General features: G+C 42.9%; 2 protein-coding genes and 1 long non-coding RNA gene across 17 annotated transcripts; all 3 read left to right on the top strand.

Moving 5' to 3' along the window:
* The first annotated feature begins 2,945 nt into the window (after positions 1-2,945).
* LOC147204863 (uncharacterized) lies at positions 2,946-6,596 on the top strand. Of its 2 annotated transcripts, none has more exons than XR_015100968.1 (3): positions 2,946-3,081; positions 3,286-3,399; positions 6,177-6,596. It is a non-coding gene; the product is annotated as an uncharacterized LOC147204863 (long non-coding RNA). The 2 variants fall into 2 exon arrangements; XR_015100967.1 differs by lacking the exon at positions 6,177-6,596 and adding an exon at positions 4,670-5,619.
* An 8,868-nt stretch (positions 6,597-15,464) lies between these two features.
* Positions 15,465-100,315, top strand: ank1a (ankyrin 1, erythrocytic a). Of its 14 annotated transcripts, XM_086111824.1 has the most exons (46): positions 15,483-15,872; positions 46,501-46,593; positions 61,074-61,175; positions 63,798-63,896; positions 64,635-64,733; positions 64,992-65,090; positions 65,272-65,457; positions 65,532-65,630; positions 66,495-66,593; positions 66,668-66,766; positions 66,908-67,105; positions 68,950-69,048; positions 69,888-69,986; positions 70,131-70,229; positions 71,149-71,346; positions 71,429-71,527; positions 71,629-71,727; positions 71,815-72,012; positions 72,096-72,194; positions 72,735-72,833; positions 73,465-73,563; positions 73,658-73,750; positions 73,839-73,911; positions 74,010-74,030; positions 75,432-75,552; positions 75,699-75,777; positions 76,206-76,318; positions 76,396-76,620; positions 76,779-76,933; positions 77,011-77,222; positions 79,600-79,804; positions 79,942-80,038; positions 80,368-80,596; positions 82,035-82,163; positions 82,243-82,362; positions 82,844-82,928; positions 83,106-83,180; positions 83,396-83,527; positions 83,630-83,782; positions 88,310-88,949; positions 89,337-89,462; positions 89,637-89,682; positions 93,226-93,309; positions 93,620-93,766; positions 95,057-95,158; positions 97,460-100,315. In XM_086111824.1, exons 1-45 carry the CDS (start codon positions 15,747-15,749, stop codon positions 95,129-95,131), a joined length of 5,922 nt encoding a protein of 1,973 aa, XP_085967950.1. In that variant the 5' UTR covers positions 15,483-15,746; the 3' UTR covers positions 95,132-95,158; positions 97,460-100,315. The 14 variants fall into 14 exon arrangements, 13 of the variants coding, with proteins under 13 accessions (XP_085967953.1, XP_085967950.1, XP_085967952.1 ...); XR_015100971.1 differs by lacking the exons at positions 95,057-95,158; positions 97,460-100,315 and having other exon boundaries at positions 15,465-15,872; positions 88,310-88,473; positions 88,877-88,949; positions 93,620-93,681; XM_086111826.1 differs by having other exon boundaries at positions 15,486-15,872; positions 88,877-88,949; positions 89,337-89,682.
* An 825-nt stretch (positions 100,316-101,140) lies between these two features.
* On the top strand, positions 101,141-104,969 carry LOC147204861 (eukaryotic translation initiation factor 4E-binding protein 2-like). Its single transcript, XM_086112325.1, has 3 exons — positions 101,141-101,596; positions 104,137-104,325; positions 104,480-104,969. Exons 1-3 carry the CDS (start codon positions 101,461-101,463, stop codon positions 104,509-104,511), a joined length of 357 nt encoding a protein of 118 aa, XP_085968451.1. The 5' UTR covers positions 101,141-101,460; the 3' UTR covers positions 104,512-104,969.
* Positions 104,970-106,371: the final 1,402 nt, after the last annotated feature.

Below are 106,371 nucleotides of genomic sequence, written 5' to 3'. Positions count from 1 at the left end.
TGCACTTACAGAACATGTGTCGAAGGGTTTCCTTGCTTTTTTAAGTTTTTGTCTGGCAAGACGACAACTCCGCTGTGGTCCCCTTATCCGTTTTGTTCTCCTGAAATGGCCCTTCTCCGTTAATGTAATTAGCACTGGTAAAGGAGGGCAGTTAATTACCCACTCTATTTTGATCGGGTAATTAATGTAATGCCAGGAAACAGCAACTGTTTCATTAACATAGCGCTCAAAGCAGTAAGGGGGCAGGGTAGCACCCATGCCTTTATATCATTATATTTATGGATAAACAGAATCATCCACTAGGATATAAGGATCGACTTCACCTGGCAGTCACGTGACTTTGACAGTAAGGCCATCTTTGTAAGGCAAAAACTGCCTGTTTGACTCTTCCCGGCTTTGGTATGGTGTTAATTTGCTGAGTTAAAGTCAGCTTTGTTCCCGAGGCCACAGCATTCATCTTACTGAGTGCTCCTCCTGCCCAGCGGTGCGGGAGCCATATGCTCCTTCCCCACTTGACTGTTCTCACTGTTGCCGTTGTGGCAGCAGCATCAGCGCCATTTACTGCCTTCTGATCACAGTTTGGATAAAGACAAGATGAGATGCCACCTGCTACAGAGGCGTTGCACATCACACTGCATGCACCGCTTGGGAGGAAACTCGGCATCTGCTCTAATGAGAGCAAAGACGATGTTATCTTTCATTATTGATACTGCATGTGAATCGATGAGTTTCAAAGTTGAAGGCACAGTACCGTCACCTTCACAATTAAAAAAACAAAAAACAAAACAGACACCCCTCTTTCCTCTCAAGGGAGGTGTTTGTGTTTATATACCCAATTAGCCCTCCGGCCACAGCATGGCCATGCATTAGGCTGACATTAGCCTCGGGTGCAAGCAATATGTGTGTGTCTAAAATATGCAGCACCCCTTTCTCATTTGAGCCATGCCTTATTAGTCGGTATGAGGCTAAGCTTGACAGGGGCGGCCGACTGTTTTGTCAAAAAGATTGGCGTCCACGCACAGCCAGTGTCCTTTGACTTGAGCCGGTCAGTAAAACCTGTGTTGTTGCCCATTAGACCATTGGACCCCAATTCCTTTTTCTAAAATGAATCCCCTGCCCCTTATGCCATTCCCCTGGGTGTCAGTAGAGTGGGGTGGCAGATGGGACAGACACAGAGCTGCCCCATGAGACCCTGCCCACTCCCTCCGACTAAATACACACATACACACAAACACGTATAGCTGCACACACTCAGACATGCATGCATCCACATATGAATAAGTAGCACGCGCACACACAGCAGCAGAAGCAGCGGCGGCAACACACAACTTCCCTGCCCCCAGACACAAGCCTCATCTGTCAGCCAGCCCTCTTTGTCCCGAGCACAGGAGGATGTTCTGTGAACGCAGAGTGACGTCTCTGTCGCTACCTCTCAATCTGTATTCTGTCCAGTCAAAGGGCTGAAAGGTAATCATGTTCACACAATGGCAGCCTAATATGGTCTTAAAGTAATTTATGACATAATGTTGCCGTTATGATGGTCAAACCTTTGTAGAGAAAAAAAAGGGGCAGCGGACCACGGGCCTGTTGTATACTGTTTGTGCTTGTAACTTTTCTCTGGCAAAGTGTTCATTGGCTAGGTAACAAAATGTGTCAAACAAGTCACATTAACGTCACCTTTTCAAGTCCAGTGCATAGACTAATAAAGGTGATTCAAAAGAAAGGCCAGGCAGGATGGAAAGTTTGATGTTCATGCTTGTAGAGTTTCTTTCAAAATTTGAAATGGCCAACTCATGGCATGGCATGCGGAGGGGGGTGAAGTAGCCAAAACTTGTACTCACATAAGAGGTCTCATTGTATACTGTAATTTAAGTAAAAAAAATAGTCTTCCAAATAATTACTTAAGAGTATGTACTCAGGAAAAATAAATAAATCAATAAATACCCTCAAGTACTGAGTAATTCTTGAGTGACTTCTGATTAAATATTTGTTGAATCAAAGCATTAATGTCAAATAGATTTAAAAAATATAGGAATGTGCAAATGTATATACAACCCAACAACATCACTTTACTTAAAATAATAATAAAAACCAAATAACACGAATGAAGGCAAATTCAGACATAGTAGTTTTGAATGGAGAAATCATACTGCATTTTCACAAGTTCAAGGAAAAGTTTTTCGAGTCTGAAATGGTAAATGTGTATATAGCATATTGCAAAAACATTTTAGATTCGGTACAGGTCTGGCACATTTCTTTATTTTTAGGTTGTATAGATGACCTGATAAACATTTTTGGTCATTTCATGTAAAAATCAAAACAGAATTTTCTGTTCATCTCAAAAGGGAGGAAAATATAATGCATCATCTTTCAAATTAAAAATACATATTTGAGTCCTGATTTTCTTGGTTCTTGGCTTCTTATTTATTTTGCATGGAATGACCCTTTTGCTACATGCTGCATGTAATCTTTGCAGACTTGGTTTGATGATGTCATCGTTTGAGTTGGTCAATAGACAACTTGTTTACTAAAGGCCCAATTAGCAAATGACTACAGTAAAAAACTCTTACAAAATATGTTTTCTAATTTCATTTGGGAATGCTTTTAGTTTCTCGTCACGTGTTCATTATTTTGATATTATTTGGGAATCCTTTTGTTCACAAAATTATTGTGAGCTATTCAGCTAATGAAGTAGGTTTTAAGGCTTTTTTAAAAAACACGTTTGATATTCTTTTGTTTACTTTTGGTTTTATATGATATGTGTGTAGGCACTTTTCACTCTTCACTTTACAATATTTAAAATTAGCTGGATAAGAGGGCGATGCATAATACATGTGGTCATCGGGCGCGCGCTTTGTTGGAGGGTGCGCGCCCGCGGTGGAGGTGAGTCGATCCTGCGTGGCGTGGGCGGGTGGGTGCGTGATTAATTACAGACTCGGCTTGTGACAGAGGTGAACTCCGCGGTGGTACTGTCTGCTGCCGACATGGAGGGAAAGTCTACCCGGCTAATTGACCTGGCTTCTGTAAGGCCATCCATCAAGCGTGGCCCGAGTGGCCCCGTAAGAAACACATTATTCAGAGGTACGTTAGTTAACCAAGGCCGCCATTCATTACCCGTATTAACTTCTCTCCGACTCTCTCAGACTTAGCCCGTCGTGAAACTCGCCACTCCAATTGAATTAGTTAACAACATAACACACATATTTGGAAAGCTCCCTCACTTTCGCTTTCATTCTCTTTTATGGCCTTGTCAAACTGCGTGACTTTTTTTGTCGTTCACGACAGTCGCAGCGTCACACTACCAGATCAATATCTTCCTGTGTCTTGGACCTGGCGAGATGTCACAAAACAAGTCCGTCACCGACCAGACTTCGCGTCCTTCTGTCAAGATCGGTGACGGTAAGCAGCTTTCAAAGTCATGTCGACGTCGGCATTACGTGCCTGTGCGTTGTTTCTATGTTCAGTAAATGCTACGTTCAGAAAAGAGTGGGGAGGGGGTTGATGTGGACTGTCTAGTCTCCAAAAAGAACTTGAGTGGACCAATTTGTTTGCTAATCAGCGTCAAGCTTTGCAGATAGCAAACGTAGCATGAGCTGAAATGCTACTATACTTTGCAATATTTACCCTTTTGTTCGAGTCACTTTTTAAATACGGTACACGACATTGTGATTGTATTGTGAGGGTACACCACATCAGGTCTCGTCATAAGTAGGCAGGGCACGGTCTTCCATTTGGTCAATGCTGGGGACCCAATCGAAGGACGGCGCAGGACATATCACACTTATGTGGCAAGACAAACAATTATTGAGTGTAGTCACACTACATGAGCTACTAATACCGCTCAAAATTGGCGTGGTAGGAAGCCGCATATGTGCAAGTTACAAATAAGTCTCAAGTCGTAACCTTCAAATTCCAACATCATAAGCAAGATAATCCATTAATCCAAATGAATGATCCTCGAAGTTGATCTCACCACTGTTAGTGTTTCGATCGCCACTTAACAACAACACAGTGATGCTGGCTGGGCTGCCAAGTTGGGGGGAATGAAGCGGAATCTTTTCTCTTTTTCTCTCTTTTTTGCTTTCCTTCCTAAAAAGGCAAACTGTGTTAAAATGCAGATATCTAACTATAACCTGATGACTTGTCAAGTCATGTACTTTTTTTATCTACCTTATTTTCTGTCAAATTATTACTGTATATATGTTTTATGTTCAATAAACAAACAAACAAACAAACAAACAATGTAGATCAAGTGCAAGTCAAGTCGAGTTGCTTAGATACCAAGTTCTAAGTCAAGTCAAGTCAAGTGACTTGGTTGGATTACCCGAAGTTTACTAACGGTGGCCCGAATGGGCCAGTGCACAGTTCTTACACCAATGTGATGAAATCAACACAGTCTTGCATTAAAAAAAAAGTATTAGTCAATATTTTTAGTTGTATCCACTTAAATTGATCAGTCTTCACTGATTTTTTTTTTTACTGTGCTGTAAAGTTTTGTTTTGTGTGTCAGGTCCTTGAACAAGATATAAAGCCCCCAAAATGTCAAATGTTGAAAATTATGTTGTATTTTCTACCGAAAAAAAAGGTCATGCAAAAAAAGTAACTTCAAAGAAGCAATATTTTCTTATTAATATTTCAATGACCTGCGATTGGCCGGCAACCGGTTCAGGGCGTCCCCTTCCTACTGCCCGGAGACGGCCGGGATAGGCTCCAGCACACCCCGCGACCCTTGTGAGGATAAAGTGGATCAGAAGATGGATGGATATTTAAATGATTCAAAGTTCGTTTTATTGTTTCATCATTTGTGCCGTTTCTTTTTTGCATGTTTTTTAAATGTATTCAAAATCATACCAGAAAGTTGAACATAACTCTTTGACAGGTTTTCAACTCAAAATATAGGTAGGCCTTTACAGTGTGTCATTTAACATAACAGCAACGCCCATCACTCCTTTCAAATGGACCAATTTGGGCTCATAAAGACACCTTGGGCTGAATCAAATAATTTTAGCCATTACTGTTCAACTGCCCGTATGCAAGCCTTCAGCCTTGTGGGTGGTGTGGTTTAGGCCCCCAGAAAAGAGCGAGTAGCGTGAAGTTGTAACTCCTCAACCTGGTCATGGCCCACATGTGCTTTCACTCCCCCATTTATAGGAAAATATATTGGAATTTAGTGAAGGCAGCGGGGAGAAGACATTACTCAACCACCAAAGATGATTTGTCATATGGTGTCTCTCTGGTTTTGAAGTACAAAGCTACAGTCGGTGCTTAGTCTTCGCGATGCAAGAAGTTAGTTTTTACTACATTTTGATTGAATACACATAACATCAGGTTCACCTTTACAATCCATTCAAATACAAGATGAGAAAATGTCTGCACAAAGATGAAATCAGTTTTGATTGTACTGTTGAACATTAAAGATTGAATGGAATCTTTTCCAAGATGCTGGTCAACTTCAATTTTGCCCATAGGAAATATGAAATGAAATTCCGCCCATTCAGTTGTTAATATTCTTCAGGGTTGCCGTCACAAAAGTTGTGTTGTCCGGAAGCTCACTTCACTAGAGGCTTGTGCTTTGAACTTCTAATTGTTGAAGGGATGCGCGTCTGCATCCAGACCACTCTCAAGGTGCCCTTAAGCAACACTTATCCTTTGTTGGTTTCCGACGATAGGATGTAAGCTTACAAGGGACAAGTTGTGCTTTTTAAATAATTATTTTTTTTCCAAAGATAAAGTGCCTTTACAGCTTATGAAATATAGGATAGTTTAAAGTCCTTCTAATCGCTTCCAAAGTTATATAGCACATGCATATTTTCTTCTTGCCCGCAAACTTGAGGGATAACCGAGTCTCCGCTTCTTCCAGACAGCTGCTCACTGACTTCCTTTTTTGTTTTAAAAATGAGATTATTTTAAATTAGACAGAAAACACCATTACTATATTGAGGCAAATTAAAGTTTTGTATTTTTAATCGAGCCTATCCGTAAAGCACTTCTTATATGAATGTGCTGCAGTCAAACTGTTTACTTATGAGATCAAAGACAAAAAAATAGAAACAACTCTGTATGGCGCAGTCCAGGCTACACAATACAAAGTGTAATAATAAATGAATGTTAACTGAATAATAAGGCTCTGAGCGTTATTATATTTTTAAATGTCTTAATTCCACCGCGTTGCGCAGGTGTACCTAATGCTATGGCCGTCGAGTGCATGATCACAACTTTTGGGAGCAGATGCTGCAAGAGTCCTGTTGCGTGAGCAGCCTCAAAGCGCCACCTACCTGTGAGTTTTGCCCCGTTCTGTTTTTCTTCTGTGGAATCAATTGTCACCACTACCTATATCTGTGTCACTGCGCATTTGTATCTGCTCCAACCAAACATAACATTATGCACATTTGCATAAAACATTATATACTAGAGCTGTATCATGTGTACGTATATATATTTACTTTACAATTATTATGATCCGTTTAGTTTGACACTGCCCTGATGTTTTTTTGTTGACAATGTTTGTTAATCTGGTTGTAGTTTGCAGTGGTAAAGAGATGTACTACTACACTTCTGTAAAGTTTAGCCACAATAATAGACATGTTGTTTAATTCGTACCTTTTTGACTCGGTCAATCATAACGGTCAATCAAAACTTATTGACATATAAGTATGTGTGTATATACTATATATATATATATATATATATATATATATGTATATGTGTATATATATATATATATATACTGTAGATATTGCATGTTTTGAATGGTGAAATGAGCGGCATTGTAGATGTGGCATACCAGTACTCGTAACACTGTGACGACAACCACTTGATATGTCCCCTGTTTACTAACATGCTTGAATATGCAGGAGGATAACTAATCAAATAAATCCACTCATTACTACGGCTGCTGGTATTTCTGCTTTTGCATTAATTATGTAGTCATTAGCATATCAATCAAAGAAATCAGAGATCATGTAATTAAGGTTTAACCAAAAGCACCTGCTGCCTGTGAGTTGTTTTTGTGTGTGTGTGTGTGTGTGTGTGTGTGTGTGTGTGTGTGTGTGTGTGTCAGACCTAATCTAATCTGGCCTTTGACAAGATGCTCCCTCATCAATCCTGAGCTGTCGTTGTTCAGTTTTTTTTTTGTTTTGTTTTTGTTTATAGGGTTGGGTGGTGGTGTTTGGCAGAGACATCCTGCAAACTGTTGTCATGGTGATCAAATTGATTGGCAGGGACGCCTGATTTGAAAGGAAGAATAGAGAACAGGTGGAAGGAGGCGGGGTGTACATCGAGTTGAACAGATTGGGACAAAGTGAGGACTCGCTGGGTGTCATAAGGGGAGCCACTGCCTGTTTTGGCTCTGCTTACACCTTGTAAAAGACAACCAGTAATTACTCCAACCGTCCATAGAGAGTATTGGAGTTCTCTTCTGAACCTTTAACAGTAACGCCAGATGTTCTCCTTTCTGGTTTGAATACAATTAAGTAGAATCCTTTTTGGAATTGTCATATTGACAGATTTTGCCCCAGGTTTCTGGCAGTATTTTATTTCTCACATAGTTAATTTGTACAAGCCCTAAAAGCATCAAAAGTAGGTCATAAACAAAAGCGCTTTTATTTGTTCTTTTTCATTAGAAACACCAACATTGATGATCGGCATCATAAGAGCAGTATGGGAAACCTGCCATTCAGTACTCCATTACTATTGAAGTGGTGGTTCTGATTGAGGGTGCGCTCATTTTGCAGAGGTTGACCACCTGTGGGGGAAAGATTGATGGAGCTGAAACGGGGATGAAATAATTTGTGCAAAGGGAAAACCAGCGGAAGCCATTTGTAAGGAATCCGTGGAAGAAAAATACACAGAGGAAAAGAGACGGTACGGGAGAAGAGATGAGGAATGAGAACAGGGAGGAGCGAGAGGAAGGGAATGGCACTCGGGGGACTGAGTCTCAACTGTTTGTGGTGACAGCCTCCGGCCTCTGGCCTCCTCCCCAACGCTTCCTGCTCCATTTCCTTTTCTTTCATTCCTCATTTTTTTCTTATTTTTTGAATTATTACTGTGTGGCTTTCTCGTGGTCACTTCCAGGTTCTGTCAGGTTCTTCCATCCTTGTTAAAAACAAACATATGGCATATGTACTTTAATTCTCACGATACACTCGACATTTCATTAGTAGAAGCAGGGTGCCCTTTAAATTCCACAATGTAATGGAGGCAATCCAACGTGTTGATTTTGGTTCTATTGACGTGATTGCATCACAAGCTTGATGCATATTTTAGAACTGTACCTCCACGATGTAAATGTGCTGTTCCAGCCCATCCCATTATTATTTTGAGCTCTGGTAAATGTGTAAGCTGTAAAGTCATTTTTCATCCCAGGTCAGGCTCTGCACTACGCAGATAATGCCCTGTGAGGCACATTCGAAAACTGTGTTAAGACACAGGCATGCTGGTTCTGTTTGGCCAATACCGAAGGGGAAAACTTGTAGTTTATAGTTAGGGTTTGAAATATATCTTTTGTGACCCCTGTACCGGAACTTTTCACGTTGCAGACCAACATTCCACGTTGTACCCCTGTCCTACCGCTAGAGGGCAGGAGTGAATTGGCTTTGGCGTTTCCGTAGCCACAGAGCGTCACATTTCCAGTTCATTTTCAGAAAATGCTCCACAAAACTAGTAGTCCGAATTTGATTTACTTTTGTTAGTTTTTGTCAATGAGGAAAAATGCAAACCCTTTCAACTGAGTTGTATATACACACACACACACACACACACACACACGCATGCGTCATTCTAGAATTAGAGGACATTTTACGGCCCACCCATCAAATTTTAAATAATCCGAATGAAAAATATTAAAACATGCAGATTCTTTGTTTTCGTGAGACCAAATCTAAAATAAATAAATAAAACAACTAAGACAAAAGAATGTTTGAAAATAGTTTTAAAAATACTAAATAAGTCTGGGTACCCTCTCAAAATTGTCTCTTGTCCCACCCTACCCATGACCAAATAGAAAAATAAAACAAAATGTAATTTTAATGTTATTTGTTTCATGACTGTTGCTTGCCACTGTGAGAACATTTATTATAATAATAATAATAATACATTTTATTTATAAGCGCCTTTCAAGACACCCAAGGACACTTTACAATAACAAATTTGTTTTAATAAGCATACTATTTGAAATAATAACTATTATTCATGGACCGTGTGTGCCACCACATGCATTCAGCCCTGTTACCATAACCTTTCTGAACTTTTAAGTGTGGTAGAAGAAGAACAAAGCAGTGATTCGCATGATACGCTGGACTTGACATCATCAAATAGTTTTCCAAAAGAATGGATAGAGCAAAGGTATGTCCTCTCTTTTATTTTTCACATTTTTATAAAAGGGGTAGCCTTGATGCCTCACTTTACCTCATGCAACCCTGTTATGCATATGATCAGAATAAAACGATTCATCCATCCATCCATGCATCCATTTTCTAATGCGCTGATCTTCACGAGGGTCGCGGGTGTACTGGAGCTGTCGCTGGGGTACACCCTGAACTGGTTGCCAGCCAATCGCAGGGCACACGGAGACGAACAACCATTCCCGCCTCACAATCACACCTTGGAACAATTTAGAGTGTTGCATTAACCTGCCATGCATGTTTTGGCAATGTGGGAATGCACATTTAAAAAAACTATTACATGCATGGATTGGTTTTCCAAAGAACTGTAAGCAAAACTTGCGCTGTGGGATGAACTGAGCAGCGTTTAGTCACAGCAGTTGCTAAAACACAAAGCATAACCACAATGTGTGTGTGTGTGTTTTTTAAAATGAATTGTAGCATCTGGATAGAATTGCTGCAAGGATGACAAAGATGTGGTCGATCAACAATAATTATTTTTTAATGCCCACAGAATGGGTGACTGTTGCCAACATTTGGCCGGAACCACACCAAAGTAGCAACAAATTTAGCTGTCTTGTCCTTAACAAGTGAGTCTCATGCTGACTTTCTCAAGTCAGGACTCTTTCTATTTAAGCCCCTCCAGTCATTAATTATCAAACTTTTGATGCAACATTTGATTGTAAGGTTGCTTCAACATTTTTCCACTTTCAAATTCCATCCTACTGGTTGGATGGAATTGCCGGTTTTGCCTGTGGCCGTATGTTTGACCCCACTGCTTCACCTCCAAAATCATCACGTTTTCAGGAGAACCTAAAAACGGCATGTTTCTTGGACCATTTACATTGCATCATGAAGGAGAACAGGCCATTTTCAACACATTAGCTTGGTCAGTAATTTGTCAAAAATAACACCCACGCATGTGGACTCACCAAAACTATAGATTTGTGAAAAAATATAACATTTTCCAAAGTTCGACATAGGAGTTTTTCGGCTCGACGGCAGCGATTTGCAGTCAAATTATTCCCGCTTAGTGTTATGCTCACATTGACTGCTAACGCTGCAGTTGCGACACTACACTCACTACTGTACACACTACTGAGCTGCAGACACTTCATTGCCTTGTCACCATGTAGTCTTTTCATAGGATGCAGACTTGCAGAGAAAGATCAAGTGATGTGGCATCGTGCCTGAGCTGTCCTACAGTGGGGACATGGAACCTGCCGTTGGGTTGTCATCTGCCATATGGCTTTTCCCAATCAGAGCTCTCACTGTTGTCATTGCACCGAAAGGGGAGAGAGGGACACAAAAACAGTGAGCACCTTCTCCCTTCATCGCCAAATGTCAATTATTTGCCCCATTTTTACTTGAAAGTAAATTATGAGGTCATCTGTTCAGTTTTTCTTTTTAAACTGAACCTTCGATTAGGACTTTCCCCAGCCCCCAAACAGTGTGTGATTTCAACAGCCCGTGATGTCATGTCTGGATCACTGCCCAAAGTTTACTGAGCTTCCATTTTCTAAGTGGACAACAAAACTAACTGATTTACAACCCGGAAGAAACTGTGATTTGACATACTTAATGCAATACATACAGTACAACATAATTGGATAGGTTATGAATTTGGTAGTCGCCTGCATTTGTGACACAGTACTGCAAAACAAAACCTAGAGACAAAAAAAATAATCACTGACACATGCACTGACTTGGGTTATTATGTACGTACTTGGGAACAAATCCTGGTTCCACTCTGTAGTACCCCTTATACACCAGCAGAGGGAGCCTGGTGTCCTTTAATGCACATTGGTTACTTGTCACCATTCCAAGTGATCGCCTGCAAATACCCAATGATAATCTGTTTGCCATGGTTAAAATGTCAGCGTTATGATCCTTTGAGCCACTGAAAATTTCAAAAAGACACACAAGCTTCAGCCATACTGTGGAAGCAGAAACAACGCTTGTACATCACTTCCCAATGCTGCGAAAAGAACTCGGCATGATGGTGCAGAGAATGGTGAGGGCCCACACAGACCTGTGGTAAGCCACTGTAGGTTGTGGGCCTCTGCCAGCTAACACACTGGAGACATTTGCTATCAGAAATGTTCAGGCTGATCCGACATGAGCAGCACAGTAAACATCCAATGCGCAACAACAGAATAGATAAAGCATTTGTCTTTCACTTCCCCTATGTGATCCATCTGTGACAGGTCTAGATATCTATAAGATTTGATTATTGTTCAGAGTAGCAGAGTGTAAAGTGGTCACATGTCTGCTTCACAGTTTTGCGGTTCGGTGTTCAAATCTTTGTTGCAGCCTTCCTCTGTGGAATATGCGCATTTTTCGCCAAGGTCGTGTGGGTTTTCCTTGGGTATTGCACGTGATCTTGGTTGCAGACAAAATTGTCCATAGGTGTGAGTATGAGTGTGAATGCGTGAATGTTCTATGTGACGATGTGTTCACGAATCTTTAGATGTCCCAAAAGACTTGCATTGATGTTTTACATAGCAGCATGCTGAACTAGTGGCTAGCAAGTCTGACTCACAGTCAGGAGATCTGGGTTAAAATCTCCATTGGAACATCTTTGTGTGGAGTTTACATTTCCATGCGTGCATGGGTTTTGTCTTGGTGCTTTGACTTCCTCCCAAATCTCCAAAACATGCGTGCTGGGTTGTGAATGGTTGTGTGTCCTACTGCCCAAAATTTTCTGGAATAGACGCCAGATCAACGGTAATGATCCTAATGAGGACAAGCAGTATCTACTATATAAATGTAACCAGTCATCGCCAGAATGTACGCAGACATCTCTACTTTTGCCCACTCTAGATTTTAGGGATGAAAGGTTTTCCTCATTACGCAATGTAAGCTTTTGTGGTGAGCGCCTGTGGAGACGCAAAAGTCTCTGGTCCATAAAATTAGAAATATTGGGTTGAAATGAGCATGAGTAGAGATATCGACATACAGTAAATGTTTGTGATGATTGAGCGCAGTCTTCGGACATTCGGAGGCCATTAACATGTTTCCTCATTACACCTTGAGAATGTACCTTGCGCAGTGTGGCAAGTTAGTCGGGACAACTGAAGAGCCATTTGAATCTGTTTCAGAAAAGAAATCAAGGCAAAGTATTGTCGCAAAGTGTGCCACTCAAGCTCTGCATGAATAGAGTACACTAGCACTAAAAGTATGGAGCAACAAAATCACTGTATGACTGTCTGTAGGGTATTGTCCATTAACAAAACCATGCCCCCCAAATGGTCAACGTCCACCAAACATTGTCCATTGTGAAAACCTGCCTTAAAACCTGCCTCTGGCCCTCCAACAAACAAAAGGTGAAGCGATGTGTCGATGTATTATGTAAATCAGACACTAGTTATCCCATGAGTTTGTTAGGTGGAGTCCTATTCTTTACATCCCCAAAGCCAAAAATACAGCTGGAGCGTTATCTTCAATGGATTAAACATTCCGGACAGCCTCACTCCCAGCTAACTGTCTCCAAGATAAACAAGCATTCGTACATTTGCTCCAAAGTAACATTAAGACTGGGCCTGTAAGGTAGCGAGATGGGTTAGGCTACAGCCATGGTGATAACTAGCTTTTAGCTTTGTTGTCAAATTAACTCCAGCTCTAGAGGCAAGATCATCCACAAAAGTCGACATCAAAGTTATATTTATGGTTATTTGAAACTGTATATTATCTGGATATCATTACAGACCCTCTAAATTTATCTTGATCATTGTTATTCAGTGTGAGCTGGGTAACTTGACATCCCAGGTAGGTGACCCTGGCTCTCATACTGAGAGCTCTCATACTGTTTCATCAATTTACACACAATGAAGAACATAGTATCCTAACAGGCACTTTGAACTTTTTTTGCTTTCATCTTTCACATACCATTTTGTGAAAGGACAGGGTTGTGATATTCACAACCCTGTACTTCTTTGTTCAAGTGCGGAGCCAGAGGAGGGCGCAACTCGGAGGCTGTCGAAAGCCACCCAAAGAGTGGTAAAAACCTAAAAAGCCATTATTTGATTTGAATTAACACTGGAAAAAACAAATACAGATGATGTTCAATCTCATACACATCATATCGCTAAACATTACCTGACTTTTTCATCTTCCCCGAGAGGTCAATTGGACCCTGCCATGCATTTCATGTGCCTTCCCCCCCTTACGTCTGAGGTCTGGTAACAAGTCTGAGCTCAGAAACACTTCAGAAAACCATTGTCAGACAACTTGGAGTGATGTACAATTTTGAGCATCAGGCTTAAAAAAGCAAATGCCAATTGCGAAGCACACATGAGCCTCCACAAAGATGACATCAGTTTGTCTTTTCACTCATTGGAGGCAACACTTCATCACGGGCCACCACTTTACACTTATCAGTTGCAAACCTGTGTATGTGGTGCATGGACTGGCGACAAACTCATAGCCAGCTCTCTCACCTCAAGACCCCAGAATGCCCCCGTAAAGCATTATTTGTAAACTCCTTTTTGTGTGTGAGTATGGGTTGGAATAGTGGCGGTGTTCAAACCATCAGTAAAACTAGCGCTCCAACAGCAGTGTTGTTGAATGAGACCAGTCTAGTTGGTTGAGCAAAAAATTCCTTATTGTCATTGCAGCCAGACGCAGTGGTGATTGATTTGAGAACATTTCCCAGGAGTTCGATATTATGATGAATGGTCTTGCCACAGAGGTGTCAGTCCATCAGTATTTGTGTTTGTCTGTGTCATAGTTTAACAGCATATGTGAGTGATTTATGTTGTAGTGTTGTAGACTGAGGGCAGAATCATCACAAGTCAATTCATTAGTATGCTGCTGTATGAGGATCTGCTATTGGATCTGGGGAAGCCTCAACAGAAGGAAAAACTAAGAGGGAGATGTAGGGCAGGCTGTAGGGGAGAATTAGTGCAGACATAGCAAGGACTGCTGGAAGGAAGACGTTTTTTTTTTCCCCAAAGCAGCCAAAGAAATGATACATTGGATTTCTAAATCATAGGAAAATAGGCTACCTCTTTTTCCTCTGTGTCCCTGAAGTTTGTGTTTTTGTGTAGATATTCTAATATGGACATTTGTGTGATGTATAGTGAGCCATGAAAAAGGATGTGAAAGGATTTTTTTTTTACCTGCGTCAGCAGCGTTATCAGGAGGAGGAGGGAAAAACTGAGAACAGGGAGAAGAGAGCTGGAGTCGATGCCTTCAAAACTTATTTTCATTCGCTTAATCCTAGCTGCACACATATCTAGACAGGAGGAGATGCATAAAAACAATGTCCTGCAGAAGTGTTGCACAGTTCATGAAATTTGAGAAACAGAAAATGGGAAGCCAGAAGAAAGGGGGGGGGGGGGGGTCACGATGCCACCTTGGATTCCCTTACTAAAGACTGCATGTATCAAACGTTTCAATAGATTGTAAAAGAAAGAGCACCGCATAGCTCCCAGATGTTGCATACACAAGCACACTGCAGTAACATCCTTGCACGGTACGATCTGCTGCAGTGCTTCACCAGAACAGCAGGAAGAGGGAGTACGGAGAAGAGCAGAGTTAACAGTCAAAGGCTGTCCCCCCCCCCCCCCCCCCCCCCCCACACACACACACACACACACACCCTCCCCTCATGCATATTTTACATTTCTTTTATTTCCTCCGCTATCGTAATGTGTGTTAGTGATGCCCTGATTGGGTCTATAGCTTCCTGTGCAGGACACATGGCAGGATTACAAGATACTGAGAAATCAAATACAGCAACTGGAAAATGAACCAAAATCAATGTCATGTGAGGAGGAAAAAGTGTTTTTGCCTCAAAGATGCTGAAGCTTTTCCCAAACTGAGTGTTTTAATCAGAGTCTATGGGGTGGCTGGATACAGAAAACCCAGTCCAGTGAACATAAGGAACATACAGAGAGCTACTCTATGAACCAGAAAAGGGGAAGTCAACTCCTTAATTTAATCTTTTATAGGAATACTTCTCTGTCTTCTCTCGTCTAAGGACACCGGTGGCGAAGGCTGCAGAAAAACATCGAATGAGGGAAATGTGCATTAACGATCGAGAGAATGTTGTGCTGCAATCGCATCCCACAGCAGACGGCTGAGGACTGCCGCTGTGTGTGTGTGTGTGTGTGTGTGTGTGTGTGTGTGTGTGTGTGTGTGTGTGTGTGTGTGTGTGTGTGTGTGTGTGAGAGAGAGACTAACTGCACTGCTGAAGAGGAGAGGAGGAGGAGGAAGAGTAAGAGGCAGAGTGAGCACGCTCAGACTCTACAGAACCATAGAGGAACACAGCGGCAGCAGCACTAGTGTTGGCACGCGCCGGGTAAAAGTCCCAGCACCGTAAGATCTGGACACGCTGACAGCACCCAGACTCCCCCAAGCGCCATGGCTCAAGCGGCCAAACACCTCCGCAAAAACAAGGATTTAGAAGCCCAAGCAGAGCAGGAGCGCAAAGAGAAAGAGGAGGAAAAGGTCAAGAAGAGGAGCCGCTCACGGGATAAAAAGCGCAAGGTACTGGGATGATACACAGGTGTCGTAGTCAGTCAGGGGTGGGGTAGGTTCTGGAGGGAGGGGTTTTTGAAAGCTTAAGATGCCCCCCCCCCCCCTTTTTTTGTGTCATGCTAACTGAGTCTGGGGTGCCTGGGCACACATGGAAAGCCGGTCATATTGTGTTTCCACTGTGTGTACACACATCCTCCCTGGCACACATGTATGTCACGTACATACAAAGACGGGAAACGTTTCAGCACACTGCATGCTCTCTTAATCCTTTCTATTGCTTTATGCCCAGTTTATTGAGTGTCCTCAATCAATTGTCTGCCAGGGAAGCAATGTGTCTCGGTCCCTCTTCACACCTTTTTTATCCACACTTCACTATGGTACTGTGAAATTCATGTAGTGACCAAGCTTTTTCTTTTTATTTGGCTTTGGAATTATCACTGCGGTGGAATACCTGCGGGCTTCTGTCTTCTGCCTGAGGATCCCAATGCAAAGCTCATCGTAACCAATAAATCACTGCTCCGTCACTCACCAACTGCAGGGACCTACGCTAAAATTGGTGTGTGCAGCGAGCACAGCGTTAGTACGTATGGTTCAATTTCAGATTTTATGTTGAAATTAAAATGTGTCATCCTTAAGAGTTCGCTTGTAAGTGGCGGGTGAAAATAGCTCATCAGCAATCCTGTAAATGTGCATAGTGCCAAGCTGTCTAAAAAACAACCTGGTGCTGATGCGGTGGAGTGTTGTGGCCAAACACAAGACTGCACCCTCCATCAAGTCCAGGGATGCTTGCATTTTTCATTTGGTACAGTAGGTATGATAAAAAAAAAGAGGAAGGCAGTTTGACTCCACAAGAATGTCAAGCCCAATACTGTCTGCCAGGTTCGCATCAACCTGTGCTCTTGATCTCTCTTACATGTACAATGGTGTGAGAACAAGTCATTTTTACATGCATGTGAGTGAGTCTGGAAAGGGGAGGCACAAGTAAGGAAAGCCTGCAGCGCTCTAATGGTATGCATGATCACAGCTGAGATTTCTGCTGAGGCTCCTAAAGCAGCATAAGTTTGACTCAACGCGCATTGTTTCGGGGGATCCTATATCAGTTACGTAACCATGGAGCTCAAGTCTCTTAAATAAGCCTCTCCCAATCTCTCATCCATCTATCAAAAATATACGGTATGTTTTAAACCAGATTATCCGCACTTTGTCAAGCCAGCAGTCTTTTTGTACCTCTCACCTTGTAACTACTGTTACTATACAAACATTAACAGACAACATGCACCCTCACTTGTGTATTTTATTCCTAGCAAAGCAGCTTCTTGTCATTTAAGCCTTTTATCCTGCACTAAGGGTGGGTTTTTGACCCCTTCAAGTAAGAAGACTTGTCAACCCTTTATGTACCGGTACTTATCTTTTCATGTGTTGTTTATGATGCTAAGAAGTAGTGCATGCTGTTTTAGCTTTGCATTCATAGATGACTTGGGCTATCGAGAAAAAAATGACAGTAGTCGCTGAGCTAAATTGTCTAAATTAGTGCCTTTTCCGCCTTTCTGTCAAAAGCGACTTTATATGGCTCACCTTACTGCATTGTTTATCGTGTCGGACCAATGATAAATTCAGAGGTCTAAAGATAGACCCAATTCACATTTTATTTGAAGATTCAGCACGCCATTGTTGTGTTGAAGAGTCAGTACGTAAGAGTTTGATTTTCATGATGGCAATTGTCTTGTGAGGAAGATGCCAATGGGATTTTCTCTACTCATGGTCATCAGGTATTTCATGAAATGCAGACATAAAAAGTTTGAAATATTAAAAACAACACTGAGGTAAATCATTGTCAGCACCTTTCTGGTCCTGATGAAAAAATGATTTCTTCAAACATCCATGTGTTACTATCCAGCATCCATCCATTTAATAATCTGTTTTTCCTGGGCAGTGGTCATGGTGAACAACTCTGGAATTAGACCACATAACTCGTCGGTTACAGTGCTGATGCATCGGTCATTGCCATGTAAGAGAAATTTAGACGTCATGTGTTTGGACTCTGGGAGCAAGCAGAGAGGACATGTGAACTCTGCAGAGGAGCCATTCGAGGCCTTAACTTGAGACATTCTACTCTGCAAAACATCCATCTATCCGTTTCCTATCCCGCTTGTCCAAATGGCTGTGGGTGAGCTGAGCACAGCCCAGTAGCCTTCGAGTGGCCGTTTACACTCTGGACTAGTGCCCAGTTAATCACCGTCTGCAAAACATTCAAGTAAATTTATCATGTAAACAAAACCTAAAAGTTGTATTTTAGAATCTGTGAATGGGCTTTTATTATCAGTGACAGATATGCTCCCTCTTTGTAGTAATTCCTTTGCTGCTTCAGTATTTGATCTTGCAAGTGAGCGCTACCGTGTTTAAGACTCATTTGTTCCACTCGATTTTGTCTCAAATACAATACGTAATTTCTTTCTGATGTGCCATGTGTTTTCTTACCTTTAGTAGTTGGAGCTCGTAGTGGCATGCATCGTCATACATAATTTCATGTCATAGGGTGAACAATCAGCAGCTGGTTTGACAGAAAAAAAAATTGCTGGCTACGATTGTAGATGCTCTTATGTTTCTTACTGCAGTATAAGGGGAAAAAGCAAAAAAAAAAGATAGCGGTGTGAAGACCGCTGTAGGCTGATGTGTATGTAGTCGGTTTCATGATTTGGCGAAGAGGTCACCATTGGTGCCGACACTCTGCAGTTGAGTAAGCTAGTGTTCGACACTTATAAGGCAGGGAATTGCAGTGAAAGATAATTGTGGCACCGAAGTCTTGACCCATTAGTGGTGCACGCTCTCAAGACTGATTAATGCAATTCCTCTGGTTAGTATGCACTAAAGCTACTTTGCTACTGTAGACTGTTCGAGCACCAAGGTGTTTTTGCTGCATCACATCACATTCAGGCATCTTTTAAGTACACCCCCCAGTGGTATAGCACCGTGCAAATATCGACAGTGAGTCTCTCTTCCGCATAAAGATTTAGTTGGTTTGAATTCAAGTTTTGCCCCTATCTTCTTCTCTGCCCTGAAAATTCTCTTATTTTTCCTGCCTGAACTGGAAAATACAGCCTTCTCAAAGGTACCTGTGCCAATGTCTGAGCAAGATTGTAATGGCTGTCTTAAGTGTCGATGCAATGTTAGTGTGTGTGTGTGTGTGTGTGTGTGTGTGTGTGTGTGTGTGTGTGTGTGTGTGTGTGTGTGTGTGCGTGTGTGTGTGTGCGCACGCGCACGTGTGTGTGTGTTACTGTATAGCTGCCTGTGCAGGTTGGTGCAATGGATTAGCGGTGCTGCAGTGGTGACTAAGCCCATCACAGTGTGCAACTGGCGTCTGATCATAGCTGTCCGCATACCTGGAGCCTTGTAATGAGAGATTAAAGGGAACGTTTTCCAAGCTATCCTTCTTTAGTTTGAACCACTGGCAGTGAACTTTGGTTATTGGCTGCTACATCATGTTATTAGTTAGTCAGTTTTATGGACAAAGATGTAGCCCTAATTACTTCTGCAAAGTCAGCTGTATTTTAAACACAGCTTTCTGTCAGATTCAGTGAGTTGTAAAAGGCAGTGAGCTCTCTCCATCACAATCTGATTCCTCATTTTTATGAGTGTTTTAACAATACAGGGACTGTTCTTTGTAAATTGCCCCCAAGAGACAGAATCTGCATTGGCACCTTCACAATCAATTTTTCAGCCATCTGTAGTTTAAAATAAATCGTGATGAAATGATTGACCCTGGGACTAACCGATCAAGAAGGGCCATCGGCAGCATCTCCTGCATGTGATTCATCTACCATTATCCATAGAGGAGGGGGGAATTCAATTAACATTGCAGCATGCGTTTTATACATACAAACTCCCATTTGCATTTATTGTTTTCACGATTAGATAACAGACAGTATCTGTCCATGATCTATCTAATGTTCCATTCCAAGTTCCACAAGCACAATTACTGTGATAGTTAATATTATATTATATTATAGGCCATTATTGCTAGCTTGTTCACAATCGGCAGAATTAATCCTGTGTGATATGGACAACATATACATCCCGAATAGGTGATCCAGGCAGTAATGGCGGCACTCCTACCGGCCCAACCCAACTAAACTATGACAACTCTTAGTGCATCTATAAAGAATGCACCTACCTGTGAGAACTAATAGATATTGCAATCGATCATGGAAGAGGAGCCCCAGCTCCGTAACGCGTGGCTACGGCCTGCCCATCACTTTGCCAGTGTAACGGTGCATCTCTGTGTAGCCCTTGGCCCTGGCCCGTTGCAACAGTGACAATGACATCATACGACACAGGACAACTAAATTTAAGTCTATTACAAAAGCAGAGAAAAATAAATTAACCAGGTTACCAGGTTAACCAGGTTCTATGGCAGCACAGGAACTACATATTGCTTCTTCGCATCTCCGTTACAATTGGATGCCATAGAGAAAGACTTGAGAAATAAAACAACCGTATACTCTACTAAAAATAAGTATAACTTGTTCAACAGACGTGTAAGCATGTAAACTCATCTCGAGCTCCGAGCCTACACTGTCAGCGTCCATGCTTTCCATTGCTGCCTGCCAGCTTGGCCACTACAGACTTTGACAACTGCTGTACAAAAGGGCACCTTGAGTGCATTGGACACTATTTTCGCTGTTACATTCAAAACGTGTTAAATCCGGGTCCGTTAAATCAAGGTTCCGCTGTATTTTGTGTGTTTGATTTGAAGTGCTACAGCATTATATCGTATTATATTTGACCCTATTAACCACACCTTATACATGACATTAAGTATGGAGTTGTCATTATGGTTGTGAGCTCTTGTGTCATTATGTCTAAGTCAACTCAGGTTTAGGACGACGTAAGGTAAGAATTAGGCAATAGTTTTACCATGAGGAGTATTCAGGGAAATGGTTGTAAATCACTTCTGTCTGACCCGTGTCCTTTGAATTGATGGAGTGTGTGTGCGCTCAGGTGGCCCAGTGGAAGCCCACAGTCAGATGACTCACCAGGCTTGGTCCAGGCACTCATTCAGGTTGATGGAGGCCGGGAATGACTGTATGAGAGCTTCCGTGAGCAGGTCAGCCGGAAGCTGCATCGTCCTTTAATTAACGCTGCAACGGAAAATGCACATGAGGCCAATCCACCAAACCCATCACTCCCCCCCTCCTCCCTTCAAGCTTTTTCAATGATGTTGTAGAGAATGAGTTCATAGCTGTTTGATGTGGCTGACACCACTGCACAATTGTGCAATGTACACAAGATTTCATTTGATTTTGCAGCGATTCAAAATTTGGATCGCAGTTGATTGATGTGGTGACGACACGAATTATAGCCAGTTAAAATGCATGAAAACATTCATCAAGCGAGCTAGACACAGCCGCCTACCGTGCGCCACACCGAGCAAAATACAGTATATACAGAACACCCCTTGTTTTTTGGTTTTTTTTTTTTTACAACACTGAACTATATTTAGAATTTCATATGTACATGTGGATGAAATAATGACGTTTGTGTTAAAAATGTATTTGAGATGAATGGAAGCGAGCCCCATCTTTCAATATATTTTTTTGTCTTTATTCTCTCCGAATGTCCTCTTTCTGTTGGAATGGGTGTCTTCCTTGACTTACACACCATCTTTTTATGGATAAAAAAAGTGATGTGGTACACCATATAGTATTGTATGAAGAGAATCAGAACGTTATACAGGATTGCACAGTTCACAAGGAGTCCTAGCTACATCACCGAATGTGAGGGGCCAAATATCAGTGAGCGACATTGGCAAAAAACATAAATATATAGACATACTGTATGTATTTTTAAAAAACAATAATTTGATTTTACATAAAAAAGGCATTTGCTACATAGAACAATTCTGGATAGACAGTGTTTGTGAATGACGGTTCATGCTTCGTTGCACAACAATATTCTATGGCCATATTCAACAATGAAGAAATTCAAATGATACACGGGCTATATAGAGTGTTTTCAGTGATTCTTGGGGGTTTATTTACATCACTTAAATGTCCCCTATTACTCCATAGTGTCAGATTCATATTTTGAGCTGCAGTAGGCATTGTTTTCCCACTGTCAACTACTAAACTTGCCAGAATGAGAAAATGTGTTTAAATAGATTTCTGATTAATATTTCGGACACTTTATTTCATGTAGTTTCTCAATGAGAGATATCTGTAAAGTTTGATGTGCAAAGTGCACAGTTCCACCATTACCAGCTACTGCAGCAGTCAAAATAAAGAAGATAGACTTTTATTTGATATATCATGATTTGTGCCACGTCTATCTGGAATATGTGATTTGCGGACGGTCCTTTACACAGACAGTAAGAGAAATACAGCCGTTAGCGCTGATATTGCATGCACGTTTGAAGTGACAACAAATGCAGTCACATTTCGGAAATGTTCCTACGCATAGTGCACATCGTCGCATGATGCGGAGTATGAGCGTATAAAAATTGAACGTTACGAGAATATCAAACATCCGTCCAAGTTTTACCCTGTCAACCCTGAATCATTTCCAGGCTGACAGGAGGACTCTCAATTTGAAGCAATGCAGTCTTCCGCTTGGCTGGGGCCACCAATGTGACTGAATGCTGCAGCTCCGAATCCGCCGTTTCACAGAATGAAGACTTTCATCACTCTCTCTTACCTTACAGCTAATCGGTGGGCACGTTCGTGTTCTCATTTGAGACGGTATTAAAACACAATAATGTACCTGAAAAATTGCACAATGTGAAAGAAATGTTGACAGCAATATCGATGCCGATACATATAACCCACCACAATGGCCAGTTGTCATTAATTGCAATGGTTGTAGTTGAATTCGGAAGCATCTGCGGCGTGCCTACTTGTAACAGATTTACTTCCTTCGAGGAGTCTGCCCTTATTTTTAAGTTGATCTGAACTCTCTCCTCATAAAATGGATGAATGAGAAGCGAAAAGAGGCAACATCAAACATCCATCAGGCACGTCTCCTCTGCAGGGCGTCCGGCTTTCCCAGAACTCTAAAGCTTTTGAGTATTTAGTCGTCACTTCATTCTTTCACTGATGGATTTTTAGTGCGGCTGTAATGATTCATTCGTGCACGCATGAACTTCTGTGTCATAAAAGCACGTGATGATCGCTGATGGTAAATAAAGCTGAGCTGGCACATACAACTGCGCCAGTTGCGCTGTGAAACCTTAGTGACGGCAGCATCTGCCTTCGTTCATCCTCCCACTGCGGCACATAATCTATTTATTTCCGAGACGGCACGTGAAATGATGTGTCATATTGAGAGGGGCTTCCTCAGACTCTGTCAAGTGCCTCCCTCGGTCTCTCCCATCTTCCTCACAATCTCTCTCCTTGGCCAGTCGCGCTAATCTCTCCCCTCAATTGTTATTCTGACAGCGCAGCTATTGTATAAGTCGCTTAAACAAGAATTGAGAGAGATCAGGGTTATTGAAATGTATCCTCGTAATACAAAAATAAAACGGAAGCGAGATAGCAAACGAATACAGATGCAGTACAGTGAGTAATGTGACAGGTCATTGCTGTTTGCTCTCAGAAAGCTTTTACTGTGGAGACCTCATCTCGGTCTTTTCCCTTTAAGCTCCTTGTTTGACGAGACGGCAAAGAGGGAAAGAGCAGGTGGTGGAATCAGGTGCTTGCTTGCAGACGCTGGGGGTTCTGCTGTGATACACTCTCTGCAGAGTCTCTCTCTGAGACATTCATAAGATATGAGCCTGTGCGGTGGGCAGTCTCGGATCCCCTCCCCACTGATCAACCTTGCCCTGACCATAAATGCAATCCCATGTCTTCTGACCCAAAATTAGTTTTGAGTGGTCTTGAAGCCATGTATGGAGTATAGTCCAGTACATATCTGCAACCAGCAGCGGTGCTGTAGATTCATTCTGGAAAACAGCGCCTCCAAATCTGAAACAATGGTTCTCGGTCGGAAAAGGGTGGAGTGCCCTCTCCGGGTCGGGGATGAGATCTTACTCCAATTGGAGGACGTCAAGTGTCTTGGGGTCTTGTTCGCGAGTGACGGCAGGATGGAGGGGGAGATCGACAGGCGGATCGGTCTAGCGTCTGCTGTGACGTGGACATTGTATCGGTCTGTCATGGTGAAGAAGGAGCTGAGCCAAAAGGCGAAGCTCTCGATTTACCGGTCGATCTACGTTCCTCTCCTCACCTATGGTCACGAGCTGTGAGGCCGTGATCGTAAGAACGCGATCCCGGATACAAGCGCCCGAAATGAGTTTCCTCCGCAGGGTGTCTGGGCTCTGCCTGAGACGTAAGGTGAGAAGCTCGGTCATCCGGGAGGGGCTCAGAGTTGAGCCGCTTCTCCTCCACATCGTGAGGGGACAGATGAGGTAGCTCGGGCATCTGATTAGGATACCTCCTGGAAGCCGCCCTGGGGAGGTTTTGCGGGCATGTCCCACTGGCAGGAGGCCCCAGGGACGACCCAGGACACGCGAGAGAGACGACGTCTCCCAGCTGGCCTGGGAACTCCTTGGGAACCCCCTGGACGAGCTGGAAGAAGTGGCTGGGGAGAGGGAAGTCTGGGCTTCCCTGCTAAAGCTATTGCCATCGCGACGTGACTCTGGATAAGCGAGAGACACTGAATGGATAGATGGATGGATTGACATGGGAAGTTGAACTTCATCCATGCAGATTTTAATTGCACCCCCACTGAAAGATGGAATGTAAATAAGTTCACACAGGCAAGACAAATGATCAGTGTCTGCTTTTTTTAGGGGGTCCCGGTGTTTGTTCTCTTTATGGTTTGTTTCTTTTGTTACAAAACATTTCGTTAATTGATAAAATAATTGTAAAAAGATTAGAGACCGATATATGGATATTCAGGTAAAAAATATATAGTTTACCTTGTCGTTTTGCTGTTTCACCGCTGTATATATTCTTTGTGCATTTATTTATTCATCGTTCATTTTCACCAGTTGAGCAAGAAAATTGAGTCACATCCTTTCCTAAGTCTCTGTGCTGACTGACCTTTTAGTGATTATTTAGACATTTTTTCCCCCCGCATTACTGAAAAACATCTTACGTCTGTGATGTACCTTTGTAATGGGCAGTTTGTACACATTTTCAGACCAGCTTGAATGTAGACATGACCTCAATACATCTGAGTTATTTCCTAAAGTATGACTGAATATTTCCACTGTTTGCAGTGTGAACGCCTCAAACCTGAAACCAGCCCGTGTTTTATACCAGTGATGAGGCGTTCATGATGGCCTAGGTGCTTCCAGGGATACTCGGTACTCCTGAATGCCATCTGACTGAGTGCAATAACGATTTCTTGAGTCGTCTAATCCTTGAGACAAGTGTCACCACAGTGTCATAGCATCATGGCCCTGTAATTAAAAGCCGAGCCATTTGTAAACCCCTTCAAGTGTGTCGTCACAAGGGGAAGAAGTAGTTCTACTTGGATTTGATTCTGCTCCGTAGGAGGACCGCCAACAACAACAAAAAAAGAAACTAAGAGAACACACATGAAAGAGAGCTGTGATTCCATTTGCCAGAACTATCTTAAGTCATTCATCGTTTCCTTAAAAGGCCATCAAGAGATGACAGGTTCACTTTGATCCTTTTTGAGCACATCTGTTACAAAACAGTCCCTATGCTAGTCTCTTGCGTTTTTTTTTTTTAAATAAACCGAGTCTTTAGGCTGTGTGTAAAATATTAGCATTCCAGTTGATTTTTCGGTGAGTTGCAGTGCACACCCAAATTCAAAGTTAATCAGGGATCTGGTCCTCGAGCAGCCACTATCATGCAAGTTTTAGATGTTTCCTTCTCCAACACCCCTGATTCAAATTCGCATGATCAGGATTGTTACCAGATCTTACTGATGAGCTGATCATTTTAATAAGGTGTTTTGCAGAAGGAAATCATCTCAAGCGTGCAGGAAAGCGACCCTTGAGGACCGGAGTCGATGACCGTGCTTGGAAAGCTTGCCAAATTTGTTCATGACTTCTTCGAAAAAGTTATCCAGCATAAGGATGATAATGACCAAAAGATGGGGCAATTTTCGTAAGATTCTTACACAGAACATATCTAGTAAAGGACAAGATGTGAACTATGTTGAACTGGAGCCACATGGGCCACTCTTGCACATCTGACTCTACCTTCCTCAAAAGACGACAAAAAATTACCGGTACTGTTACACTTTCTTAAAAAGAAAGGTTTTAAGCTCTTTATGTTTCATTTAAAATTCAATTCAATCTATCCCTGTTTAACCCCCAAAAAAGTTTTTCTTTTTTCCTTCCTGTAGCAAATAAGAACCAAAACAAAAATACATACACAACCGTGCTTTTTGGTGCACTTCCACACCCCGGGCATTTATACATTCATGTGGTTTCCCCATTTGAACTGGCCCATGAGGGCACCCATAACCAAGATTAGGCCTGTGGTGGAAACACGCCCTTATTTTACAAGCTCTTGGAGTTGATGTCTCACATAATGACACCTTGACCTGCCCGCTCATGTGCAATTTAAGATGGTTTTTTTTCAGGTTCTGCTGTATAAATACTATTTGTCAGACAATGATATGAAACATATTTTTATACCTATTTTTAACATAGTCTGAAAACAGCCACATGTCAAAGATAGGTCAGCGTGATTAATTAGTCAACAATTTAGTCCTCCTGTATGAGCATTATATTTTGTGCCGTCGTGCTTCATAGCGAGCCCTCACATTTATGGAGCAGAGGCACGTGGCTCATAAAGTGGCGCAGGATTTACAAGCGAGCTGTGAGGAGAGCCGTGTCACCCTCCCTCTAATTGGCTGACCCTCGAGATTGTTTTTTTTTTTCTTCCAGCTGATGCAGAGGCAGGTGCCCACGCCTTTCTTTGCCTTACTCTCTCGTTCTCTCTGCACCTCGGCGTGCATCCGTCCAAGAATCAATTCTCTTGTTCCAATATGGACTCCTTCCTAGTTTGCACCTCTCTGCTGCAGTTACTTGTGGCACGGTGCAACACTGCAGGATTTCTTATCGCAACATCTCCTCTGCTCCCATTGGCCGATTTGGCATTGGAGTGACACAGTCAAGCACTGTAAGTATACAACAAAGTAATGTTGGAGGGTTTTCAGTCTCACGGACTAAAACAGTTAAATTCTAGACTCTACATCACACACAAGCTGTGCACAACCTTAGGATTACATTTTGGCTACATTCTCTTGTGCTGATATATATGCGTGGGCATGTGTGTGCAGTCTTCAGGGAAAGTAGGGATGTCGACTGAGGATGGAGGCAAATTTGTGGGAATGCAGTTGCTCCACAAGGTCAAACGCACCTCCAACTGGATCATATTAGTACGCACATGCATGTAGACTTGGCACAAGCACACCCACTCACTGTCAGCAAGATCTTAGTCAGCACCCACTGTGTGTGTAGGATGTCGCCACCTAGTGGTCCCAGCGGGGACATGCCTGAAGACTGACGTCATAGACTGTACAGCATTTTTTGTAATCAGAAGAATCTGTCTTCCCGTATGGTTGTTAGTTGACACTTGCAAAAAAATCTAAATCTAAATCCTTTTGCAAGGATGAAAAAAATAAAAACGAACTCGTAAATGATTAATAATTCCACTAATTGGTCAGAGGAAAGTATTGTGACACTAAGTACCAAGTCTCATTACCTGCTCATTAGGTACTTTCTTGTTCTACTAACACTATCATCGACGCCCCACTCCTGCACACTGGAAGGCAATACACTTGTTTATTTTTTAATTGAAACACAGAAGATTGGCGAAGTGTCGTAAAGATTACTTTATGAATTATTCATTGTTATCGATGACTGGAGTCATATTCGAACAACTCAGCATTTGGCTCTCTTCATCTTGTCCTTATCTCTCTTTCTGCTGCTTCCCTATGGTTGACACATACAGTCAAGCCGCTCCTTCCCTCGTTTCCTTAGCCCGTGGCGCTTTGCCCCTGCTGCAAAGTTAAAGTGCACGCGAAACTATAGCAGGGCTTGAGGCGTCTCAGCGTGCTTAGTTGCTGTTAAAGGAGAAATTGTTCTGCACCCCTCTGGCGGAGATTTAATTGCCTGTACACCTAAAGGTGCGTGCATACATGCCCGTGCAAGAGAAGCCAATGTCATTTTTTTTGTATGGCCATATGGCCTCTGGGACCATATGGCCAAAAATAACCCTTACAATAGCTCTCCCTACTGCTTATTTAAAAGCATTTTAGGACAGATTCACTGTGGATTCTAAACCTAAAATGACAGAAGTGGCCTCTGACTGTCGAGAATGTTTGTCAACTTATTTCCCTAGATGAGCTAATTTCCAACTTCATCTGTTTTCTTTCTTTTCTGCATTCTCCGCCATCACTCCATTTCACTCACTTTTTCATTCTTGCATCCTGCTGAGTCAATGAAAAAGGACCCACCTCATCACTCTCTTTATTCCCTCTTACCACAACTCACGTGGTCACTGTTTCCTTTTGAATATCAGCCACATCTTAATCCGCTGATACCATTTATCAGTGAGAGGAAATGCTGGGGGCGGGCGGGAATGAATAAATAAAACTTATGGCAGTCTGGAAAAAGTAAAATTCCCTTTCGGGCATGACAATGATTTCAACTAAAGCGTTGTACCGGTATACAAGTTTCTTAGTCCTAAACGTAATTCATTTACTGTAGCAGCTTTTCAGTTTTCTGCATCGCGTTTATTTTTAACACTTGCTTTTAGACACTTGTGGAATCCTTGAACTTCAGCCTCGGGTTGTTATGCAATGCACTCAGAATATCCTCATACAGAGCTGAGGTGTGTGAGGGAGTGCAAAAATCTGGTTTGTATGTCTGATGACGTCTTTGACACTACTTAATGCAAATCCGGTTTATTCTGGCGTTAAATACTTTACCAAAACAACTAACAGGTTTGTCCTACTTCAGTATCCTCCAGCAGTTCTTCTTAATCCTGCCCTCATATCTCTCTGTTTTCATTGGGTTTGTGGTTCTTGAAAGTAATTTCAGGATGCTGAGAGGTGAGGCCTTTGCTTCAGCATCACCCCAACACATCTAAATGCAAAAATGTAACGTCCATTGTCTGCATGCTATGCTGTTGATATTGCACCATATTTGTTTAGGAGAAAAGTGGAAGATGATAATGATTTGGTTTTGCTCCCCCTGCTGGTCCGAGCAGGTTAGCGCTGCTTCGCATGAAACCTCAACGGTGTGTTACTGTGCAGGAGGAGTGAAAGGACAGCACCTTTCAAGAATGTGACACTACAACTATTCACAAATTGTGTGGAGTCAGTTGCGGTGGGTGCGATTCTTGGAGGGTCCGTCTTTTTCCAGCTCACAGCGTTTTCCATTTTCCCAGATTGCAAAAGTGTGTACTGTATACCCACACAAAGGCACACACATGCGTACTCAAACACATGCACTGTTCACACCCGCCTTTCCCTCCCTTCCTTTCCAATGCAGCAATTCAACGCGGCTTCGCAATACTGGTACGCAGACTCATCAATTATTCATTTTTGTTCAGCAATGCACTTGACAAAGAGGGCAAATTAGACGTTAAAGAACTGATAACTTCTCAGTGCGCGTCAGTAAAACAACTGTAGCTACATCACGCTGTTAATACTGATGTCTGCCCGGCCAATCGAATCGTAAGCTCGTGAAGACATTGAGCAGCCATTAAGGACATTTTGGAAAAACGACAGCGTCACCACCAGTAAAGCATTGCAAGCTCTGTCCAGCCTTTTCCTGCAATCAACACATCCTCTCAGCACTGATAGTTGGGCAACTTCTATAAATAACCACATCGCTGCAGCATATTTATGTTGGAACACAGCAATCTTATTAAGTAAAGATTCAAGTGAAAAGTCCTCCGATTACAATGCTGACTGCTGTTTGTTGGATCATTTCAAGAATTCCATAAAGCAGATTCGGACAAATGGGGGAGTGGATCTTTGTTGACGCGTAGGAATCCTAAAGGGGAACCTCTGTGCAGGGTTTTTTTTCCCATGCTTTTTCTGCTCCCAGTATAAAACTGAAACAGATCGGATTTATTGGAACAATTAAGAGGTGAATGGAGTAATCGGAGGGACCCTTTTTTTTTTTTTTTAATATGTTGTCTCTGAAGGTCAGTTTTAGTGCGAAAAATGGAACAATGAATCTGGGAGTGTAGGGTGACTGCAGGTGCGGGGGACCCTGATTGGTGGATGCAACTGTGACACTGCGTGGCACACAGCGATGCAGGGTCATGAATGATTTAAAGACAGCAAAAGTGAGCGTCATCCACATGCTCTCAAGGTGTCATTTATGACCCGACAAAGTGATTCATTTTCATTTCATTTCAGTCGTATGACTAAATCAGATTTCTTTTACTCATATATTGAGAATCGTGCGTGTTGCAATTCTGCCACCGTCCATCAAGTCAATTGTTGTGCTTGAGTGGACACTAGTACACAGTTTCTTTGTCCAAAGACCCTTTTCTTTCGAATGGAGTGGTTCACAAATAGCAATAAAAGCAGAGAGTGAGTAAATGGGCAAGAGATACCGACATTGCAGTTATGTGGATGTTAACCAGGACAACAACTGCAACTAAATCAGCATTTGAGCAGCTCCAACTTCTCCGATCAGTAGGAAGGCAACAAGAATGAGATGTACTATCAGCCTGCTTTGAAGTACTAGTGTACCAATGAGGACAACTGGGGGATTGTAGGCAGGAATCCAATTACAGGGATGTAATTGTTCTGAGAGCCCAGATACTCTTATTCTCTTACTCATATGATTCTCTCCTCTTTCATCTCAAACTGCTTCAAACAACAAAGCGTGTGACGGAAAAGTGGTTAGGACTGCACGACTGTCCGTGTTTTATGTTATGTGTTGTGTTTATTATTTTACTTTATGTTAACTGTTTTGTTAAGCGCTTTGTTACAGCTGCTGCTGTTGTGAAAGCGCTATATAAATCAGCATGTATGTATGTATGTATATCTTTTGATATTTTAGTTGATATCATGAGTGATGTGATGTAGTGATAGCGATGTCAGGAAACTCACGGAGGTGCAGCATGTTACAGTTGGTGCAAGTCAACAGGAGACTGGAGAGATCTGTTGAACTACAGAAAAATACTCATTATTGATGACCAATCAGACGTCATCATAAAAATTCCAACAGCCTTCATTTTTATTGTACACCGTCGTCAAGGACGTCATTTGAAATGAACTGAAGGACACCACGGGTCCCCGCTTTGAAATCAATTCAACAAGGAATAAGTGCTTTTGGCGAGTCGAAGTTTTAAAGTACCGTAACAACTTGACAATTCTGTACATCTCATACGTCATGTCATTGCATGTATTAAACTGTAATTATATTGTATTTCGTGGGGGTTTGGGGCGGAGAAGATCTGAAATGTCTGGCGCTGGTATCAACTCGCAATATTGCACTTTTACTGCAAAACTCCTCTCAGAATTATTGTACGTTGATGAAAAGTAAAGTGTGGCATGATAAGGAAAGCGTCGAGGGTATTCTGACGGCTTGCTTTGACGGCAAGTACCGGATTTGAAGACAAAATGTGCTGTGCTCTCCATTGTTTTAAACAATCTGCCATTCAATATTTGTGACGTCTGCACTAAATTTGTAGTGCATTGTCATTCTTCAATGACGCAGAAAGTTTTATTGAAAAGACACGATTCAAGTGGGTAGTCTTTGCAGTGGTTTAAACTAATTACAATCCTATTTTTAAGGTACTGTGTGAACGGGTTACTACATTTTACAGCCTACTGCCGACTCTAAAATGTGATCTTGCTTTTTTGTTTTTTATGGGGGTGGTGGTTGACAACTTGAGAACTAATTAGTAGAGCAACTACAATCTAATAATGACTTTCAACCATCAAAGATCCATGTGTGTGTGTGTGTGTGTGCATTCGTTCAGATGCACCGACAGCAATTGGAATGCAAAAGACACCCTTGTCAGAGCTGAAGAGTACTTGTGTGCAAACGCGTTTGGCATTTGTGGCAAAAGTGCGGCTTTGGCAGAGATTAATAGCAGCATGAGGACAGTATATAGAGCAGAGCTGAATGCAGCATTTTGAGGATAATGCAGGGTGGTAGAGTGCCCTTTTTTCATGCTGCATTTTTTAGAAATAAATAGAAACCAAAGTACCGGTACAGTAGTTTAGACCAGTGTTTCCCAACCTTGATTGAGCTCCAAGGCACGTGTTTCACATTGCAGAAAAATTCACTGCACACGACTTCGCAAATCACTTGACATAGGTTAAAAATGTACCTTCTGCCATCTGGTGGAAGAACTTTTGATTGGTCTGCCTGTTACTATATGTGGTTGGCATAGATCGATTAACGAAACTTTTTTTTGGGTGGGGGGCGGGGGGGTAATAAATAATTTTCCGTCCAAATAATTGACAATGGACAATTTCCTGCGCCACACTTGATCACCTCTGACGACACACTAATGTGCCACGGCACACTAGTTGGGAATCACTGGTTTAGGCTGTTTTAAGGCTTTTGGTCTATTTTTCTTCCCGAAAGTCTTTACTCCACGGGTTCTGGGGAAAAAAATGTGGATGTTCATACTGTATATGTCCTTGCAGTGCATTTTCACTCAGTCCTCATTTTAAAGAAAGGGTCAACATAAAATGAAAATATGCCATACGTTATGTTGCGGGCCACCCGGTGGTCGACTGGTTAGCACGTCCGACTTTGCATGTTCTCTCCTTGCCTGCGTGGGGTTTCGCCTCTGCCATGAAGGGTAAGACACACCCGACGAATTAGTTATGTCATGCCCGCTTGGCCATCACTGGCTGGTTCATTTTGTGCACAATTAAAAAAACGTATACAGTCATACCTCGGTTTTCGACCATAATCAGTTCCAGAAGGCTGTTCGAAAACAGATTTGTTCGAAAACCAAAACCACGCCCTTTTTAAAAAAAATAAATCTTTATTGAACACGTCTGTTCACAATGTAAGGCTACACGAGGAAGCGTCACTTCCTCGTGTAAGGACGGCGAGAGGAGTCAAGTGACGCATTCATGTGCGCTCACTTTGTTCGAGAATCAAAATTCGGTCGTCATCCGAGGCATAAAAAACTCAAAAATTTTGGTCGAAAACCGACTTGGTCGAGAACAGAGACGTTCGAAAACTGAGGTTTGACTGTATTTGATAGTTATACTCATTGTTTTTCCTTTTTTCTGTTTTTAATAAATGCGTTTTTTTTATAAAGGGTTTGGTGAATGTGCATATGAACTGGTTGGGTTCAGTACCTCTAACAAGGTTAAGAACCATTGTTCTAGTCCTTCAAAAGAGCCCCATCTTCACTTGGCTCCTTTCTTTCTTTTCTCCATCACTCTCATCGGTACAATGCCTGCTCTCATCACGTCCAATCCAATCTGCCCTTTTCTTTTTCTGGGATTGTTCTCTCTCCTACCACTCGGCTTTCTCAGGCATGCTCACGTGCTTTTCCTTGTTGCTTTTCTTTCTTGTTCAACCCCAAGCTGACCATGGTCCTTTCCGTTGCTTGCTTTCGACAACCTACTTCAGTCACTCATGCCCTTGGAATCCCAGTTCAAGTGCTCCTTTTCTGTTGAGGGTTAGGGTCTCCTCTGTGCTAGTGCGATAGATTTTGGGTGTGTGAAAAGAGATGTGTGTGTTTTTCACAGGCCACAGGTGTGTAGCTCTGGTCAAGTTCATTTAGGTGTTGAGTATAACTGTGTTGTGAGCCAAAAGAGGTGACAACAAAAGGGCAAAAAGTGATTAACTGAGCAAAAAAAAAAAGGGGGGGGGCTTTCAAAGGTTAGTGGAAGGATAATGCATACATCCATGTGAACATGGTTGATCGTCTTTTAATTGTATCTCAGTGAAGCAATAGGACCGGAAAGGGGTTGACTCATACATGAATCTGTGAATTGAATTGTTCAGTCCTCCACATGAAACCAAATCACAAGAAGATTAATGAAAAGGGAAATCAATTACGAAACGTTAGCTCGCTCAAAATATGCTGCTGAAGTCCCCTAAAACCTACGAGTTAAAACCATAGCATCAAATGACTCTGTGTGTTTCTTTTGCTTTGGCTTTTTGTCCCTTTTATTTGCAACTCTTACTCCACAAGCTGCATGCATACCTTCAAGTGTAACGTACAAAGTACTCTATGAGGGGTAAGTTTAGAAAGAAAATAACCGTTGTCTTTTATCTGATTATTGTGCAAGCCATAAAGGAGGAAAATAAGCTCAGCACAGTCACGCGGGATCTTGTGTGGAATAGGGACCAAGCTCTGTTTTGAAAAAAATAATAACTGTGAGTAATTGATGCGTCCTTCCCCCTCCGCCCCCCCCCCCACCCCAAAATGTTTATACTTGCCCATATTGCTTGAACTGTAAATGCAGAACACATCGTGATCCTAAAACAGTTGAATGCAGTTTCAAACACATTTTACAATGTCATCGTTAAACTTAGCAAATGGTTTACAAGATAATTTGATTAAAAATATATATATATAAATAAATGCACCAGTGGTATACATGCTCATGCTATGAAGAATCATTCTAATTTCCACTAACAACCCGGCCAGAACTTAGCTTCTTCCCAACATACTGTACAACGCTAATACTGTAATCTCTGTCGACATGTCACTCCCACGTAATGCTTTGACAAAAAAATTATTACTTTTCTACTTTGCCAGATCTTTGAAGCCATCTTGTGGCATCTAAGGGTGTTACAATAAGTCCCCCAAAATGAGAACATGTACGTTTATCAGCTAATGACAAATTTTTCATAGAAAAAAAATTAGAAATCGATGAATTTGTGAAGGCAGCCCAGTAGTTAGTGCGTCGACCTCGCAGTGCAAAGGTACCGGGTTCAATTCCAGCTGCGGCCTCCCTGTGTGGAGTTTGCAAGTTCTCCCCGGGCCTGCATGGGTTTTCTCCGGGTACTCCGGTTGCCTCCCACATTCCAAAAACATGCATGGCAGGCTGATTGTACACTCTAAATTGTCCCTCGGTGTGAGTGTGAGCGCGGATGGTTGTTTGTCTCTGTGTGCCCTGCCATTGGCTGGGAACAGGTTCAGGGTGTCCCCCGCCTATTGCCCGAAGACGGCTGGTATAGGCTCCAGCACCTCCCCCCGCCCCTCCCGCCCGTGACCCTTGTGAGGATAAGCGGATCGGGAAATGGATGGATGGATGGATGAATTTGTGAATAGCGAACCAAAGAGGCGGGCATTCACTGTGCTATGTGGTATCAGTTTGTGGGTGAACAAGAATTTGTCTTTTCCTGTTCAATTCATTAACTGAGAACCACAAGTCACCTTGCCAATGTGTTACCTTAAACCACCATCATTTTTAAGCTCATTGTTTTATTGTTTAGCTTTTTTTCATATAACATTTAAGAATGTTAAAATGTTACTTGAAACCTTGTGTGCATTTTTTAAAGATGTTGGACCTTTTGTACTTTGCAACAGATTGTGCTTTTGATCTCAGCGGCTCAGCTATAAATGACATTGTTATTCACAGATTGTGTCGACAAGGACACGTTTTCAACAGCAAATGAAGACTTATACTCTGTAAACAGTCGTGCCGCATATACAGTATGCTTCATAATCAAGTGAAACGGCGTGTACATGAGTTCAATGTGTTTGCCAGCGCGACTGCTGATTTGTGTGACCTTGTCACATTTTTCTCTGTGATGAGTACTCCTGGTCCGGTGTTCGGGTGTCAGCTGCCATAGTTTTTTAAGCAAGATAAAATGAAGGTGAATGTGCATATGAGGGGCGGCATCCTTGGGGAAACAAATTTGAATTTTGGCAACATGGAGGACGAGTGCTGAAAACAGAGAGGTGTCAAAGTGAGGGTGAGGCTAAGAAAGCTCCATGAAAGCGATTTGACTGTCCACCAACTGTGAGTGAGCCCCGCTCTGCTGATAAGGACGATGAAAGGAATAATGATGGCAGTGCGGCGCAAACGCGCTGCTATTTTTAGTTGCATTCAGCATTCCTGCTGTGTGTGCATGACTGTGCTGCATGTGTGAGGAATGAGGACGGTGCTACTTGAATGAACAGGTCATATTTGCAGCCACATGCTCGGCTGTATTCCTGCTCATGGTTTACAATACGGCATTTTAGCTCATGTCTTATTGTTTCCTGCCCTGTTGTGTGTAGGGGGCGTACGGTTGGATGACTTTTTAATGTCGACTGCAGAATCTGCAGCAAGGAGCGCGCCCACTTCATGAACACACAGGGCCTGATATCATAAGATCCCCCCCCTCGCGAGTGCTAAATTGCATGTTCGCTCTGATAGATTGCAACGAGCGATTACTGGGCATGTTGCAGATCATCGACCAAATTTGCAATCTTTTACTGGAATTGCAAAGATTGCGTGTTTACTCACAGTAACAGATTGAGTGCTATTGGCAACGTGTGTAAAAGTGGTGGCGAGCGCTGTACTTAAATGGGAAGTCAAGTCAAACGTTTTCTTGACAATCATGTTTTATAGTCCAAACCAAGGATTATGACTAATATTGCATTTGGGGATGTGAATTAAGCAGCAAAATCCGCCCAATTTTAAGGTGGTAGCTATCTTGCCACTTGGGGCCCTATTTTCGTTCTATGCGCAAATCCAACGCCAAGTGCAGTCTAACTGTGCGCGTGGGTCCAGGTTTTTTTTTCTTGTGGTATTTTGCTCGATTTTGCGCTGGCAGAACTGGGCATTATGCTGTTTAATTCACATTCCACAGTTGCAACATGAATCAGCATACTGTGTTGAGAGTAGGGGTGTTGAGAGAACATGACTTCCCCTTTAAAAGAATGGTTTGCACCATGGAACATTTTGGAGAGCTCTGCAAGTACAAATTGTAGTTTGAAGTGATGGAATTGAAATTGTTAGCGGAAGAGGCAAACAAACATATTACGATGTTACAGAGAAAGTAACATGTGGCTCAGATCATTTTGGGCCACTGGATTTATAACTTGAGGCATGCAAATAGCAGCTCTGGAAGTGTCCAGCACCTTTTGACCCGGGTGCACAGAAATGCAGAGTTGAAAGGACTTTGGTTGTAGGTGAACATGACTGGCTTCAAGTTAGCCCTCTTTCATCAATCAGAAGTTCTAATCCATAGACACCATGTCGCAATATTTCTTGTTTCTGGCATTTCAAAAATATTCACACGAGCAGAGAAGATCTGTCCTCCCCGTTACCTCTCATTTTGCATGTGGCTCCTTGCCATCGTGGGGTACTGCTATATGCAATAGACAGTACAGTATCCAGTAAATGGCTCGAATTTTGGACTCAATCAACATAATGCTTGTTGATGACGATCTGTCATCTGCCTCAGTGTGATAATGGCATCAAGCACAGAGATCAAGGAACAGGAAGAGATCTTAAAAAAAAAAAAAATTGCACATGCTAAATTGAAGCGTTTGCATCTCCTCCTCCCAGAATATGCAATGTGGACTGTGCGACACCATTGTGCATTTGGCTTGTGTGAGTTACAGCGCTGCAGTCAGATGGAAATATGCCGAGTGCAGGATCGTGTGGATGGTCAAACACCAGAGTTTTGTAGGAAAGTGTCATGTTGAATCTTGGTACGGATAGGCATGCCATGTATAGACTTTGCATGCCTTCCTCTAGCCAGCAGTGACTGCTATTCACTTCTGTAAATAATTAATCAATAAATCCAAACAGCTTGGCGTTAGCTTTTCAACAGTATGAGTGGTCTTCATTTTTTCATGAATGTCGGGGAGGGAGAGGCAGGACGGTCCCCTTCCAGAGAAGATATTATTGGCGGTGTTAAATAATTTAACAATTAAAACTCTTAGTGAAAAGTAAAACGAAGGAATGCAGAAAACAATTCCTTATTCAAACTGTGCACTCAGCGTGTCTAATCTGTTTTTATCACATAGGCCGGACAATTACGTCAATCATTGTGTATCTAGTTACCGTGAATCCGCAATAAATCCCCCATGTCCCTGACTTGGGACCTGCAAATCCTCATGGCACACAGTGGTTTTAAACATTAACAAAGGCGAATTGTGTTTTTCTTGGCTTTTATCACTGACTGGTTGCAAAGCAGCTGCTGTACTGTTGTGCATCATTGAGCAGGAGAAGGAGAAGCTACACATTGGAGCATCTGGAGAGGATTTTCTGTTTCTCGTTCAAGATGTAGCTGTAATCTGTCTTTGTCCTGACGAACGAACCATCAATCTTCATCACCTTAATCGAGTCGTGAGTCCATAGTGCTGGGCCAGCAAGGTAAAATTTTACAGCTGTTAGTGCCCCCATCTTTGTCTTAATATGTTGATGTTGGGGTTGTCAACTTGACAGTTTCGCGCCAAATTAAATTTCCCAAAGCAGAGAGGTCTGCACTCACTCTGCATGCGATTTCACCGCTCCTCCGCGATGTCGCACCGCAGGCTGAACATGTTCCTGAAGGGTTACTTGCATTTGCCTCCTGTCATCGGTTGTTCACGTGAAAAGCCTTGACATACGCTAACTTTAAGTCATACGTTACGTAGTAAACATACAAGTGCAGCGGCTCTCATTTAGCGCCACACGTAGCAGTGATTGAGGAGGGCTTCGGTGTTTCATGTCCCCAGAGGGACCAGCCATAGGCTGAGAGAACAGCTCTGATAGATGGACTCCAAACCTTCTGCTCCATTCTGCTGACTGCTCAATTCATCCACAAATACACTTTTTTTTTTCGTGAATAACATTGTATTATTCTAGCATGTAGGATAGACTGGTTTGTTTTATACAATATGTCAAGTCATACCAACCGTGACCATTGAGGCACAAAAATGTAGATCTAACTGTTCTTCAATCCCTGTATCAACAAAACACTCACAGTCACAACCACAATTTTGACAACTCCACTATTCTACCATCCATGTTTGTGTAAAGTGAGAGGAAGCAGGAAAACCCCACACTAGCGCGGCAAGAACAAGTTTGACTTTTGCATTGTTCACTGTGTACTGTCAACACTGCGCATCCACAACTGATTTCTTTCGTGGTTTTTCATTTTTGGGCTCATCTGCCACTCACCACTCTTTGTGAGAGAGTCACATCTGGAAGAGTAGACCGTTGTTGCTTTGTTTTGTTCAACTAATTGCTACAGACTACATTGAACAATGTCGATTCATTTGATAATCGATTAGTTGTCGTTGAAATCGATTCATTTTGACACCGCTCATTTGTATGTACAAAGTAGAATATCAACGGACAGAAAAAAAATCTGCATTTTTGATTAAATAATTCATTATATTTGTTTCTCCTTGTAATTACCCAATGGTGTCATCCTTTGCAAAGGTTAACGTCCCCTCTTTTGCTCTCCTCTTATACGTCTGCATATGCCATTTGACAAGATATTCTCATGGGTCTAATTTAAGCAAATGTTTTGGTCCGAGGAGCAGGTGAAGATCACTTCTGAACTTCTAATCTCATTGCTGTTCAGATGCGGCGTGGCGCTCTTTGTATGTTTTTCGACGAAACATTTTATGCTGATTATTTGACATCAGACTGTGTCCGCTAATATGACAGCCGTGCCCTGGTGGATGTATTGTTTACATTGATGTATGTGGCACAGCAGCTGTTCCTGCTGGTTTAGTCTTGGCATGGCTCTTTGGCTTCACTTATTAACGCATGTAACGTTCGCGCTGCAGTTGGCAGGGGAGTGGACGAGAGCGGTCGCGGGTACCGATGCGGTCTTGACAAGAGTCTGGGTAATCCACCGGCTGTTCCGCGATGCGCGTGCAAGGCTCTAGGCTGGCCCCTTACAAAAGAGCAGACCTGAAAAGCACCATAATGAGGCACAGGCTGAAAGAAAAGGCATGTCTCTTTCTATTTCCCTGGGCGAAAAGAAAAGAGCAACATAAAAGAACGAAACGCAAGAAAGAAAGATGAAAATAAGCCTCTCAAATCCAGGTTTTTGGCCGCGCTGTCTCTTTGAGTTTATCTTGTTTTCATGCATGTGTTTTATTATGGTAATGCGTCGGTGGATACAATTAGTCTGGTATGGTAAAACCAATGCTGCGCAATATCAATACAAAAATCGGAGACGGCTAAAAGTCATTCGTAAACATAAAATCCAAAGGTCCTCACCTTTTTTTCCACTCACAGCCGCCCCAAACAATACAACGCCCATGTTGGCAATGAATGTTCACTGAGCATCACGTTTTTGTTCCCAATGCACCCTTGACCCTGTCGGTATAAATTGAACACAGTGGTGTCACTAACTTTTGTGCTTTAAACCTTTCCACTTGGTGCCTCAACCAGCCCTCTGTTGGTATCCTCGGAGTAAATCGCGAGAAAAGTTTGACTTTATATATCATGCAACAACAATACATTGCCCTTCAATTTTTCCTTGACCAATTTGGACACGTTTGTGTTCAAGTAACAGTACTTTCATTGCACTTTGCTTCCCTTTCAGTTCAAACCAGACAGAAGATGTTGATCAGATCTTGATGTTGTCCATGACGTATTCAGGTGTGACACAGCTCATATTGTTGGATAAGACTAGAAAGAAGTCCATGGAAAATAGGATGTCACGAGGAAGGAGTCAAGATGGTGAGGAAGGCAGGGACGGAGTGAAAATACACGCATCTGTACCATCTTCCCCTTTCATACCACCTGGAGCGTCCACCTGTGCCCTTCCAGGATTCATCTCACCTGCTCAGTGAGCTTCGTTTGCTTGCTGTTTGCTGTGTGCAGAGCTACCAGCTGTCTGCTTTGCACTATTAATCAGCCCTAGACACTCTCACTCACGCTTTCCTAGTAACTTCTCCAGCCAGTCATTTACGGCTGCTTACATGTAAAACCTCTCACCCGTTGCAACTTTCTCACGACGTGATATTTTATTTATTTGTTTCTGTGTTTTTCTTCGAATGTAGCAAAGTCTCCATCACACTATTTGTTTTTTCCTGAAAATAAATTCCGATATAATTTAGGGTTCGACCAATTTATTGCCTAGCACATATTTTCAAAATAATAATAATCAGCCCAAATTTTACCAGTTAAACACCGCAATAATCGTACTTTCTGACGAAACAGTAAACACTGCTGACTCGGTATGGGCAGGAAGTAAAAGGACATGCATGGCTGGGAGAACGTTATTCATTTGAATTACAAAGTACGGTACCTGCTTCTCCACCCTCTCCTGTGTGCCGATTAAGATGCAACGTCAAAGTAAATACTGTATATGTGGATCAGATTGATATTCATGCTTGGACTTCATTCTTAGTGTGGTGCTATTTAGTTCCTTAATCAGTTTGCTTGTTATGGTGAACGTCTGGCATGGCTGGTGGAGCGTTATTCGCTGTCAACTGTTATGGCCATTAAATGTCTATAATATATACCGTATACGTTGATAAGATTTATATTCAGGGTTAGTGTGCATTATGGGTGTTAACATTGGCTCCCTTTTCAGTTGAACTCTCTCTTTCTGTACATCATGTATTCCAACTGCAACTCTGTCAAAGATGACATGGTAAGACACGTGAGATAGGCATCACTTAATAACCCAAGAACATATTACAGTAGAAGAAATGTGATTTAAGAGCAACATGCATCAATCATGTGTGCCAGTAACGTCACTCATGATGTTGCTTGTCTCAAATTGTGAGACATGCATTATGTCACTCTTGTACTCAATACAATGCCTCTGTTTAAAAACAACAACGCCATGACCAAATATACATTTAGCAGAGACAGTATATCAGAACACAGCTCTTCAGGTGTTGTGCAATCTTTTTTTTTTCTTTTAGATTTTTATTCTTCTGAAATCCAATCTCAAAAATGTTTACCTTGATTTAAAACGATTATCCACACATTGGTGTGATAAAGAAAAGCAGCTACTGTGCAGAAAGCTGCAAGCCAATTAACAACTCTTAAAATAAAAAATGCCTTCCTAGCAAAAATCCCGGCAGCCGAGCTGATGATTTACTTCATAAGTCATGGTCAGCATTGTAGTTTGAGCTAGTCATTTTCGGCCAATCTAATTTGAAAAGTTTTAAATACTCCCACGCCTGTAGAGTCAATTATGCTACAGCCGTGTTTTTTTTCTTCTTCTTTCCTGCAGGAAATCAATGTCAATATTCAATTAAATTTGCTCTGCTCCGAGGAAAATAAAGGATTGATTCACTATTATCGTTCAATATCGTTTTTCTACCGTCAAGAGCTTAGCTTTCAGAAAAGTGCTCCCGCTCTCACTTGTTCATCATTTCGTCTTTATTTTTGAGATTTGCGCAGCTCTCACAAGCTTGTGACTGCTGTCTTCACCTCACTCTTCAGCCCTGCCCCTGCACATCAAACTGTGAGGAATAAGCCTGGAATGTGGGGAGCTATCAGGCTCTGATGCATCTTAACAGCCGTTAAGGTGACATCGGCATCGTAACGAGCGTTTTTTTTTCTTCTCCGCTGTTTCTGATTGTATCGAGTATACCCAACTAGCAAGGCGCTGCGAGTCAGGTGTCCAGAGACGACGAATGTTATCTCCTTTATCCTTCTAATCTACAGCGTAACGGTTGGAGTTCCCCCTGTTTCTTTTGGCTGCCCTAAGGCTCCCAAAGGCTCCTCGGTGGAATGGCCCGTTCCTCTTATCAGCAGCTCTCAATCCCCTTCTGCCTCAGCCGTCTCCCTCCTCTTCATCCTCCACCCCTTTTGCCCCTCTTCTCCTGTCATCACTACCCGTCTGCTACTTAATCCAATTATCCTTTTAAGCTGACACGCTCTGTAACTCGCCACAAACTCTGCAAATGACGCCGCCGCATCTCATTTGCTCGCACCAACATTGACAAACAGGGCCGCGCAAATCACAAGCGCGATTTAATGAGCAGTCTTCCCAAAAATGAAAAAGAAAGGTCACGCAGAGTGCAACTTTGACAACTTTGTCTGTAAAATGATGCAGTGTACTGCAGTGCTTTCACCTGGTTTTGTCTATTTTAAGGTTTCCTTGCAAAGGCTTTGGCCTCTGCTGACACCGTGTGATTCACAGTACCCTTGAGGTGACTCCACGTGTGTCCTCCGCTGCCGCGTGTTGACTGTTGCGTCTGTTTCTGCTGACACCTCAACTTTGGCTGTCTCTTGATGAGTGTTAGTGCGTCTGCGTCTCATGCGAGTACGTCAAACTTCCTCGCAAAAAAATCCTCCGGGAAAAGGGTGTTGTGGATTGCCTTTAAAATGTACGACCTGTTTTCTGCTGTGTTCACACTTGTCACGTTAGTCAAATGTGAACGCTGCCATGTGATCCCTGGTGCACCAAACTCTTTGGGTGCACATCAAAGTGAATTCCGGTACGGCGCGCTTGGCTTGTGTTCACATATGCTGCATGAAACAATAACTTGGATGTCCAATGTTAATATGACAGCGGTAACCATAATAGTAAACCCTGCCGCAAATAGCGAAAAATAGTTAATGCCCTCACCCCAAGTGTTTATACTTGTCTCTCGTGATTGAATGTTTGATTGATTGACTCAACTTTTTTTATTATGAGCATGCAGTACAAGAAAAAAATGTAAACGTTCAAGGAGCTACGGCCAAAAAAGATTTCCTGAAGGAAATATATCTTGGGAACCCACTTTTCTACAAAAAGAAACAAATAAATAAATAAAAAAGACATCAGAGTTCATCGTAGGGAGCACATAACTCCAATTCTGCCCCCCCCCCCCCCATACTGGCTCCTCATACATTTTAGAGTTCAATTTCCTTCTTTTGGAATGACCTTCTACTGGTTTTATGTTCGTTATTCATTTAGTGTTTTAACCATCTTTCTTTATATGTGTCTGTATTTACTTCATGTACAGCACTGTGGTTGTTTTTAAAGTGCTCCATAAATCAAATTAAGTTGAGTTATTGGATGGCGTTTGTCATCTTTGGTTGGAAGTGGCAACACCTGGTCAGAAAACTACCTGATGATCTTTGGTATACCAGTCCTTGGTCTTTTTCGTCACTTCCACAATACTCCATTGATACCATTTACTACTTTCCTATGAGCCAGGGCTTTGATGCAGCATCTTAAGGCATTACCATAAGAGCCCAAAAATATGTGCAAAGCTGAATTTTTCAGCAATAAGATTACAATAGGTTGTTTCACCCCCACCCCCTCCAAAAAAAAAAAAGAATAGATGAATTTGGGATTAGGAAATCACAAATAGGCAGAAGTTCCCCGTATTTAACAGCACGTGTATCTGAATCGGCAACGATAGTTGTCTCAGAGAATGTGGGTGGTGCTGTATTTGCGGAGGCAGGCAACCACCAGCGCTACACTTGGAAGGTTTGTGTGACATTCAGACGGTTAAACTTGTGAAACATAAAACAATACTTTTATGTAACTCAGCAGTCGGCAGTGAATATCATTTTGCTAAGGGGACGCCTACCAGCCTCACGTTATCGTGACGTGCCATAACATTGCTGTCACTGAGTCAATTGTAGTTGTAGTCATGACTGGGTGATGAATCTGTGGGTTGTATGAATCTTGATGGGCTTTTTGCAGCACAGTAGTGCCAGACATTCCCAAAGTAGCTGTGTTTGCTTGTTTTTTTGGTGCTGATACCGCAACAGTCAAGAGAAACAGATGGGGATTTTGTGTGCGAGTTGCACACTGATGGCTCTCAGCAGAGGAGGGTAGAGTAGCCAAAATGTGTATTTTGGTAAGACTAATGTTACTGCTGAATGACTTCTGATTATTTATTTATTTATTTATTTTAGTCAAACAGGGCATTAATATTCATTCATTCATTTTCCGAACTGCTAGCATTAACATTAAATAGACCAAAATAAAACAAGATCAGAAAACCTTTATTTGTCTCGTAATGGAGAAATTCCCAATTTACAGCAGCACAATTATGAAAGGGAGAAGTAGAAAAACAAAAAGTACATAAATAAATATCCATCCATCCATCCATCCATTTTCCGAATCGCTTGAACCTCACTAGGGTCGCGGGGGGTGCTGGAGCCTATCCCAGCTGTCTTCGGGCAGTAGGCGGGGACACCCTGAATCAGTTGCCAGCCAATCGCAGGGCACACAGAGACGAACAACCATTCACGCCCACACTCACACCTAGGGACAATTTAGAGCGTCCAATCAGCCTGCCATGCATGTTTTTGGAATGTGGGAGGAAACCGGAGCACCTGGAGAAAACCCACGCAGGCCCGGGGAGAACATGCAAACTCCACACAGGGAGGCCGGAGCTGGAATTGAACCCGGTACCTCTGCACTGTGAAGCCGACGTGCTAACCACTGGACTACCGGGCCGCCCATAAATAAATAAATATAAACTATAAAATGTAAATATAAGCATATTAAAAATGGGTGAGTGGGGATGAGTCCCGGTTTTCAGGTCCGTCTATTCAATAGCCTGACAGCAGTCGGCAGGAATGAGCGGCGGTACCTCTCCTTCTTTTAGCGCAGGTGTATCAGTCTCTCGCTGAAGGAGCTGCCCAGTGCGGTCAGGGTGGCCTGGAGGGGGTGGGAGGGTCTGTCCATCATAGCTATTAGCTTGGCTAGCATCCTCCTGTTGCCCACCTCCTGTATATGAAAAAGAGGAATTAGTAATGTGCAACTTCGGATATTGCCCAGCAGGGCATATCTAGACAAATAACCATTCACACTCACACTTCTGGACAATGTTGAGTCTTCCATTAACCTGAGACGTTTTTGGAATGTGGGAGAAAAATGGAGCACTCAGTGAAAACCCACACAGGCATGGGGAGAACATGCAAGAATTCTAAGGAACTTTTCATGTTTTGTTATTTTCTAGCCACAATTTTGACCCGGCTTCAGAATGGAAATGGTGAAACCTTGCATCTTCAGGTGCTGTGTGGGCCAAGGTAGAACTCTTTACCGGTACATTTTAATGAGGTACCAAATAGTGAGGAATTCATTTTTGTTGCTGGCGTCATCATGCTGACAATGGGACTGTCAAGAGTGTGTGTGAGAATTGTGTGTGTGTGTGTGTTGGAAGCCGGGGGATTGAATAGCATCACCAACCTGTTTTTTGCATCACACTCCATGTACCAAGAAGTATCTGACAAACCGAAATAAATGAACTCGTTCACATATATATACATGTTAGGGTGATCTGTGCTCTATGGTGTGCCATTCTATTATTATCCATATTTTTTTGGTCAGTATTCGTTGTGCATCAAATCTGGCATGGGTGGAGTTGCCCCGCTCACTGGTGAGGCCTGTATTCTACGTAAGTACACCCGCTGAAGCAAGCATTAAAGGGAATCCAGACTCACTTGAACCACGACTCAGTTGATTCATCTGTGATCATCGACACCACCGCCAACCACCTTGTCCACTGCCATTAGTCTCCCGTTGCCCGCGAGGGCCACTGCATGCGTGACATCCTTGTGGTGTGCGTAGCGATGCTGATCATCCTTACCTGTTTCCCACGGACAAATTATTTTTGTTGGGGGGGAGAGGAGCTTTGGTTGGAGCTGTTGCCCCTTATGTTGCCCTTTCCTTCCGATGCCTAATCTGTGGTTTCTACTCATGTCTCAATATGATGTTCATTTGTTGCTCTCTTTTATATTCCTTGCTTCTCATGTCCAGTTTTCTCTCCTGCTCTCTTTTCTGTGACTCCATCTTCTGCATCTCACTGTTGCTATTAACTGGGCTCTCTCTTTATGTCGTATGTTCTTTTAGGCCCACGCCGTGCATCGCTGGCTAATCGATCAGGACAGTAGTGTGAGCTCTGAGATGCCCGATGGCCAAGGAGTATGGCTCAATGATGATGAAGTAAATATCTGCAACACGTATATCTCGCTTTTTTAAAAAATATTAATATGTGTATATATGTGTATTTCTATATTCTGTACTGATGGTCACCCCATCATCAAATTTTGTGTCACACTGCCGCTGTTTCATTTTTTTGGTATCACTTTTCTTGTGTTGCTTATGGTATCGTAGCGCTGGTTCATTCAAGTCGCGCTGTTGTGCTGTGAGCTAATTCAGTGGTACAGGTGTCGTGGATCACGCTGTTCCCTGTCCCCGCTTGACATATCGTACTAACTTGCTGATTGACACGTTTCATTCATTTGATGTGGTTTTTTTATGTTGTAGAAGCTTTTTCGTTGTTGTTGTTTCACATTAGCGACACGAGTGTGTTTTAATATGAACATCTTTCTCCGTGTCTTGTGATATATCAGGAACTGGTATTATCAAATCAGCATATTACATGGCAAGAGTCCACGGGCAAAATATAGCTTTTATGTCGTGGTGTAACACTTGTTATATCCATCCACACTAAATAGTTCCTGCAGCAGAAGTTCACACTAATGATAACACAGTCAAAGTATTTTTCCTGTGGGTTCTTCTAATTTAGTAAATATGCTTGTTTCATCTGTATCGCTGTGATTTTATGTAGGCGTCAATCATATTCGATCAAGAGTGTTTGTGCGTGTGAGTGTGAGACGCATTTGTGTGTGGGCGTGTGTTGTTGTGTCTTGGCGGTCGACCTTATCAGTGCGTTGTGTGCATGCTTATTCTCAGTATTGCATGGCATCTTCGGTGCTTCAACATTTCGGTGGATGTGAAACAACTCGATGTGCTGTGTTTGTTTGCGGGTGCGCTTTTCTGCTGCGTCATTGTGGTTGTGCACGCCTTGATGTCACTATTTGATTATTGTGGCTCTTGTGTCTTTCTAATGTGACAGCAATCCACATGCTGTGTCTGTTTTTTGTCTGCCTTGATCTATGTAAACAGTCTGGGACTCCTTCACCAATGCGGTTTCATTGCACCTATCGAATAGATGATCTTGAATCCATGATGACTAAGTGGAAGAGAGTTCATCTAAGTGCAATTAGGCCGCTGGGAAACTTGTTCCAGACCTTTCTTTCCCCTCAAATTCTCACGATTGCTATCCCAAATTTACTCATGCCACCCTTTCTATCGCCATCGTGCTCCCAATGTTGATGGGGCACTATGAGGTTTCCTAAAGCCCAAATTTCAGGAGATGCCTGTTCTGAACAAACTAACAAGAAAACACTGTCTTGCCAGAAAACTTAAATTGTAATCATTGTGTGCAAATCCAACAGACGGCAAGTGGAAACATGTGAACGGGCAATTTAAAACAATATACAGTACCGGTATTTTTGTTCTTGCTCATTCTTACCTATGTAATGGGCAGTTCCATATTTCGTTCTCTCCTTTGATCAATAATCATTCAGTACCAGTGCAGTACCATTAGGATACTGAACTTCAGTTAAATGAAAAATTGAGACTGTTTCATTTTTTTTCATGGAAACATTTAACAGAGAAACCAGTAGGTCAAAGTTAAACCAGAAAATGAGTATCAAAAGTCTGGATTAAAAAAGGTTCTGAATTTTGGTGTGTCTGGAAATTTTATAATCCACAATTTTTACAGATCACTAATTATTATCATGACAAAAAAAAACTTAGTGTTGTTTTGATATCCAATCAGTTTGCAGATAATTCAGCCAGCCGCTTGGTGATGCGAGAACTCAAACCGTCTTCATCAACCCGCCATGCCCCCTCCTATCAGGCATAGTTGTGTATTGTCAGTGGTCTGTGTAAAGGCCGTGGCCCCTCTGCTACTATTACCACTTATTAAGATTGGAGAAGGTCCCCTACAGCTCTAACTAGCCCTCATTTAGTCCTCGGAGACAGACGCTCTGGAAGCCAAGCCCCATTCGTCACACTGTGGTTGCATGGCACATTCAATATGCAGAAAAGCAAACTGTCAAACTCTGCACTGTCATATAAATTCTCCCCCGTCTCAGTTTCTCTTTTCCAGATGCTCCCCCAGCCCACTGTAGACGCAGACTACATTAGAACGCCCATTCAAGTCCAACCACCAGCAGTTGGCTGTAATTTGTTTCAGTGAGGGGGCGCAGGGTGAAATTTACATGTGAAAGGCCATGGCCTATTCAAATATTGAAACACTCATTTTTATCCCAGGGTTATTAATACCAGCTTTGAAGATTTCAGATTAAAGGATAAGGGTTGTTTTTTTTGTTTTTGTGTGTGTGTGTGTTGAACCACCAGATCAAGGTCTCGGTTGTTTAGATACAGACTTCAACGAGAAGACAGAGCAACAGAAATAAGATAAGAAATGGTCAGCCATTCGGAATTGTTCTTCCACAGATTTTTGCAGCAGTAAGTCACAATAAAGAGATTCATCTCTGAAGAGAAGTCTATCTAACGACATATTCTAAGTGACGTTAAGAAGGAGAGAAACTTGAGTGACAACCAATGCTTGCATGCGTGCATGTGCATGTCATTAAGATGAATGCGCAGACAACGTGGGGAAGGTGGTCAGAAAGCCTCAAGGCAAAGATTCTTGCTCTTTCCACCTTTCACCAGGTGAATGCAAAGAGATTTTAACTAAGCTGGTCTGCTTTGGGAATTATTGAAGTTCCTATCGGCTGCTTGTTCTACATATCAAAGGGCTCGGAGCTAATCTGCCAGCCCTGTGTCACCTGATGGAAAAATATACAGTGGGACCTCAAAGGTCAAACAGATACCGGGTAGGGGCACTGGCCGTCCTCATAAGAAAATTTCCCTATATAGACAAAGGGAATACAGCTAACCTGCTTCTTGGTCAAATTGTTACCGCCATAAAGCTGTATAGACAATTTTCTACCCAACATTCTAGCATTCTTAACTGTCACACAAGTCTAAAAATAAGTTAACTGCTAGAGATGTCCCGATCACACTTTTTTTTTGTTGTTGTTCTATAGTTCTGTCTTTTCTTTTTCTTCTAAATTCTTTTCAACTCAAAATGTGTATTGGTGAATTTCAGACGTTTTATTTTACATCATTGTTTTTTGTACTGAAACTCTTCATGGGTTTTTATTAGCAAAAGCGTACAGTATAGCCATGACATTTATGATAATAGAATGCTAACATTAAGCTCAACACATTTTACATCAATACAACAATGTGCAGGACGCTTTATATTTTATTTTATTTTCATGTAACTGTATAGTGCATTTATACATTCTATTTCCTGGGGAAGCAAATGACACCAATTAGTGGAATGGCTTATACGTTTAAGCATTAACATAGAATGAGGGACTCCTCTGTGAGTGCACTTGATTTATCGGATGCTAAGCAATAAATACATCATTATTATTTCTTGGCGCGTGCAGTCTAAAATAATAATAATAATAATACATTTTACTTATAAGCGCCTTTCAAGACACCCAAGGACACTTTACAATAACAAGAAACACAAAACAATACGGGTTGAGCAGCGGCAATGACCACAAAGTTCGTCGGTACATGTGTGACTTTTATTATTGACAAAAGCCACTATTGATTTATAACGTAGTTAAATGCAACCAGTGGGGAACAAGCTCGCTTGTCACCAAATAATTTACCCTTGCTCAACTTCCAGTTCAAGTAACGTCATTTGGGCGCTTTACAATTGCTAACCCGTCCGTTGCTCTCTCAACTCTTATGTGGTTTCGTAAGATGGCTTTATATCAGACAAGGGTAACTTTAGCTATTTTATGTTATGTCATACCGTGAGTGTTTGCGTATCGTTTGTGTCTCCTTGTTGCTCCAACCAATTTATATTCTGCTGCAGCACAGAGGGCGAGCACTGCGCTTTGTATGCGTGCGTGGCTCTTACTGCCACTCTGACCGCTGCCAGAAAAAACGAAACTTAACATTGCCGAACATAAAACAAAGATATTACTGCTCCATTTGACAAGATCTTTATAGCTTTGGATTATTTGGTCCCTTTGTGACCTATACAGGTTCTGAAAATGAAGAAAAGCAATCATTTTGCCCCGATGCCCGCTCAACTGCAAACCTCGTGATCAGAAAAAAATTCAGAGTATGTGATCCGACCGGGACATCTCTATCAACTTCTGTTAATGTCAAGAGTCTTAGGTCATGTAATCAATCATGTCATACGGCTCAACAGTCCATATTTTTTAAAATAGTCTCACAAACAGGGCAAAGAAAAGGCAAAAGAGTGAGCCCAGAGTTTGATGTTCATGAAACTGTCGCGCGTCATGGTAACAAAGCATTGACAGAATTTTAGGCAACTTTATGAAAATTCTGTTCCATGTCCACATTTTACAACCTTTGACTTTTGTTTTCTGTTTTCAAAATTAAATAGGTGATTAGATTTCAACATTACCATCAGTAAAAAATATTTATTTATAAATGAGAACCGATTCTTTGTTCATGGCATATGGCTTGTTGGGCCCTTTAATTTTAGGTTAATTTATAGCAGTCTGTTTTCTCTCATGGGAAGCCATAGGAAGGCTGGAATGTGTCCCGCTTGACCTGGGGTACAACTTAAACTTGGAGTGAAACCCCACAGAAGCACAGGGAGGACATCACTAAATCGCACAAATGTGCAATTTGAGATTTGAACCCCTCAATTTCTTTGCTGTAAGGCAACAGTTTGAACCCAACTGCTGCCTTATAGCAGCTTGAAATGGGTATACTACACCGTACCCAAATATTATTCATGAGGAGTGAGCGTAGCCCAATTAATGTACATCACTTGTAATCATACCCCAATTGCACAGTTATTCAAAAGCAATTTTATTTAATTTAAGTACGCTGCCTGAAATATAAGCCTTGTATGCATTTGGATGATTGCTAATTGCTGCATTATGTCAACATGGTTTATGTCTGTATTTTATAACTGCATGAATTTACCCGAGGTGTGTGTGTGCGTGTGTGTGTGTGTGAGAGATTTAGGGTCATGACAGTGTGCAATTTCGAATGTGTATGTTTGTGTGAGACAGCATTTACTGTAAGTACTGTATTAGTAGCTTAGTTCTTATTGTCAAATTCATTTTAGGTTTTACACGTACTTGCTACGATTAAAATGTATCTTATTTTTCTTGTTTGTTTCTATGTCAAGCTCATATTCAGGCAGTGAAGCATTTTCCTCCAGACGTAGGCATATACAGTGTACTATTTAAATGGAAGCCAACACATGTACATGACATGGGAATTTATTTAGACTAGGGGTGGAATGGTTCCCAAAATCCACGGTTTGCTACGTATCTGACCAGTCGATTCCTTAGGTGCTGACTCTTACGGTGTATTCAACAGCCAGAGCCAATTCGCACCAACTATAGGATACCTGCGCCTTTTCCAGATTAGCAAGCTGCCAGTGAATGCCCGCAGCGAATGTTCAAGTTCATTCCTGATCCTCGGTCTTCTGCTTAGCCACGCTGCGGCCAGCATGCTGTGGGTCAGGGTACGCGGAGTAGAGCAGCCCCTTTCGCTGACTCCATGCATTCGCTGACGCTGTTCCGAAATTAATAATGCGAAACCTGCATTGAGTGAACTGCTCATAATTATTTTTCAGCTCTAATAACAGATGCTCCTGTGCTTAGCAAAAAAACAAAACAAAAAACAAACATAATGTCCGCTGTTTTTCTTGAAATTGTCTGTTCTGGTGGCCAACTTTTATCTTCACGGCATGGTTTGAACAAGCCATGACTGGGGCTGGTTGAATGGATATCTGGTGTCATTTCAGGATTACATTTTGCCAAAAACTGTCATTCATGAACCTGAGCAATAGTAGCCCATATAGTGATATAAACACACACGCGCACGCACACACACACACACACACAGCGTCATTCTTTTTTTTTTCCTTCCCTTAGAGCCCTCGCGGTCGACTTGGGTGCAAGCTGCTGTTTAACAATTGACCGCGATCGACTGGTTGGGCACTCCTGCTTTTACATTAGTACATGAGTCATTCGTACCGTGGAAAAAGAGATACAATGAAACTTAGATTATTCATTAATAACAGCTACTGTTATAATTTATTTCTAGTTTCATGGTTTAAGTTCCATTTATCAAAATGGACCCACATTTCTTCGACTCAATCAAATTCCAACATTATTTACTCATGTGAGAGTCCTAAAAATAAACCTATAGAAAGTGGCCTGAACTTGATACAGTACATATCCAACTGTTTTCAATCAAGAAATAATTGTCCAGTATTGCCATCACTGCCATTCACCATTCTTATATTAAAATGTATCAGACTGCACTGTGAATCACCAACACAGTGAATTGTCTCAATCGCGCATCATTCTTCATCTCACATGGAAGTGGATGACCAGCAGGTTCCCCACAGGCTTATTGTGAATCGTCTCATATTAAAAGGTATTCCTAGGCGGGCTTCTTGACAAACCAGACTGATAAGAAAATGTGGTCTGTGTGAGCAGCTGCTGCCTGATCCTGACTCATCTCCAGTTGTTTGAAACTCATTTTAAGTTTGCAGATGGTGCTCAGTATCAAAAGACTTGTGAAGAACACATTCCCTTCCCAAAAGAGCTTTTCTTTTCGCGTCGCTCACGCACACTATCTCCACCTGTCTACTTAGGAAGATGAATGGAAACCTGGACCAGCGATGACCCATCTCATGCCATCTTTCTTTCTATTGGCTTCATTCATATGTGGTGTAATCCTGTGTTTCTAATACCTTGAATTGTCTCCCACAGGGCTTTGAAAATTCATGCGAGGCTTTCGATATCCTTTGTCATTTAATGTGTATAATGATCAGCTCTAACTTACATTCCCCTTTTTATCCCTTTTTTTTTTCGATCTCTAGCAGGCTTATTGTTGGATATGTGTGTGCATGCGTGCACAGTATTTGAAACTGCTGCGGCCGTCGATTTGCTGCAGACTCTCTCACTGACACCTGCATGCCATCAAGACAAATGGAGCGAGTGTTGATTCATTACGCATCACAGTCTGGCACCCCAAGGCTTTTCCGAGTGTGACAGCTCAGTAGTTTTATGGCGAACGAAATTGAAGTGAGCCAAATCAGAAAAGTGAACACTTGTTTGCATCAGATGTATTTTACAGAATTAGGATAAGTGGTACGAATAATGGATGGATGGATATTTGGACCCTTGATCAAATCCAGTAATATCTAAGAGATCCTGTTCTGCAGCAGGGCCATATCAAGCAAAAGGAGTGAGACAAGTGGAGGTTGACTCCGGGCCATTATTTGTGTTAATTCTTCCCTTAGCTCATCCGGCACCTCACTAAAAGCAGCACACGTGGACAACTGAAGCCCTTTATCCTGTCGACAAGGCGGTCCTGACATCGGGTGCAGAGGGCACGTCCGACCCGAATCTAAATCAACTCTGCTACCAAAACGTAGTGTGCCATGATTGATGTCAACTTCTCCAAAAGAGTTTACTTAGCTACATATTAGAGAGCCTCTTCACACATTGGTGATAAGCTATCGTTCTTTTTCTCAGATGTACTGTAGTGCGCTCTACAGTGGAGGTTTATTTCAGAGAATTTCAGGCTTTTAATAGCCGAGGGCGACAGGACAATTTGTCAAGTCTCCATTGATATTCTATTAAAGTGTGTCTTCTTGGGACACGTACTATTTGGCAGTGTAGCGCTCAATGCTTTTAGTCTGGACAGTAGAGAGAACCCATATAGTGTTTTTGCCCAGGTTATGGTTCAATGCTACTGAGTTGTATGTCACCTTCTTTCTACATAACCCCCCCCCCCCCCCCACCACCACCCTCGGTCCCTCTCCTACAGCATTTATCTCTCTGCATGGTTTTGGCAGTGATGTGCTTTTCCCAGCATTTAGCCAGGAGAGGCAGAGAGGAGGGAGAGGTAGAGAAAAGAGGGCCTTTTCAACTGAGGAATGACGGACGCTTTATTAAAGGAGGCAGGGCCTTTTGAGGGGCTGGCCCCTTTATGCCCCCCCCCCCCGCCCCCAAGATGAGTGTCTGGCCCATTGTCATGGGGTGGTGGCAGCAACCCCCTCGCCAAGCGCTTTGTCACTGTAAGTCACCTCACAAACTGAAACAGATCTGCAACCCCCCCCCCCCCCTCCACCCCACCAAGAAAAAAAAATTCCACCCATTTTCCACAGTAACTCTATTTTGGTCTATTTATGGTCCGTGAACAAATGATTGTGTGGCTGTCACTAAACATACAGGAGATGCAGAGATGGGCGTGACATGTCGGGGAGACAGGACAAGAGAAAGGAGGGATAAAGTGGAGGTGCCAGTGCAACTAAATCCTGAATGGTGGAGGGTATGTGAGGTAGAGAGCAGAGCAGAGCCTGGAGCATGAGGATGGAGGATGGCGAGGTTAGGCCTCAAAGGTGCAAAGCTGGACGGAACTTTCTTTGGGCAAAACAGAAACATTTACCATTAAGGATGTACAGTAGGTAGGAGATTCTTGCTGAGAGTTTGGGGCGCCCATTGGTTTTTGGTTGCTAGTAAAATGTGTGTCTTTAGATACAGGCAACATTCCTGTAGAGATAAAAACCCCGGGCCCCCTCACCCCACCCTCCCCCCGTCTCTCCACCCACCAAGCCGGATCCAGCTTACTGAAGTGTGTGCGCCTGTGTGGGTGTGTATGCCCGTGTTTACGTCGGACGGGGCTCGGCGTGCCTTGCGTGGTGGCGCTTGCAAGGCGCAATTGGAAAGACATCTTTCAATTTGGAAGAAACAGAACGTAAAAAAAAAAGAAGCAGTGGAGCGCCAACAGGCATGCCAATCAAGAGCATCACTTTCGGAGTGAGTACTGCAAACGTTTTACTTCTCCTCTATTGCAATGTAATGTCTCTCTCTCACATGCTTCATTGAGTTTTGGGCCATTTTTATTACTATGGTCATCCAAACATTTCTCACATTGTCCCAGGACAGTACTCCACTTTTGTTAAGTGTCGGGCTCTCAGCTTGAAGTGACTCTATCCACCAACTATTCAAGTTCAAGTCAACTTTATTGTCAATTACATTACATTACACTGTTAATATACATTCATGTTTGTTTGTGTCTACCGTTGAAAAGACTGCTCCTGCCTTAACCCCTAAATGTTTCCCATCCTTAATTTATCTTGTTCTGTCTGACACTGCCCCAAAAAGTGTGATAGATAGTGCAACGCACTCAGAAAGCATGTAAAAACCTACCGGCGAGGTAAAAGTTTGACCTGGCACGTTCTTTTACTTTCAGTCACTGCCTTACCCAACATCAGAGTTGTTAAAAGCGCATGTTGTTTGTGAAGCGCTCACTTTGAAAAGATGTTTTTTGATAAAAGTTATTGAAATGAGGCCCACTTTTGCAAAATGGGTGGGAGCTTGATTGCTCGGGATTATCTATGCAAGTTAGTTGCGTGTGCATCCAAGATTAGTGTATGTGTGAGTGTGTGTGTGTGTTGTGTTACGCTTAATCTTATTTTTGACTTCACTCGTTCCTCTGTTTAACGTTCCCATTGTATTTTGTCAATGAGAATTAGCCGGGTAAGTAAACTAGAGGTCAGCAACTGATGAGGTGGTCAATTAATGAAATCCATTCAAAGTAACTTTACTGAACACTTTATGGACTTAAGCATCCAAAGAACCAACAGAGCCATGCAACCGCTAACAGCCAAGTGTTTGGACAGTTTTGTTCTTTGCAGGTCTGAAAAGAAATTGCAGCCAATTTCCACTGTGGAACTTGCCTGTCCTAAAATGTTTAGTCATTCCATTGCCATCTGATTTAGTTCTATTAATACATCAGAGTGAGTCATCAACAAGTAGATTCATTTCAACATTTGTGGAACAGCACTAGTTGACACAATGTCGAATTAAAAGTTTCCAAACATATCTTTCTGTCCCAAATATCCACTAAGATGGCATAATGGACGTAGAGACATTCTGGCCTTATTCATCATGCTTTGATGATCTATTGAGAAAAGTTTCGTGTGATAACTGTAATTTACTTCACTGGCTTTTGCTATTGGCAAGTGCAAACTGATAGATTTTGTTTATTTCCACTAATGATACAAACTTGGCAGCTCAAAGCTGTCAGGTTGCAGATCAGTCATCTGGCTATTATAAGATAATGATGTGTACGTAATGACAGCTACTCTGCACATGGTGTTTACCATATCGGGTGTTTATGAGCTCCTACCACCATGGCTTTAAACCTCATGGTCATCTTTTGAAAGAGATTGACAATGACCTTGACAGCTCGTCTATAAGCACAGTGGATGAAGAAGCAGGGAGACATATAAGAAGCTGATCAATAAGCAAGGCAAAGGGGAGGAGACATGCTGTGTGAAAAAGTAAATAGTAAAGATGGAGATGATGTGTTGTGATCTCCATACAGACAGACGTGACGAGTGAAACATTTAAACAGCTTCAAAGGAGTGCTCGCTCACTTCCTGTACATGTGCCCGATGCAGAGCAGTCTCACGGGCCTCCATCCCAGTGAGTCAACACTTACTACATCTCTGTATCCGGAACCAGCTCGCTGCCTGCTCAATCTCCATGGATCAGCCTGAGAGACAAAAGCCGGGATGTTGAGGCTAACGGGGAAAAGGCCCCAAGAAAGGAAATCAATTTATTGAGTAAATGCAAGTCAGCAGAAAAGGATGATGAAATTGCTGTTTAAGTACTCTGCAGGAATTTCCATATCCGCTGATCCATGTTCCCGTAAATTGTATAGAAACACTCCGATCCCACTCTCTTTTGCAGCGCAATTTGTGCACATTTAACCCTGTATCCTGATAGCATGATCAGCTGTCCACTGCGGTAGCCGCTGTCCCTGAATGGGTTAATTTACTAAACAGGCTTTTCCCCGAGATTAACATACAATAGTGGTAAGATCTCAAAGTTGTATGATTTGGTCTTGGTGCTCTTACAGCAAACCTGAAGGGTGAACGCAATTAAACAGAAAGCGAGAGTGTGCGATTTTTTTTTTTTTTTTTTTCTTGCTAGACTGCTGCGGTTCACTGAAACCGTTTCCAAATCCCGGATGTTTGGCAGTGATATTCTTCCATTGGCATTCTACAAAAGAGATACAGCATTGAGCTCCCTTGCACCGCTAACAAGGTCCTAGTTTAATCCCAAGCTTGATTTCCCTTCCTGAGGCCAACATGTTCAGACTGCGAGAAAAGAGATGTGGATTAAACCGTCAGGCTCCTGGATGAGTCAAGCTGCTAATAGATGGCGAAAGGTATCGGAACACGTACTACATTACTTGTACCATCCAGTAGAGCAGCTTTACGTGTAGCAATTACCCCCCTGATTTACTTCAAATATGATCAATAACTATTCACTCAGCTGAAAATAATGGTTGACTGTTTTGATAGTATCGAAAGATTGCCTTCAAATGTGTCAGCATGAAAATCCTCATGAAAGGCATAGAAAGGAAAGATCAGGACAAGTTCCTTGTTGCCACTCCTGTGCCACTTTGGTCCTCTCATCATCGCAGAATGTTTTCTATTCTGAATAAACTCTGAGAAATGTGATTATACGAAGCACCCGCGGCCCAATGAAAACCCCTCTGTTGTCTTCTCGAATCCAAATGTCACAAATCCAAATTACATGGGATCTGCATTCTGCAAATTTTGATTCTATTATCCAGTATAATTGACTTGCTGCTTCTCTGTTTACTCTCTCACCAACACAATTAAGCCTTTGTCCAAATGGGGATCCTTCAGAGGAACGCAAGGATGTTGGTCTCGCACACACATGCACACACACTCTGAGCTTTCAGACACTGCAGTCCACCAGCGAGGGGGTGATGTCATTCTGACTGCTGCAGCACCAGCAGAACAGAAACAAGGTGGGGGGGGGGGGGGGCATAGATGGCGATTTTTGGTAAGGTGAATTTTGGCCTCCACTGTGAGTTAAAGAATGTAATTTTGCATTCTCTTACGCCAAGCACGTCTTCATTAGTGTTACTCAACCATGCACAATTGCAATGTCGTTCTTGTTTATGGTGGAGCTGTGAAGCGGGGTGTTTTATCTTGTTTCTTTTCCTACAAATAGAATGATAAATTGGCTCACGCAGCTTTGTTCAGCCCAAGAGTGTGAAGCGTGTCCTTTCCCTGGGAATAATCAAGGAGCAACACATTTGTCTAAATCATGCCATGGCGTCCCAGCCAATGTAACGTAAGCAACTTTGCCCCCCCCCCAAAAAAAAATTTAAGGGTGTTTCTCTGCATACGTCTGTTTATTTCTGAGTCACGGAATGGGTGGAGTTCATCCATCCTTATCTCGGTGCACAGACATTTCATGACGCACACAGATAGACACAAACACAAAAATGCTTCACTTAGGTGAGAAAATGTGTTTGTCATTCCCGTGATATTAACATACAGCTCTGTGGGCAAGCTGTTGCCTGAGCCCTTGGAAGGGGGGGGGGGGGGGGGTTCTAAGGTGTCACCATGGTGGATGTCGGCCTGCATCAGCTGTGTTTGCTCCCACAATGATGAGAGGATGTTTGGGGTGTCACCATGGCACTTTAAAAACATGTCATGCAACAGCATGCCAGCCTGTTGTCCTTGGTGCATTTTATATCTTAGAAAGAACAGTTTTGCATTTAGTAACATTTACATTTACAAAACAGGTTTTACTTGCTGACAGAGTGTAAAAAGCTTGCCCTTCATTTGGCCTCATGCAAAATGTGTTTTCCACCTGCTTGTTTTTACCAGTTTCTGTGAGTTATGTATCATACTCTATACGCAATAACTGTGATTCAAGAGACAACTATGCTTGTTTCCTCTGGTCGCAAGTCGAGCTGCAGTCAGGTCACAATATTGATGGATGGCGTGTACGTGTGCGAGTCAGATGTTAGGTTATCATCTCCCAATAGAATGGAATAAGAGAGTCCAATCAGATGGGAGGCGTGCTCAACTCGGCAACTGTGTAAGTAATTTTTTATGAAAATAGACTTTCAATTCATATTTTCTTTTTTTTCCTAATCCTGGAAGCTGTTCCAATTTGGAATGAGTGAGAATTTGTCAGAGCGACTGACTCAGGAAAGTGGCTCAGCAGGGTCAGCGTGCTCACACAAAGCAGCACAATTTATGGCGCTCGAAATGCTTTATTTTGAACTACCCAACAAGAGAAAGTGTTGGTATATAGTTTGGCAGGAGCAAGGAGTGCATTGTGCATGCAATTAATCCAGGAAGTGTTTTAGCTGGAAGCAGCTTTTGCTTTTCGAGTTTCTCTTTCGAGTGCGATCACTCCAACCTTTTTTTATTTATTTTAAAGTGACCTCTGTCTTTGCACAGTGCTTTGCCATTAGAGTCATGCTGAGGCTATGCTGTGTCGTTTGTTGCTATGCCTCTGCTGCAGGCATGTGGATCCTTTCACTACTTTTTTTTTCCTTACTCAAGCTCACTGCCTCTTGTCAAAAGAGGACCAACGAACTGCAACAATAAACGACACAGCTTAAGGCACTGTGGTACAAAGTTGAAAGGGGAGCAGAAAAAAAATCCGCTACAGCGGTGTGTTTGTGATGTAGCATTAAGTGTTGTGCTGTCCAAATGAATGCATTGCTGAATTTATAGTTTTACTGACCAGTGTGTTTAGATAGATAGATAGTTAGACGTAAGGAAGAGTATGGTGCGCCCAGGCGAAATGAGATGAGAGGGTGCAGAGTGTGCTGCAGTCAGGTTCTGCCCTTTCTTACTTTTCCTCCTTTCAGTGCTGCATGAGTAATCATGTTTCAGCAGCGCCCCCACCTGCCCAGGAGCTGCATGAAACTAGTGCGCACAAGCAAAACGTGCATGATAAAAAGTGCCACGTCGCCAATGTATATTTTGCCACGCAGTTCACTATGACTTGGTGTTGCTTGAACAGACAATGGCATTCAAATGTCACGTTTGCCTTTTTACTTAAATCGAGTGACTACATTCTTATGGGGAAGCGTCACAAATGAGAAGCGAGCGGTACCTGCTACCTTAAACTTTCGTTTTCCTTGTTTTGGGATGGCACTCAGTTTTTTTTGTTTTTGTTTGTGTTTTGTTTTTCTAAAATTTGGATTCAACATTTGGACACCTTTTGTCTGGTGTCCCAACCATGGTGATATATGATGTACAACAGTCCGACAAACTGTGTTGAACAGGAAGAACCCAAACAGAGCGCAGACATCACCACAGGCCACGATGAAAAGATGACAAAATGCGAGCCTAGTTACAACAACATTAGTTCGCCTTCCCAGTAAACTTCCATTTGACTATCCCGCTTGATGAAATCATGGCTTTAGGTCACCCGTAACAGATATCACAGCATTCAGTACACACTAAGTGCTGGTGGTTTTAAAATGCACTACCAAAAGAACAAATGATCACAAGCGAGGAATGAAATGAGTGGAAAGCTGATGGGTCATTTTGAACAGTCCTTATGCTTAACCCAACTGTCTCTCTCTATTTTCCTCTTTATTCCTCTTCTTTGTGTGTCCTTTACTTTACCCCTTATCCCTCCCTCCTTTCCTTTTGTCCGCTGTGTTTGCAGGCAGATGCTGGCAACAGTTTTCTCCGTGCGGCCCGTTCTGGCAACCTGGACAAGGCTCTGGAATACATCAAAAATGGCATTGATATCAATACCGCCAATCAGGTGAGGGAGTCGCAAGAGCTCCATTTTCGAGATGTGATCATAATGAGATTTCATCGCAAATGAAACAGCTCCCTGGATAGATACTATCTCTTTCAAACGCAAAGAGAAATGACCTAGAAAATGTGACCTGCTGGATTGTTGTCTCGGTCGCCTCCAGATGCTCTGTACTTTGGATTTAAATCATAGGTGTGCATGATGTGTGCAGTAATCCAAGCAATATTATAGTTGTTTGTGCCTTTGCACTCTGCCATGTACTGTATATGCATGCTCAGGCCTCCAGGGTAGGTAATAAATGGGCAAATGGTGTCTTCTTTGCACCACCTCTTTCATCCTGCATCCTTTTATCTGATGCTTGTTCTCCATGGTGATGGGCCTCCGACTGCTGCCCTCAAGCACTTGTAACGTGACCACAAGCATGAGTACAGTCACTTTGTCACTTTGTCCTCAACATCATGTCATTCTTTATGTGGACCTCAACAACACAGACCTCTCATGACAAATGCGCTTGTACAGCAACAACAGTTCGCTTCGACACGGCGATGAAGCAAGATACCCAATGAAGAGAGACTTTAAATGCACAAGTAGTTAAAATTTCCAAACTGCCTTTAGACCAGGGGTGGGCAAACTTTTTGGCTCGGGGGCCGCATTGACTTTTAAAATTTGACAGAAGGGCCAGGTCAGCACGAGCTATGGTACATTAAAAAAAAATTGCATTTGTTGACAGTCCATATCAAACATCAACAGAACAAAAGCATGAGAGTACGGTATTAATATACTTTTTTTAAATGACAGAAGTGTTGTTGATGACCTATTTTAGCCTGTGCATCGCTGCAGATGGGTTGTGATCAGACCAGTAGAGGTAGAGTGATACAGAGGTACTAGGTGGTCGAAAAGATTGCCCCGCCCCCCCGTGTTCTGCAACTTCAAGTCAATGCGCCACCTGGCGGTGAAATGCCTGTCATTACAAGTCCAATTGAAATGAATGCAATCATTCACATCGAACCTTAATTGTGGAACAACCTTCGGCGGGCCGGATTAAAAAGACCAACGGGCCGGATTCAGCCCGCGGGCCGCAGTTTGCCCACCACTGCTTTAGACAAAACTATTCATTCTGAAATAGTCATTTAAAAGTCTGTGAATCTTATTTACTTTTTTCTCAGTGGCTTGAGGTCCCTGGAAAGTGAAAATTGATTGTAAATGTGTTAAACAACAGAGAAGAGTGTTCTTAACAACCCCGTTAGATCCCCAAGTATTTAAAAAGAGGCTTCAAAATTGTGAAGATCGCTACGCTCTTTCAGGCACTATGGGCATGCCTACTGAAAGCGCTGAAGTCACGCCCTGCTCCTCTATCAACTGTCAATCAATGATCAGTTCTTCGACCTGGAAAAATGGATGCTACTTTGTCTAGCATCTTTCTTATGCCTGCACATAATGACAAACGTAACAAAACAAATATATCTGCTGGAAACCTCTGGAGGCTATCCCCCCCCCCCCCCCCCCACGTCGTGACAACAAGGCGCTCTACAGTGCCCATACCAGTGTGAAGACATTGTTCACAAATGTTTCTCTGTGACTCAAGGCCGACAAGAGGGCGCTCTAAAGCGGCATTGCCATCCCGAAGCCTCGGTCCACACGCTGGCTGTCAAGTTGGCCTTTTAAACAAACCCCTCACCTCCTGTTCCCTCGCTATTCCGCCTTTCTCTGCATGAGTGTGCGTACTCACGGCAGAGAAAGGACAGGTTGCACGATCGGAGCCACACCAGGCAAGAAAATCAAGATGTGCCACTTTTTTATGCAGAGCACACACACGCTACGTTGTCTTCTAAAATAAAGCCCCAGATGTCAATGATACAAATTGACCGGAACTGCTGGTTGTGACTTGAACATGATGCATTGCCATCCTGCCCGTGTGACTTACGCTCGTGTAATATTTTGGTCCAATGGGGTGGGAGTTGGGGTGGGGTGCATCTGTACTGTGGTGGTGGTGGTGATGTTGGTGTCTTTAGAATGGCTTGCTCACCGCCACACTGCTTCAGTCTGTTTTCCTTTATCTCTCAACCCAACAACAGCCTCCCTCTCGGTATTAGTGTGCTGATTTAATTCTCCCTCGTTATTTTGCATTTTCCTTCCTTGTCACACCCCACTCCTGCATTTGCCGTAGAGTGATGGTCTGCTGTGGTCTCTCCACTCAGAGGAATAATATCAGTGGTGTGGGAAAGGTCCAACCTCACATGTCCTGTGCGGCTGAATGAAGGCTGTGTGAGGTCAGACCTATCCCACACGGCTTGTATTCTTCCCAGCCACGAGACCAACGGCCTGCCATCTCGCTCCAGTCCTCCTCCTCCTCTGCCGCCGCTCGCTTCTTCTGCTGTCATTATCATTAATCCAATGAAAATGGTTTCATTCTCATTTTCATCTTTGTAGACTTTATTTTTGGTTATGATCTGGGGTGCACTGTGTCAGTCGTGGCCTGGTCTGGTTTGTGAGTGTTTCGGCTTCTGTGTCAACAAACTAAATCTAGTTCACTCATGGTCTATATTCTGGTTAACTCATTGGCATTATGCTTTATTGATTCGGGAATCGTTGTGTAAACCTCGCCTATAAAATGATTTTCCCCCTCAGAATGGGCTCAATGGGCTTCATCTGGCCTCAAAAGAAGGCCATGTCAAAATGGTGCTGGAGTTACTTCACAATGGAATTGTACTGGAGATGACAACAAAGGTAACTCGCAGAGCAGCAGTCTGTCCGCACCAATGACATTTTTACCAAAACTGTTGATGAAATGCAAATGCGCAGTGATTGTGCAGTAATGTTAATCAATATTCTTTAGAATTAAATAAAACGAGTAGATGTTCAGGAAGCAAACTTTTCTTTTTCTCTTTTTTCTTCCTTTTTTCTTCCTTTTTCATTCGCCTTTAAACTTGGTCTGAAAGTACATTTGCATGAGAATCAACATTGTTTTTGTGTTTTATTGTGTTTACTGTTTTTATGTTATTATGTATTATGTTTTTATGTTTATGTTATTCATTTAGTGTTTTAACCGTCTTGGTTTTTATAAATCTGATTTTTACTTTATCTACAGCACTTTGGATGCAGCCTTGCTTGTTTTAAAGCGCTCGATAAATAAAGTGAGTTGAGTTGCAGACGGAGTTATGGCCACTCAAACAATCAAACGGCATATTAGTTGCCTTTGATGCTGAATACTTTTGTGGATTGAATCAGTCGTTTCTTGAAAGAAGACAATTGAAAACAACAAACAACATAATTTCCAAGCCGCTTATCCTCACGAGAGTCGGGGGGGGGGGGGGGGGGGTCCCGGATCATTACATGTCAGAATATTTATCTCCACGTCCACTATATGATATTAGCATACAGAATGACGAAACTGTTCAAACATGTTGAGCACCATTTGTCACCGTAGCTGTGTACTTTTGTTCCCGTATATCGGTGTTTACCCAGAAAGGAAACACGGCCCTGCACATTGCTGCCCTGGCGGGACAGGACCAGGTGGTCACAGAGCTGGTTAACTACGGTGCCAACGTCAATGCTCAGTCGCAGGTGAGGCCCCCCATGCTGTGCGCTCTCTCTCTCTCCCTCTCTCTCAGCTGCTTTTCTATCCGGCGCCTACTGTGAAACCATTGTATTGTACTGACAATGCCGATGTTCACATGTGTCTTTGCTTCTATATTTGTGAGTATCGGTGTGCATCCTCGTTATGTGTATGTGTAACTATCTATCTCGTCGCTTTTGGCATCTCTGCTCTGCGTGCGTGCGTGTGCGTGTGTGTGTGTGTCTGTGTGTTTATTTCTGAGACAGAAGGGTTTCACTCCACTCTACATGGCTGCACAAGAAAACCATCTAGAGGTTGTGAAGTTTCTTCTGGAGAACGGGGCTAATCAGAGCGTTCCAACCGAGGTACCAAAGAGCAAGAGACGTGTTCAATCAGTAATCCAACAAATCTGCTCGATGATATCCTGCTGATCCTGACTCGTTGTCAAACCATCGTGTTGTGTGCTCATCAGTCTTCACCGCTGACATTGCTCTAATTGTCTGTGTGCAATCAACCTGCATTCTGAGTTTCTGCCGTCTTCTACAGGATGGATTCACTCCTCTGGCTGTGGCTCTACAACAGGGCCATGAAAATATTGTCGCGCTGCTCATTAACTACGGCACCAAGGGGAAGGTCCGCCTGCCTGCGCTGCACATTGCAGCACGCAATGACGATACACGCACGGCTGCAGTGCTACTGCAGAACGACCCAAACCCTGATGTGCTCAGCAAGGTACGTGACGCCGTTGGTGTTATGATCATCCATTGAATGAGTGACACCTAGGTGCCACTTTGTTGTCCTTGCAGACTGGATTCACACCCCTCCACATTGCTGCACATTATGAAAACTTGAACGTTGCCCAACTTCTTCTCAACAGAGGAGCCAATGTTAATTTCACCCCAAAGGTATGGAATTACTATAGAGTGAACCCCAATTTATAGTGGGAGATACATGCCCGACCTAAACATTTAGGTGAAAATCTGCACTGTAGACACCTATATGTGTATTTTTATCCTCTCAGAAGCTTTAAACACATTTAAAAACGCTTAAACTTGATAAAACACACTTAAACTTGTTAAAACCTGTTTTTTAAAGTGCTGTAAACCTTAGTGCTTCTTCTCCCGCGCTCACTCCCAGTTCTCCAAATATGAGGCAAAGTCTGTTTAAGCTCCTATTTGAAGTTCAAAACGGACCCATAAAACAAACAAGAATAAAGCATTGGATATTGAAACGCCGAAATGTTCAACAAATCGATTTCAACAAAAAGACTACGAGCTTCATGCTAACATATAACTCAAAATGCCACAGGCTAATGAAAATGGATTACAGTAATGATACACTTTTAAAGCAAAGAAGGTAATCATTTCTACTTGCACATACATGGAGCAGCGACATATTCAAAAAGAGCAGCCCGTAATACTCACAGGTATATATATTTATACTGTCCATGTTCTGTCGGAACAACAACCATTACTGGAGTTTGGGGCTTGGGGACCTTTTCTGCCTCTTCTGTTTGCTATTCTTCATTTGCTGTATCTCTGACAGTAGATCTCAGTGCTACCCAGCATGTTTCCGCACAACATTCCGCACTACATGCTCTAAATTTGGACTTGACTGTAAAAAAAATAGTTTTATTTTTTTTAAATTATGATACAGCAGGTGTGCGAATGATGCATCGGCATATAGTGGGAGAACATCGTATGCTCGTATGGTTTGTTTTTTCCACTAATTTCGCGTGTGGATCTAATTGCATCTATATATCATTGTAGAACGGCATTACACCTCTGCACATCGCATCCAGACGGGGGAATGTGATCATGGTCCGACTCCTCCTGGATAGAGGGGCACAAATAGATGCCAGGACCAAGGTGCAGCATCTTATCACAGTCTTGGATTCACTCCGTGCTTTTCACTGCCACTAATAGATACTGTCTCTCACCAGGACGAGCTCACTCCTCTGCACTGTGCAGCTAGAAATGGTCATGTCAGAATAATAGAAATTCTGCTTGACAATGGGGCCCCCATCCAGGCCAAGACCAAGGTAATACATTTTGAGTCAAGAGCATTTTTTCTCAAGCAAAATAAAACTCATACTGGCAATAATTTTTCATAGTACCGGTATATAATATCATATATATCAGTTTTTCAAGGGACTTGAATGTCAACATTTCTTTTTTCCCAGAATGGCCTTTCTCCAATCCACATGTCAGCACAAGGGGACCATGCAGACTGCGTCAAGCAGCTTCTGCAGTACAACGCAGACATTGATGACATCACGTTGGACCACTTAACACCTCTACATGTGGCCGCACACTGTGGTCACCACCGAATGGCAAAAGTTCTGCTTGACAAGGGGGCCAAACCCAACTCTCGGGCACTGGTCAGTGACTTTTAAACCTGTTACTACACTCTATACTTCGCTTCAGGTAGACCTGCTCAATCGAATGAGATCCATGACATGAGCTGTAAGATATCTGCTTTTACAAAGTGTTAAAAAGTTTCATTTGTGTAGAACTGTACTGTATCACACACAAAGTGTTTCTAATATTTCAGTTAGCCTACGAGCACTAAAATAAGCTAAACATCATAAACACCTCTTAGTTTACTGCGGTTTTTCATTCATCCATTCTCTTCATCTTATCCGGGATCTGGACACAGAGGCAGCAGCTTAAGCAAAGAAGTCCAGACTTCCATCTTCCCAGCTTATTCGTCCAAGTCTTCTTGGGGAATCCTCAGGTGTTCCCAGGTCAACTGGGAGACATAGTCTCTCGCGTATTCAGAGTCTTCCTGGGGCCTCCTCCCAGTAGGACACGTCCATACCAACTCACCAGAAAGTCATCCAGGAGGCATCCTAACAAGATGCCTGAGCCACCTCTTCTGGCTCCTTCACCTGAATGATGAAGCTTCTCAGCCTATCTCTAACGGATAACCGGGTCTCCCTCGTGAGGAAACTCATTTCGGCTGCTTGTATGCGCCATCTTGCTTTTTCGGTCAAGACCCAAAGCTAGGAACATAGATATATTAGTAAATCAACAGCTTTGTCTCTTGGCTGAGCTCCTTCTTCACCATGACAGATCAATACAGAGTCTGCATTACTGCTGACGCTGCACTGAGCGGTCTATCTCCCGCTCCATTCTTCTTTCAATCATGAAAAATACCCCAATGTACTTGAACTCCTCCAATCGAGGCAGAATTTCGTTCCCGACCCGGAAAGAGCACCCCAGCCTTTTCCAACTGACTAGCATGGTCTCAGATTTGGAGGTGCTGATTCTCATCTCAACTGTTTCACACGCAGCTGTGAACTGGTCCAGTGAAAGATTATGGCTTGATGAAGCCAACAGTACCAGATCATCTGCAAAAAGCAGGGATGTGGTCACCAAACCGGACCTCCTTAACATCATGGCTCCGCCTAGAAATCTATCCATAAAGGTTATGAGCAGAATCGAAGAGCAGCCATAGTGGAGTCCATCCAACACTGGAAACAAATCCAACTTAGAGCTCTAAACTCTGACACGAGTCATTACAAGGGTCGACCAGCCTGTATCAGGTTACCCCTGTACGATACTCTCGAAACAACCACCACAGATCTTCTTAGGGGATTAGATCGAATGATTTTTCCAAGTCCACAAAACACATGTAGACTGGTTGGGTGAACTCCCATGCATCTGTGGATTGTGTAGAGCTGATCCCCTGTTACATAGCCAGGATGAAATCAACACCCTTTCTCCTAAATCTGATGAGCCGGAGGTAAGCCCAATGACATTCAATGAGAACTTCTCAACCTCACACACCTGTTTGTGCTGCTCCCTGCCAGAGAAGTAACATTCTACGTCCCGACAGCCAATTTATGTAGCTTGACACTGGAGCGCCCAAGGCTCCCACATTTGGCTGGCATCCAACCTCATTGGCCACCTCCCATAGGTGGTGAGCTCATGAGAAGTTCTGCAATGCTTTACTTCTGAAAACTATAACCACATCAGGAATCTGCAACCACATCACTGAATTAATTCTTGCTAATTAAAGCAGAGCATTAGTTCTGTAAAGGATTTTTGGGAGCGCCCTTGCGTTGTATGTCATATCATCATAGTGTCCTTATCTCCTTTGAAAATTATTATTGTAGCGTAAACTTAAAGAAGTACCTGGTGAGGTCGTTTGAATTGAACTTTTCCAGCTGAAAATGTATGCACGTTATGTACTGAAGATAAATGATTTTCCTATTTTCAGAATGGCTTTACTCCTTTGCATATTGCTTGTAAAAAGAACCACATGCGCGTGATGGATCTTCTGCTCAAACACGCAGCATCACTAGAGGCCGTGACTGAGGTAAAGTAAAGACATGAAGTACAGGGGGTTCGCAGTTTATGAACGCAGTGGGTTCCAAGAGGCTGTTCATAAGATGAATTGTTCTTAAGTTGAGACACATGAAATTCCAATCTATAATGGCCATTTGAGGTCATTACAAAAAAAAGAACACTAGTGAGGTGCCAAAGAAAAGGAGACACAGGACGTGTCTAACGAAATACTTTTTGCTTGCCAAAAACATGCAGTCAACTGGAAGTCCACCACACACAAACCACTCCTTCCTAAATGCATCCCTCAATGACCAGTTTCATGGAGGAATTATGTCAACAAGCACCACAGTCGTACTGTACTGTAATTTACCTTTAGAGTGTCAATATATAGATGGAAGTGGAGGAAAGAGAAACTATTGGTGGTGATAGGCAAATATGATCGCCGGAGAAGAGTGCCAAGTTCAATTGAGCTGCTGAGTTGGCATTGTTGGGGAGGCAGGTGCTCACGAAAGCATTGCAGAGTTTTCAGCGGCCTGAGTTGTCTTCATTCTTCTTCTTCTTCTTCTTCTTCTTCTTTGTGGTGTTTAATGGCACCTGACAAGCTCACGGAAGTAGTCTTCCTCTTCTTCTCATCGTAGATGTGTGTTGGAAATGCATGTAAGGAGCATTGCTGCTTGGCATGTTGCGGCAGAAAGAGGAACTACATGACCATACAGTATGATGTGGTACAAGGTTAAAAATATGAAATTTTACGAACATCCGTAACTTGGAGACCTCCTGTACTTCAAAATAACATAACATAATTATTTTGTTCTTATATACAGTACCTAATGGCCATAGTCCTTCTAAAGCAACATTGTTTTTAAATAGTCTGCCTTGACGCCCTTGCATGTGGCATCTTTCATGGGCCACCTCAACATTGCCAAGATCCTTCTGCAGAAAGGCGCTTCGCCCAGTGCTTCTAATGTGGTGAGTTATATTCTTCAATGACAAACTTAGTCAGAGCATCTGAGTTACTGTGCCGATCTTCTTTAAGAAGTGATCCGGTACATTCATTTTGACTTTGATGATGTAGTTGATGTGTGTATTTGTCATTTGCGTGCGCGTGGGCAGAAAGTCGAAACCCCCCTCCATATGGCTTCTCGGGCAGGACACGTTGAGGTGGCAGAGTTTTTACTACAGAATGCAGCACCAGTGGATGCCAAAGCCAAGGTGGATATCTACACTTCCGTCACCTCAACTCAACTCAACTGTATTTATAGAGCACTTTAAAACAACCACAGCTGCTTACAAAGTGCCATGGAACAAAAATAAGTCAAACAACAGCGAAGATGGTTAAAACAACAAATGAATAATGAAGACGGTAAAAAGCACAAAAACAGTACAACTAAAACCAAGTCTCATGCTGAGTAAAAAGCCAAGGAATAAAAATGTAATTTAAGACACATTTTAAAGACGGGCATTGAGGGGGCTTTAGCAGGAGGTCATTCCAAAGAGACGAACCGGCAATCGAAAAGGTTTGATCCCCTCTGAGCCCTCACTTAGTCCTCGGTACCTCTAATTGCACCTGGACCGCTGACGTAAGCCACTGGGCAGGTACAAAGGGGGTAAGAGAGCTCAGAGAGATAAGATGAGGCGAGAACATTTCAAGATTTAAAAACAAATAATAGAATCTTAAAAAGAATTCTAAAATGTACAGGGAGTCGGTGAAGGGACGTCCCTCTTATGAGTACCAATGAAGAATGAGCAGCAACAGTTTGGACTAACTGGAGACACTGGATAGAGGCTTGGCTGACTCCAAAACAAAAGTGCACTACAGTCATCCAGCTGAGAAGTGACAAAGGCATAATTTACGTTTTGAAAGTGCCGTTGGGAAAGGAGAGGAGTTACCTGTGCATGACATTGTAGGCAAAGAGTAAATGCCTAAACACGAATCAAAATCCCAATCTTTAAATGGGATTTGAAAAATGAATAAATTATTCAGAATTCCTATTTGCATTTCGAACTTTAAATCAATTTTCTCTCCACACACCAAAGCAGCAACCTTAAATTTGTTAAGCTAAACATCACAGTGAAGCAACCAGGTATGTAAATGAGTACATTTCATAGCATCTCTCACCACCTTTGCTAGGATGACCAAACACCCCTGCATTGTGCGTCTCGAATGGGCCACAAGGAGATTGTGAAACTGCTTTTGGAGCACAAAGCCAAACCAAACTCCACAACCACAGCAGGACACACGCCTCTGCACATCGCAGCCCGGGAGGGTCACGTGCAAACTGTGCGTATCCTGCTGGACATGGAAGCACAGCAAACCAAGATGACTAAGGTACGACTCAAAGTGCCGTTTGGTTGCTTTGGTCTTCTGACTGTTCAATAACGGGTCCATAATCCCGTTGGTGTCTGTGCAGAAAGGGTTTACTCCGCTTCATGTGGCTTCCAAGTACGGCAAGGTAGATGTGGCTGAGCTGTTGCTGGAAAGGGGTGCGAACCCTAATGCCGCCGGGAAGGTAAGAAACTCTTGGAAAACTGTTTGGAGACTGTGTTAAACTCCATACAAGTCAGTTCAGACCCATGCTGTGTTTGTATTTATCGTGATACATTCTTGCAGAATGGTCTGACTCCACTGCACGTCGCTGTGCATCACAATAACCTGGATGTTGTCAACCTACTTGTCAGCAAGGGGGGTTCACCACACATCGCAGCCAGGGTGAGGGATCATTAAGTTCATTCATACAGTACATGCGATTCATGCGATGGGACTCATTTGTAACTGCCCCTCATAATTTGTATTTAGAACGGCTACACCGCCTTGCATATCGCAGCCAAGCAGAATCAAATGGAGGTGGCTAACAGCCTGTTGCAGTATGGAGCTTCAGCCAATGCTGAGTCTCTACAGGGAGTCACACCTCTCCACCTGGCCTCGCAGGAAGGAAGGCCCGACATGGTGTCTCTGCTCATCTCCAAACAGGCTAATGTCAACCTTGGCAACAAGGCAAGAAGGCCGTTTAGACATATGTGTGTGCATGTGTGGTTTAAAACGTGTATGACTTCTTTCTTTCTTTTTTTTCACTTCAGAGTGGACTGACACCACTCCATCTTGTGGCACAGGAGGGACATGTTGGCATTGCTGACATTTTAGTGAAGCAAGGAGCCTCGGTTCAAGCGGCGACACGGGTAAGGTTTCTAAAAATGATGCAATGGCCTGGATATGCGTTAGTAGTTGGTGGTCAAAATGTCAGCACAACAAAAGATACAGAAAACTCGATAAGCACTGTGAACATGATTAAATCATGTTAGTATGTGCTGTAAATGTCAATTCAAAACAAATGAATATATATTTTTGTTTCATGATTGTCAAAATACTTGACCAGCAGCCATTAAGTAGTAGAGGTCACTGAACATTTTCATGTACTTGGTCACATCCCTTTTATTTCCGATAACGACTCCAACCATATTCCAACTTATCAAAACAATGCTATTGTTAGCATGTTGATGTAGCCCTCGACAACCACTTCTCACGTGGTCCCTTTATAAAATTATTTTACCATCGCTGCCAAAGATATGTCTCAGAAACTAAAAATGTATCATGAAAATGAAATGTATACAATCAGTTATTATGCATGAAATAATCAACTTCATTATGATTGATCTTCAGTCTTTTTTTTTAAAGCGCTAGTGTTAAAAGTCCCTGACTGTTTGAATGTGTCATCTCAGATGGGCTACACACCTCTCCATATTGCATGTCACTATGGCAACATCAAAATGGTGAAGTTCCTGCTGCAGCATCAGGCCAATGTCAACAGCAAAACACGGGTGAGCTCCTCCTTCGGGTTGTAAAATTCATCTGCAACAGATTTATAGCGGAATGGCTGTACATGAACTAATTGATACAATTGTAGCACTCATTGTAACATACCCTAACTTATATAAGCACTTATGTATTTGCAGACAAGCCATTTACTCAATGCATATCGTGTAGTTGTGTGTACAATGCGGACAGAAGGATGTAGCTTGGGGGTAACGCAGGCTCTCTTAACCTCTCAGGCTTAATAAAAGTATATTTGTCTATGTTGACATAGAAATGATGGATGTAGCGGAGGATTTGGCACTTCCTTTCGAGGTTTGGGGGAGATCAAATGGAGTAAAACATTTGCCTGGAACATGGCCAGGGACATACCGTCAGCATAAATTTTTATATGGAATGCTTTATAAACACAACGTACAGCCGATTAATTTCAATCAGGCTTCTGTGTCAGGGTAAAAATAAACATTTTCTGGTGTATGAGTGTGTAGTGACACATAGAGAAGCCCTAACAAAGGAAAAGGTAGAGATGCCGTGCATCATTCAGGGAATGCTATTAGTTAGATGTCATGCTGCTGTAGTTAGTGCATTAAGAAAGGAAGAAATAAAGTGGTACCGATAACTGTCTCTTATCTTATCTAGCTTGGCTACACTCCCCTGCACCAGGCCGCCCAGCAAGGACACACAGACATTGTCACGCTGCTGCTGAAGCATGGAGCTCAGCCTAACGAGACAACAACGGTGAGCAGGACGGCACCTTTTCCTCCCCCCCCCCCCCCCGACCCCCCCGTCACGAAACGTTTCCGTGGGATCATTGTGTGTCTGTGTCCGTTAGAATGGGACGTCAGCACTCGCGATTGCCAAGAGGCTGGGCTACATCTCTGTGATTGACGTGTTAAAGCTTGTGACTGAGGAGACTGTTTCCATGGTGAGGAGGTTTGAAATCTCGGTGTCGACGCGGACAACGGTATGAACAAACTATTCAAATGTCCGTGTACTTTTTCTGTGCCCCTCAGACAATCACGGAAAAACACCGCATGAGTTTCCCAGAAACAGTGGACGAGATACTGGATGTGTCCGAGGATGAAGGTATGACACGTCAGTTAAATAACAATGCAGCCGGCTTATTATAAATTGAATTGAACTGGCCTCACAGTCCTTTTATTACTGTTTTTTCACTTTTTTAGGCCTTGCACAGCTAACATTAGGTATGCATGTCTTTTTATCTCCATGTGTGCCATTGGGAGGTTTACATAATGAAGTACAGTATGCGTCTCCATTTCAAGCTCGTCCTCTCCATTGTTATCTTTTGCTAGCTTGTCTGTGCTGGTGTTCACTGTGGTCTCCTCTCCAGTTTCTCACCGCCATGTACACATAGCCACACTGTCTGTAACCGTTACATGTCCCTGCAATACAACTCATTCACTAATTCGAATGTCTGTGGTATGAGAGCAACTATGGGTGAAAACAATGTTATGTAAAATGATGTAATAGTGTTGTTGATGTTGGTCTAATCGTGGCTAAATTCTGCATCACTGAGCACTTGTGGTAGGCTTGTCTTAGTATTATAACCCGACTGCAACTTCCTTTTAGCCTCTTCTTTGTATTTACAAAGCTCCAATGTACACTGTTAGGATTCCGTTGTAGCAACTACTATTTCATAATAGCATGTATTATATTAAACACTTTTAAGTCTTATACCAATGCTGGGTCATAAAGTTAGTATTAGCATGGGGGGAAGCGTACATAGCGTACGCTATGTTGTCCCCTTGCCTCCGTGGGTTTTGTCCAGGTACTCCGGTTTCTTTCCACATTTTCAAAACACGCATAGTAAGTTGATTGAACGCTCTAAATTGTCCCCATGTGTGACTGTAAATGGTTGTTCGTCTCTGTGTGCCCTGCGATTGGCTGGCAACCAGTTCACGGTGTACCCCTGCCTATTTCCCGAAGACAGATGCGATAGGCTCCAGCACGCCCGCGCCCCTCGTGAGGATAAGCGGATCAGATTGAGAGATGGATAAATATCAAAAGAAGCTCAGGGAATGTTCAGAGGATGTATTACATGTGATGACACGCATCTAGTATTTGCAGTACCCTTGACAAAATCCAGGACCCTCATGATGTAATAATCCATATGAACAAGGGAACTGTGCACTTTTTCAGAGGGTAGCTGACATGGTCAAAAATGATATTTTTCATTACTTTTGAACAAAAAAACAATATGGTCATGTTTTGGAAGTTTTACTGACATTAGATTTTGATGCCGTCCTCTCTGTTCTGAAGACTTTATGTTATCATCTTAATGTGTCATCATTCTTGTAGTCTTGACCACATTTATCATGCCTATCATTTGATGAGGCAATGTTTCATCGTTGAAGTGTTCGTTGTGATGTTACTACTTGCATGAACAAGATCCACGTCACTCATGCGTCATCTCACCCGGTTTCCATGATGTCAAACCCTTCAAACGGCTGATTAACACCTTGCCCTTTTCTCTCTCTCTCTCTCTCTCTCTCTCTCTCTCTCTCTCTCTCTCTCTTTCCCCTTTTTGCGGTTTGACCAACCTGACCTCGGTCTGTTCACTCTCTTTGGCATGTTGTTGTATGAAGGAGAGGAGCTCCTGGGGACAGAAGGGGCCAGGTACATGAAGATGGATGACATGAAAGACCATGATGACGATTTCCTCTCCCCCAAGAAATCACTGGAGTACGAGAGAGGGCTGGGCACAGCGTAAGGGGGCTGTGGGAAACACGGGAGAGAGCCAAACCGGATAGCAGGGGACTCAACTTGGATTTACTTATGAAATAAAAACACTAGAGCACCAGCGAAATAACCTCCATCTGAAATTTTTGGGGTGTTTGTTTCTCATTCAACAGGAATTACTCGCCAGCCATTCCCAGGATTCCCCGCGTTTCACCCGAGACTGTGATCCTGAAAGAACACGAGCTCGATCAGGTTGAGCACATGCATGAATTGGCCGTCACATATTTGACATGAGAGGATCTTTTTCATCTAAATTCATCACTAATTCATGAACAAGGTCACTTTGCAGACTCGCAATTTGCTTAAATGTCTTTTAATGTCGTGCATCATTTAATAGTGTTGGAGTCCATTGAAGCTCATTGGTGTGGCCGTTTGCAGTGATGTAAAACTGTACGCTATCACGGAACTTTCTTTTCTGGGAGTAAACATTACGAAATGAATTCCACTCTGACAATGTGAATCATTACATTATCCACCAAACATAACATTTGAAGACAGATTTCAATGTTAGATTTTGGGGGGGGGGATTATGTTTAGTTCTGTCTGCGTCTACTCTTTGCATGTCAAACATATTGCAGCGTTGGTTTACCGGTTTCATGATCAGTTTGTTCTGTCTGCAGCACACTCCACTTCCACTGCCAAAAGAGTATGATGAAGACTCGCTGATTCCCAGCAGCCCAGCAACTGAAACATCCGACAACGTCAGCCCAGTCGCCAGTCCCATACACACAGGGTCAGCTCAGCACAACGTTTAACAACCCTAATCTGTGATCAGGGTGTGAAAAGAAATTGGATGTTGTCCGGCGACAGGTTTCTGGTCAGTTTTATGGTGGATGCCCGAGGCGGCTCAATGCGAGGCAGTAGGCACAATGGTCTGCGGGTCATTATTCCCCCAAAGACCTGTGCGGCTCCCACCCGCATCACCTGTCGCCTGGTGAAGCCGCAGAAGCTCACAAGTCCACCTCCGCTTGTGGAGGGAGAGGGCCTGGCCAGCAGAATCATCTCCCTCGGCCCAGCCGGCATGCAGTTTCTTGGGTGAGGACGCAATTGGTCTTCCTGGTTGCTTTGTTTTAGCCAAAGCGGTGCAGAGTAGGTGTGCTGGGGTATTGTTCATCCACCCACCACACACGAATAAAAAAATAAAATGATGTGAAGAGGTTTTCATAAAATAATGTTTTAATGTCATGTGACAGGCCGGTGATTGTGGAGATCCCTCACTTTGCGGCTCTGGGTCGTGGCGACCGCGAGCTTGTGGTGCTGAGGAGTGAGAATGGATCTGTATGGAAGGAACACCGCAATCGCTATGGTGACGAGGTTCTTGAAACCATTCTAAATGGGATGGACGAAGGTGAGAATCTTTCCACTCTGTGTGCATGACCACAGCCTGATGCACGATCATTTCATTTGGTCATTTTCTTTTGTCAGACTTGGAAAGTCAGGAGGAACTTGGGAAGAAGCGAATTCGCCGCATCATCTCAACTGATTTCCCGCTTTATTTTGCCGTTGTGTCACGGGTCCAGCAAGAGAGCGACCTGATTGGGCCTGAGGGGGGTTCCTTGACGAGCAAACTGGTGCCGCTGGTCCAGGCCACATTTCCTGAGACGGCGGTCACCAAGCGAGTCCGTCTGGGACTGCAGGTGAGATGGGACGATGAGGAGAAGGAAGGAAGGACGACAGAATCATGAAAGAAAAGCCTGTTGGATATATTCGTCCTCATGTCCGCTATTGCCTTGCATGCTTGTGATTTTATTTTGCTGTCACCATTGCACAGTGCATGCACTTTGCACCTTTATCCTAGTAAGCTACTTTGTGGCCTTGTGTTTTCCTTACTCATGCACTGTATGGACATACTTTGGGGAACATTTTAGGGATGTAAAAATGGAAGAAAATGTTTTCTTCATCCAGAATTTGTGTCAGAGGTGACCCATGTTGGAACTCGAGGGCATTCTGTGTTATGATTGAGTTCTTCTCCTCAATTCATCATGGCCTCACTTTGTGCAATGGGACATATTTGTGCTGCAACAGAAAATGACCCGCCCAATCGGTTTCAACAAAGTTGGAAGTATAGAATAGTGTTCAAAATGTCTTGTAAGGGAAATAACATTTGTATTGACCCAATACTTATGTCCATATATTGTAATATATATATATATATTTTTTTTTTTTTTTCCTGGTCATATATTCCACTATTGTTCTTTCTGATTTTGATTTCAAGTATTTTGAGAATAGGTGGCCTCCTGCACGTGTCCCAACAAAAACTTGACCTCTTTATTGGACCTTGAATCTCCTGTATGTGTTTGCTCACTCCAATGATCAGCTGGACCAGACACATTGGTGTGAATTTAAAAACACCAGCTACACAACTGCAAGAATAGGCAGAAAAGCTTGTTGATCATTTTATTAGAACCATGTACAGTGTAACTTAGAATAGATTTATCAGTCCAATTATCTGATTCATACAGTTGGGTACAAAAATTTTAATATGAGAAATCTAATTTTAAATCTTTTTTAAGCAGTACAGTAACCAACCATTTCTTTTCTTTCTTTTTTTTTCAAGCTAGTATGGAACAAATAATCAGATTTCTGAAGTGCAATTTTTTTTTGTTTGGGTTTTTTAATTTTGTCCAAATACTGACGAACCCGAGTTCACAAATATGACTATAAGGGAAAGCAATGTCAGTTATAGATATTAATATAATGTCTGAATATATAACAGTAAATAAATGAAATGATAGACGAGGGATGGTCAACTGAAATGATGGGGCCACAATTTTTCGTTAGCGCTCCTGCGGGACCGCATCGAACCGCACACATCCTAACCAGATCTATGATAAAAATGTAATTTTTAATGAGGACAAAATATGGCTTTTTTTTTAAACCAACTTGTAGAAGAGTACCATTATCGTCATATATTTTAACTTTCAAATACACACTGAAAAAACTACCAAAAATAAGCACATACTGTGATTTCCTCCCACTCCCCAGTGCAAAGGCCTCTCTTGCATAAAAATTCCCATTCAAAGATGGCACAAAAGTGCTGATCATTTGTCAGAAGCACACCTCTGTAGAGGACCTACACTTTGTACACTCTTCGAAAATGAGAGCCCCACTGCCACCTACTGTAGTGAATGTGCAACTACACTTTATTTTAATACAGGGGGAAAAAACCACGTTCCCTGGGTTTGCACGCGCTCCCCCTGACATTACACCGCATCCCTATTTGAGAAGGTCTGCGCCATACATTATTAAAGTGACAGTAAACAGACCAATGTCGGTCTATTTGAAACATCTGTTGCTATTCGTCCAGTTTTGTTGTCAGTCTGATAGTTAGCGTGCATCCCTGAATACTACTGTACCATATGTTTTTCCAGCATGTTATTCCAATCCTCAATTTACCAATTTGGCTAACTCACCTGTGTGAACAGTGTAGTGTAGTGCAGTAAAGTTGGTCCTGAAAGCGTTCCCTCTCTAAGAGTGGACGAGGGCCACATGCGTCTCGCGGGCCGCCAGTTGCCCATCCCTGTGATAAACACATCATGTGCCTAATGTCTGTTAGACACCAAAATGTATATATAGATAGCCTAATGAATTATTCCTAACTTAAAACTACCACTCATGTTGTAAAATCAATAGGAAAATGGTAAATGACTGAAAATAAAATGAATGCGGTTCTAAGTTTCAGCACACACTCTTAAGTTTAATGTTTATGTTTCTGTTTTGTTCATGTTTTATGTTTCTTCTTTGTTGGCAAAATCTATACAAACCTTTAATATCAAATCTCACGTAATAAAAATGTTTGATTATCTCACACAGTTTCGTTAGATTTTTGTCTATGCGTTATTCTAAGCAATCTTAGTTTCGATTTCTGTTATTTACTCTGTTCTCATGTCTTTCCCTTCCCATCTTGCCTCACGTCAACTCATGACTCTCTCCTGCTATCCCTTCCACATTTGTACATTGTGCTTCATCACCGTTGTGGTGTTCCACCCCTGCATCACTGACATTTGACCTCAGGCTCAGCCCGTTCCAGATGAGTTGGTTGCTAAGCTGCTTGGTAACCAAGCCAACTTTAGCCCCGTGGTGACGGTGGAGCCTCGGCGGCGAAAATTCCACCGACCCATCGGCCTCCGCATCCCCCTGCCTCCGTCCTGGCGGGAGAGCCCCCGGGACTCCGGGGAGGGGGATACCACCAGTCTGCGCCTGCTTTGCTCTGTCATAGGTACTTCATGCTCCTTCTACTTGGCAGGAGGACTGGTTGTTGGTCTGCGCTTTCAAGGAACCTTATATCATTTTCCGGGTTGCAAATATTTTGATGCGTTATCTATATTCACCTGGATCTCATCTTGTCCTTCTCAGGCGGGACAGCTGCAGCCCAATGGGAGGACATCACTGGCACCACTAAGCTTGTCTACGCAAACGAATGTGCCAGTTTTACAACCAATGTATCTGCACGGTAAGTTGACTTGGTTGCACTGTATGCACCCACCCGTACCCATGGTCGACAACATTAGATATACTTGCACACGAGCTGGACTGAAAATGAAATCTTCAAAGAACACCTAATGCTCATTTTCTTGACCATAAATGTCAAGCATGGTTCATTCAGCAAAAAAATAAACTTTCCAAAAGCTTTATTAGCTGTACAAGAAAAGTAATTGACAATTCGACATCGCTAACTGAGCCCTGCCATGATTTGTGAAAAAAAATGCTGTTGTTTATGCCCCTCTAAAAATGTTGCTAATTGCCGTAATCATCAGCTTTTTTTTTTTTGGTGCCTCAAAGGTTCTGGCTGGCGGACTGTCCTCGTACAGCAGAGTCTGTCTCCTTTGCCAACCTTCTCTACAAAGAGCTGTCAGCCGTACCTTACATGGCAAAGTTTGTGGTTTTCGCCAAGATGAACGAGTTACGCGAAGGCCGCCTGCGTTGTTACTGCATGACGGACGATAAGATGGATAAAACCCTGGAACAGCATGAGAACTTCACCGAGGTGGCCCGCAGCAGGGACATTGAGGTCGGTTGGTCAAAACTGTAAAAGCATCGCTTCATAATAGTGATGGGAATTCCGGCTCCTTTTAGAGAGCCGGCTCTTTTGGCTCGGCTCCCTAAAAAGAGCCGGATCTTTCGGCTCCCAAATGGCTCCTCAGTTTTTTTGTTGCTTAAATTAATTTACTACCAAAAATAACGTAATATTATGCGTAAAATGAATTACTAATGCAAAAAATAGACAGTATATCAAATATTTATTATTTATATGGCTTTATGTATATTCTTCTGAACATACTCAACATGGAGTACAACATGGAGTGCTACAAAAATAAAAACAAAGTACAAAGACCCATATCAAAACAAGGTCAACCAAAAGTTCCAATCTCTGAATGTGTATATTTATAAGCTTTTAACTATTTACAGTAAAACAACATAAGTAAGCTTTGAATACCACACAACAAATTATAAGTTAAAATTTGTAAAACAAAAAGAAGAAAGCAGCACCCAGGTAAAAGTTTTAACTTGTCTTTCGCGAAGATTGGCATGGGCTTTGAGGGGTTGATCCTGTTTATCCTCTCTGTTAATATTTGCCCTGTTTTGGAGAAGATTCTCTCTGAGGGGACAGATGTTGCGACAACACACAGCCAACCAAAATGGCTGAAAATCACTTGCAATCATTTTACCCAGTTCCTCGTCAATTGTGTTCTGTTTTGCTGGTTTATAGCTTTTTGCATAAAGTGGCTCATAGAGCTCTGGGTTGTACATCTAGGCAGTTGTGACATTGCAGCAGCAGCAACAGTTGCAGACACACTAGCACCTTCATTAATAGCTGGTTCCCTTGCTTGTCTTTTCTCTTCAAATTGTACTGATGGGTGGATTTTTCTGATGTGCCTGTGCAGGTTATTTGTGGAGCCTGATCGATGGGATATTTTAACCTTGCACAGTCTACACGCTGCCTTTGAACTATCAATTAAATTGAAATGAGTCCAAATTTCACTGCGTTTCCTATCCATTTTCTCACCTTTCCGCTTTCCACCGTGTTGTTTTTTTCGCTAACTAACTCTCTCGTCTCCTCGTTTGTCTTGTTTGCGTGCTGCTCAGTGTGCTGCTGTGTGTGTGTTTCTTCTCTAACCCCTCCCCCTTCTCTAAACTGCAGCGTGTGCGTGTGTGTGTGTGTGTGTGTGTGTGTGTGTGTGTGTGTGTGTGTGTGTGTGTGTGTGTGTAAAACCCTCCCCTTCCTCTTCTACCACGGATCTTGACCAATCACGTGCGGCTTTAACCGAAGGGGGGAAAAAAACAGGAGAAAAAAAAAAGTAGGCTCCTATTCGGACCGGCTCCCAATGAGGAGACGGCTCCCATCGTTCACTTCAAAGAGCCGGCTCTAAGAGCCGGCTCGTTCGCGAACGACACATCACTACTTCATAACACACACTATTTACGAATCTTACCTACTCCTATCGCAGGTGATGGAGGGAATGCCGCTTCACCTGGAGTGTTCCGGCAATCTCGTACCAGTGCGGAAGGCCACCCAGCAGCCTCGCTGCTTCAGCTTCCAGGCCTTCAGAGATAACAGACTTCCTGTCTCTGTTAAGGTGCCAACATGTGCAGTGAAACTGTCCTTATACAGCACGAGAGTGTGTCTTCATTGCTCCTTTGCTGCTTGTGTGCAAGGTGAGAGATAGCAGCAAAGAGCACACTGGTTTCCTGTCTTTCCTTCGCAAGACCACCAAGTATGAAGACAGTCAACATGTGTTGTGTAACCTCAACATTACCATGCCTCCATGTGTCAAGGTACAAATCAGAGCCAGCTCGCTTCTCCATCTGTCTCTGGCAGTCGCGATTGTTCTGAGAGGGAAGCTCAGCATCCTCACCAAAAAGTGGTGAAATATGTACTGCTGTCTGCATATTTTATTGACTAAAAATGCGCTCGAATGACTTCAGCTTTTGTTCATAATCGGCTACTGATGATTATGAACTTCCTTCTCATTGCCCGCTGCACCACGGTGCTTTCTGCAGCCGAACGCTGAGCGACTACAGCTTCAGTGGGCTGTGCCATTTCGCGAAACTGGCCATACATTGGATAAATGCGGGGCTTTATCCCGCTTTTGGCGTCTCTGGGGGTCTACAGGGCGGATGCTCAGTTTCTGCATAATGATTGGATGATCTGTTTGAGGCGGAGCTGAGCTTACCCCCTCATTTGAATGACCAGCACCCGCACTGTGTCTTGTCGAGATCTTTATACCATGTTCACTATTGTGTACTTGATTGATAGATTATTGGAAGTGAAGACCGCAGACGAACTTTGACCCCGCTGGCTCTAAGAGAAAGATACAGTGCTCTCAACGAACCCGCCATGGGTAGGAATCACCCAATCCAATTTCACACGTTGAGTCAAAAATGTTCTTGCTGTGAAATAAGCTGCTTCAAATTACCTAGTGTCAATATGTTTGTGGTAACGCTGCCAAATCAACTTACACAGTAAAAACCGCCAATTTGTTTTTTGGTTTTTTTTTGGTCACATGTGTAACTCGCAGCATCAATGAGCGCCATGGAGAGGACTGAGCTAAAGATGGCCGTGATTGCGGAACAGTTAGGACTGAGCTGGGCCGGTAAGTCAACAGAAATATTGTGCGTGTTGCTTTTCGTCTTTGAAAACCAACTGTGTTCACCTCGTCTCATCATCATGTCTCCCTCTGTGCTGATTCAACAAATTGTTTAGGTGGATAGCAACAAATTGTTTAGGTGGATAGCGGTCATCCCTCTATCCGCATCGGCAGAAACAAGGTTCTTGTAATGCGCTTATCTTGCGATTCATTCTCCTTAGAGTTGGCTCGTGAGCTTCAGCTGAGTGTGGATGACATCAATAAGATCCGCGTGGAGAATCCCAACTCCCTGCTGGAGCAGAGTTCTGCGCTACTCAACTTGTGGGCAACTCGTGAGGGCAAGAGAGCCAAAAGTCCGTGCAGGCTGCTCCAAATCGCTCTCTCGTCACATTCACCGTCCAGCTTCCGATTGTCCTGACAGTCCTCTGTTTGTGTGTCGGCTTGCGCCGCTGCAGTGGAGACCTTGTACGCAGCCCTGAAGAGTATCGACCGCATGGACATCGTCACCATGCTTGAGGGCCAACCGGCACAGCCTCCCCGACAAGGATCTCGTGAACTCGGCAGACGACATCATGAGAGGGAGCACCTCTCTCCTGCCATGACCAATGGTGAGTGCTCCTCACCGAGTTTGATTGTGTACCATCTTACCTCCCTCCCTTCCATCCTCTGAAGCTCTCTCCGAATCCCCCTCTCTTATTTCCCTGCTTATCTAACGCGTACGAATGCTGCCTTGAGACTTTTGCAGGATGTAACCGCAGCAAAACGCTCATGGACTCAGGACACTCCTACTGCCATTCAACCCCAGTCGGGCCTTCCACTATAAAGCATTTATTTACACTCGTTAGATAGAGCTTCACAATCTTAATGAGATCAAATACAAGAATTGTCTCCGCAAATGTTTTGATAAGCCGCAAGCATTCACCACCGTCGTATTCCTGCATCATATTGCAGCACGTTGTTGCACATGATGCAGACCGTTCATCGATCCCAAGTGTTGCCTGACTAGCAAAAGTCAGTCCATCCGGTGGTCCTTTACTCCCTTTTTCTTGTGGTTTCGTTCACACGTGCCTTCCATCCTATTGACTCCATTTTCACCGGTGGAAAGTTGGCCACTCCTGCCTGTATCCGATGTCCGACAGGCTGCTGGCGCAATTGTGTGAAAACTGGAGGCAATGTAACGAGATGTAACCGCGCAGCAGAAACCAAAGCCAAAGAAAGGAAGAGATCATTCAGATCACATCGGATGTGAATCTGATTGCCATCTCGTCTTGTCCCATTTGCCTCCCAAAGGCATTTTCAGCTCTGTCAAAGTAATTAATGTCATTAGGAGTAATACAATAAAATGAAATGTTTTTTTCTTTTTTCAAAACTGTCATTAAAAGCAATTACTTCCCTCTTAAATTAAAGTTTTTTTTATTTTTAAATTGATCAGGTTGACCATACTAGACTAATTATTGACTTCATGGAGATCATGTGTCAGGGTTGTGTCAGTAGGTTCTAATTTTGTGCCTGGTGCAAGTGTTGTGCGAGGCGCGGATCGTGTCTTTTGACATGAACGGGAACGGCAAGGATGCAAAGGAAAACACGTTCTTCTAAAACTATCCATCGATATTAGATGGAAGTATATTTTTGAAAAATAACTACAGGAAATGAGGGTGCTTGCTTTACTTTTTGTCTGACGATGTTCCTGCTCAGATCCTTCACAGTTAAGACAGTCAAAAGTACATAGAGAGAATAAAATATACCCTCTGATTCTGGAGAGACTTTGCAGTATAATTTTGATGAACTCATCATGCCCGATGTTGCATGAAGTTTCTTTTGAACCAATAATGCTGTTGGTGAACTGAATGTCATTTTGGAAGCCCTGTTGTCCTTCCCTGTGAATCTGTCCTCCTCTTTTTCTGTGGACATGTCATTTGCAGCCTCACTCGTCCTCCTCCTTACTGCTCTCCGAACTCCGACCTCCTGCCGATCTCGTGTTGACCTCTGACCCATATTTTTTCTTTGATTTACTTGCGACGTTTTCGTGCATTTTTCTTTTGCGATTTTTTTTATTTCTTGCTTCTTTTTTTTTGGTAAGAGTCTTGAAACTCCCACGTTTGTAAGTGTCCGCTCTGTGAATGATTCACATCACACAGTCTGTGTGCACTCAGTGGCCAATGGGAGAGGGGAGGTGACCCTCGCTCTCTCCCCTACTTTGCTTCTATGTTCATCACCCTCTATTTTCTATTTATTATTCCCCCCACAATGTCCTCCCCCTTGCCCAGCAAGCCTTGCATGTGCATGCCTCCCCTGCATTTGCACACTCATAGTTGCATTTGAGCCGCACGATTTAAGATCTCTAACAATGCATTGAAACTGGATCTCACGGTTACCTTTGCATGGCATGACTACGGTGAATGTTCCTTTCTGTCCTCGGTGGTCTTCATATGGGGGGGGGGGTGAAAAAAGGTGGCGAACCTTTTTTGTAATCAATGGCAAGAGTCTGTTGTGTTCATGAATGAATGTTGTGCTTTTGTGATTGATTCACCATTACGGGTGACCATTTGATGGAGTGTTTTATGTAACAAATCAAAGTGTTGTATTGTGTGTAGTATCGCGTTGGTTTCAATTTCATGTTGCACCCCCTCCCCCACTCCAGACACCTCACCCACCCCAATTTTCAATACGTCCTTGTTAATCAATCTGTTTGGCTCATCTTCGTGTTTGTATTCGAGCCAATGCTGCTTCATGTCCTCCCATCAGTGTGCCATGTCATCGCTTTATTTCTGTATCATGTATTTACAATACCGTGCAAAAGTCTGCAAAAAAGAGGCCATTGTTAGATTTGTTAGGCAAGGCAATGCAAATTCTAATGATATTTTGCACACAAGGTATCCCTTTGTGTGACACTCACCCAAAAGCGCAACACCGAAAAGCATTTACAAAAAAGAGCAGCTCAAGGCATTCAAAGGCAAAGCAAAGGGAAAAGTAGCTTATTAACAGAACACACTTTGACAACATTTAAATGCATCTACCGTAGATTCAAAGACATTTACAAGCTCAGGAAAGAAATCATATTTCTCAGTAAAGAGAGAGTCATTGGGTGACAATGCGAATTCCAGTTGTGTTTGAGAGTGTGGTTAAGGAGTTAAATCCAGCAGCGGGCGGGACCCGGGGGTTTGGGCAGACCAAGTTAAAATTAGCCTCCAGATTGTGACTACAAAGTAGTAAAGCGTGTTCCAATGATGTCAAAGTGGTTGAATGAATGAAATTAAATGTTTGCGGCACACCCTAATCTCGAATGTATCGTATTCTCTTGATCCGGGCACCGTGTGCCTTTCTTCAATGTTTGTGGAAATCTTTAATCCTGCTAACTGTATCTGTCTTTCTATTACCAGCTCATTTAAATAAGAAAGCAAGTGAGACGTTTGCACAGTAATGTACATTTCCCATCGGTTTCACTGTGTTGCCTTCCAGTCTTAAGTCTTTTATTGATCACACAGTCAACTCCGTCTGTTTTGCAGATGTTTTTTTTCCAGTATCTTTTGATTTATTTACAGGAATTTGATTTATTTACAGGAAGAGGGCAAGTTAGAATACTACTGTACTGTATTTAATATGCTGCATTGCAGATTGCTGGGGGAGAAACCCCCCCCCCCGATGACCTCAAAAAGTGGTCTGATATTTTGTAATCCCAAGAAATACAGATACGTATACTTTACGACCTTCGCTCCATTTTTACTGTAAACTATTAACGTCAACATTTGGGAATGGTAATTAAATTCCTATTAGATTTCCAGTCACAACACTATTGTATGTAAATGTAATAGCACATGATTACGGTGTGAGACCCTTTAGAATGAGTTTCACATTTTTTAGACCGAATGCAATGAGCAACAGGCACTTGTCACTGTGATCACAGTGCAGCAGTTTGGAGTATGAGAGTTCGTGTAGCTTGTAGGTCACAAGGTGGTTGAGGTCGCAAGTTGTCTCAGATGTCTGCTGCACTCTCAGCAGTGCTTGAGCATGAAGCGAATGAAACGCTGACGCTTATCTCTTGCTCGTTTTCTGCTGTGCATGAAGGCCTGGTTGTGGGGGTGGGGGAGGGAGAGGGGGAGGGGGAGAATTCTTCCTGTTTCACTGCGTGCTCTACGTTCCACTTTGCAGCCTGTTTACTTTGCTTAGGGCAACTTCAACAAATTCACCCCAGCTCATCATTTTCATGCCGATTGCAACAACGTGTGTTCAAGTGCAGTTCCAGTCTTATTTTGAAGAACAAAACAAAAGGAAAATAAAACTTCTGCTCCTGTGCTTTAAAACAGCAGGCCTGCCTTTCCGTGTACAGTATGTCTTTCCCCACACGTGGGAGTGACCTGAGTCCAAAGCCATTTCACAAATTAATGCGATTTGACTATTTTAATCCTGAAAATTGTCGCTACATCGGAAACACCACTTCTCCTATACTTAGAAGCTTAAATGTTTTCTCGCGCTCTCATTTGGATTGGATCAAAATGTTTTGAGGCCACACAGGGTGTGTGTGTGTGTGCGTGTATGTGTGTGTGTTAATGAGATGGCTTGCATGCATGTTCTTTAGCCTGACAACAATACTAACCTGAGCGGGGTTGAATGCATGCAGAAGTGTGACGGCGATTTCGTGTGTCTGGATGAGAGGCACGTGACTCGAGTGGGTTGATTGCCGCATGTTGGATGGATTTAACGGCTCCATTTTGGGGGGCTGTAACCGCTGTCGTTTCCCCACAGGTGGCAGCCAGCAGAGCAGCATCAGTCTCAAGTTGGCCTCAGTCTAACCTTGTTGGTCCATATGTGTCTGCTGCTGCTACTACTGGCCCTCCCCTCCTGTCAGCACTTGACAACCCTCCCCCATCTTCTAAAAATCCATGCTCTTTTCCTCGATTTCCTCTGCACTTTTATTCCTCTTTGATTGTCTTTGCTCATTCCTGTGTTCGCTTCCTACTCCTTTACAATTTCCTCCCCCTTCAGCTTCCTCTACCCCTCCCCAATTTGCCAAGCTTCCGGGCAAAGGGGCACTCTCCCCCTCCCAGGCTCCCGGTACCGCGACTGTGAGATGGGGAGCGAGGTGGTGGGGGGGGGGGGGGGGGGGTGTCAGTGTGCTTCTCTGTGTGTCGCTCCAGGTTATGGGCTGGCGCAGGATGAGCTTCTGTCACCGGCCTCCATGCAATACAACCTGCCCTCGCCTCTGGGTGCTGAGCCCTACTGGCAGGAGGTCTCCAGCCTGGACTGCGCGCCCATCGCCACCACAGAGGAGGACACCCTCATGGAGATGTCAGACGTGCAGGTGTGGCCCTCCGGCAACTCCCCCTCCCTAGTGCCTGTGGAGGATTCCTCGTTAGAGTGCAGTAATGCCGACGACTCAGAGGGCCTGCTCGGGTTGCCCTATGGAAGTCTGGGTCGGCCTGCCAGTCGGGCTAGCGCCACCAGCGGAGGGTGCGTCGTGCTGAGCGGCTCGATCGAACTGCCCGAGGATGATTCGGAGATGGGTGTTGACTCGCTTAGCACCGCCACCCCGGCCTCGCTTGGCGGTACCATCGCTGGTATCAATCTTAATGGACTGAACAATGGGCAGGGGTCAGAGGCGAGTTCGGAGATGTCGGCCGTCGCCAGTACAACTGGTGGCAATGGAGGAGGACGAGGAGGAGGAGGGACTCAGAGTTCAGAGGAAGGACTTTCTCTTGTTGCAGGACAGCAAAGGTTGTATGCCCGACTCAGTGAGTCACCCGGTCTCACCTGTGTTGCGGATCGTAATGGTGACAGGTGAGTTTGACCCCGCCCACCCACATTCATCACGCCAGCAAAACAATCGGGGTGTCAAAACACAATTCACATCTGACGTGGGGTCCATTGTGCCTGACGGCTCATTCATACAAACTATTCTAAACAACACCATAAAAACACGCTAGCAGGCTAATTTCAAAATCTTCACCAACATGGTGCCCGCGGGCACCAGGGAGCGCCCAAAGACCACATGAGTAGGCAGCGGGCCTGTTCTAAAAAAAAAAAAAAAAAAAAAAGAGCTCACTGGTGAAGTCATCATTTGAAAATGTTAACATTTGCAAAGATTTGTAGAAATAAAAATGCAGCATATTGATAGAATTGTATTTTGGTGTGCATGAACCTTGAGTATGTGCTCTTCCTTTCCAGGTCATCTAATGGAGGAAATGGAAGTGGAAGCAGCTCATTCATTTCCTACCTCCAGGAACAGACAGGCCAAGGGTGGATCCCAGTCACAGACCCGCAGACCTGGGTGGCCAACCAGCCAAAATCTAGGCAAGTCATTGACACCATGATATCGTCTTGCTGCAACGCCATGGACGGAGACCAGTCCCATTTGTCCCAGGAGGCTTTGCTGCAGCCTGTGAGGGACATGGGACACTCTGAGATTTTACGCGGGCACTTCCGGGGTACCCAGCCGTTTGAGAAGGGTTTGGGCTTCCCCCACAGGGCCCCAGAGCTGAGGGCCTGGGATGACGTGCGCTTCAAAGGACAGGTGAGCAAACACTGGGCAGTATTTGCTAGCAAGCACAAATGGGGAAAAAGGGGAACCAATTCCTCATTTGGCCCTTACTTTAAAGGTGCATCAGCAAATCTTCTGCAATTATTTTTGTGATTCTTCCGATGTAAGCATAAAAGCAGTGATGAAAACAACTTTTCACATTGCCTGTGTTTTGCGGTAGTATTCAACTTCTAAAAAATATATACCGCTCTGCCAGTAAAAACTGACCCTGATCATCGTTTATTTTTACAGACAGGCATTCTCCAGCCCTTGTACTGGATCTCATTAGCTTGCAAGTGTAAGCTGTGACATAGCCCAGTTCAGTTAATACCGTAATATAAGACGGCCCTGATTATAAGACGACCCCCTCTTTTTCAAGACTCAAGTTTGAAAAAAGACTTTTTGAACACCAAATAAATTTTTATGCAGAAAATAATTACAGTACATCTGAAACAAATGATTATAACAATATATTTGAGAGGAAAAGCATGTTATTTTGCCTCATTCAAATCTTAATATCTGAACATTTAAATATGTAAACTAAAGTGCAATCACATTCGTAAATGAATGGCTTCTGATTTTTGAAATGTAAATTACATCATAACTTCTCCATAGTTGCCGGTTAACCTGGCCGATATTCGACCCACTTTTCTCCAGATTGTCGCTATGTTTCTCCATTTTCTGTTATCTCTTCTATTATTTTCTTCTCTTTTCTTTCTTACCGCTATTTTTATTTTTATTCTTCGTGACAGGGGTTCACTTTGGCCTGGGGAGTCAAGTTCAGCATTCGCTTCAATGATATCTGGCGCCATCTAGCGTCGTGAATGGGTATAATGTCTAGACCCCGAATATAAGACGACCCCCACTTTTTCAGTCTTATTTCAATGCAAAAAACACCGTCTTATATTCGCGCCAATACAGTATATGTCAAAATATAAATATTGTTTTTCTCCACCCGCAAATACTGAAATTAGCAAGATGCTTTCAAATCTGATTCACAGCTAGTATATGTGGATTCTCAGTCCAGTATATCTTAATTTTGTCTAAGACTCATCAGATTCCTCGCTCTATACAGTATATCCAAAATACATACACATTAAGCAGGCATATACAGTCTGAGGCCGAAGATGGACACAAACAGCATGTGAGGCCAAATATAGAAAGAATTCTCACTGTGCCACTCATGTTACAAACTCCCCGCCCAGGTCCTTCCCACATGTTGACGTTCATGACATCACACTGCAAAGGACAACCACAATTTTGGAAGTGTGGAAGAAAGCACAAATAGACGTTTGTTTCTGGAGCATCTGGGCACTTTGTATGGTGGTGACAAAGCTTTGTTTAATTTCAAACTCACAGATACGTTATTTTATTGCAGCTTATTTGTAACTACACATCGTGGTGACGTTTTACTGCGCTTGTACGTGATAATCCGTAAGACACCCAGGTAGTGCTAAAAGTAATGTCTACATCAAGAATGGCTGCATGTGGCTGCCCAGGGTCACCGAATGATCTCGAGGTATTTAAAGCTCACAGATCACATGGTCAAAGCGACAGAGAGGTGGGAGTAGAACCCCCGCCACCACAACCACCAAAGTCATTGACAGGGTCCTCCTGATCCACCAGGGGGAAGGAATCGAGTCCGAAGGGAAAGGGCCCACTGCCCCGCTTTATGGAGGGATAGAAACCAAAGAGCAAAAGTGTGACGGTGAAGGCAGGCCGGGGGCTGCAGCTGTCGCTGGGTTTGTTTTTTGGGATTGAAAAAGACGCTGAAGGTTTGACGAGCGCTCTGCAATGTGGGCCCTGGTGACGGAGCTCCTCTTCAGCTTGGTGCTGTTGGCCTTTCTGGTCATCAGCTGTCAGAACATTCTACACATAGCCAGCGGCTCCGTGCGCTCGATCCTCACCTACGTCCACGCTCAGCTTGACCATGAGCTTGGCGAGGGGGAGGGCGTGGCTGACGAAGAGGAGAATGTCACCACCAGGGTTGTTCGCAGGAGAGTCATCCTCAAGGTACTTCAGGAAGGGAGGACAGGAACATTAGCTGCACTGTTTGACTTTACTGTAAAGAGGAATTTGATTTATTTTTTCTGCGGAACTCTCCTTTCAGTTATATTACGTTAAATGTATTTTTGAACTAATGCTTTGGACCACACGTAGTCGTGGGATCCCATAATGAACAAAAGTGTTCGTTTCTGATGAAGCTGTGACATTTCTATCGTTGTCATTGCTTTGGTCGGAGCTAACCTTATTTTAAGCAGATTGTTTTGTAGAACAGCTGTTATGTCCAGTGGGATACGCTGTGGTTGCTGATAAATCATCATTTTGTTTTTCAGAAGGAAAAACTAATAATGCTCTGCAATTAGTAGCAAATTGACATATTTTGCTGTTGCACAGGAAATTTGAAAACGGTTCATCTAACCGCTTTGAAGTGTTGCCAAAAGGAATAACATGTAGGTCATGCTTTTGGGGTGATTATCTGCACTTACCGGTACCTTTTTTTGCTTAATTGTTTAGTTTTTGTTTTTGACAGTATTTTAGTCAGAAGTCAGGTGAAGTGTTTGCACACAGGGGCCAATCTACATGCTTAGTTAAAGAAGAACTTTACAAGTGATCTGATTGCAAATGCATAAAGAATGTTTTCAGTAAAGGACATTTTATTCTTACGTATGAATTAAAATCATTATTCTCACTCTCTCAAGTAACCAACATGGCAGAGAAGTCATTGTTTATCATACCATCCACAGTCTGGTCTCATACACACAGAGTATATCAATCTTGCACACACACTCATAATACAAGCAGGAGCAACACTAAAAGTAAAACTAAAAGTTTAGCATTGTGAAACATGAGGAGTTTTTGTGCCATTGTGCATATTTAGATATGATTTGAATGAAGGCGCCATCAATCACAGTATGAAAAAATGGCATCGGCCATCGGTGACAAGTGACCATTCTGATTGGCTGCCGGATCAATGCAAGAGATCGACATAGACTGCGAGATGGTAAACAAAAGCAAATCAACAGGGAAAAAAAGGCATTCATCATTTAAACTCAGCCAAAGGTTGCTTTTTCTTTCGACTTGTTCCTGCTTGTATTCTGAGTGTACAGTATTGGGAAAGGTTCCATATATGTGTACCTCTTGACTGCGGATGGTGTGATGAACAATGACTTATTTGTTTCAGCGGGGCTTAAAATCATGTGAGTGATGTGTGCCCACGGCCACCCCTGAGTGAGGTGTTGTGTCACCCTGGCCACCCCACCGACATTTTCTTTTTTTGGCTACGCCCTTGTTTGAAGTCTGAACTTTGACTGTTGATAATTCTGAACATTGGTTACTGTCTACGTTAAATTTGGTGATCGTGGATGTTACTTTTTTCGCAAGCTGCAAGCAGATCATCGTCAGTATAATGCAGTTCCTTGAAGGACAAATCTGTTCACGCAAATGTCATCCACCCTTTTTTACTGTGCAATTTCTCCTGAATGTTTTAGTCTACCAAAGGTAGCAATTGTATGTTGATCACTTCCCTGTCCACAGGGGGATGAAATGGAAGATCTTCCTGGGGAACAGGTCAGCGAGGAACAGTTTATGGACGAGCATGGAAACATGATCACTAAAAAGGTCAGACACTTGTCATTGTTCTGTTATGGAGTATAAGCATTTTATTGGGCAACCAACAATAGTAGGCATCTTCAAAGTGAAGCTAAATCACGACAAAGCAGTAGAGCGTGGTGATCAGACCGGTCAGAAAACAAAGCATTTTTAAAATTATTATCATCAATTATTTATTTGGGGATTTACTAGTATTCTAATGATTGCTTTGTAGCGGATTAAGGGAGTATGTCAAAATGGGGCGTCTTTACGCGAATCTGAATATGAAACTCTGAAACTCTCTGCGGCCCACTCCCAACTCCACCTTTGTATGCGTCAGATTGTGCGAAAGGTCGTGCGCAGAGGAAAGGGCGAGGATGGCGTTCAGGACGTGAGCGTGGACGGCTCTCTGCAGGACGCCAACGAGCTGGAGGTGGACGCCGAGCAGTTCATGAGTTACGCCATCCTGGGCCGGGAAAGCAGCAAGGTGGGCTTCTGATCTGCAGCCAGTTGTCTCACCATTACCACCCCGTCCCACCTCCCCCTACTTTTAGCCCAGATGGACCGATTTACATCAGATGATTCAGTCATCTGATGCGACGCTTTGATTGACATCATGTATCTTGGTGAGGCTTGAGCTCCTGGATCAGGGTCGCATCAAGATCACCAAGAAGCTTAACATGCATGAGCTTCACTCTTTGATGATGATGATGATAATTGTCAAGCAGTAGAGAAGAGGCGTGCGATGTCTGGTGGAACCTCCAAAGTTGAACACAATCCAGGAAGATGCACGTTGAACTCCATTTTGATTTTTTTTTCCCATCCACCCGTTTTGTGTAGCACCTGTCCTCAGCTGGACTCTGGGAAACCCTGTGCAGTCCTTGCCGCAAGCATTTACAGGGCACAAATGCCCGTTAAGACTCACATTCACACCTGTGAGCTATTTGGAGCCTTCATATGCACGTTTATGAAAAACTCGACTGCCCTGATTTTTTTTTCTAATGGCTAATAAAAAGAAATAAATGCATGTTTTGTTGTACTAAATAGGTCGTCGTCACACTTTTCCTTTCTTTCATTTACCACCACTTGGGCTTCCATGATGGCATCGAAAAGGTGTTTGTTTGTTTTTAACAGTAAATGTCATGTCAATTTAATCATCTCGCCACATTTTTGAGATTCGTCACTGTACCCGTTTTCTTTTAACATGTGAAGTATATTTTTCCCAATCATTTCACTCGAATTTCGTGTCGTGCCACATTTTGAGCGTTCACCTTCGGAGGTTCCCCTGTGATCTCTGCATGGAAGTGAAGCAAAAAATGCTCAGCCGCTGTCATTACTGCCAGCTAGAATCCTCACAGGTCACCAGTCACACAATTCAAGTTTCCAGCTATTGTAACAATCGCTAAACTGCACCTACCTCACACGTTTGTCCTGTTTGTTGACAAATGCTTCATGAATGTGTGACATTTAAAGTCTGTGGTACTTCAATTGAGACTGCGTGCTCTGTCGCTCCACCCTTCATCTGTCCAGTCCACATAGTGGATGGCTCTTATCTACAGTTGCCAGCCTTGCCTGCCTGTCGATATATTTATATATATGTATATCATTTCTTTGTTCCCCCCTTGTTTCCCTCTTTCTTCACCTCTGACTTTTATTTATTCTGTCCATCCTCTTCTTTTTTTTTGCCTCCCTGGTTTCCCTCAACATTTCACCTCACTGATATTCCCTCCCGCCTTTCGTTCCGCCCCTGTCATCCCATCTCTTCCTTCGACTGTAGCCCGATACTGTGGATACTGTGAAGAAAGGTGCTCAGATAGTGAAATGTGCCAGCCTGCGGAGAGTTAAGCAGTGAGGCAGTCTGAGCGCTGCTTTCCCGCAGGTACGGGACTCACCCACAGTGCGCCTCGTTATGACCTGTGCTGGGAGAGAGCATTTAATCCACTCTCCTCCTGAATTAAATGCCACTGAATGTACCTTTAACTTCAACACTAATCCTATATTGCAATGTGATGCTGGCACAGCAAAACCAAAAGGTGACTAGCTTTACCAGAATTATTATTTTTGATGAACAGCGATTTGTTTGGGTTTGAGTATACTCACTGGACATTTTATTAGGCATGCCTGCACAAACTAATGAAATCCGATATAAGTAGTCATGTAGATCCAACATTATACCTGCAGAGGGAGAGAGAGAGAGAGAGAGCAAGATAGGGAGGGTATCTTTTTATGTTGGATTAATGTATTGTGCATGTGCATTTGATGTAGTGTCCTGTGAATGGGGATTAAGGTTGGGCGAAAGAAAACGAATTATGTGTGAGAAAGAGAATTACTCTTGAATTCAGAGCATTTTTTTAATGGAGATGTGTGGGTCTCAGCGGTGCCTGTAAACAGTCAGATGCTAATGGTTCGAAACAAAACAGCATGAGGTTTCCATCAGACAAAGCTTTTGGGAATAATGTGTTAGATATACTGTACACAGAGAGCGAGTGAAAAAGTGAACAAATCTGTTTTCAGCGAAAACCCAACAAATGTTGCTAGGTAACAAGTGGCAACGTAAGACGGCTGCCCTCTGGCTTTGGCCATGAGGGGCCAATTGTTAGCCCATGACAAATAAGTCCCAAACGTGTGCATATGTTAGCGGCTAGCAAGCATAGCTAAACTCACTTGAAAGACTTCAACGTGCACCGAGCCGAGTCACACACACGCTTTCATATAAAGTCTGTGTGAATCCAGTATGCTGTTTCCTCGTATCGACACAATCTATTGATTTCCTTTGAAAACAATTTTAAATCGACATATTTCCTCTGCACAGATGGCTGCAGTTGGATCGTAGAAATATAGATCAATACGTTTATGTTGCGGATGAATCATGACACTTGCTAAATAGAAATTAGCCATATTTAATAATATTGCCAATACTTCTATCCGTTCTGCTGTTTCCTCTTTTACAACGTCAAAATGGCTGCTGTGAAAAAGGTCATCTCAACAACAAAGCTAGTGTTAGACCTCGATTTTCGCTCAACGCTTGGCTTTGCACTGAGTTTGAAACAAATTACCGGTAACTGATTCATGTTCATCAGCATACTCACATCAGGGCAAATGTTTTGTTTTTCATGTTTGGTGTGACCAGTTGAGCAAAAGAAATAAGGTTGTTGTTATCAAGGTTGAAGTGACCATGCTTGTGTGCACCCATGCGCGCGCCCGAGTGTGTATATGTGTGCATGGAGATGTCTGTGTGGTAGCGTGCCGTACTTGCCCTTTCCTACAGTGGGGCCATTACATTCCTCAGGTTGTTGGTATTTCAAGTAAATGACAGCTGAATGTGAAGCAAGCTCTGCCAGCGCCTTCCTGCTTGCTCCATGTTGTAAACAGGATATCCAATACAATGGCGCTGGGGAGGTGGAGGACAGATAAATGTCAACTGTGGTCAAATTTATTTCACAAGACTACTTGTACAGTCAACCGCTGCCTCGTCACAAATTTTGGGGAGAACTTACCCTCCATTTTTTTTTTTAAAGAAAAACTCACCTATTCACTGTTTTTCTGCTCAGGTCAAAGCAATAACAGAATTGCTTTGGTAACATCTGGTGGTAGCTTGTTGCAAATGAACTTTTGAAGGAAGCTGAAGAGCTTCATTTAGACAAAAGTAGTCCTTGTGGAACCGATTGGCAATTACAGGCACAGAGGTGCCTTGAGACGCAAGTGACCCAACGTGAGTTTTTCGAGATTTTGAACCGTCGTTTGGCTGATTAGTATTATTGTTGGTATTGGCGCTGTTAGCTTTTAAGAAAATGGAAGGCTTTTAGGTGCGCCTCTTAGTGCGGAAAATACAGTAAAAGTGTATTTAAGTATGTCTAATTGTATTATCATGACACACTTTGACAAAGTACAGTTTCATCGAGTGTTATTTTCATTCTTCAGAAATGCATTCATTCAACGTTTTTGGCAGGGTGGCTGCAACAATTTCCATGAGTTGTAAGTGTGATCACAGAACAAATAACACTCATATCTCAAGGCAGTACCGAAGAGTATAAATCTATTCACGGCAGGGATGCAGCGGTTGACTGTCCATGTTGTTTTCCCCAAAGGCTCACCATAGATGGCCAACGTTGTCATCAATAGCGGTCTGTCGAAAATGGTGATTGTGCGAAATGAGCTAAATGTGTTCCTCTGTCCTCAGAGTTCTCTGCAGGAGTTGAGCCCATCCCCAAAAACATCCTACATGGACACATGACCAGCAGCAGATGACACAAACTGAAGAACACTCACAAACAAGCAAACAAAAAAAAAATGGCAAAGGAAACAAATGGCACCAAGTCACTGCTTTCGCACATTCTGGAAGGGTAATCGTAGTTTTTAACAACAATTTTTTATTATTAAAAAAAACAACAACATGAGTACAAACTACTAAAGTAGAAGCATGATTTCCTATAAAACAAAACGGACAAAAAAGTAGCACCGCAGACTTCCTGTTGTCTGTCAGCATGAGCGACTGCTGCCGCATGGCCTGTGTTTAAATGCAAATACCGATGGTGGATGGGGAAGGGGAGGATCGGGGCGACAGGGTCGATTCGGCTATGTGGATACAGTTATGCAATATGGGGTATTGTACGTGTAATCCAACCGGGAAACATTGATCTAACTTTTCACAAAATGGGAGCGATAACAGCTACAGGCGTCGAGGTGACCTATGACCTCTCCTCCAACAAAAAGCAGAAATTGGAAGCTTAGCAGTGCTACAACCATCACCTAAGGATGTGTGTCTTGTACATATTACGGTATGCACTTAACTGCGGTGTTGCATTGTTGTTTAACATCTTCCTGATGCTGTTACGGTATTCCTCCCTTTTCTTCTCCCTCTCAATCTGAACCTATAATCACTTATGATATTATATAGACTGTATCTTTGTGTGGACAGCAACATACAAATGTGATCTGCCGTTTTTTCCCCATGCTCTCCACGTGCTTTTTTCGCCTCTGACTTGACACACAGAGGGTCCATTTACTGTTACAATGTGTAGTGTGCTTGGGAGTGAAGGAGGCCGTGTGCGAACCTTCGCGCCATTAAACACTGTAAATGGCAGATAACCAGGAGGAGTTACGTCACAATTTTCTTCCACTCGTGAGGTTTGTGTTCATCCGTAGAAGCCAAAATGCAACTTCTGCGTCCCTCTAAACAATGTAGCGTTAGAGTACTGCCCACCTCCGGAATCCCTGACGGTCTCCAAAGTCACCCCCCGCCCCCCTCCATCCATGAGGGAAAAAGGCATGTCCCGTATTTTGCTGAGGGTCGTCCATGTGTTGAGCTCTCATGTTTGTCTCCTTGGCTTTGCGTGGACATATTGCAGAGCCGGCCAGCAACCACTGTGAAGAGAGACTGAGCCACAACTGTGAGCCCACCCTCGCTCAAGCGTGTTTAGTTTTCATTGTGTCTCATGCTGAGGAAGCAATAAGCACACTAATAAAAGAACACGGAGAGAGGATTCCGGGGGTCGCAGTCGGGATTTCAGTCTGTGGGTCGCAGCTTTACTCCATTCAGAAATGATGTCAGCACATTAGAATTGCACATTTTGATCACTTTGCCTCTTTGAGAAACTATTATTTTAAAGAGGTCATTTATTTGAGATCACGGTCCTAATTACGGAAAATGTCCTCATGCTGATGGTTTGTCAGCAAAGTGCTTACTGTTTTGTTGGTCACCGTCAAAGCTAATTCCCAAGTTGAATGATTGATTGACCTCGGTAAATGTACCATTTCACATCACTTAATTACAGTAAGGCTTTTCTTCATTGGATTGTGTTGACTACCTGTTCTTAGTCTCACAAAAAGTTGCAATAAACATGGATGTATGATGTTTTTTTTGTTTGTTTTTAGCAGCCACAGATGAATGTAAAGTCTTGGTAATACTGTAAATGTTATGTGTTGATGCAGTGACTATGCTAATAGTAGATGAGACGTATACTGTACGCTCCGTATTTGCTGTCGATCATCACCCTCATTGCAAACATATGTTAGACTAATTTCAATGAAGCCACCAACTTTTTCTTTGTTTTGTTTTGTTTTTTGTTTTTACATCCAACCATCATTCACAATATTTTTTTTCTATTCGATGCATTTCACTACACTAATGAGGTAAAGAGAACGCGTGTAATGCTGTACTTTCCCTTATGTTTTGCTCAGAAGGTCTTTGTTTTTGAAGCAGGGGCTGTTACTGATGTCAGGGTTGGGGTTGGGGATCTATTAAAGACATTAGATGGGTGCAAATAAAAAAATCTCGAATGGCTCCAATGGTTAGATGATGACAAGTATTTTCCCTCAACGCAGCCCACCCCCCAATGCGCTCCCCCACGCCTTACCCTATACTCTCCAGTATATTCTTTCAAAGGCTTCCACATGGCGACATGCTGAATGTGGAGGAGTCTTGCTATGTGCACGCAGAGGGATGCTTTTTCACTGATGAAGAGACGACTGAAGTGACGGCATGCACCAATCCATGCAAAAACATTTCCATTGCAAAAATTAGGGAAGACATGTACTGTATATTCCTTTTAGAATGGATGGATATTAACGCAATAGCATATTACTCAATACTAAGGAATGCAAATGCACACATGCACAGAAAATGTTTTTAACATAAAAGGCTATATATATATATATATATATATATATATATATATATAATATGAGAGAATATGAGAGAATATATATTTACTTAGAATGCTATGCACCTCTCCGTGTCAACTGGGATTCTAGTTATGTTATGGATGTACTTTTAGCATCAAACCTTCAGATGTAGCTACAAAGAGACTGTTGACTTCTGGGTAATGCCTGCACCTGAAGATGAATAAGGGTCTCGCGGGTATTTGAACTTGTTTTGTTTGCATTTTTTTATTATTGTTATGGGGAATCAAACATGAATTTTAAGTCGACATGTTCAAAAAAAACTTTCAATCCAATCAAATCCAAGAACATCTGTTGACGACCTTCTCTGTACACCAGCTCAACATTTACAAAATTAATAAAGAAATGCAATGTGTTTGTGTGTGTTTTCTTTCTGATGAGACACATCATGCAGCTCTACCTTACACCTGATCTATAACATCATAATGATGAAAAACAATGGTTTGTTTAGTTTATGAACAGAAGTCCAATATCTGAACACCACTTGGGTTCTGATACTGTTGTTCCTTCCAATCACACTCCTCCAAGTCTCACTGTTGTTTTCCGTGTGAGCATTGAAGCAGAATGAGGGAGTCCCTTGCGGGAGCGTTCACTAGCTTCTCTCCAGGCACTTCAAGAAGGATGGGAACTTTGAACTGCTGTTTGAGCACATCCATCAACCACAGTCAGGGGAAAAAGACTGGGAGGGAGGCTACGCGCTCATCCACAGGGATGAACCCCAATGTACAGACACTGATCCGGAAGGCAAAAGTATCGTGCCTCTCACTGTGTCCAACTCCAGATTGGAAGAGAATCCTCTCACGATGACTGGTACCAGAGCCTAAGTACTGTATATCTCGTCGGAACTGCTACACTCTGTACACTCTCTCAAGCTCCTTCCAAGTCAGAGAGGTGACTTTCCATGTCCCTGTCGAGCCAGTTTCTGTCGCCTTTGCTTCAGTCTATATATTCAGTCTTTGGGTCTGTTTATTCAAATATGATTACATTTTTTAAAGGGGGACTCAAACAAAAATGCCGGCAATAGCTCAAGGTTTTTAAAAGTAAAGGTAGTTTGCAATTTTGGCATTTTAGCAAGTCAATGCACATAAGTGTTTATTCAAACTGAGTGCAGGAATGGCTTTTTGGCCGCTTGGGGGCGGTGAAGGCTCACCGTGTCCACGTGTGGATGTTACTTAGCTTCCCTGTGTGGCTGTTTTAGTGGTTTTGTTTTTTTGTGAGTGCGTGTGTGCGTGCAAGTGAGGGGACGTGTTCAGGTCCTTTTAACAAAGAACCTGAACCACCCGTGTGTGTGCGCATTTCAGTGAAATGTGACTTTTTTTCCATACGTATTCTAATTATTTGCACTTAAAGATATCCGGTATTTATTTGTGTTTATGCGAGAATACTCGTATCCGAGGCACAGCGTGGTGGCGGATACTCAATTGTCCTGGTCTACTTGAGCTAAAACAGATTTTAGTTAGCGCTATCCCATTGATATTGCAAACGTCTTATTTGGAGAACATGTCCACCGACTGCCAGTCGAGCAATGCAACGGCCATCCCGTCGAGCAGGATGGTGGCCATCCACGATGCTGAGCACATGCCCCAAGATTACTCCACTACTCCCGGGGGCACCGCTTTCAGCACCACTCCTGGTGGTACGTACATTTATTCGTCAACACCTTAATGAATGTTCCCCGCGAGCGTGGATATGGATGTTGCAGACATAGGATCGAAGAGCCTTCCTACCATTGTCGCAAGCTATGCTAATGCTAGTTGCTAAGGTTCATGGATAGAGCGTCGTTTATGGGACGAAGTGGTTGGAATTGAGCAGCAAACTTTTAATAGTTTTTTTTTACTTTTATTCTCTTTTTGAACGCGTAACTACAAAAGCCAAAGTTATGTCCTACTAAACTGTGCAAGTAGGAGAGTATCAGTCGAAGAGAAAAGAAAACTGGCAGTAGTAAGAAAATTTGTTTTTTTTTATCTTGTCTTTAAGTAATGTGAAAATGATACAGTGGATTTGTTATCTTGATAGTGCATGGGCTGTATCGATTACCCGACCCTGTGCTTGTGACGTCACTTCCGGTCACTATGTTGTCTGGAGGAATGTGCCATCAACAATTTCACTACGCAAGGAAAATAATTCTGTCTACTCATCCATTCTCTGTACACACTATTATTAATTATTACTATTGTTGCTTATATAATTTTTGGAATTGTTTAAACACAAACGTCAGCTTTAAGACTAACCTTTACCCATTTCTTAGTTGTACTTCAAAAACTTCAACTCCCTAGCCATGAATAAATGTAAGAAAGCAAATTTAAAATAACTTTGTAAAGGTAATTGGTGAGTTCTTATTCAGTCTGTGTTTATTCCATCCATCAACTCACTATACTGCTTATCATCAGGTCACAAGTCCCAGCTTACTTTTGGCTAGAGGTGGGTACACCGTGGTCTGGTTACTCACCGCCTGTCGCAAGGCCCATATAGAGTCACATTCTCATACAATTTGCACTCTTTGATTAACCTACCGAATGTGTTTTTGGAATGAGGGAGAAAGCCAAAGTACCCATAGAAAACTTGCCCAAACACAGGGAGAACATACAAACTCCACACTTGAACGCTGGAGCAGATATTCCAGCCCCAAGCTTCAAAACTATAAGGCGCAAATCATGAGTGCACATTGCTGCCTCTTTCTTTTCTATCAGTCAATCAATTCATCTTTTTATTGATTACATTATTTTGCTTGTTTATGTTGACATCATAAATTGAGAGACTTCCAAGGGCTTCTGACTTCTGGTATTCCGTTGTAGATATCAACACAGTGCTATAGCTCAGTGGGCCCCAAGCTTTTTTGTGTCACGAACCGGTCGAGACAAGTACATTTTGTTTGCGCACCGGCAACCCTCGCCAATTTTAAAGCACTGCTACTGACAACAAAGATAATTATAGAGTAATTCAACGTTTTATCAACATTCTACTGCACAACAAAATAAAATAACACAGTGAACTACTGAGAAATGGACCAATAGAAAAAATAAATACCCCTGAGAATGTAAGTATTATCATTTATGAAGTTACGATCCTACATGGGGCGTTAGCATCATTGCTACTTGCAAGATTACAAAAGACGACATGATTGATTGCTGCATCCTGTGGCTGCTGGCTACTTGTTAGCAACTAAACTGCTAATGTTAACGTGGTCAGGCTGTGCAAACTCTGCTCGCATTTTCATGCTTTCCTCTTGATCACTTGGGTGCTCCTTGTTCAAATGATTCAGCGGATTTCTTACATTGTCTTGTGTTTGACGACATAGCACGCACAACAGCTTCCTCCTCCGCGTCACTCTAGCGAGACCACTAGGGTAGGAACTTCTCTCGTCAAAATAGCTTCATCTTTGGAAGTCATGGTTGCCCTTCATTTGGTCAGTTTATTATTATTGCTTTCTGTGTACTGTTTCTTCTTTCATTTCTTGGCAGATTCTGTTTATTTCAACTTGCAAACCAATGTTAGAAGGACTCAGATTGGCCAGAGTCGCGCACATTTCCGCCTGTCTGATGGACAAAATATGCTTGCAGGTCTGTCTTAGTGCAGGTCGAGGCCCGGTACCAGTTTGCTGACTGATGGTTGAAGACCTCTGCTATAGATGCTGTCAATATGCATTGTACCTTATCAACATGGAGCAAATGCATCTTGTGGTTCAGCAATATCAGAGCAAGCTTGCCAAAAAAATTGGTTGGCCACAAAATCTACTGTCCCATTTGTATGTGCACTGTTTTATCCAGCAAGCCACCTCAATCACAGAGAAACTTAACTCTGGGAGAAAGATTTGTTGTTTTTCCACACCTCGTGGAGGAGAACGAATATTAATGGCCTGTCTACGTGTTGCAGCACCGTTTGTGTTGCTTAAATGGTAACACCATTGCCACCCAGATGTTAATTGTTAGAACATGCGTATGTGGTTTCCTATCCTATGTTAGCATTCAGGTAGCTGCAGGTTCTATGTTTGCTTTCAATGGACAATGTGAAATTCTCTTTGTTTTATGTTTAGTTTGACAGTAACCTTCAACTGCGAGTGGCGATGGGGAGAGGATAAAATGCAATAGAAAAAGGTTCAATGGATCAAAACAGGCTCTTAAGAGGACTCTTTTTATCAAGTGTTTTTGAATGAATATTTGTGTTTCAATACTAAAGGTACCAGGATTATCTATGACCGAAAGTTCCTGCTGGGGTGTCGCAGCTCTCCTCTGGCCAAGACCCCTCCGCGATGCCTTCCAGACATTCCCGGTGTGACAAGTCCCCCCTCCGCAGGAACCAATGAGAAGAAGGCCAGCGATGGAGAACTACTAAACAACAGCGCTGCAGCTGCAAGCAACACCACTGGTATGTTCAAGAGAACTGCGATATGTACTTCAATTTGACAAAAAGTTCACTGGACTCTTCAAAACAACTGTAGTATAATTTGTGTATTAATTTCTTTACACGAGTTCCTGCGCGCACAGAATAACAAACTGCCTGTGTTTATGTGTGTTTTAAGGTGATGATGCACAGTTTGAAATGGACATCTGAGTGGTCTTGGTGCCATGTGAATCGTACCAACAAGATGCTGTGAAAAGAGGCCCCGGGCTACCATCATGTCCAGCTGCCTGTTTCCTGAAGGTGGATGATTTTCAGTCACCCCACGCCCCCACACCCAGAGCAAATCTGTGATCGAACCTCAATCAGTCTTAAGGCTGAAAAAAGTGTGCCTTACTCTAAGTTGAAAATGTACACTTACCAACAAGCCTGCTCAGCATATTGTAAACGATGAGACAATCAGAATGAAAGGGACTATTTCCCAATAATATGTCCTGCAAAATATGCAGTTATTTCCACACACGCGTTCACATTTCATACTTTCAGTCTTGAAATGTGCGAGATGTCATTTGAGGCTTAAATCCGGGTTCATTTCCAAAAGAGTGCCATTTTGAATCTGATCTGTCCTTTTGTGAGAGTCACGACATTAAAGAAAATACAATTGAATTCCACATTTTTGTCTGCATTGTACATTTGTGTGTGCTTGTGATTTAACAATCTGCCTTTGCTTCACTTCATTGGTCGCAATACCCAATGGGGCCAGACCAACTCCAAGGGGCAACACACGTTTACATTTGCTCGCTTAAGTATTTTTCAGAAATAAAGACTACCTCCGTTTGACCTTGAGCTTATCTTTGTTTTATTTCTACACAGTAGGAGGTCATTTTTATTATTATTATTAGAACTTCAGATGGGTTTGGGAGAATGCAAGGTCTCCTGCACACAAGTCATATCAGCAGAATTCCTCAAAGAGCGTACCACCAACTGATAAGCTCATTCAGCAGCCCGCGCGCAGAAGAAAAGGTCAATATACACAAAGGCAACTCCCACAGCCACCATGTCAGCATAAAATATGGCCTCAAACATTTAGAACATGATTTGAACACTTGAAACTATACGAGTATTTCAGCCGGAACTGGGGCGTTTCTGATAAAGCACAAAACACACGTTTATTTAAAGATACCTTGCGTGACTGACAAAAACAATCCACACACAGTCAGTGGTTAGATGACTCTCTGTCTACTTGTGTTGCTGCATGTGAGGTGTGGATTGGACAGTTTCGTGTGATCACTTCCAGTCTATCCTGTCCTCCTTCCATGGTAGCCTCCGCATCCAGACGCTTGTGCTGGCCCCCGCCGCCCCCGCATTGGCCTGCTGGCCTCAACTCTCTCCTTGTCACCTCTGCTTCCTGACACCCCCTCGTCTAAACAAACAAATGCTACTGCTTTTCTTCCTCGCCACATTGATCCAGCGCAGCCAGCATGTGTGATCACAATCCACAAAAGAGGCTGGAGATGCCTACTAAGGACTGATGATGGTGATGTGACCCCAGCATACAATTCACAGGAGGATGAAGAAACAGATTAGGATCTCTGTGCTGGTTAAGCAAGTTACACTGAAGAAAGAGTTCATCCACTGCAGTGTGGTGTGTATTGCATGTGCGTTTGCTGAAACTCAAATATTTCCATCCAGCAGTTTTCTATGCCCGGGTGGAGAAAGGGCATGTTTAATCAGAAAACCACCCAGTCAGCAAAATTGGTCTGGCCCAGCTCTGGGGCAGACACGGCACGTACACTCGGCCCACATACCTCAATGAATGACGTTCCTGCAGTGGCCCACGTCTGGCATCCATGATGTGGGCCGCATTCGGCCCAGATCTGAGCCGCATTGTAAAACCATATCTGGCCCGACGCTGGGCCAGAACAGGTTCCTGATATCAGCCTGAATTCAACCTCAACTAAGCCACATCTTTCATGACCCATATTTGACCCACATTAAAAAAAGTCTCAAAAACGACTGTTATAAAAATATGTTTATTTTCATAATTTGTGAACCTCACATATAACTCCACAT

This window comes from Hippocampus guttulatus, chromosome 5 (genome assembly GCF_054856545.1).
Source record: "Hippocampus guttulatus isolate MCC_2025c chromosome 5, RoL_Hgut_1.0, whole genome shotgun sequence".
Lineage (NCBI taxonomy): Eukaryota > Metazoa > Chordata > Actinopteri > Syngnathiformes > Syngnathidae > Hippocampus > Hippocampus guttulatus.
This window is presented reverse-complemented; position numbering and strand designations above follow the sequence as displayed.

Bases quoted from the DNA above. Each gene is read 5' to 3' on its own strand.
- ank1a (XM_086111815.1), top strand. From the start codon at position 15,747: ATGGCTCAAGCGGCCAAACACCTCCGCAAAAACAAGGATTTAGAAGCC. The intron at 76,319-76,395 runs GTCAGCTCAGCA...GTCCGGCGACAG, and splicing joins GCCAGTCCCATACACACAGG to GTTTCTGGTCAGTTTTATGG. The intron at 83,528-83,629 runs GTCCGTGCAGGC...GCGCCGCTGCAG, and splicing joins TGAGGGCAAGAGAGCCAAAA to TGGAGACCTTGTACGCAGCC.
- LOC147204861 (XM_086112325.1), top strand. From the start codon at position 101,461: ATGTCCACCGACTGCCAGTCGAGCAATGCAACGGCCATCCCGTCGAGC. The intron at 101,597-104,136 runs GTACGTACATTT...TCAATACTAAAG, and splicing joins TTTCAGCACCACTCCTGGTG to GTACCAGGATTATCTATGAC. The intron at 104,326-104,479 runs GTATGTTCAAGA...GTGTGTTTTAAG, and splicing joins AGCTGCAAGCAACACCACTG to GTGATGATGCACAGTTTGAA.